Source organism: Anas platyrhynchos, chromosome 4, assembly GCF_047663525.1.
Source record: "Anas platyrhynchos isolate ZD024472 breed Pekin duck chromosome 4, IASCAAS_PekinDuck_T2T, whole genome shotgun sequence".
Classification (NCBI taxonomy): Eukaryota; Metazoa; Chordata; class Aves; order Anseriformes; family Anatidae; genus Anas; species Anas platyrhynchos.
In genome coordinates, this window is record NC_092590.1 from 73,889,957 (window position 1) to 74,022,703 (window position 132,747).

At 47.7% G+C, this 132,747-nt stretch overlaps 7 protein-coding genes and 1 long non-coding RNA gene across 16 annotated transcripts; 4 read left to right on the plus strand and 4 right to left on the minus strand.

Annotated features, from left to right (window-relative positions):
• Positions 1–465: 465 nt before the first annotated feature.
• On the minus strand, positions 466–27,416 carry LOC101797326 (charged multivesicular body protein 3). Of its 7 annotated transcripts, XM_027455754.3 has the most exons (7): positions 26,968–27,360; positions 24,433–24,572; positions 7,638–7,698; positions 4,703–4,882; positions 3,286–3,407; positions 1,987–2,101; positions 466–1,022 (listed from the first exon to the last, which is right to left on the minus strand). In XM_027455754.3, the coding sequence occupies exons 1-7, from the start codon at positions 27,191–27,193 to the stop codon at positions 889–891; spliced, it is 978 nt and encodes a 325-aa protein (XP_027311555.1). In that variant the 5' UTR covers positions 27,194–27,360; the 3' UTR covers positions 466–888. The 7 variants fall into 7 exon arrangements, with proteins under 7 accessions (XP_027311555.1, XP_027311553.1, XP_005029939.4 ...); XM_027455752.3 differs by lacking the exons at positions 24,433–24,572; positions 26,968–27,360 and adding an exon at positions 7,967–8,124; XM_005029882.6 differs by lacking the exons at positions 466–1,022; positions 1,987–2,101; positions 3,286–3,407; positions 4,703–4,882; positions 7,638–7,698 and adding exons at positions 10,054–12,212; positions 14,011–14,126; positions 26,052–26,224 and having other exon boundaries at positions 26,968–27,106.
• A 5,217-nt stretch (positions 27,417–32,633) lies between these two features.
• Positions 32,634–56,717, plus strand: RMND5A (required for meiotic nuclear division 5 homolog A). The gene is made up of 9 exons (XM_027455755.3): positions 32,634–32,918; positions 36,263–36,405; positions 43,240–43,374; positions 43,536–43,636; positions 47,971–48,137; positions 49,015–49,180; positions 51,529–51,631; positions 53,454–53,608; positions 54,994–56,717. Exons 1-9 carry the CDS (start codon positions 32,777–32,779, stop codon positions 55,055–55,057), a joined length of 1,176 nt encoding a protein of 391 aa, XP_027311556.1. The 5' UTR covers positions 32,634–32,776; the 3' UTR covers positions 55,058–56,717.
• A 1,161-nt stretch (positions 56,718–57,878) lies between these two features.
• Positions 57,879–71,268, plus strand: LOC119713005 (T-cell surface glycoprotein CD8 alpha chain-like). 2 transcript variants are annotated; one of them, XM_038178765.2, is made up of 8 exons: positions 57,879–58,219; positions 60,753–61,224; positions 63,699–63,870; positions 64,460–64,825; positions 65,503–65,598; positions 66,196–66,312; positions 67,887–67,925; positions 70,376–71,268. In XM_038178765.2, exons 3-7 carry the CDS (start codon positions 63,699–63,701, stop codon positions 67,898–67,900), a joined length of 765 nt encoding a protein of 254 aa, XP_038034693.2. In that variant the 5' UTR covers positions 57,879–58,219; positions 60,753–61,224; the 3' UTR covers positions 67,901–67,925; positions 70,376–71,268. The 2 variants fall into 2 exon arrangements, with proteins under 2 accessions (XP_038034693.2, XP_038034695.2); XM_038178767.2 differs by lacking the exon at positions 70,376–71,268 and adding an exon at positions 69,404–69,555.
• Positions 71,269–77,330: 6,062 nt separating this feature from the next.
• CD8A (CD8a molecule) lies at positions 77,331–83,890 on the minus strand. The gene is given in 6 exon segments (NM_001310817.1): positions 77,331–77,385; positions 79,757–79,787; positions 81,385–81,501; positions 82,097–82,192; positions 82,870–83,235; positions 83,842–83,890. Coding segments are annotated over 6 exon segments (714 nt in total).
• A 234-nt stretch (positions 83,891–84,124) lies between these two features.
• LOC140002516 (uncharacterized) lies at positions 84,125–92,671 on the plus strand. 2 transcript variants are annotated; one of them, XR_011809284.1, is made up of 2 exons: positions 84,125–84,250; positions 90,436–92,671. It is a non-coding gene; the product is annotated as an uncharacterized lncRNA (long non-coding RNA). The 2 variants fall into 2 exon arrangements; XR_011809285.1 differs by lacking the exon at positions 84,125–84,250 and adding an exon at positions 85,282–87,895.
• A 1,044-nt stretch (positions 92,672–93,715) lies between these two features.
• On the minus strand, positions 93,716–100,028 carry CD8B (CD8 subunit beta). Its single transcript, XM_027455757.3, has 5 exons — positions 98,936–100,028; positions 96,726–97,073; positions 95,135–95,230; positions 94,725–94,814; positions 93,716–94,613 (listed from the first exon to the last, which is right to left on the minus strand). Exons 1-5 carry the CDS (start codon positions 98,979–98,981, stop codon positions 94,573–94,575), a joined length of 621 nt encoding a protein of 206 aa, XP_027311558.3. The 5' UTR covers positions 98,982–100,028; the 3' UTR covers positions 93,716–94,572.
• Positions 100,029–102,674: 2,646 nt separating this feature from the next.
• On the plus strand, positions 102,675–112,068 carry LOC113843439 (uncharacterized). Its single transcript, XM_027455756.3, has 2 exons — positions 102,675–102,912; positions 108,584–112,068. Exon 2 carries the CDS (start codon positions 108,594–108,596, stop codon positions 111,216–111,218), a length of 2,625 nt encoding a protein of 874 aa, XP_027311557.1. The 5' UTR covers positions 102,675–102,912; positions 108,584–108,593; the 3' UTR covers positions 111,219–112,068.
• Positions 112,069–118,891: 6,823 nt separating this feature from the next.
• On the minus strand, positions 118,892–132,488 carry LOC101801865 (zinc finger matrin-type protein 1-like). The gene is made up of 7 exons (XM_072037881.1): positions 132,205–132,488; positions 125,194–125,300; positions 123,527–123,634; positions 123,271–123,439; positions 122,319–122,564; positions 121,039–121,153; positions 118,892–120,230 (listed from the first exon to the last, which is right to left on the minus strand). The coding sequence occupies exons 1-7, from the start codon at positions 132,269–132,271 to the stop codon at positions 119,480–119,482; spliced, it is 1,563 nt and encodes a 520-aa protein (XP_071893982.1). The 5' UTR covers positions 132,272–132,488; the 3' UTR covers positions 118,892–119,479.
• Between the last annotated feature and the right edge of the window lie 259 nt (positions 132,489–132,747).

A 132,747-nucleotide genomic window follows, 5' to 3' on the forward strand; every position in this document is an offset into this window, starting at 1 on the left:
CACCTTCCTCTTTGACTACCTACCACCAGTTGGAGGCATTAACCCATCCCAATGCCCTCCTCCACCTTCAGAGGGCAGAGGGAGAAGAAAGCCAGGCCTGTGCCAGCGTGGATTCTCTCCTCCTGTTACCAACCTGGTGCCAAGGCTGCCATCTGCCTCTTAGGAGTGCTGCATCTTTACATGTAGCTTAGAGTGAGAAATACACTTCTTTAAGCAGCTACGATCAGCCTGACACGCTGATACTGTTCCATGAAACAGGACTCCCCCTGTGCACATACAATGCCTGACCAGCACTGGAAGAAAACATGTATTTAAGTCTTATTTTTAAAGACTTAGCTTTCCTTTACCTGTGTTGTGACATCCTCAATGCATTGGGTCTTGTAAAACCAAGGGGGAGTTGTTCAAGGTGGACCTGTTTTGTGAAAGCAGCCTGAAGCCATGAAAACTACCAGTTGCTCCTGTGCATCAGTTTAAGAGCAGCTTTAATAAAAGTTGTAGTGAGTCAGAAAAACACGGATCTTACACCACTGAAGGGTTTTTGGTAGCAGACTAAGCCAAAGTGCCTTTCAGGGAAAGATGATACTTGAAGCTAAGAATATCATCCAAGACTTCATAACTAAAAATACATAAAATTTAACACCCTTGCCATTTCACTGTAACCTTTCACAGGTGATAAAAGGCTGAACAGAAAACAATAAAATCATCTCTCCAGCCTGCAGTCCCCAAGAAGTATATTACAGGAGTTTCTTGGAGAATACAGTCCCCAGGACAGAAAAAAAATATATATATTACACAAAGTATCCTCACGTATTAAGTTTTGCATCGGGAAGGCAGGATAGAGCATCCTGCCACAAAACAAAAGGCAAACTGTACATGGCTCTTCCCTCCTTAGCTGCGCAGGGTGGCCAGGCGGGACTGCATGGCCTCGATGTCCTCCTCCTCATCAACAGCAGCCGTCGCTCCCAAGTCCTCGGGCTCCGGCAGAGCGTCTGTGACTTTACTGGGTGCTTTACCCAAGGCCCCTGCAAGCAAACAACATAAAAAGACCCCTTAGCATGCGTTAAGTCTTTGTTTAATAGCCAGCAGCTTGTAATGGAAATTATGTCAGTTATTTGAAATAATTCAGCCAGACAGTTGGAGTTTACAGGCCCTGCTGCTGACGCTGTTGTACTCGTCAGGCTCCTGAGGACAGTGCTCTGCTAAGAAGAGCTCCAGCTCTGTGCTTCTCGTTCTCCTCACCGCCCCACTGCGACAGCCCGCAGCACAGCAGGAAGGGAGCTTCTCCGAGCAAGGAACAGGAGGCAAGAAAGCAAAACAAAGCAGGGCAAGAGAAACGAGAGAGGGCAGCGTGCCAGCGGCAGCTCGCAAGGTGAGGAGCGGGGGCACTTGGCAGGCAAGGTGTCAGAGCTGAGCGCTGCTCTGGCACTGCAAGCACCAGCCCCTTTCACAAGAAACTCAGGTAAAGAGCAGTCTGAGCATCGCCCAAGTCAAACAGCTAAAAGAGCAGCTCAGCACCTCACGAGGTGTAAGGCAGGAGCTTTTGTTTGCCTAGTTATTATTCAGCTGCTCAAGTCGTGAACGGCATTGTACAGCCAGGAATCCCAGGGCAGCCTAGGAACTGAGGCAGTGAAGCAAAGTTGATTCCCTGGCTTCATTAACAGTAGTGTATCTATCTGCCCGGGCACACACATTTTACCTTGTTAAAAGCAGCCAATGCAGACAGGAATCTGGTCAAGCCTAAATGATAAACTGCAGGGACTTCAGCTGCTGCTTTATCGTTCATGCTTCGCTGAACCTCGCTGGCTGCACCACCCGCCTTCCCTGAAACCAGTCTGTCAGGCACTCCTTCGCTTTTAGGGAAGGTAAAGGCACCTCTGGGAGGCCACAGTTGTTAAGCCAGGACAGATGGAAGTTTAAAGCGTAGCACCTTCGTAGTTAACAGAGCAGGAGGAAGGCTCCTCGCTCCGCAAACACACGCAGACTCACCCGCTGTAATTTCGAAAAGGATTTTGTCGATCTCCATCTCTGCTTCCTCCTCCATTTCGTCCTCATCCTCCATGCTTTCAAAGGTGTCCTCTAGCATTTCCTCGATAATGCCAGCCTGCCAGGAAACAAAAGGGCAGCACGTGATGGCCTCGGAAGCAGCAGAGAGGACAGGTCCCCCTGTCAGCATCAGGTTGTGCCTACCCCAGGCATTTAACAACTGCCACAGGCGTGCTGCTCGTCTGCTGCTCGAGCTTTCCTGAACAAGGCTGCTCTGTTGCACGAGGGCTGCCCAACACGCTCACCTACAGTTTAAGCCTGCATCCGTACAGCTGGTGCGTAAGAAAAGCAGTAAGAGAACTGAAAATGAGCTGTGTGTTCCCACATTTAGACCCCACAGCTCTTACTCACTGCTGTTGCATCTCTGCATATCTACAACCCCGGTTACTACACGTCTGCAGTCGCAGATGCAGCTGTATTTCACATGCTTCCATCACAAAGCATACATTTTGCAGCCTGTTTTACAACTTAGGTCTCACATAAACTTTCCTTTTTTCTATCTGCATTTAAAAACACCCCCTGCAGGGCCTGCAGCCCATATATGGCCAGATTGTTCTGGTGCACAGTCATAAAATTGTTAAGAAACAAGCTGGTTTCACCCAACCAATCTTGAGCAGCATGTAAGAGGAGAAAAGAACAAGATTTTGGCAGTTGAAAATAACCACAATAAGAAACGAGTACACTATAAAATCAGAGCACTTCCATCAGATGGAGACACCACACTAGGTGTTCTAAAACCAGCATCAAGATGGCTGTTTTGCCTCAGATGGGATTTTCACTTTCCCACTCTACAACGGGCTGTGGTGGGCGTCCTGTAACGAACGCTGCCCTCTTTGAGAGCAGGAAATTTGCTCTCCCTCCGAACAGCTCAGGGTTCAGGGCAGTCACTGGGGTGTGGGCGTGAATCCTGCTTCAAGCCCTGGTTCCCCAAGCCCTTGGGACCACCAACCACAACTCCTCTGTATGGGAACAACCTTCCTCCTTCCACCTTCTACTTCAGCAGCTTTTTTCTGCTGTAAGCTTTGCACCAAGCACATTGTGGGTATCACTAAGTCACGGTTCTCCCCACAGACAGGAACTTATTGCAAAGTTCCCAGCCAGTAACGTGCTACTTCGTTTCTGCTCCTTAGAGCTACACCAGACACCCTCCCTCAGACTATCTAAGCAGGTGCACCGCGCTCCAGCACGCTGCTCAGCCACCTCTTGCTCACCCAAGTCTCTCATTTACGTTACAGGTCTTACCTTCATCATCTCTTTGGACAATTCTCTCATTGTTGCTTGGATTTCAGGGATTTTTACTAGGTTCTGCATAGCCTTCATGACTTCTGTGCTCTTCTGCAATGAGCCTGCTACTCTGAGGACAGCTGTGAAGGAGAGGCAGAAAAAGCTTGAACAATCCAGGCACCACCAAAAGCAGAGAAACCATATCCTGTTATAGAAACTTGAGTTTAGGCATTTTTAAACGTATATCTTTCTGTTTTATCCTTGTCTACCTTCCTGGAAAAGCTCAACTCCTTACACATCTGAAAAACCAAGCATCTAGCTCCCGTACAATTAGCTGGAGTTGCCAGATTGTCAGCAGAGATTTCCACCCAGGTGGACGCAGCTCATAGAAGAGAGATCCCTGAGGAGCTTCTGCCTGTGCTCCTCAGCAGCCAGAGGTCTTACAGAGGTGCCCACCAGCATTGCTGCAGTCCAGCTCCACATCTAACTGCTGACCAAGCCAGCGACCTTCTGCCCAGGTAGTAGAAACTCTGGCAGAAGTCCTAGTGAAACAGCTTCACAGCAAAGGATAAGCTGGAAAAATAACCCTGAAGTAGATACACTAAAAATGTGTAGTTTAAGCTGGATTTACCAAAAAGTCTTTCCAGAAGCTGTTCTCTTAACGTAGCTTATACGTTAAGCTTATAGGCTCTTCTCACACATGTTGATGTACCATGATCAAAGCATAATAGTTAAGACTTCTCTGAGGTCCTTGAGTTCTCTCATCTGAACTTGCAGCTTCCTAGTCATGGCTAACGTACCTGTTTGTGGTTAACATGGTCACTCCTTAATGAAGCAAATGAAGTTACAGCATGTTACTTCTCACAGTAATACTTCATTTCTCTACCATTAAGAACCTTACACTTACAATGTTACCAAACTGACAGAAATCTTGACTTCTGCAGTCATTGCTTGAGCTGAAGAGCAAGTTAATACAAACTCCAGACTGAATTCTGGATTCCCTCGACGTATATGAGTCCATACATACATATATATGTGTGTATGTGTATTCACTCTACTCATGGATGTCAGTCCTAATCAACTGGAGCAGAATATCAGGACGAGGCTGTCAGTGCTGCTCAGGTTTGTGCAAAACCAGCGTGTGATTACGGGTAAAGTCACTGCTGTGACTGTGTGAGTGCCTCTGCCTGCTGGGGGCAGGTGCCCAGCCTTGCTGGACGCGCAGACACGGACCCGCAGCAGCCGTACGCCTCCAGGCCTGGTACAGGAGGAATTTCCCCAGATCCCAAAGCCCAGCACTCCCAGATGCCTTTAACAAGAGCAGCTCTGCTTCCACATCCAAGCTCACCCAGCTCATCCTGTATTTAACCTCGGTGCTGCAAATAGAAATTGGAGAGCAGGGAAAGTCCCCGTACTCAGGCTGAGCCGTTCTTACCAAGCTGGTTCTTCATCCCCATGAGAACAGAGTTCATGTGAGCTTTGGATGCGTAGAGTTTGCTCACGGCCTTCCGAGAGCGGATCAGTTCCTTTGCCAAGATCACACACGCGTCTTTCTGACCCTTTTTGGCAGCATCCTTTATCGACCGTTTCACCTTTTCCTCCTCTCTCTGAATATCTGGAGCACGGAAACACAGACACAGCAAACATTAACAAGCTGCTGAGGATTTGGAAGAAAAAAGTCATTTGCTGGAGTGGATTTTCAGTGCAAAGAATCGTTTCTACTTAATTCCAGATTCACGTTACTGAAAGGCCTTGCTCTAGGCTGATTTACATATTAGCTGATTAATTCAGCTACATATTAATAGCAAAATTCTCTTTACTCAACATCAACCTCTGTAATTTCCTTTGTAATTAGGGTACTGTGAATGGCTGCCCAGAAATATTGCTGCATGAAACTGAGCTAAGGTGAGCTTAAGGAAAAAAGGTCTAGTAAGAACAAAGCAATGAGAACCTTACCTACAAAGTCAGAATAGCTTCACTATTACACCAGCCTGATACAAATAAATACACATATACACATACACACACTTTAATTACTGTACTGATTTGCTGCTTGCAAGATTACCTCTTCCATGTTCATTCCCAGATGGAACAAAGTTACCACAAGGAGATAAAACCAGTCTCAGCAGAGGGACAGGAATTTTTATCCGTGAAAATACTCACCTGTCAGACGCCACATTCACAGCTTAACCCACATGCCTATCTTTGTGTGAATCCGAGGGATGTTAGAGGAAAAAAAAAACGTTCTCATCATTTCTAGATCCCTGAGATGTATTTATCTGACAAAATATGCTCTCAAAGTTTGTAGAAGGCTGATCACACAGAGGCTAAAAGGTTTATGTTTCCCTCAACAACAACAAAGCACAGCCACTTACACAATGAATTTACAAAGGTGCTGAGAATTACTTAGAACCAATGATTTCTTCATTACCACCAAAAAAATCTTCACACTTGCAGACAAACTTAATTATTCCCTCAGGCACAGCTCGTTAAGCCTGACATGGGTACCCAGCCAAGTCTGTGCTCCTGCTTAAAGAGTTACGGCCTTGAGTTTGCACTGCTCATGCTTTAAACACCTGCATCAGGTGTGAGCTGGCACGTTCACATTATGAGCTGTCTGCCTGCTACCAGAGTCATGGATATTCATCAGGGGAAACATGCAAACAAATCTTTACATATGGCCTCAAAGAGCCTGCTCAAACCCTCCTACCATCCAGCGTCATTCAAACCCTTTCTATAAAAGCAAGCTGGAGCAGGAGTACTGCACTGAGCCTGTTCTCAGCGAGCACAAAGAGCTGGAAGTGAAATTAAATGGGCATCCTTAAATAATGAAGGTTTCTCTAGCAGATCTGTGGTGTCTGCTCACACACCTGCCTCGCAAGATGATGCTGGCTGCGTATAGAAGCAGCCAGGTACCTCAAAAACCTCAACGTAAGAGATGCAGGAACAAGCGTGGGCTACTCAACCCCTCCCTTCTCCAGAGTCAGCAGTGAATTAGCCACTGACAAAACGTGGCTCTGGAAAACCTTGTCTTAAAGGAAAGGAAGAACTTGGATAAGTAAGGGCCAGGCACACCTTTCTGCAAGGGGCTGAAGGAAACGACCACAACAAATACTGCTACAAATAGCTTTGTTTGAGTCTTTTTGATTTACACCAGAAGCTACATGCAGGCAAGAACCAGAAGATGACCTTTTGTAAAAGCCAAAGCACCCAGACACACTTTTTGGGATAGGCTTTGCCATGGGAGCTAAGACTCCGGACGAGTCACTCTCCCAAGCTCATTCAATGGCTCTTTATCCTACAGGACTGGCAGAGATCTGTAGGACTGCAATCAGAAAAAATACACTTGTTGCTTCCTCATTACTATCTGCAGAAACTTCACAACCTCACAGACATCTATCTGTATGTCAGGCATGGGAGCGAGCCAAGTCCCAGCTGATCCAAGCAGGTGAGACAAAGATCTGAGGTGCTACAGCTGCAGAATACGAGATTCGTGGCAGGGAGGGGGGACTGAAGGCAGCTGGGTGGCAACATCCCTGAGCAAAACCCAGAGGCACAAAGCGTGGTGCTGCCTCCAGACACGTGCAGCGCAGCCCTCCTGAGGGAAACGAGGGCAGGTCCCAGCTCGGCATCCTTCCTCAGAGCACAGCAACTGCCAGGGTAAAATCCTGAAACGGGCATGAAGTTGAGAGGAAACCCAAGGTCCGCGAAGCCATCGGCAGCGAACATGTGGGTGGTTTGTTCCCATGAAGTGATTGCTAAAACACGCTTTGCTGTAAGATCAGCCACACGCCTCAGCTGGCCTGCGCCTGACACAGCCCCACAAAGTGCCTTGGTGAGCCCCAAACAATTCACAACGAGCATCGCCATGCGTCAGCGCTCCTGGAAGAGGCACAAGCCCTGAACTCATCCCACGGAGGGGAACAAAGCCGGGCTGTGCTGCACCAGCATCCCAGCACCTCCCTCCAACAAGAAGGGACCGGGTGGGGGAAACACGAACCCAACCAGCTAGGGCTGAGGGCGGGGAACAGCCTCCAGGAGTCACCGGGAGCAGGCACCACAGGGCTGCTGCCACAAAGCCTTCACCAGGGCTTCTGGGTGAAATCACGAGTCAAAGATGAGTCAAAATCTTCTCGCCAAGGGCCTCCAGGACGCCCCGCCTCACGGGAAGCAGGTACTGCTTGGGTTCTTTGGAGACTTTTTCTTGGAGAACTTCATGGCGAAGCCGTTTTGGTAAGGTGGATCGTGCTCTTCCTTCCAGACGTGGTGCTGTGCCCTGGGTTATTCGATTTTATGGCCCCCTCCCCGTGCTGTGAGGTTACAAAACACCTGAAGGAGGATGAGGAAGGGAGGAGGAGAGGAGCACACACCTCTGATCTGCCTGTCGATCACCCGCATCTCCTTCCGGATCTTCAGGGACCACTCATTGACCTCAGGAAGGGAAAGAGTGACAGTTACTGGGAATTCAGGTAAAAAACGTTACCCGCTTGTGGGTTTTTGCCACTTCGCCATTTAACAACAACGGAAAGCGCTTAAAAAAGCACAAGCTTTAAGTTATAAGCGACAAATATGTCGTTATTAAACCCGAATGGCAACTAAATATGTGGTTATTTAACCAAAATCGCGGTTAAACACGCCGCTTTTAAGCCCGGCTGTGGCCGTGAGGCAGCGCCTGCCCCTCCCCCCCCCCGCCCCTCACCATCTCCTTGGGCGGCTTCTCCGGGGTCTTCCCGAACAGCCCCATGGCAGCGCCCGCCGCTTCCGCCCTCACCTCCCGGGGCACGGGCGGGAGCGCTGCGCATGCGCCAAAGCCCCGCCCTGCCCGGCTGCGCCTGCGCTGAAGGCGCCGCCCTGGCGCGGCTGCGGTGGGTGGGGGCGGAGGGTGAGGCGCGTGTGGCCACGCCCCCTTTCGGTTGGCCACGCCCCCCTTTGGGTTGGCCACGCCCCCTGTGCGTTCAGGCCACGCCCCCCGCGGTGCTCGGGCCGGGAGGCGGTGCCGGTTGGGAAAGGGTTAAAATAATAATGATAAGGAAATTAAAGGGATTAACGGTGGAATAAAGAAAGGGAAGGGGGAAAAAAGGGAAGGGGAAAAAAGGAGAAAATAAAGGAAAATGGAGAAAAAAGGAGAAAAAAAAGAAAATGGAGAAAAAAGAGAAATAGAGAAAAAAGGAAATGGAGAAAAAAAGGAGAAAAAAGGAGAGAAAAGGAAATGGAGAGAAAGGAGAAAAAAATGGAGAAAAAAAGAAAATGGAGAAAAAAAGGAGAAAAAAGGAGAGAAAATGAAATGTAGAAAAAAGGAGAAAACAAGAAAATGGAGAAAAAAAGGATGAAAAAAAGAAATGGAGAAAAAAGAAAATGCAGAAAAAAGGAGAAACAAAGAAATGGTGACAAAAAGGAGAAAAAAGGAGAGAAAAGGAAAATGAGAAAAAAGAAAATGGAGAAAAAAAGGAGAAAAAAGAAATGGAGAAAAAAAAATGAGAGAAAAGAAAATGGAGGAAAAAAAGTAGGAAATAGGGAGAAAATGGAGAAAAAAGAAAATGGAGAAAAAAAGGGGTAAAAAGAAAATATAGATAAAAAGGATTAAGAAAAAGAACCTGTAAATAAACGCTTGGAGGCAGGCACATTCAGCAGGCGCTGCCCAGCTGACACCATGGGATGGGGCCTGGCGGCACGGCCAGCCGCTGGGCGTTATCCACACCTCCAGCTGTGCCCGCCGTGGCTCTTCTGCTTAATTAGCAGAAAAGCTCATTAACAGCAGCTTGTGCCATTTATCAGAAGCACTGGGTCGGCGGAGCAACGGAGGGCGTGCAAACAGCCTGCAGCCCAACGAGTTTGCCGATAAGCCGGAGCCGTGGCCTAAAACAGAGCCAAAATTTCGCTGCGGTGCCCCTTCCCCTTCCCTGCCTCAGTGCTGCGATAGGAAATGAGGAAAGAAGAAGTACTCACGGCTAAAAACTGCTCCTGTGGGTATAAGGAGAGCGTCCTCCTGCCATGACACCCGGCGACTGCCTGGAGGGGGAAACATTGCTTGGTTAGGAAGAAAAGATTAGTGTCTGGGTCTCCTGCACGGAGGAAACGATGGCACAAAGCTCCCAAATGGCTGCAGGGAGAGAGCAAAGAGAGATCCGAGCTGCAGGAGGGACCTGCGGGCAGGTTTCCCCTTTATTTATCTTTTTATATCATATGGGCAAGAATCAGAAAGGAAATAAAAGTGACACTCTTGCTTCTACCACGTTACATTAAACAAATCAACCCCCCTTTCTCGTTTATTTACCTTTTCTTCTGCTTCATTGTAAATTATCACTCCTCCCCCTCAAAAAAAAATAATCCTTCAGGTTTTAGATGATTTCTGAAAGCTACAACCAAAACTAGAGTTTCTTACTGAAACACAAAGAAACAGACTTTTTTTTTTGTTTGTTTGTTTGTTTTTTTCCTCCTGGCATCAAACATCTCGCTCTTCTCCAAGAAATCTGAAGTCACTTCCAAAAAGCCCCTTGGGACCTGGCACGTTTGACCTTTTCGAGCTGCTTCAGGCCCCGCACCCCGTTCTGCTGCTTCGTGACGGTTCCGTAGAGGGACGCTCTGAAGTCTTCTTGATGTCTGCGGATAGGGGTACCGGAGAGGATCTCTGCCTGATAAAGCCATTAATTAAAACGGTTAATTAGAAACGCCCCGCTCAAGCTGAGAAGACTTAGGAATGAAGAAGCTGCAGTGTGACACCACTGCCTTCAGCCTGGTTGGTGACAAACACTGGAGAAATGAATCCCGGCATCACCAGGAGACGAGTTATTAGTCACAAAAGTTGTGTTATATTTTTATTGTCTTCACAGATAAATCAGACCAGCAAGACATCTGTAACCATACACACAAAATATTTATCAAAACAATTAACGTTACAAATCTCCTTTTAAAATAATTTATTTCACGGATTTTTTTTTTTTTTCTCAATGGTACTGGCTTACAACATACATTATTCAACAAAGATGTGCTGAACAGACCCTAAAAGAAGAAACACTTAAATTAAGCAATTGTCTCTGATTCGGTGGCACCCACATCCTGACGTGTAAACGTTTGCTGGAACGCGCTCCTCTTGTAGGCTTGATTTTTGTGCTTCCAAAAAACAGCATCGAGTTTTGGGGTGTTGAAAAGAAAAGCGAGTTACCGCACGGTTACGTCTGCATTCAGTTCGACACACAAGGCAACCAAATGATTCTGTCGTTAACGTTAGCTTCATGTAGATCTGAGCTCACGGCACTAACATTGAAACTAAAAACTCCAAACCACATAATCTGGGAAGTGACTAACATTTAAAAGGCAAGCAGGAATACCCCGGGAGCTTACAAAGGACGGCGGCGGCGCAGGGCTAAGAGGGGGAATCGTGTGCCAAAGGCTGCGGGGGCGTGTAGGGCTGCTTCTTTTTGTACGAAGCCCACCTGCAGACGGGGCAGCAGTGCCGCCCCCCGGCCAGCCACATGACGATGCAATTCTGGTGGAAGACGTGGCCGCACGGCAAGCCCATCAGCAGGCAGCCGTGCTGGAAATTCTCTAGACACACAACGCATTCCGTACAGTGCAACATCTCGGGGGGCCAGGCCGCCCAGTCTGGCTCGGCGTCGCCCGTGGTGCTGTAGGAGCCGTACGACCTCGCTGCTTTCCCTTCGTACGGCTCGCTCGGGCAATATTGGCTGGCACACGAGCAGGGCTGGGCACGGCACCGCCGCTCTCCGGCGCTGGGCCCGTGAAATGTGTTTGGTTCATCGTCCTCCGAGCCTTCCCTTTCGCTGCTGGAGACCTCTCTGGTTTCGCTCTCAGAGTCACTTTCGCTGTCTTGGCTGGCTTCCAGCAGCTCCTCGTCGGGATGGCCGCCGAGGCATTTAAACCTCCAGATGGGTAAGTTTTTGATGTAATCGGTCGGTATCAGAGGGTGAAGCCAGAGATCGGGAAAGGCCAGTCGCTCCAGGAACAGGTCTGGGTCTTCGTCCCAGTCCGAGTCAAAAGGGAAGTGCTGGAAGGAAGCAATGGGATGAAACAAGTAGCTGGTGTACCAGTCCCACAGGCTCGACAGCCACTCCAGGTTGTTCGCGTTGACTTCGTCAGCGTTGTTATGGCGCCGCCTTTTTTTCTCAAAGTAGTCGATGAGCAGCCCGTGGCCGAGGTACGTGCTGAGGAAGAGGGCTGGATGCGAGGAGTAGAACATCCAGTCGGCTCTCACCCAAGAAGCCAAAGTGGTTGTGTTAGAGTACCTGAAGAGTTTTAAACTGTACTCGTAAAAGCTGTCTAAATAAGGTAGTTGCAAAAAACCCAACACGGGCAGCCAGGAAATAATTAGTAGTGAGTTATACGTCCCTAAAGTGCTTATAAGAACCACAAAACGCTTTATGGTAGCGCCCTGTGTGATGAACAGGTCCATCCAAGCCATCAGATTGACCAAAACTAGGCTTAAAACAAACAAGTCGTTAACTTCGGGTTGCAGGGAGCGCAAAAAGGAATCCATGGCACGTAGTGATATGAATTCACCAGTGTTATTCCCATACCTGTAGATCCCCTCGGGAGTCCTAAGTATGTAGGAGGGCGTCTTGTAGACACCGATTTCTGCCATGTAACTTTTATTGTCCCAGTTTTCCACGTTCACAAAAATAAACTCTACTCTTCCAGTAAACTTCACACTTAGTGCGGAGAAGAAGGCCGGAGGCTGGTCGAGGTTGGCAAACAGGTAGATTTTCACCCGGTACTGGTCGCTTTTGTTCCATTCTTCTCGTAAATGTTCGGAGTTGTAGATGGTTTTGATGCGAGAAGCAGCGTGGGCTGTGATCCACTTGAAGATGTGCTCCACTTCTATCTTGCGCCCGCTGTATTCTTTGAGCATGACTTTGCCTTTGGAGGTGCTGGTTTGCGGAACTGACATGATGAGGGTGGACTTCAGCCAACCCCTCCTCCTGCAGTATCTACAAAGAAAAGGGTAAGTTAGATTATGGTTTTATACTCCTCAAGCTGCAGTCCTTACATTTCCTTAATGAGCCCCAAAATTAAACACGGTGAGCACCTGGGAGTTTTACAGGTAACAGCAGGAAATACAGGCACCCAAATATTCTCTGAGAAAGAACATGCATTTTATAATATGTTTGCTACCTTACAGGAAGGCTGTAAAGAGACATACTTATAAAACATTGGAGAGGAATGGTGTTAATTTCCAGCAGTTATTAGAATAAACAAGGCCGTACATTAGTCATTCATGCTTGAAGACTTTTTTCTCTTCACTCTAAAGCTTTAGTGTTAGGAGCTATTCTTCCTAGGCATTCTGGCCAAGAAAACAACCATTACAATATAAGTCAGTGTCCCACTCTGCTTTCCCAAACCTGCAGATAACCTTTTCCCAGTGCTTCCTTCCATCCCAGTTTTGCCAAGTGGCAGCCAGGTGAGGTTAAGGAGCCTTTGATGAAGCTGAAACAGGGATGCACTTCCTACTGGGGCTGTTTTGGAAGGATGCCAGCAGGTTGAGAGGTGTGGTGAGAGAGCTCACCACAAAAACCAGCGGAGGAGGAAGCAGGCACGTGCCACCAGATGGTTTGGGCTGAAAGAACACTCTCACTGCCTGGGACAAGCTCATGAGCCATTTGCCTCATTCACCGGCCATCTGACCCACGTCCTTTTTGGGTCTATCAGTGTCTCTTTAGATAAGCACAACTCCTCATTTCAGGAATCTGAATGTAGCATTTTTAGAAGGAGCCCCAAGATATTGCCCCACTAGTATCCTGTCTACTGCTGCAACTTAATGAAAACTATTCATGAGGACTGACTCGAGAAAACAAGACACTTCTTATATTACAAAAAATACCATTTATGTGTTAATTTAAAATATAGTATTTTATCATAATACTAAGACTAATCAGGAGCTATGCAAAGAGAAACACTGCCAAACATGTAAAATGTTCAAATACCAGTGTTTTGATTATCCAAGATTATTTTGCTAAACTCTGCAAAGTCTAAGAATTTCCCCTCATGATTAACTTTGTGATTTCCGTAAACGTTTAGGGTTAAGGTATGTAACACGTGTGCATATCCATGCATGTGACTGGAATTCTAGACAAGATTTCTTGTCACATGAAGCAAATGCTTCCAGCAAAATGTTGTAGAAACCACTGCTTTTACGGTGGCACAGAATTATTAACAGCTTCTGTGACTCTGCTTCTCTTCCTCATTTGAAATCATACACAAACATCAGTGAGCCTTGCACAGCACGCAGTATGTTGTGAAAGGGCGTGCTCAGGTTTAGATATAAACATTTACGTATTTGTCAGGGAACAGGGCTTGGCAGCAACCCCAAGAAGCAGGCACCGCTTCCAAGGTTCACGCTAACCTGTGTTTCCCCTTTCCAGATGGCAATCGAGCAACTCTACAACTGATACAGCTCTCCCGGACGGGCTGTATGCAGCTTTGTGCTAAGAAAGCACAGCTCTTGTCCCCGAATGCCTTTACGACAAGGCTGAATTCTCCTGTTCACTCCCTTCCAGTGCTGCACTACGCTCTGCAGAGTCTGATCACGCAGCTCCCCGTGATGCTTCAGGAAGCTGCAGATCTGTGCTGATGTTGATAAATAATGCAATATTCAGAACAGCCTTTAGCAGCGAGAAACACCAGAAATAAAGGCACCCTTGATCACAGCTGCTTTTACAAGCCCCGCTGCCACAACACAGCTAAGCCTTACGATGTTCTGGGGATTGAGGTAATCCTTTAAGAATATACCTGGGGTCACTGGAACAGTTAAAAGTGCCCGTACGTATGCCGAATCTTGACACTTTCTTCACCATTTTCTCCCAGTGGACTTTACCCACCAGTGGACTTCTGTCGTTTGCTATGACCTAGTGACAAAAGAGGTAACCGTTTAGTATCACAGTAAGTTTGCTTCCCAAAATAAGGAATAAATATTATAAAAGTAAAGATCTGGTCACCCCTGCTACTGTTTTCCCCTTCCCTTAGGGCTTACAGCAGTAACATACACCAGGTCATCACACAAAGTGCTTTTGGAGAGTGAAGCTCAAAGACAGAAATAGAGTTTCTGCAGAAAGGCAAAAGTGCATCATCATTTTAAGCACCTGCTAAGCTAATAAAATCAGTGACACTTAAAAGCTTTGGGAAAACAACACAGCTATTGTTAACTGGTTCATTGTAGGAGACAAAGGGAAATTGTGTTGCAGGTTCCTCTTCTTCGCAGTAAAGAAGACAATTATTTTATTGCCACGCTCCATTAAAGTTACAGCACACCAAAGACATCTTGTCTCAGAGCAAGTAAAACATGTTATAGTGTCTGCACATGGTACCAGACCAGACTGCCAACAACCACTTCCGAGCAGCAGAAACTAATGATCAAACTGCTAGATAAGGCCTACAAATCTCGTCTCCTTACCCCTCTGCCAGTGACTCACTCTGGGAGTTCATGTGGCTGTTCCACCAACCCCAGACGTCCCATCTGCAATTTCAGGATGATAATTCAATGCGATAGATCCCAAAATCTAATTCCTTATAACCTAATGCATTAAAGAGGTACTCCTGGTCACCTGGATGTAAGCTTCCCCAGATGCAAATGCCAAAAAATATGTGCCATCCTCTGACTTATCACTGCACAGGGAAGGGAGGTAGAAGAAAACAACTGCCTGCCTTTTGCTGGCAGGTAGTTCTGCATGACATGACCGATCATGCATTATTCCATCAGCAGTCACACTTTCTATTTTGGAAATGCCTCACGTGCTTATGCAAACTGACTGGCAGCCACTCGAAAATGCGTTTTTAAATTAAGTTCTGAAATTTTCCGTTTGTTCGGCGTTTGTTTACCCCCCGTTAAACTTCTCCCAATTGTTTTCAGACTCAATAACCCGAAATGGCAGTTTTCCTCAGTACGGCAGGTTGGCAGCAGGACTAACAGCTCTCTGCGTACAGGCTGAGACACAGCTGGAAAGTGTGGCTGGCTGTTGAGGCTCAAAAAAAAAATCATCTGATTTGTGGTAAGCAGCATCCACCCAGAAAGTGAAAACATACGGGGTCACTCAGCACAACCCCCTATAGAGGGGAACAAAGTGAAACTGCAGCTGGAGGTCACGCTCCCATTCCTCTGAGCCCACCGTGTTTAAATACAATCACAGGTGAACATCTAGATAGGAGTCCCTCAAGCTGTTATCAAAACACACATGTCAGTCAGAAAAGGCTTTTTGCTTCCCCAGGAACTAGGTTAATGTAACCTTTACGCACCAAGATAACCAGCTGGGGAAGCCTCCTGCACTACTGAGGCTTCTTTATATCCCCTAAAACTGTAACTGAAGCAATTACCGTGGATATTTTAAATTTCTTCCTTTTGTATGCTTCAACGAAGAGAGCGCATTCCTAAAGACCCCTTAAGACACTTCTATCAATAGATCCTCTGAGCTACTACAGCATGACAAACACACCTGATGTAGAAATGAATCATTAAGCTTTATTAGTAAGCATCCAAGTAAAGTGTTGCTAACTCTTACTCTTTGGAACAAGAACTCAGATCAGTTGCTCCCCAAACCCTGTGTGAGCTCAGTAAAAGCCTAGCCTGGTTATTGGGCTATTTGTATTTTATTTTGTAAAATCAGATTAATTGCCATTCTCCAAAAAAGCCTGTTATCCTGGAGAGAGCTGTTTATGTTGTAAGACAAGGCCAGAACTGGCAGTTTTTATTTACTAACTGGATAGCACGAACCTTACTATGGTTTTGCACGCTTTGCAAAATGTCTTGGTCTCATGCTTTACGTCATTACAGCTAAAAAAAAAAAAAAATAAAAAAAAAAAAGGCATTTATTGCAGCTCCTCCTGCAGCCAACACCCACTTCCAGCACTGGGAGTTCACCACAGAGACAAGGGATTTTGGAAAGAAATCATCTCTGGGGAAGGGGGGGGTCACAGAAAGCAACTGGAGGTTAAGCAATCACAGTGTAATTCGGGTGAAATTAAAGATAACTTGCAAACACTTGTAACAGGCTTTATTTAAGAAGTGTGATTTTTGGTAAGCTAGGAAATGTAACTTAAAAAAAAAATCCCTGTGACTGAGGAAACCAGGAGCTGGAATGCAAAAGAGGCCTGCAAGTTCTTCAAGTTCTTCAAGGATTTTATATTTTAAGCAAGGGGGGGGGGGGGAAGATGTCAAATCCTGCATTTCTTCCTAGCAAAGGCTTCCAAAAATATGTTAGAACCAGTCTGAGAATCTACAAGGAATGCAAAAATACATAAATAAATATATTGAAAAGGAAGAGCTAGCAAAGAAAGAGAAGCAAGAAATAAAAAAACAAGTAAGGAAAAAGGTAGTTTAAGTTTGACTATGCAAAGAAACATTAGAAGCTGCACCAAAAGGTTTTTCAACCAATTGAATAAAACCAGAAGATGGGAAAAAGAAGTAGGCTGGAGATACAGGGAAGGTAGAAGCGTTGGGTAATTTGGGTCTCAGAAATGAAATGAATGCTCTGACTCAATTTTCAGATGACGAGGATGGCTGGCTATGGGCAGGTCAGCAAGAGTAGGGCCAGAGACTGCCACCTGGAGATGGAAACAGAACTTAATGCACTTAAAATCAGTAAGCAGGCTCTCTGGCAGAGAGCTGTCACACAACCAGCACACAAAGCTGCAGAAGCACCTGCAAAGATTTTGTATAAAAACACTGTCAGGGTAATTTACACTCTGACTGGAGAGTGAGTAACTGCATTTATGAGAAAAATATCCCACTACTTTGATCTCAGTAGTATGCAAAACAGTAGGACAAATGGTAAAGGCACAGAGCCGATTACATTTTCCAGCATGGAATTACTGGAGTTGTATCATTCCTGCTTCAGCTGCGAGTTAAAAATCAATCTTCTCCTGGAGAGAAAGAAGCGAGTTTCGAGACAAAGGAAACGTTGTAATCTTGGCAGAGGGTCCAGCATTATGCCGCGTGGAAAGTTTTCTAGAGGGCTGGAGATAAATTTTGTGTTAAAAAAAATCTGAAAGTGAATCAGAAATTGGCTAAGGCAAGAAAATATCAAAATGCCAACGCAGTAGTAACAGGCTCCTTAATGGATTTATCTCGGAGATCAGCTGAGCATGTACTCCTATTAATGCCCCTCCTGCAGAAAGCTGAAGGCTCCCAGAGCCATTTGTAGATGGCATAAAATTGGGAAGCACGTCTAGGTACAAAAGAGGATTATAATGCCATCCAGGAAGAGCCGCACAAATCTCGTAATGCAGGGTGTCAGAAATGAAATTGAATCCCATAATGAACAGGACACTCAGGGAGTTCATCAGTTAGAAACGACGAGGAGAGGAAAAGCTCTCGGGTCTCTCAGTTGATCCACCAGGAGCTGTGAGCCATCAATATTACCTGGCTGTGAAATAAACACATCCTGGGAAATAGCAGGCCTGACAAAAACAAAGCGGATGATTGATCTCAGGTATCAGGAGGAGCGGGGCAGGCATTAGGAGTCGCAGAGACTAAAGGGCAACGCCAAGTTAAGCACAATGAGAACAAATTCGCCATGAAAACTCTCAGACCAAAAGCCGGGGAGATTTCTAAGAGGAGTGGAGCAGTCGATAGGAGTATTACACACGGGGGACTTCTGGTTGGAGAGAGCAAACTGTTTTATAAACACATATTCCATCTGGCAGAGGTGAAGTCAGTGATCAGGACGGCCCCTTTCAGCCACAGGCCCTATTTCATATTGCAGAATTCAAGACAAAGCTCATACAGAAGAAAACAGAACAGAAATCAGGTGTCTTTTAGGAAATCAACTAGCACGGCTGGGAAACAACCATGACATTTACTGGGACACGAGCCCTTCAAGCTTCCCTCGTTACTAGCTGCGCTCACGTTCTGCAAAATATCAGCTGTCAGAGTGACAAATAATACAATGCAGATAATCCAATTAATCCATTAATCATCTTAAGGGGCTAAGAGAATCCAATAGGATCAAAGTAACCCTGCCATTTCACAATCCCGCACCACAGAATAGATCTGCACACCCAACCCAGGTTCTGACTGCTGGCTCGGAGCTGGTTCTTCCTCTACAAATGAATTTTATGTTGTTTTGGTGGAAGAACCAGCATGGAAGAAGGAACTGGAGAGAAGATTAGGCTCTCGGTGGGCATCTAGCCACAAGCTTCCTGTGAAATCTCTAACACAAGTCTCTTTGTAGTGCATCTGTGAACTGGGGAGGACCATAAAATACACCAAAAGGTCAGAAGATGCTCAATAATGTGAAATGCTGCAGGTAAGATGTCCCACCGAGATGTGCAAAGCAAACAGAGAAATAAAGGAGACTTCCAAATCCCCATCTATTTGTGTATTTTAATTTTCTTCTTTATTTTCCACTGCATTTTGAAATAACTGGAAAGGTGACTTTCAGACACAACAGGTAAAAAAAAGAAAAAAATCTGAGGACACATGATGCTGAAAGTACTGAAATCCTGAGGATTTCAACAGGTGTCTGCAGAGGTAGCTTTCGCAGTGAAGAGCTCTCCTGACTTTGAATTAGACAGAACAGTCCCACAAGATGCCAATCAAGAACCTAATTATTCAAATCAATTTGATCCATATGTTAAAATAGCCACAGTTATGACATTAGAGAAGCAAACGGGCTTTAAAAATAAATATCCCAGAAAAAGAAACACATAAATGTTTTGTAAAATAGGGCAACGTGCCTCTCCTGCTTAATCCATAACGAAAGCCTCTCAGGTAGATGCAGAGATAGTGCCCTGACTGCTGGGTAACTGCCACTGAGGCAGCTGCACCGTAATTTCACGGGTACTGTTATGTCTTTTTATGAGTTATTTTATGAAATGTATTCTTAAAATGCCATTAAAAGACGTAGATATCGCAGAGAGTCAAGGACACGCTGCTGCTGTTGAAGAGTTTGCTCTAACAATACGCAAAGACAGATTCCTCTCCTGGTGCCCCAGCAGTATTTGAGCACTTCTCTATTTTTCTGCTCACTTAAATCAGATTTTGCTCAATCTCTGTTAGACGTAGGGATTTCAAAACAGGTCACTGTAACAAGAATTGGACTCTGTAAGTCATGAAGCTTACACCTGGGTCTGTTTGAGCATCACAAGGCACACGAATTCAAGTCAGATTGGCAAAAAGAAGGGCTAACAACACTTTGTGGTATCCCAACTCTCATTTCTTTAATCAATTCTGGTTCCTTCAGCCATTCTCTCTTCCTCCTCTGACAGAGAAGTCATACAGAGGAAACATACGAACCACTTGATGTATAAGAATTACTGCCACATGATGGAAGAAAGAGCTTCTACACATATCAAAGATACTAAACAGGATTAAACAGTGTTTTTTATTTGGGGAATAACCCTTGCCATGTACCGCACACAAGCCTTTGCCCTGGAATGAAAGCACCACTCTTGACAAGTTGCTTCCACCTCAACAACTTGCAGCAACCTGAGTACTTCACAAACACAGCACACGCAAGGATAGTTTCACGTGGAACCTGGATGCTTTGGACAAGCAGCTTTTTCAAGAGGACGCCCCAAAAATCAGTCCTTAGAACTAGCTGTTACCCAGTCTCACGGCCACTGAAACCTGAAGTAACCTCAGTCACAGCAAAAACACCCTGCCGATTTGTTTGCTTTGCACATTCAACAGCCCTCGTGCCTCGCTGGTTCCATTAAGTGCTGGGCTGTTTGTGTTTGGTACACGGCACCAGAGATGGGAATGCAAAAAAAAAGAAATAAGAGCAGCAAGGCAGAGCTGTGAGATCGTCACAGCAGAAGCTCAGAGCTAAGTGATGCCCGTGTGTTTTTTAAAGTTTTTTTTTTTTTTTTTTTCAGTGATGGAAAAATATTCACCTTGGCAGCATCCCTCAGCCATGATGAGCGCGTGCCATTAAAGGAAGAGAAAACTGTATCCAAGTGAAAGCACCAAGGGGAGCTCCGACATTATCCAAGCTGGAAGGCAGCCAGGGTACCAGGTGTCAGGCACACCTGCTCATCCTAAGAGCACACAAAACTCTGAATGCACACAAAAACAGTCAAAACTTGGTTCACACAAATAGCCAGAACTTGGTTTTCCAGCTTGGCCACAAAGACAGCTCCAAGAGCTCATGGAGACCGGGCACTGGGAGCTGTACCAGGGCTGAAATCATCAGGAAAAACAAAACCTGGGAGGGAGGAGACACCACGCAGGGAATCCTCCCAGGAGCAGCCACCCCTCGCCCAGCCTGGGCATGTCGGTCTCTGCACGGAGCACTCCGCACATCCCAGCTGGAAAAAGCTGCGTGATTTCACCAAAAGCCAAGCTCATTTCCAACTTCTCTAACGAACTGGGAGGGTTGTGTGTGTGTGTGAGAGCTGTCAGGCCGGCTCGGCAGTTTCCCGTGTGAGATATCCAGACCCCTGGAGGCCCAGGAACTCTTCCAAGGTGCCTGCAGAGGGCAAATGAGCAAAGGAAGCTTCATATCGCTGCAAAGAGTCCACGCACTCCCTGAAAGGCTTTGGGTCCACAAAGATATTAAAAGAAGCGTTGGTCTGCTAAGCTTCCTCTGTATTTTTCTCAGAACCTTTTGTAATTAACTGTGAGGTTGCTATCCTTCCACAGACAAAACAGAAGCAGGAATATTGGGACAATCCACATTTAGAAATACATCTAATTAAAGCTGAAGGATGTGTTCTTTATTAGAAGCATGGGGAAAGGCCCAAATTCAAGATAACATCAATACCTTCTGCTTGACTCTCTGCACCTTTACTCATCGGGAAACATTTCACACGCCGATTATTGTTCTGCATTGTGCTGATGGAACAATTTCCACAGCCACTCTGCCCCAAGGACTCGCAGCTGGCTCAGAATCCATCCCTGTGGATCAGAGGGGTCTGATTTTTCACTATTATTTTTAACTTTCCTCTTCTGAGAAAGAGACGATGAGGTATTTGATCAAAATGGGCAAAGATGGAAGACTAAAGCCATTGTAGCATGCAAAAATTAACTTCCCCATAATCGCGTGTAGTTTCTCAAGGAAGGTGGGGTGTTCTGAGCAGAGGCTGAAAACGAATGAGCTGCTATAATCAGTGAACAAAGGTATGAAGGCAATCAGAGAACTGTTAAGTTTGAGCTGAGGGTATTCCACACCTTTGGCTGGGTAAGAAGACTCTCAAGAAGGCTACTGAAAGTTAAAAGTGGGTATCCCATGGGTGAATGGTCCTGAAGCTACTGGGAACAGCACAAATACTGAACAACGTGTTAGAAATTAGCTAAGAGCTTCCACTTATGTTCCTCCTAACAAGAACAACCAGTCACCGGGCAAATTTAGGAAGGCAAATATGAAAATTCCTCTACATGCAAGCAAAAGCAAATGAAAACAGAAAGAAGATCACCAAAACCCTGCAGCAACATCCCTCGCTCTGTGATTACACCGCTCGAAGCCGCAGCTCAGGTGCAGCTCAGGCTGGGATTTGGGAGAGGCGTGGATGGGACGTGGCACTAAGGACGTGGTGTGGTGCTGGGACTCTGCAGGTCAGGTCAGTGGCTGGACACGGTGATCTTCACTGTCCTTTCCAACCGAGGTGATTCTGTGATCGTATGATCTGCATCCACAGCAATGCCTCCTGCACCTCTTCCAGGCACGATGGAAGAGGTTTCAAAGCCAGGAATAAAGCTCCCTTTGTTTCTCTCTACTGCCATGTCCCAACACAGACTCTTTTTTAAAGCACCTATCTAAATTTAGATTTTAACTTCGTTCCAAGAAGATTTTTATCTGTAGATCATTTATTCTATGTTCTTAAAAGGGCCACAATGACTACGATGTTGTCAGATGCTGCTTCCAGAGACTGACCAGAGAGCATAAGCCCCAGCAGACTGTAACAAAGCCATTGCTCTGTGTTCCTCCTCTAGCACCAGGCCAAGCAGCACCAGTCCCTGCTCCAGCAGCTACCACTCGTTCTCCTTGCCAGCCAGAGAAGTGCGTAACGGCAGCTGGCAAGCAGGAAGAAAAACATAAAAGTGTTGAGATCATGAGCTAATAGCAGAGAGAACTTGCTGCTGTCTGTGGAAGCTCCACGCAGGAGCACAGGGCACTCATGAGCACTACGTGGGTAAACAAATCACCACTGAACCTGGCTGCTTTGCTTTTGGACCTCCAGAGAAAGAAACGCAGCCACAAAACCCTTCGTTGCCTTGTGTATGGACTTCAACTTTCTTCAAGAAATCCACCTTCCAGGCTCGAAGTGGTAAACTCACTTCTGATTTTGTCAAACATATCAAGAAATATTTGTAGTTTCCTCTTTTTGCTTTGGTTCTCTGCAGACAGCGTTTGCCATCACACCCCCAGCTTGTGCCACCCCAGGAATTTCATTTGCATGCACTGGAAAACAAAAATCATCCTTCCGGTCCCCACGTTCTGATCCATCGTCGTGAAGCTTCTGACACCACCTCAACCAACCAGCACTGCACCAGCCGAGCCAGAACTCGTCCTCTCCCTCCACTGCTTCCATGTGGAACAGATCCACAAGCAAAATCCAAAGCCTTGCAGAGGAGAGGGATGTGAAAAGAGCAGGCAAAGATCCGTGAAATGACAGGAAGAATCTAGTGCAGGAGGGAAGCTAGGGGAAGGAAGGGAGCAAACGAAAACTCAGCGATGAAAACTTGAGTGAAGGCAAGAATGAAAAGCAGAAATTTGATATCTTTAGTGGTTTTTATTGTCGACAAGGAGACAAATAGCGTTCACCAAGTGAATTATTCAGTAAATTCCAGCTTTTTTTTTTTCCGCAGCTATTGTGACCAAGTCAATAGCTGTTCAAATATTGCCAGAACGATGACAACATTTATCACACTTGAGGTATCAAAACGCAGCCTGTTTGATTGGCTGTTATAAAGCTAGCTGGAAATATGTTATGATTAAAATTCTGCAAACAACTGACAACAGAGAAGTGCCTTGTTTTACTCCTGTGACCAGTATGGAGAAGAGAGGAGGTTTTTCATAGTATATTCATAAAACTATTTGTCAGCAAGCTGGAAGACGTTCACTAAATTTCCTTTCATCACTTTCTCTCTGCTTGAAGAATCCCTTCCTGTATGATTTAAGGCTGAAACTCAGTCTCAATGATCTTTTCCAAAATACAAATGCCATTTCGACCATGAAGGTTGTCTGTCCTCCTGTTAGCTATTTTAGGGTGAGCTCTGATGTGGTTAACGATGCAGCTCTAGTACCAGCAAGTCATTAGATCCTGAAAATCTATTTAAATAGAAAACATGAAGAGAGGAGACCAGACAAACCATTTAATCCAGGAAGTAGAGCTCTCAGCTAAACAATGAACTGTCTGGTGGAGAATTCTGGTTGCCTGATGTGGCCGGTAGCAATGAACTTTTCCCTAAACAAAGTCTTATCAATGAAGAAGTTGATGAGGAAAAGTAGTTTTTACATTTTGGCCTGGATTACTCATCTTATGTTCTCACATGATATCTCATATGATGATGAATTGTTTCAGAACCCCATCTGCAAAAGTCTGTGTCTCCTCCCCCCAGTTTTCCTCCCCAAACGTTCTCTCATTCTCACGCAGCCCTGGTGAAGCGTGCCATAAATCAGCAAGTCCACGAGCTTTGGGGAAAGGCAAATTCCAAGCCACCAGAACACGTCGTGCAACCAGCCTGCTAGCCTGGGAAGCAGCACGCTGAGATCTTGCCTTCATGAAGAGGTAAGAGAGGCTGTAAAAGCGCTCCAAGCCCCTGAGATAATCAGACACAAACCAGTTGGGGCTGAGCACAGAGCAACCAAAAGAAGAGCACGACCAGAGGCACCCCTCCCGTGGCAGCTGGGAGCACCCACCCTTACTGCACCTACTTCACACAAACTCACACACTATCAGGGCCAAGCACTCGCATAGTTCATGCAGTTAAGTGTGTGCTGCTTTGAATGTTTTCTACTTGTAAAGCACCTGGCTTTCAGGAAGCAATCCACAGAACAACAGGTTTTCTTCTTCTCTGTGTGGAAACTCAGTCACCTCCATCCCTGCTTGGTTTTTAGAACAGATTTGCCTCTTATGATCTCCCTGATATCATTCATCTTTGCCACCATCCCTCTGTTGCTCATTTCTCCTGCTGGTTAACCACCCCCATAAACTCCTCCTTCGAGACATATATTGGACGTGATAAATACATGAAAACAAACGATCGAATTTCTGTACCTGTACCAGCCAGATCCCATCTTTCGTATCTTCTACGAGCTCGTAGAAGTGCATTTCACCACTGAAGTTTGTACTTGAAACCGACTCAGAGGCCTCTTCCTCCTTGAGAGCAGAATAAAGCTCTCCTTCCATAAGGTCACCTGGAAGAGAGACAGTTGGAGAAATGCAGTTAAAACACCGCTTATGAAAGATGATTTAATAATGACAAATCCTATCACTAATGGCAATTTGATCTCAGAAAGTAGTTTCTCTAGAGATCTTTAAAATAGTTTCTCAAAACCCTTTTCAGTATGAAGGCAACTGAACTTCTACTATGATGTTATTTTAATTCTATCTACAGCAACCTGACTGTGAACAATTTGACTACGCTTATGATTACACAGGCGTCACACACACACAACCACACACACAAAAGAATAAATGAGCATCCTCTAAGCCTCGCTACCTGAAAATAATAGTATTTCAGTGGCAGACAGCAATTTTAATTCACGTATCTTTGCTTTCATTTCACAGGACAATAATTTTGCAGCAAGCAAATTCTTAACGCCTCTAACTCAAGCAGACTTCCAGAATTTCAATCAATAATTTGGCACTGAAAGACACATTGGTTGTCCCACTGTGAGGAAAGATCTAACACAGAACAGTTTAGCTGTTGGACTCTGTTTGCAAAGTTGCAAAAAAAGTTCCCATCAGCTCCGTCCTAGTGACATAAGTAGCTCATGGTAAAATTGTTCTGATATTTCCTCCATAATCTCATTTCCTTCCCATGCTTTGTTTCACAGCCCTCACAAACACCGTTAATGACAATCAGCATTTTGGTAACTAATCTAGTAATCTTGAAGAAACGAAGTCTGGTTCAAAGAGGCTGTTTCCTACAAGATACTCCAAGAAAAAAAAGCATTGTGTTACAGGGGAAACCCTTGAGAGCTTTCAAAAAGTATTCACAGAACTTAAAATTTACATTACATACAACACAAAAATATACAAAAAAAAAAGACCTGCAAAGCCTATCGGTGCTAGAACTGTTTCCATGACATTTTGAGAAGTCAGTTAATACAGTTTGTTTGGAGTTAAACACTTCCCTGCAGCATTTGCAGCCCAAACATAATGACATCATGGAAGTACGTGACAGCCAAGGAGTGAAAGTGATTGGAAACAAAAATGAAACTGCCTAATGCTTCTTGCTGTGGGAGCAGCAAAGTGAATAAACAACATAAATAAACAATGAACAATAAAAGCAAATTAGATTTAAGTGTCCAGCATTAATATCAATTATTAAAACGAGGTAGCATTTTCGGGTCATGGCACTGACTATATTCATCCAAATCCTTCTCTTTTTCTGTCTGGACTTTCGAGCCCCCTCGCTGCCTGCCCAGAGCACCAGCAGGTTTCCCTTTCCTCTATCAGCAGCCCTTTGATCATCGATTTAACAGCAGCTACGCAGGCTTCCCTGCTGGGCTGTCACTAGGGTTATTACATCAGCTCCATCTCCCGAGCCCTTTGGGCCATCTCCCTCTGCCTGCCCCACGCCAGCAGCCGCACTTTCAAGGCATTTTGGCAGCTCTGCCCACCTTCATCCTTCCTCACCCCTCGCTACTCAGCCCCCCCCAGAAGCCCACCTCTTTCGCCTGCTTTCTGCCAACTTCTCAAACGCTCCCCTGCCTTTCCCCAGGCCATCTTTAGCTCGCAGGATCTCCTTCTGCTCCTCTTCTACAACAGCTCTGCCTGCCTCCGTGCCCACCTCTTCTGCTCCTCACCTACGGAAGCACCGCTTCCATCCTGACAGCAAGACCTGCAAGAAAACGAGCCAGCCGGGAGGGAAAGGAGCAGGCAGCAAAAGCCGGCCCCGGCTGGAAATAGCAACCCACGAGCCTGCATATATTTGGCTCCTTCCCTCCTCGCTCCTCACGGCGGATGACATTCGCTTTCAACCCCGACACAAAACCTCGCGGCAAGACCCACACCGCCCACGGCCAGGCCGAGCTGGCTTATCAGAAATAACCCTTTCCCCTCGGGGTTTGGGGAGAAAAAAAAAAAAACATTTCTTGGCAGCCTGGCAGAGGCCTTCTCCTCCCCGCTCGGCGTTCCCAGCGTTTCAAACGCCGCGGAGCTTTTCCACGTCACGAGCCCGGAGCTCCCCCGAGCCTTCCTCCATTTCCCCCGCTGTGACACCTCGAGTTTGGGGGCACGCCGGGCCCCTCCTTGTGTGCATTTATGTGGCGAAAAGCGTTGAAAAGGGATAAATGGAGGTGTTTTTATATGTTTTGAGGCCCCTGGTTGTGGGCACAGCGGTGCCCTGATGCCCTTGGCTGGAGCCCCTGAGGCTGTGGCTGCAGCAGCGGGCGGTGGAGGTTTTGTGGCTGCTTGAGGCCTGGAGGGAAGGAGGAAAGGAGGCAGGAGGGGGAAGGAGAGAGGGAAGGATGAAGGGAAGGAGGGAGAGAAGGAGGCTGGAGGGAAGGAAGGAGGGAACAGGGTGGCAAGAGGGAGGCAGGAGGGAAGCAGGGAGGCCGGGGGGCAGGAGAAGGAGGCCCCTACCTGACTTCTCCACCAGCTCCCGGACATCCTTCTTCTCGGGCAGCCCCGAGTGCCCCAGCCCCCGGCACTCCAGGATGGTTCGCAGCTTCCTGAAGCTCAGCGCCACCGGGTCCACCAGCTGCGTGGCGAAGAAGCCGGTCTCGTACCACACCACGGCCTCGAACACCCTGGCCAGGACGAAGAGCAGCAGGAAATAGAGCAGCAAGAAGCACAGCTTCAGCCACATCTTCCCGCCGGGCTGGGGAATGAGGAGGAAGAGGAGGAAGAAGACGAAGGGGGAACGGGGCGAGGGAAGGGGGCGGCAGGCGGCGGCCGCGGGGCGTTGAGGGCTGCGGGCCCCCGGCCTCCCTCCCGCCGCTGTCCCCGCCCCGGCGGAGCCGCGGCCGCCGGCGGAGACATAACAAGTGACGTGCGGGGAGGGCACGGAGGCGGGCGGGGACGGCCGGGGGCCTCCCCTTCCAGCCCTTTTTCCTTCCCCCTCCAGCCCCTTTCGTTCCCCTGCCCTCCCCTTTCCAGCCCTCGGGGCCGCGGGGAGCCCCCGCCGAGCCCCGCGGGGCGGCCGCGCCCGCCATGAGGCGCCTGAGGCGGCGCGGGGCTGAGCCCGCCGCGGGCGCCGAGTTTGGAGCTGAATAAATAGAGAGGAAGGGCAAAAAGAGGGTGTAAGGGTTTTGGTTTGGCGAGTTCAAGCCCAGGTGGGGTGTTTTTTATTAGCTACAAGTGTTTATTTAGCTGGAAACGAGCGCTTGGGCAGCGTCATGGGAAGGGTTGGCTGAGGCACTGCTGGCCCCTGGGGGGCTTTGGGTTGCCAAATCCACCCGCACCCACGGACCCACACCTGGAGACTGGATCCCGAGGAGGCAACACACCCCACAGAGCCAAGGGCGAGCTTTTTCCCTTCTGGAAAACATATATATTGTCACTGTGCTTCATCCTGTGGTGTTCATAGCTCCGTGTTGAGGTGCTCATAGCCCCATGTTGAGGTGTTCATAGCTCCACATTGAGGTGTTCGTAGCCCCATGTTGAGGTGCTCCATGAATCCTAACCCCAATCCACGCAAGAAGCATGAGGAAGGCTGTACAGAAGCGATTTAGGCAGCTTCACAACACGCCCGGGCTTTTGAGATGAAGGCTCTCCTCTTTTAGCAGCTCACCCTCGCCTCTGTAGGTTCAGTTATTTTAAGGGACCGTAATTTGCATTAAAATTGCCAACTCACACACATAAACGCAGAAATAGCAGGGCTTAATTTTGAAAATACTGACAACCCCCCGGAGTGCATATGCCTAAGTAATTCTGTACCAAGGCATAAAATTGAATTTTACGAAGACGCATTAATATTGACCTGCAGAAAGCATTTCAATGGTCATGCTCCTCAGAACTGTTAAAAAACATTTAGAGGGTTCTCCGCATGCTGATATGAATTACAAAGGGAAAAAAAAATGCCAACCACTCCAGAAAATAAAGAAAAATGCTATTCCTTTTCCTCTATCTTTCCCATCCTTATCCTAACCAGCTTGGGCATCCAGAGGCAGGTTCAGCCCCTGTTTTTGCAGCTGTGCTGGCCACTTTGAGAAGAACATCGAGACCCTTTTCTTCTAAGCACTCGTGGGCTTCTAAACATCCTGCATTTATTCTTTGTATTTTTTATGTGGTGTGGTAACGACTAGAGGGTGGGCTGCACCAGCTCTGCTGCTCAGTTGAATACACAGGGATTTCAGTCATCTGAAGCGAGCTTGGACAGAACGTACCAGAGGAACGCAGGACAGAGCTTGTGGGAGGGCTGCAGCTCTGCCCTCTCCTTCACAGTCCCCGCAGTTCAGTGAACTCCCCCCTCGACAGAGCGAGGGACCATCTCCCTAACGAGAAAGTGGCCGTGGCGCAGCATCAGTAAGATGAATCCCTTCCCCTTGGCAAAAACAGAACGGAGAGCAGCTTTGTTACCGCAGTTGGCAGAGCCCAAGGACTTTCAATAAAAAGCACGCTCCATGCCACCTGCCAGTAGGAGCAGAGGCAAGCTCTCCTGGAGCGCTGAAAACCCACCGCCAGGCCACAGTTCTTTCTCAGAAGCTTCACAAAGACCTTTTTCTTCAGTCACACGCTGCAAGAAGCTGCCTGATTTCTCCACTTTGTGCTTCAAGTCAGCAGCTTAAGCGGACATGGAGTGCGGGATGGGAGGAAGAATTGGGAGCTAGGGGGCTTGAAGAGCAACCTTGGGTATTTTAGTCAGAAAATAGGTTCTTTTTGTTGTTTTGGTTGGTTGGTTTTGGCTGTGAGCCACAGTCCCCTCTCCACCTCGTCCCTGGGATTCTCCCCAGTACCTTCCAGGCCCATGCCGTGCGAGGGATGCTGCCTCCTCCGGCTGGGCAGCACCTAGCACCAATTAAATCTACGCTCACAGCTAAACTATTTGCGACACCAACTGCCGGGGAGGCTGTCACCAATATGTCATTTCCTACTGCTCATGGGCTGAGTTAAATCAATCCCTAACATTCCCCAGTGGTAACCGATGATGAGTCCCCTGCAGACACTGAGCTCATCAGCTGCCAAAGCTCAAAACCCTGGAGTCGTTTCAAGAAAGTAAAAATATTGTCTCAAACCACCATTCAAACCCCTCCAGAACAATCAACGGCGAAGAAACTGTGAACGCAGAAGCGCAGAGGCAACAGGAACGAGAGGGACAGGGCACAGCTGCCCAGGGGAGCAGGGCAGGACCAGGAACCACAGGTGAGGAGTTAACCAAAGGCCTGGAAGAGAAAAACCCGCTGCTAAGGAGCCAAGCAGCAGGCACGAGGCCTCTGTGCTGAATTGCTGGCTCTAAAAAGATTTATTCCCAACAGCTCCGAGGGCTGCGCTCGTACAAAGCTGAGGAGCATTGACATGTTAACAGAGCTTCAGTTTTTCTTCCTCCAGCTCATGTTTCAGGATGTTGAGAAGGGCTTCCTGAACTAGCACTGCTCCTCTGCTAGGTTTTGGGGCTGTCTTTCCTCCCTGCTTTTACATCCTTAGCTCACCGGGCTGGTCCTGCCATGTTTGCTGCTATGTATACAGCAGTTGGTTTCATTTCCTGGTTTCTAGCTCTAACTCAGCCTGTCGTTGACGTGTCACCTGCAAACAACTTTTCAGGGAGTTTTAATTAGCTGGAAAATTTAAATACCTTAGCAGTGAATTAAAAATTCATTTGGGCTGAAGACAAACAAGCCACGTGCTGACATTTTAAAGACCCTGGGGTTAACTCCACCTAATTAACAATATTAAACAGTCAGCAGCCAGCCGGTCCTGCGCTCACTGAGCAAATATTCCAAATGTGAGGAGAATGAAGCACATAAATTCCACCTTTTAACCAAAAAAAAAAACAAACAAAAAAAAAAAAAACAAAGCAGGGATCTGCTTTTACACCAAGCTGGCAGCAGAATTATTTTACTATGATTTATGAGAGAATGAGACCAAATCCTGAGGACTGGAACAGCCGACTTTTCATGTCAGCCAGCCAAACCTGAAGGCTCTGCTACCCGCTGATAAATGGGAAGGGTTCCCCTCCTCTCCTGTGATCAGCTGCTGGCTGCGTGGCCTGGGAGCGCAGACAACAATCTGCTTCCTAAACTCAGCCTCCTGTTGGGAACAGGAAGATGAGCGTTGTCATTTCTGCAGTCAGTGAAACTGAAGATTGAAAATCTGACTTCCATCCCCTCCCCTGTTAAAATATTATTGTGCCCTTTGTATGGGGGGGCTGCGTGCCAAGATAAATTTCAGCAGCCTAACGTTTAAACGGCCAGAAACCCGCTCTTCCTACGAGTCAGCCTGCTCTGCACGTGTAATTGTTAGGAGTTCACCAACACACAGGCTCTGGATGTGTATTTTAAACAACACAGGTGCACCTCAACCATTTGTGTGCAGGATATGAAGTTTTATTTGTCATTAACCCATTAAATAAACCAGCAAACCTCTAGGTGAGTGTCCAAGCAAAATGTCAGCAGCCAGACAATGTGATTATACGCAGAGGAATTTTCCATGAGAAGCTGTTTCCTACAAAAGGAAGGAGATTTAGTGCACAGGTGTCAATCTGCAATACAACAGCCAGTATCCGAGACCTCAGTAAGGCACTGGCTGTGGAGGTGAGGCGATCCTGATGTGACCCAGCAGTGAACCACTGGTAATGCTGGTTGGAGCACAAAGTCCAACCTCATGCTCAGAGCGAGGTCAGCTGGGACACCAGGCAGGGTGCTCTGGGCTTTTTCAGTCTGGAGTTTCACTCTTCGGATCCCACAGTCACTCCTAGGCAGCTGGTGTTTCTTTAACAGCGTGGAATCCTTTATGACCCTTGGAAACATCGGGTTCTGTTTCATGGCAGATGTAGGAACACACACATACATCAGGAAAACCTGCCTGAACGTCCTGAGGTGACCCAAGTGCCCACTGTGGTAAAGAACATAATTAAACCAGCATGTTAATAGCATAACCCCTCCCCCCACGGCATTTGCATGTCTTTATGCATCATACATGAGCACATAAAGAGCATGAATGCAAACAAAGGCAGCTCTTTGGGCCTGAATCCTAAAGAATGACGGTGACCTGTAAAAACCTACACAAGTCACATGTTCTTATGCAAAAATACTGTTTTCTTGCCTTATTACAGCAGTATGGGCACAGAGGAGACGATACAGCTCCAGACTGGGACCACACACTGCTTTTCACAGCATCACAGAATTGTAGGGCTTGGAAGGGACCTCCAGGGATCATCAGGTCCAACCCCCCTGCCAAAGCAGGTTCCCTAGGGCAGGCTGCCCAGGTAGGCGTCCAGACGGGCCTTGAATATCTCCAGAGAAGGAGACCCCACAGCCTCCCTGGGCAGCCTGTCCCAGCGCTCCGTCACCCTCACCATGAAGAAGTTCTTTCGTGTGTTGGTGCGGAACTGCCTGGGCTCCATTTTGTGGCCATTGCCCCTTGTCCTGTCCCCACAAACCACTGAAAAGAAGTTGGCCAAATCCCTTCACACATGACTTTAAGTTTAACAGGGTCTTTGGTTGCATCACGCTGCAGAAAACACAGGAGCACGCCTGGCTTGGTTTGTTACCTCCATATATTTAAACTGGAACGAGAACGTTGGTCAAAGAGCATTAAAGCAAGGCCATTTCTCACAGCTTGGCTTCCACCAGATGCTCCCTAGATAGACAGGCAGCCTTTAGGGCTCAGCACAGCCCTCAGAGCTACTCCCTGGCCCACCTACCTGCGGCCGGGCCCCTACGGCTGCACTACCCACACACAGAGACCACTCGGGGACCACCTCCCCTGACTGGAACGCTGCCCCTCACCCCTCAGCGAGCCCCCAGGCTGCCCAAGGAGCCTCCCCATGGGGTCTCAAGACAACAGGCCCCGACCCCTCAGCGCAGCGCTGCCCCCCGGCCGCCATCTTGCCCCTTCCCCATCCCCATAGCAACAGCGCCTCCTCAGGCCCCCTCCCTTTAGCTGCCCGCCGCGCTGCCTGAGCCACCCCCTCCCTCAAGGCCCCCTCCCTCCTCCCTATACCTATACGGAGCCGGGGCTGCCCGCCGCGCTGCCTGAGCAATAATCGCCGCCCCTCCCCTCCCTCCCTCCATCCACCGGGGGGGGTGGCCGCGGCGCTGCCTGCTCCGCTGCGCTGCTCTGTGAGGCCCCCACGGGGGTGGCCGCGGCGGTGCCTGCGCGGAGCCCGGGCCCGGTGGCGGCGGCAGCGGCGGCGGGGCCGGGACCAGGCCCTGAGGGGACGAAACGGGAGGGGGGGGGGGGGAGGAGGGGAAGATCCTGAGGCGGCGCTGAGGGGAAGGCGGCGGCCGCCATGGAACAGTGCGTGACGGTGGAGCGGGAGCTGGAGAAGGTGCTGCAGAAGTTCTCGGGCTACGGGCAGCTGTGCGAGAGGAGCCTGGAGGAGCTGATCCAGTACGCGGGGGGGCTGCGCAGGGAGATCCTGCAGAGCGAGAGTACGTGGCGGGACCCCCGGGGCCTCCTCAGCCTCCTCATCCTCCTCCCCTCACCGTCAGACCCGGCCCCGGCTCCCTGCCCCCTTCCCTCAGGGTGTGGGGGGTGAAAAAGTGCCCCAAAATGGGTTAAAACTGCCCCCAGACGGGTTAAAACTGCCTCAAAATGGGTTAAAACTGCCCCAAAATGGGTTAAAACTGCCCCCAAACGGCCTTAAAAGCGGCTCGGGGCCAATTTGGGGTATGCCCCCCTCCCCTCAGCGTCCCCTCTGCCTCCCTTCCCCGCTCAGAGCAGCCCCCAGGGTGTGAGGGGATCAAATCCCCAGCCTGGCTGCCCTCTGCCCTCCTTTTTTCCCCTCTTTTCTCTCTTTTCTCTCTGTTTTCCTCGCTAACTCGCTCGCTGGCCGGATTTGGGGGTGTGGAGGGTGAAAGCTGGAGGTAGAGGCAGCCCCCACCGGGCTTTGGGTTTGTTTCGCAGCCGGTATTAAAAAGCAGGGGTAAAAAAAGTCGGGTTAAAAGCAGGAACAGGCAGGCTCTGAGCCCAAATTTGAGGGTGAGCTGTGCTCTGTCACCACTCTCTGGAGCCTGGTGCTGTTTGGTTCAGGGCAGAGCTGTTTGCAGGCTGAGGGTTGTGCAAACACAGGTGCCAGGCTCGCTGCCGAGCCCCGATTTGCATGGAGAGCAAACAGGGAGCTCCAGCTCTGAGGCATCACTTTGGGGTGAAATAATGCCCGGTTCTTTCAGGTTGCATGCTGCAGGGTGGCTCGATGGCCTGGGAAGCTCCGTGGCACGACTGGGATCGATCCCTGTAGGGCTCTGCGGGGCTGGTTTGGCAGAGCCCTGCCTGCAGGATGCCTGCTCTGCATCCCCAGCCCCTACCTGCTCTGTAGGAACACACAAAAAACACTTACAGAGAAGGGTTGGGGTGATCCTGTCCCCACAGAGAGCATCCCAGACCCAGCTCTCTTTTATTTGGGACTCTAGGGTGAAGCTAATGGGTTACTTGTGCTGCTCAGGTATTTGGGAACTCTGAAATTTTGGTTTTTGTGCGTAAATGGCTTTCATGGGGGACAAAAATTCTAATTTATCTTTAATATCTTCTGTATAAACTTCTGATAGGAGCAGGCATTTGCGGCTTGTATGTCCCCTAACCTGAATATTTCTGAAAATTGGTGGGCATGGAAGCAGCCACGCATCTTAATGTGGAGTTCAGGGGTCAGAACTTCAGAAATATCCTCGTGCATCATTTCAGAGGGGAGAGGAAGGAGGAGGAGAACAAATAACAAACCCCAACCAACCACCCCTCGCTGCTGCAGGAGAAATCCCCGCTGTAGGACAAGGAAAGAGAGCAGAGACGTAGGAAAACACCGTAAATAGGCAGTGGATGTGGAGAGGAAGTGGGTGGAGAGAGAGAAATGCTCTGAAGCTGCTTCAGTCTCGAGGCTGCCCTGGGTTGTGGTGCTGCTGGAGGTGGTTTTTCTCCCGGTCACCCAGCCCCGTGAAACTCCTCGAGCTGTTTTCACGTGGCAGCCCGAGTACAAACAGCCCCGTGCGGACAGTGAGGCAAAGTTTGTGTTTGTTTTTCTTCCCCTCGTTCTGAGCTCTGTGCTCGGGCTGGCTCCTTCATTCCTGGCTGCTTCCTCCTTCATTGTTCCGCTCTTGCTGTTTTTTCCCCCAATATGTGGCAGAGGACAGCGATCCACTTGCCTGGGGTAAAAATATCAGCATGTTTGGACCCAAATCTATGTGTTTTTTTCCAGGAAGAAGTGACTGTTAGGAGAATGTGTTTTATTTTCTGCCCATTGGGTGATGCAGATCAGGGGAGCGAGCGTTTCCCTGGCCTTAGTTGTGTCACCTAGCAGCTCGGTTTTGTCTCGGGGGCAAAAGTCATGAGAAAGAAACTTAAAATCCTTGCTGTGATTCGAAATGTACACGAACAGGAACAGAAAGGATGCTTATTCCTGAAGTGGTTGTAGGAGGCCGGCTTCCTTGTAGGAAGCCAAACTGGTGGCTGAAGGGATTTTCTCAGTCTTATTACTCCTTATCCATGTGCTGGGAGAAACGTGGAGCACTGGGAAATGACCCCTAGCTTCATGGGACTGCAGGGGGGAAAAGTCAGGGCTTTTTTATTTCCCCCCCACACTCCTTAAAGGCTGTGTCTGGTGCAAAAACACTTCCAGCTTCTCAGCCAGGGGCTGTGGAGGTGAACCGGAGCCGTTTGCTCTCCCGACATGAACCAGTTCTGGAGGGTGACAACTTCAGCTGGTTTTGCTGCTGTCACCAGCAGCTGAGCTGGAGGTTGGGAAGCAGAAGAGGAGGCTGAGCAGCGGGCGGCTGGTAAATCATTCCCTCCCCCTCCGACTGCAGCCCTTTTTCTTTGTGAGGCTGGGTTTCCTTTGCCCTCTCCAAGGCAGGCTGCGAGGAGCCGTTGCAGTTTTCTTTCTATTGTTCTGGCCTTGCCGGGCCCGCAGCAGCAGCTGGACACGGCGAATTTTGCCTCAACGTGAAATCCCAGCAGTGAACCCGACCCTAAAGCCTGCAAAAACACAGAACGGGAAGGGACCGAGCCCAACCAAAAGGTGGTCGGTTGCTGTTCGAAGCTTTCTTTCAAAGAGATGCTTTGGGTTTTTATTTTTCACGTGAAGGGTTCGGATCTGGAATGTTAGGAAATTATTTCTGGGCTGGGCTCCTTAAATGAGCAGTTAAGTAGCAGTTGTTAGGTGAGGAGAGAGAGCGAGGGGCTTGGGAACACTTCACATCTCTTGCTTTGCCCACAGTGGGGTCCTACAGCCTTGTGCTTGCTGGGTGGTTGGACAATAGCTTAAAAATGTCGTATTTTCTAGAGGATAACCCTTACCTGATCATCCACTCTTCTTGTAACTCTTTGATGTTCGTGGCCAGGGCCTCAACGGGCCACTTCTCATCTGCCAAGGAGAATTAGAGACCGAGTGGCTGAGCTCGTAGGAGCTCTTCTCTCCAGCCAGGAAGCAGAAGTTTCATTCTTATAGACAGCTCCTGTCTCCAGGATGCTGTCTAGAAGAAAACTCACCCTGGAGTAGGTCAGGGGCTGCATCCCATCATATTCCGTGAGATTTTTGCTTTTGTTTGGGTTCTGTTTATTACTTTGCTGAACTCGAGCAGGGTGCCTGAGGTATTTACATTAATTTTTTAAAGCCTTGCATTTGTTCACTGTTCCTAATGGGGTGAGCCGTGTCCTGTACATCTTTCTAGATTGCATTTCTTTCTTCTAATGCCCTTCCTTGTCCCTTTATAGTGCTGCATACTGAGCGATGGAAGTTATCCTTTGTTCACAATGAAGCTGGTGATTTTCCTCTCTTCTTGTTTAGATCAGGATGGAGACTTGTCGGGGACGATCTCACTGGTCATGACGCAGTGCTGCAAACGGATAAAGGACACGGTTCAGAAACTGGCCTCCGACCACAAAGACATCCACAGCAGCGTATCCCGAGTTGGAAAAGCCATTGACAAGGTACGTGTGTTGTGGTTTCAGTGTATGTTGTGGTTTTGGTGTATTATTGCATGTATTCTATGATGGGTGCTCCTCTTCAAAATTTATATTTGTGCTGCAATTAATCTCAATTAAGCCTTCCTGTTAAATGCCAAACTATAGGGCTGGGAGCAGAGGTCAAACCAGGCGAGGTCTTGCTTCAGAACTCGTATACAGAGTCCTCCTTTTTGGAATACAACTCAAATCTGTCATTTCTGAGAGGACACACCATATAGGTGCTACTAGACATAGTAATCACGTGTTGTATTTGTGTAGCAAAATGCTTCAAGAAATCTTATTTATAAATACGCGCTGCGTTTCTAATTAATCGGCAGTAGCAAATGACTCGGCGACGTTCTGTCCTAGAAGGCAGCCTAAAAGCTGGTGGAATTTTTAAAGACAGACATTTTGCACATGATTCAGGCGTGTTGTCGGTTCTTAGGGCTTAATTTCACAAGGTTTAGATTGGTTTTGATGGGAGCAGAGTGCGTTCAACTTCTCATAGTATCCGCAGCTATGCTGTACCAAGCAGTTAATGTTGTGCAGCTGATCTTTGAAGCTTCCTGTATGAGACATTTTTATGTGAATTCCAGGTTCAAGAATAACTGGGATCTGGATTATTTTTGTAGGTGGATATTAATAATTCTTTTAAATAGCTCAAAAAAAGAATTGTAGTACTAATTGGTGCTATGTACGTACTTTCAGGTCATGCTTTTCTCCTGTCTGTTCACTTTTACAGAGTAGTTCTGCAGGCAAAGGTTCTGTTAGTCACTTTTTTGGACTTTCAGTATAATACCTCATATCAGAACATGCTTATATTGAGAGGGTCTTAACATTTGGCGTGGGATCTGGTTTATAATCTTACTGAGGAAGACACTGGGCAGTGGTCTTTTCAGCTGAACAAAGACACTTGTAGCACGGCAGAAAAGAGATTCGTCCTTTGGGTGTCTCATTACTCTCAAAGTTTAAATGGCAATCTCTTACAGCATGATTTAACAGCACAACCAGCTGACAAGGTAGTACATAATGCTGCGTTATGGGGCAGAATGTCTGTGAAACTTTGATTTTGCTTCTCTCTGGGATTGACCATCGTGATGGAGAGCTGAAACTTTGTTCTGATAGCTTTAATCCAAGCATCACGGTTATCCAAAGCTTAAGGACGCATCTGTCTCTAATCCTTGTTGCTGTACCTAAACCAATTAACTAGAGCAAAAGCCCATCCCTATTACTGGCTTGAGGCCTGAGATAAATCTACGTAATCTTGTCCTGAGGTTGAAACTGCCTGATTCTGCCTTAGCAAGTGGACTTGGTGTGAAGGAGCTCTCAGGTTTGGCCGTGCCTTTTGCATTTAAATAATCTGATGGGGTAGAGCATCCCTAGGCCTTATAGAACGAGTTCTTATTCTATGGCAAGTGGTGGCAATGTTTCTTAGATGCCAAAGAAGATAAGCTTATAAAGTTTAAACTTCAGTCTGATCTGCAAATTGCTGTTTCAGTTGTCAGGTGCACAGTTCTTGTGGTGGTGTTGCTCTCCTAGCCTTCTGCGTTGTATCTGCCATTTTTATTTTTAAAAGAATAGCTGTAAATGAAAGCATTTGTTACATTTCACGTACTCAGCTGTGTAAAATAACAGAAAGGGACAGCAGTGGTCGGCTCTGTGCCTGTATAGGGTCACAAGGGCTGCTTCAGTCAGGTGCTCCAACCTGAGCTCAACTCGCTGCATCCAGTGTGCTCGTTCCTCTGGGCTCTCAGTCTGGCCTGGAGTCTGTAATGTTTACAACAAAAGGCTAGAAGCAGGAATTCCGTGAGTCCTGCTGCTAACATAGGACACTTTTATGAAGTTCAGAGCCTCAGTTGGGATTATCTCCTGAAATATGAACTGTTCAACATGCAAGTAATTTGATTTTTGTTACTTTTCACTTTAATATCTTAAATACTTGAAAATGTACCTGGGAATCTCAGTCTGTTTGTCAAATATGTGTAAGGTTTAAATCCAGGTGGCGTTTAACATTTCCCTGTACAGTGATGTTTGAAGGAAATCTTCCACATGCACTTAACGTGTTTTCTACCTGCTGCTTGAAACCTTGCAGCGAGCTCTTTGCCGGCACCTGAGTGCCATAACCTATGGAAATTGTTCTCCCCCCATTGCTTCCCAATAATATACTTAAACCCATAGAACTAATTAAGTGTAATTTATGTAGTGAATTGATTCTTGGCACGTTCTGGACGAAATATGACTGCCCCCTAAATTAAAATGCTTGTTGGAATTTAAAGCAGCAGCCCTGGCTTTGATTCACGAGATGTGAGTTCTGTTTGTGGTGTTTAAATCCTCATCCAGCATTTTTCTGCCCGATTTTATGGCCAGATTACCATCTCTAGAACAATTACGGCCGTTTTAGCTGTGTGTGCTCAGGCACAGGTAAACATAACTCAGGGTTTTATTGCCTGCTTTGAGATTGGGCAACGTGCTAATCCTGGTGCCAATTTTGTGTGACACATCCGCATGACAGCTGGTACACGTAGCATCACCAAGCTTCCTCCTTAACGAGCTTGGATTCTGCAAGAACTCGCTGTATTTCCTGCTTGGGGCGATTTTGGGGTTAAATTCCTTTTTTTTCCCAGTGTTGAGGAAGACATACACCTGTCTGTGAATTTTATTTTGGGCAGTATTTGATCAGTGTAGTTGTTAGGTAGGAACTTGGACCAGACCTAGATCTGCCCTGAGAACAGAAGCTCCGTGGTCATTTAAAAAATGAACTTTGAGGTTGGCATGAAATATTGCTGGCGAAGTTGAAGCCTGAAATGCCAAGGCTTTGTGGATTGCTTTTAAATTAGCGGCTCCTGAAAAGTTTAGCTAATAAGCTGGGCTGTTTTTCATGGCAGTTCTACGTGGATTACGTGTTCCTGATCTTTGAAGGCTCCCTTTTCTTCCAAAGAACGCTTTCCTCTTTGAAAAGCAATGTTTGCATCCCGTTTGCTCTGTGTTGTACCAGCATCTGCCCCACTTCCCGAGTTCCTCATGCCGTTGGTGTTCAGCAGGTTGTTATCAGATAGCTCAGCCATCAGTCTCCCTGTAAATCACATGGCTGGGATGATTTGAGCTCATCCCCAAGCACGTTTGGTGGAGCAAGTAAACATTTTCCCCTCTAGCAGCAATCTGAGCAGTGGTTAAATGCCTTCATTCAGGACGGCAGGTGGGATAACTGGTTAACTCCTTACATTCCCCCCCCTCCCCCCCCCCTGAATTTTAAGCTTGTTTTTAAAAGGTCTACATTTTAATCCAGGTGTTTTGGGAAAGCAAGGTAAAAAAAAAAAAAGTATACAAAGAAAAAAACTTTACTGAATGTAATTCTGTTGTTGTGAGGAATAGGGCTGGATAAATTCAGGGTTTTTGCAAGTTGAGCACTGTCTTGTGAACCAGCAAACTGAACAGGGAACGTAAACAAGTGCGTGGTGTTTGTAACGTGAGTCAGAATTCAGGAGGGAGCAATGCACGAAATGATCTCAGCTGGGAAACTGAGGAATACGACTGTCCTTAACCCTTCGTATCGTGGCATTCATCTGGAGGGTTGTGTGGTGGCTGAAATGATCCATCGTGTGTGTCTCGAGTCCCTGTATTCCAGCAGGTATCAGTAATGTGCTTTACATAATTGCTATATTTAGCACATAATGCCCTCCACTTCGGCACTAGGCTCTTAAAAAAAAAAAAAAAAAAAGAAGCTGTTTCCCTGGAATGAGCACTGGCACACTTCTAAGCTTAAAATCTGAACAGTGTGAAATAAACTTTCTGGAGTTCGTGACTTAAGGAATTCATTTCAACTTTTACAGTCCTGTTAAACTCCCCGTGCTAGCAGCAAGCTTACTGTGAGCCTTTAAAAAAACAAATCTCGGAGACGCGGAGTCACGAGCACGTACTGCTTGTGTGATTATGAAATAAGTAAGCCAGAGGCCGGCAGCTGTTTGTTGTGCCGGGTGACTGTCGCTCACTGTAACACGCGCAGGCACTTCTTGAAACTGCTCGGGACCTACTGGAGGCAGAGCTTAGGGTCTCACATACAACAAAGACCACCGAAACTTTAATTATATATAAATACATATGACTTTAAATATAAATTACTGAAGTGGGGACCTGGCCAAGCGTGAGTTATCAGAGATCGGATGAGGGGGAGGGAAAAAATAATTCATGAGGTCCCCAGGTTGTATGATGTGACCTGATGCCATAGCAGGTAGGTTGGGATGAGTCATTATTAACATCTTTTATGGTATTAAAAAAACAAAACTACACAATTTTCCATGGGGTTTTGAGAAGTTTCTCACAGCTTCTAGGTTTGTTGCTTCAGGACAAAGTGTTGTCTGTAAAATTGTTTTGAAACAGTCGAGAACATGAAAACCTCAGGGATACACAGCTCTGCAGTAGCTTCAGGACTGCAAGCAGAAGTAAGCGCTGTATGGGGTGCCTGCTTGTTTTAGAAACAGCTCGGATGAAGTTAAAAACTTGTGTTTGAGTGATCTGTAGGTGGTTCTGGCACCTCTGTCCCCAGGTAACCAGGAGGATAAGAAGGTATTTAAGGCATTGGTTCAGCTCAAACAGCTGGTAACTGCCCAGAACAGGGCTGCTTATGGGGTTATGTATGTGCTAGGAGTTGAAACTGGATGAAGAATAGCTTAATTGATAATTTTGGATTACTGATGACTTTTTTTTTCCACCCCAGAAACCTAGGTAAGAGAAAGGGGTTATATGTTCTTGACACTGCCTCTGGTGTTTCTGTAATGCCTTCTCTGTGGATTTGTGCTACCTGCTAGAGGTGTTTGGAGAGCGATACCAGAGTCAGCAGTGGTGCTGAACCTCAGGGGCTTCAAAGGATGGGCGCAGAGAAGAACGTGCATTTAATCTTCAAGACACTGATGTTTTCCAGCACGCAGCCTAAAGATGAGCAGCGGGACAGGGAGCTTACAGGTTGAGGCACCCGGTTGGAAACCTCACATCTGAGACTTGGATCAGTGGCAAAGATCTGAAGGCTTTCCTTGCCCCCACCGTCTCCGAAAGATGGAAGAGAATTTGCTAGCCTGGGGTTAGGGTTTTCTTGGAGGTTTGAGAAGGGACTTGAAGGGAGAGGTGGCTTTGAAGCAGTGGGTGTGGGTTTGAGGAGGCTGCCCCTTTCTCTGACGATGCAAAACAGCATCAAAGTGGTTTCAGCCCCTGAGACTGGCTTCTGAAGTGTGCTTAGCTAGGTGCTGCCTGCTAAAGAAAGAGCAGAGAGGCTGGGTTAGGTCGGGGTGAGCTCCAGCACAAACCCTTGAGCCCTTTGGGTGCTGTAATGGGTGCGTTCACCCTAAATGCAGGGATCAGGGTGCTGCTGACCCCTCTGTGCTTCCCTTGACGCATTTCTGTGCACGTACCTTAGAGGAACTCTTCATTGCTTCAGGTGAGGTGAGCCTGGTATTCACGAGAGCTGCAAGGATGCTGCTCCCTACTCTTTTTAATCAAAGACTCCTTCAAACTCGATCAGACTCCTGAAATGGGTTAACAGGAGGCTCCTGAATGCCTCGGGAAGTGTCACCCTGCAAGTGCCTGGTCTGACATCAACCCACATTGCCTGCTCCCATCCTTTCAGGAGCTGCGTGCTGGCAGACCTTACACCCAGTAGGATTTTGGCTAACCAGCGTTACGCTGGCTGAGAGCAAACCCGTGGTATCTGGTTGGCAGGTAGCTTGTGCAACCTCTGTTGATTTGAGGCGAGTGTTGGTGCAGGGTGGATGTCCCCGTGCTGTGCCGAACCCTTCCTATCACAGAGCCACAGCTAAATCACTGTTAATTTCACCAAGTTCAACCATTTTCTGGTTTCTGAAGTCCCTTCCTGGAAGGGAGCTGCAGTTAGCAGACAATGGGATCAACGAGCCGTCTGCTAGACTCCGCTCCTCCTGCAGAAGGTTTGTTTTGGGCCACGGGTGAGGGTTTTTATTCAAATTAACTTCTTTGCCCTGAGCATTAAACACGTTAGTGGTTAAAACCCCGTTTTATATCCTGGGTTAGAGTAAGCACTGCTCCCGTGCTGCCAGGAGGCGCGGTGCCAAGCAGTGCCAAGTGTTGCTAAGGCATCGCTGTGACAATATTTTTTGCTTATTCTTGGAATATGTCCGCAGGCCGCTGGCCTAAAAATACCCAGCAGTGGGATCATCAGGGCTGGACCCGTAAGAGATCTCAGACCTTCAAAGCTCATCCTGTTGCTGGTGTCTCGAGGTCTTCAGAGAATTGGATTTCATTGTCATTCACAGGGTGGGGAGAAGTGGCGTTTTCCTTTTTCAGTGTTGCCTGCCCCCCCCCAGCTATGTCAAAAATCCTTGAGTTAAAGCTTTTACTTCCAATTTGGTGCGCTGTGGTGACAGTGATGCATTGATAATGCTATTTTGATTTTTAGCGTAGGCGATTTTGTTTTCTGTTCCCTGTGCTTTTCAGTTTTCATGTATGGCAGAAGCCTTTTCTGCAGATACTTCCTCCAGAAACGCATCGTGGTCTGGTAGCCCCTTTATTAGTTAACAAGATTTCTAATTTGCTAGCTAACTTGTAGTTTGCCGGTGTAATTCCTTATGCTGGGTAATATTCAGACTCAAAATGAGCGAGGGAAAGGATTTCTGTACACAGGAGATAATGAAGCAGCTGATGAATAGGCTTCAGGTCAACCAGGAGGTAATTAAGGGCAAACTGAGCAACAGGCAGAAAACACCCGAGCAGAGACATAGGTGTCGTGCATAATTAAAGAAAAATTACCTGGGGTTATTTGTTCCAACCTATTCGATGTTAACTTCTGCGTTTCAGAATTTCGACTCCGACATCAGCAGCGTGGGGATAGATGGGTGCTGGCAGGCTGACAGCCAGCGAATCCTCAACGAGGTGATGGTGGAGCACTTCTTCCGACAGGGGATGTTGGATGTAGCCGAGGAGCTTTGTCAGGTAATGACAAGTACGGGTGTTGAATGGTATCAAACGGAAAATGTTACTCTTTATGACGGCATCCTTATCTGGATGGTAGTGTTCCAGGTAAATATTGAAATTGTCAGAAAAACAGCAGTTGAATTGCGTATTTTTTTTTATTCTTTACCTTTGTTTTTCAGGAATCCGGTCTATCAATAGATCAAAGCCAGAAAGAACCATTCGTGGAGTTAAACCGAATATTGGAAGCATTAAAAGTCAGAGTTCTGAGACCTGCGTTAGAGTGAGTCTGCTCGGCTTTTTCTCCATTTTTAAATTCTTTAATAAACTCTTAGTTTTTCACTTTAAATATTATCTTTGTTTTGATGCATCCCCGTTTGGTCTCTGAGAGATCTAATTAGGGAGTGAACGTTTCTTCTGTTGTCCCCTTCGTGCCCCTTCCCATGGGACACAGCGCTTAACTGAGGGTCTCTTCCTTAGGTTAAGGATTAACTTGAATAATTTGTGATGTTAACTTAGGATTTGGAGAAGAAACGTCACTTAAAGAAAACCCTGTCTGTCACGATGGTACTTCGCCTTAGTTACAGTGAAACATGGGTGAATCTTATCTGCAAAAGTCCCCATATGAAGGACACCAGAACTTACTGAAGGTGTTGAGCATCCCCAAGCCTTTTGGCTTCACCAAGCCATGGGGGTGAGCAGGATGTGTGTGACTCAGGATCAGCAAGCTCATTTTTCTTCAAGCTAGTTCCCTTTTTAGAGCAGATAAGGGATCCTGGGACAGAACCAAAGTATGGGGGAGAAGTCTGAGATGCCATTAATCAACCTTAGACTAGGATATTTTCATGACCTTACAACTATTGACTTTCATGACTTTACAACTATTAGACACCTGAGCTGATGCTAAAAACAACAGTGAAGAGGGAAAGGTGATGAAGTATCTCTTGGGCTACTGCTTTATAATTTCCAGTAGTGGATGCATTACTGTGCTGTACCATTTCAGCTTTTAATTTAAGAGCAAGAAAATGCCAAACCAAACCTCGACCTGATTTTATTTTCTGGTTGCAAGACCTTTGGTAAGCCTAGGTTGGTCCCAAAAGTAAGACAAAATAGAAGGTTACTGACAAGGTATTACTCTAAAAATAGAAACTGTGAAATAAAGCAGATTCAGAGTTTGTTTCATTCCAGAACATAATTTGTACACTTCAAATAATGCAAAAAAAGATGTTTTACTCAATACATTTTCACAGTAACAAACCTTTTTTTCTCCTTTTAATGTGAACCAATGCAGGTGTATGCCAGTTCAGAGATCACTGGCATCTCAGCTAAATGCAGGGGCTCTCTGATATTCCAACCTTGGTGTTCCTAAACTAAATTCTGGGTTATGCCTCTGGGTTGTGCAAAGTTTGGCCCAAGTAGCCTTTGAATATAGTTACGCAGATGAAAGCTCGGGTGGTTTGTTGCCGTTGAATGGGTTAACTGAAAGGAAGCAACACCAAAATGCTGCTATAGCCACCAACTGCAAGTCACTGAACTCATTTTATCTCAGGTTAGCTAGGATGGTCTAACTCATGGCACCTTCGTCATATCTTGTAGCTCCTGGCAATGTGTTAAATATTTCTCCAACAAAGGAGAAGGCACGGTCCTTCTTCAAAGGAAGCCTTATTCCTCAGACAGTCGAGTGGACAGAGAATAGGGGGTATTGTTAGCACAGTTTGCATGCGGGTTTCCCTCCCCCACCCAGCCTCATTTCTGTTTAAAATGCCACTTTTCAGAGCAAAATGTCTGCTCCTGGCTTTGCGAGTGCTGGGCATGGATGCTTATGTGAAAAACATGATGGTTAGGGAGGACAACCAAGGTGGGGTGAATGCACAGTGATCAGGTACACAAGGATAATTAATTTACCATATCATGAACAAAGAAGGGGGAGGGTATCAAGATCCCTATGTAAAATTGTGGAAGGCTATGAAAGCAGTAACCAGGCTCTCTGGCTCTGTTGGTGCTCTGCAGTTGGTGCTAGGCTAAACTCAGCGTGGGAAATGGAGCAAAAACTCGTTGTTCCTGGTCACTGCTATATAAAGGGAGCTGGCAGATGAGTAACTCTTTAAAAAGACTTTCAATCTTTGGTGATGGAAAGAAGTTTAAAAAAAAAAAATTTAAAAATTTTAAACAAACAACCTCCCCTATTTGTAGTTTTCTTTCAGATTTTCTTACTAGCAGAAATTCCAACACTTACTCATACTGTACCTTTGGAATTAAATGTAGTACAGCTGGCCAGAACGTTTGTCTTTTTCTTGTGGTTTTCAACTTAATTTTGTAGATGCTCAGTCTGGGCCTGCACACACAGCTGTGTAATTTCTGTGCCTCCGTAGGATCCCATTTATTTCCAGTGCCCTTTCTCACTGGAGTTTGGTGATGGGGGAGGGAAATCCGTAGGTTCTTTGCGGATGGATTCAGGTTTTTCTGAGCCCAGGTGGGTCTCTGTGTGAAGTTGTGGTGGGACTGGCTTGCAGGTTCAGAGCATTTGACTGTGATCTCCCAGGGAAGAGGCATCATCTTCTCATATATCTGTAAAGCAGTAAGGTCCTGCTATTTGTTGGGACCTTTGGGACTTGGTTTAAACTTGATTTAATCTTTATTAGGCTTTGTGGAACTTGTTTTAATTAAATCCCATATGGGAGCTTGAGGAGAGCTCTGTGTATCCATGGTTTGTGTACTGTACCATGTGTATACTTTAAAAAATTCAGATGGATTTGAGTCACAGAGGTGAAGGCACTGTGAAAGCATCATTCTGAGAGGAGTTAGGAAGGCAGATGTTGTGATTACTGCTGATTTGGGGCTGCTGTAGAGAATACGTGCATTGAATGTTTTAAATAGTGCTTATTGCTTCTTGTTTGTTACAAAGACTTTGAATAGGAACAGAACATCCTAGCCCAAACACCTCAGGCCTTGCTTCTGTGGTTGCTCTCCTCTGATAAAAATCTGTGCTACCACTCAGAACAACAACAACAAAGAAGGGAAGCCTGCCTAAAAGCTAATTTGGAAAGACAGACTCTATCTCTGCAAGATGAAGCACCGTGCCACGTGGGCACGTGGTTGTGAATGTTGGCAGGGAGAGGATGGAGGCTCTTTGCCTCCCTTTTGATGCAATACAGATTAATATCTCATTCATGGGACTGTGGAACTTCAACCTCATATCGATATATTAGTTCTATTGTTTACTGATAATATCTTCTTATCTTTCAGCTGCTTATTGGCCTACGGTTGTCAACTTCAGGCTCTAGTTTTCTTAGTTGGGGGTGAGCTTTATTGCCAGTAAATCAAGTTCAAACCACGGATGCTGACCATTTAAAACAAATAAGCAAAAAGCAAAACCAAAAAGAAAAACCAAAACAAAAACCTACCCCAACAAGCAACAATAATAACAAAACCAGACAAAACCCCCGTGGTTAGTGAGTATATTCAAACTGAAGGTAGACTTGGCTTCTCAATGGTACATCTGCAGACTAGCTTTCCTTAAAAGCTTTACCAGTACTGTAAGAATGCTTAATTTTCTTATTTTAGCAATGATTAAAAAGAACAGGAGCCTCATATACTCCTCCTGCTTAAGGGACAGACCTATTGCGCTCCTCGCTAAAAAGTGAAAAGCTCCTCTTTGCTTGATGGGGCCCCCACAGTGCAAATAGTATAACTAATTAGCACTAATGAGAAACAGATGTGACTGAAGAACACAAACTTGAAGTTCTTCAGAGGAAAAGATTAGGTTGATTTAGGCCTGACTAAATTGAATTAAAAAAAAAGGATAAAACCTAAATAATACCACTTTTTAAAAATGCATTAAAAAATCCAGTTTGTTTTACATGGTGCCTGTTTAAAAATGTATCCATGCTATTAAGGAGCCAAACATTGGAGCTGTCGTGGTGAAGGAGACCCAGAAAGTGAGAAGTATTTTTATTGTCCAAGTTGAAAATAACACAGAAAACAAAGTTTAGCAGAGCAACGTATGGTATTTAAATGAATTTCACTTCCCCCTGCCCCCTCAGTGTAAGGTCTTCATAATTTTTTTTCTTTGATGCTTCCTTCCATGGACGTACTTCCCCTCTCCAGGGCAACATACGCATGCACGTAAACACAGTGGCCGAGTAGAAAATGTTTGGGGAATGAGGAAGTTGGAAAATACATTGTTGAAAGGCTTGGTCAAACCTGTTTAACGTGCAGCAGCAGCAGGCTGTGTGTAATTGTTAAGATTTGGTGACGGAGTGGTATCCATCCAAATACAGGAATTAATTTCAAATGTTTCCCCCTTATGTTGTGACCACATAAGCATTGCCTTCCAGCCACCGAGTGCTGAATTCTGCTGCTGTGTTTGTAGACAGAGGCGAGCTATACAGCAGTCCAAAAGTACTGCCACCCTCCACGTGCTGTGCATGCTGCAGAGCTCCTCACTTGTAAAGGGTCTGGCTGTTTTCTGGGCTCCACGTAGGCTAACAGAAGCTCAGGGAACAGTCATATTCTTCTTGAAATAGATGTTTGACAATTGTAATAATTTCATATCATGTAGGCTGACATTTAATTACTCCCATGTCATGTCCCTTTGTACCTCCTCGTTTCTTCCAGGTGGGCGGTATCCAACAGAGAAATGCTCATGGCACAGAATAGTTCGCTGGAGTTTAAGCTACACAGGTTATATTTCATTAGTTTATTGATGGGTGGAACAGCAAATCAAAGAGAAGCACTTCAGTATGCAAAAAACTTCCAGCCGTTTGCCCTAAATCATCAGAAAGGTGAGTAGGGGTTTGATCATACTGAGGGGAATAAAGCCCTTGGATGTGGCATGTGGTAGGAAAATACAAGTCATTTTCCGAATGTGTTTTACTCTATTGTTTTCCTTTTATTTGAGGCTCCTTATTTATGTATTTAATATGCATTACTCAAATCCTTATGACCTGATTTAAATCTAATTTTTTTAAAGAGGGTGCAAAGTTGTATGTAAATGCCTGCAAACTTTCTTGAATTCAAGAAGTAGCTACGTGGATGAGTTTGTAGTATAGTTATAGTAGCTGCTTACATTAGAGATCTGGAATAGTCCTGGTGTCAGGGCAAAGTGTAAAACACGCACAGCAACATTCTTGGAGCAGTCATCTGCTATTTTCTGCTGCGTGGGGTAATATAAAGAGATACCAAACTTTTGAAACAGAACGGTGCAAATTGAATCCAGCATAAATCCTTATTTTTAGCATGCTGTATGTGTCAGAAAACTTCAAAATGCTAGTTTGGAATTAGTCAATAATACCCACTTCAGCCTCTTCCTGGATGCAGAGTTCATTCTTTTGTGATGAGCATTGTTCATTTTAAAAGGCTGTATCTAAAAGCTGCTAAAAGCGTGCAGAGCATTAAAGTAAACCCTTTTTGAAACAAATTAGTAGGCAGAATGCAGGTGCTTGTAGAGGAGAAGAGCCCCCCCATCTTTTTATAGTAGACTGGAGTTCTTGTAGACATCTGTTCTGTGATGGCTGTAATTGTATTTTGTAGAGGTGAGGATATGTGTTACTGATTTGATGTATGTGCCAATTCTGCCTGTTTTCCTTGTAAAAGCTAAAACTGTAGACACTAGCTTTTATTTATAGCATGAAATAACTAACTATTCCTGGTCCCTTGCAGATATTCAGGTTTTGATGGGCAGCCTGGTGTATCTGAGGCAAGGTATAGAGAACTCTCCGTACGTTCATCTATTAGATGCAAATCAGTGGGCGGACATCTGTGACATCTTCACAAGAGATGCCTGTGCTCTTCTGGGTCTCTCAGTTGAATCACCTCTCAGTGTTAGGTATGCTGCTTTTCGCTTGCTTTTAAGACCAGGTTTTGCCTTCTGTTCCTTGCTGAGGACAGAATGAACAGCTTTTTGACAAGTAGCCTGATCTAGCTTGTGTTAAGTAAAAAGTATGTTTTCTATTATCTCTGAAAAGATTTGTGAAGATTAAAATTCAGATATTTCAGCTTGCTGTGCTTTCCCAGCTCGTGAGGAAGCACCTTTTCAGCTCAAGAGGAAACATTCATAGGTGGAATTTGGCTTCTGTAGTTTAGACATCAGTGTGAAGGATGAGGATGGCAATCAGCCATTTATTTCCACAAGCGTGTGATAATTGTTCCTGCTGTGTAACTGCAAAGCACTAAAATTGCAGCCATGATTCTGTCAGCACTTGATCATCTCTCTTTTTAATCCACACATTACTATACCTGTCTTCTCCCTACAATTGTGTTCAAGTGTTGTGATACTAGCTGCTAAAATTTCCAAATTATTTACTGGACCTTATTTGCAAAGAAGGAAGAAGCACTATGAAGCCCAGTAGCTAATCTGACAAAATGCAAATCTGCTGGAGGCTGTTAGAAATGTTAAGAAAAAACACAATCCAATCTCCTAGCTTTTCTGAAGATAAAGCAGATTAGCTGCTATTTTTCTATTGGATGCCAATTGCCTGATGTCTTAATTTCTATTTCAAACATAAAATGCAAAATAAATTATATGTATCTTTTGGGGATAGATTTAGTACTTATCAGAAGCTTTGTTACAACTTCTTTATGTAAATTTACTGTTCGCATGCTAATATTAGACTTCTGTGCTTAGTTTAGTGCTCTCTTAAAATTGTCAAACCTTCTGCTTCTCCTGTTCTGCACCACTGTCATAAAATACAACCAAACCAACAGAGGACTTCAGATAAAATTGTCTTTCTTGAATAAATTATGCCTATTTCAGGGTTTTATAGATACAAATATTATTAGATATCTAAAACTTTTTTTTTTCATCTTTTTTCTGTTCCAGTGAAATGAATAGCCACCTTTTCATTTTCATTGTGTATGCATTGACGCTAATGCCACTACTTCCAGTGCAAATGTCCAAGAGATTTTCAGTGGAGTGGAAAAATCCCTCTTATTGATGTTTGGATTTATTGGATGCTTGCTTTGGGCCTAGCATGAAATCGATTGTGCTGAAACTTATTTACTGTATAGGTGGTATCGATACTCTTGTCATAAACAAGACCCTTCTGAGCTGTGGTGACCTTTGTGTGCTGCAAATCCTCTAAAAATTAAACTAGCTTAAAGTGAGATCCCTGTTATAAAATGCACTGCTTTCTAGAGAAACAGTAGTGGTCACTTTTTATTTTTAAATAATATTTTTTTTTAAAAAAAAGCTGATAGGTTTCTTCAGTAGGCCTTTTTCTAAAGGCCTCATGGTCTGAATTCAGGCACGTCCCTCACAAGCAAACTAGCCATAGTGGTGCTGGAGAAACATAAAAACAAGTATCTGGAGGGGCAGAGTTGAGAGGAAGGTCATGACTTCTGTAGACAATAAAACTTGCACAAATAGTGAAATAATTTGCCAAAAACAGAGCAGGCTGATACCGAGGTCAAATCCTGTTTCTGTTGCTGCTGCTTTCCAGGCCTGTAGGCCCGTCACTGCACTTAAATTATTGTCCGTCAAAATGTCGTCTGAGATGTGGAAAATCATGGTCATGCTTTGTGTTGTCACAGAGGGAAATACTTCAAAATCATGTGGTAATTTCTGGAAACGGGTAGCTCTCAGGGCAGGCAGAAGTGTCTTCAGGGCACTGCCTTGCTTCAGTTGTTTACTGCCCTTCTTGTTAGTCATGGCAGGTTGTGCTTGCCTTCCTTCACTCACCTTCCTATGATTTTCTACATTTGTTTTCTTGATTCAAGATACAGGTGGAAACATACATTTCTTTACATGGTAATTACACATTATTAAAGGATTATCAGTGGTGTGTGCACCTGTGGGTTACATAGAACCTCTCAGACTTCATGCAGTCTTCCATAGCTGTAATAGAGAGCAACTACCTATACAAGTTAGTATGTTTTCCTCCTGTATACCTCAAATCAAAATAGGTAGCTTGGAAAATCACTTAAATTACAAGATTCAGAGCAGGTATTAACTGTTGTTTTCAGTACAAAGTGTAGTGCCTTTGGGGTCCTTTGAGGCAGGTTAACTGATAGTCTGCCCCAAAGCTCTTGCTCTTGAAGGGTACTTGTAAGTATGGACATGAACTGAAAGACACATACAACACTCTTCTATCTTAAAGCTCTTTAATATAGAAATACAAAAATGCTTTTTTTTTTTTCCTAAAAGGTACGTTATCTTAATATTTCCTTTTTCTGCAGTTTTTCAGCAGGGTGTGTAGCATTACCAGCTCTAATTAATATCAAAGCAGTTATCGAGCAAAGGCAGTGCACAGGGGTTTGGAATCAGAAGGACGAACTACCGGTGAGTTAACACTGAGCTATTCCAGGACGCATTTCTGATGGGGAAAATGCTGTGTTTTGTGCTGAATGTTACAGGATGTTACATTTGACTGCCACCTCCAGCAGCTCCAGGGCCTGAGGTTTCCTCCTGTACAGAGACCTGGGGATCTCTCTCCTAGGCTGGTGGACGTGGCTGTTTCCTGTTTGTAGGTTCAACCCATGGCAAAGCTGAGCATGAATCACACACCCACGCGCACACACAAAGGCCACTGGTATGACCAGCTACGCAGGCTGCCACAGACAAGGCACTGTCTTCAACACCCACGTACAGGACTTGCATAAAACATAAGCACACAGCTGAGTCCCCTTCCTCCTCTGCGTCTGGTAAAGATTGAAATTCACTGGTGAAAATGCATACGTGCACACACACCACACTCTGGTTTCACAAGCACATTTGTGGACCCTTGAGTTTTATACCTGACTACCCACTCTGGGAAGGAAATTCATCTCACAAAAAAACATTAATTTCCTCTGGCTAGGCTTGAGCTCTCCACGGGCTGCTTCACATTGACACTTTATTGTGCAGATATGAGGTGAAAAATGTAAGGCTACGTCTAGGGATGTGGGAATTGAATTAGGATCCAAAACATTATGCTTCCAACACAGCTCTTTTGTATGAGTTAAAATTAAGTTTGGTTGTTAAGAAACCCTGTTTTGTAGCTGTTACAAGGTGTGTGCAGCTCTCCAGTGACCTAGTCCTGTTTTGGAAAGAAAACCTATTTAGTGCAAATTGGGCATGAACTGAATTAGCCTCATGGATTGTAGATAGAAGAGATTCATATATATATATAAACATATAAAAACTTCAGTTCATGTGTTATTTTTTTATTTTTCTTCCCAGCTGTTTTTCTGAAACACTGAGAGTGGAACCTCCAAGTCAGTTCCATGCCATGCTGCCCAGACAGGAATGTTTAACTAGGAAATATTTGGGAAAAGACTGCTATCAGATGCAGATCAGTTAACAGGTTTTAATATGCCTCCCTGCATATTCTAAACTTAGAGGTGTCCACTGTGTACTGCTAAGGTAGCATGGGGATGGGAAAACTTATTTTCATCATGCAAAGATAGAGATTAAGTAAAATGAAGAGGTTATATAATCAGATTTAATCAGAGACTGTCTTGTCAGAGCCTGGAGCTTTAGCTATAGAAGCTGAGATTTTGGCACTTTTCAATCCTTTCCTGAAATCATGCACACATTCTTTTCTATTTGAGATGGCCTTTTCCAAAATCATTTGGTTCTGATGGCAAGAGTTTTTCTGTACAAGTGTTTTCTGTGTTGGTACTGAAAATAAATGATTCTGGTATGCTTTAGTATTGATGGGACTTGTAGGTGCTGTAGGAGTCTTTCAGGAAGCTGCAGAATATTGCCATCATCAATCTAAGGATGTGTTGTGGTGTTTTTGTTTTGTTTGTTTGTTTTCCCTTCCCCCTTAAATGAGATCTGTCATCTGAACCACTTTGGAAATCACTGGCTAGAAAGTACAGAATGTCTTGGGTCATCAGCCCAATTTTCCTGCCAGAGTGCAGATCTGCACTAAAAAATGCATTTGTCTCTTGGCAGAGTACTCTGCTTTCTTGGGGGTGGGGAGAAGCAACATAAATTACCATTTTAAGATCACAGTTAAGTATTTTTGGCTGGGAAATTGTCAGGCATCAACACAATGGATTTTGCTGCCTTCACAGCTCAATTATGAAATCTGTTAAGGAAGGGCCATGACCTAAAGGGATAATTGCCTGGAGATGTAGTTTCCCAAGATAAATTGTTGTCTTTATTTCTTTCACAGATTGAAGTGGACCTCGGTAAAAAGTGCTGGTATCATTCAATATTTGCCTGTCCCATTCTCCGTCAGCAAACAACAGATAACAACCCACCTATGAAATTAGTCTGTGGTCATATTATATCAAGAGATGCTTTGAATAAAATGTTTAATGGCAGCAAGTAAGTACCATTTTTATATTCCAAGTACAGACAAGGACAAATCTTAAGACTAGAGTATGGCATTTGGGGAAAGCTGAGTCCACAATTACATAATTGGAAGCTTGTAAATCTTGGACTATGACTTTGAAGCCAGATAGCTGGGTTAATGTGCTGGAGAACAGCATAATCAACCCTCTGATGTTGTAGAAAGTGAGATGACATGAAGAAAAGTAGCAAACAGTAATTTTCCAAGCTGCAAATACCACTGTGTTGTCCCACATTCAAACAGAGACTTTTGGACACCCAGTTTTTCACTGGGAGCAGGGTTGGTAATGGTTGGAACATCTCTTTAAAAAATAAAGGGAGTGGGGAAAGTAAACCTCTGGGGGGAAATACAGCTTAGTAATTGAGTGGATAATTAACTATCACTCCTTCAGGGGGATGCCTATGGGCTTTTGGAAGGGAGGAAATGTGAGAGGGAGAACTGTATGGGTTTCCTTCAGGAAGAACCAGTAGTAATTTGGATTGAACGTATGCAGCTCCTGTGAGGGCTGACGGCTTAATTTAGAGTTGTAAGTTGTTTTGTGAAATCCATTGTGAAAATAAGTGACACTACGACTAAAAACGTTGAGTGGAAAAAAAAATAGAAGCATAAAGGTATGCTTTCATAGGTGACTTCAGTCATTTCAAGCCAGTAAATTCATTGCAATGTTATTCTGGTCCCCGATCATTTATTCCTGATGCTCTCATTCATCAGCTTCAGTGACAGAACAGCTCTGATAAAATTAACTCTTGGGGATGAAAAGCCCAAACTTAGAGATGGAGAAAAAGACATCAATCCTAGAAAAAATGTAGTGAGCAGATGGAATTGTATCAGTGGAGACCTCAGCAGGAAGGCCAGGCTGACCTATTTAGCCATAGCCTGCAGGAGTGGATCTAAGCAGGTTGTAAAATCACAGCATTTTGGGAACTAGGAAGTCAGACTGGATGTTAATCAAGTCAAACCGAAAGCTACCGGCCTGTTTAAAATGACTAAAATACAACAGACTAACCTCAAAGTTTAGATAAAAGATTAACCACAGAGTGTAATTTCTTGGTATTTAATGATTCAGAGGTGGGTGGGTAAAAGGTGAGGAAAGCCCATAATTAGAAGAAAAAGAGTGATAAGGTAACTTCTAGCAGAGCCTTGGAGTACATTCACTTTGTGCTGTGGGGAGAAAAGAGGAAGGACTGTCACCGCAAACTCGATACCATTGTGATGGAGGGAAAAGTTTAGTTCTTAGTTGTTTCAGCAGTGCAAAGTCACTTGTTTCAGTGCGAAATCAGTTGTTTCAGCAGTGAAAGTACATGGCTATGGGGCTGCTTTCTGCATTACCATGATTCTAACACATTCTCTTTGTCCCCAGATTAAAATGCCCCTATTGTCCGATGGAACAGAGTCCTGGAGACGCCAAACAGATATTTTTCTGAAGAAAAGTTTCCTTATGCAGTTTGTAAGTGACACTCTGAATTTCAGGTGCATTTCAGGAGAATTAAAACACACCTGTTCCATTTTATGCAGCAGACTGAGGACTCCTATGTTTGTATAAGCTAATGCTACAGAAACTTTGCCAACATTTAGTATATACATACCAAGTGGAAATGCTACAGAAATATTATTACCATAGGGCTTTACCTATACTCTTGGTCTCCATACCTGATCAAGTTACTACACCAGCAGTTGTCATTCGATGCAGGTTTTTGTACTTAATTATATGGTGACTTTTTACTTTTTAAAGGCAGAAATTGATCACCTCCCCCATTTCTTTAATATTCTTCCTGCTATCATTCTATCGGTAACTGTCACCTTAGAGAACGTTTGTGGAAAAAAGTTTTATTTCCTGTAATGTGTATATAATTAAAGGTAAATACTTCAGAAAAAAAAAAGTTTGATAAACTGAATAGTGGTTATAAAAACTAATTTGTATTTTTTTCGCTGAAAAAGCTGTGATATATTCTGAGTTTTTTCTTTCGAGCATTTTTTCAACTTTTACATAGAATTCAAAGTAAATGTGCATATATATAAAATATATTAAATATATAGCCCCGAGGGGCTACCCGTTAAAATCCATCACTAATTTATAAGGGTGGTGTGTGGATAAATTGCTACTGGAACAGAGAGGGAATAGGATATCCTGTTCCTTTGGTTTCATGATCAAGAAATGTTTGTGTAAGAGAATATTCAATAAAACGAAATTCTGAAGTGGAAATGCTTTTAGTTGATGACATTTGCTCTCTGGCCTTTGTAGTCATGTTCTTTGAACTTTGTATTCAGGATTAGGCTATAAATGTCATGTTGCTGTATAGTTTTAATAGTCATTATAGTGTGCTATTTATAAACAGTTATCAAAACCAAATAAATTGTACAAGTATTCATTGTTAAATGGGGGAAAAGCATGTTCCGATGCAATCTACTGATCACGACTCTGCACTCAGCAGAATTGGGCCCTACATCATATATTAGGAGATAGCAATTTTTCTGTAGCTTAAACACTTTGCTTCTAGCCTTGTTTTTGTAGTAGATTATTACTGCCATTGCTACTTTTTCTGCTAAATTTGTCATATTGGTGACTAGGTAAATTTGTACTCATAAACCAGATGTAGATCATGGCAGTTAAATCTTTTTCTAGTGTGCATATATTTGTATTTATTGCACTGTCCTATAGTAGGGCAAGCAGCCATAAGGCATGCGAAGCTACATGTAAAATTATATTTCTGTATGTGTAGTAAAAACAAACAAAAACCAACCCAAGCTTATCTGGTTGAATACTGACACACTGGTTGAATGCACTAGCACAATGCACTACAGAGAAGACCGTCTTTGGGAAACCTCCACCTTTTGAATTTGTTTGTCGCCTGGCTTGAGAGACTTGAGTTGGACTCGATCGGATCGGTGACAATGGACCGCCCTAAAGAGACATTAAGAGGAGCAAGTCGAGGCACACACATTTTAAACTTTTTAAATGTGCTTGATACGTGTGGAAAATGCAGGCGTGTGACTTTCTGCAAAACTTAAACTGTGTATTCACACTGAGTTCAAAACAACTGGGTTACCAAATGGTAAATCAACAATAAAAGGGTGAGGATGTTATTTTCCATGTAGGTTTCCTAGTCTTGCTGAATGTGCTTCTAGTCTTTTCTTTGGAGTGGAATTGCCTAATGCTTTGAATTTAAATGAAATGACACCTGGACTACTTAAACGAAAGAAAAACAAGCGTAAGTGCTTCATCTCCCTTTCTCTTCTGTCACACTGGTAGTTTTTTGGCATTGGTGTGAGCTGAAGTTCGTGTTGATAATGCCTCTAGTGCAATTCTTAGTGTACAAAAACAGCAGACTCATAACAGGGCAGGTTGGTAAAAATTCAACTTACATATTAGAACATTTTTAATGCAGTGATTGTGTTTTCCCTTTAAAAAAACACCAATTAGAGATAGGTAGCTAATTCACCAGCTTGGCTGTTATCACCAGATTGTTGCAATTCTTCTCGCCGTCTCCATGCTTACTTAATAATTGCCTGCAGTTCTGAAACTCCACCAACAGATGATGCTAGCAGCTTAATACAGAATGCTCGTGTGCGTACAGGAATGGGATGCTGGGCGTTTGTGAAACTCTGCCTGCATGTTGGCTATTACAGTTACCCAGTATTTGCTTCTGTTAACCAGAGAAAGTGCTTGCACAGGGAGAAGGGAGTAATAACAGGAGGTTTTCATACTTAAAATACGGTTAGCTGATGTGTGTACACTTTCTTTGCTGCAGCTTGGAAACATCCATAGCAGAGTGTTTGATTTTAAAAACCTTTAAAGTTTGAAGTGCTGCGGTGGTATCTGGGCTCTGTCCCTATTACACTCTCATACCATATTCTCAAGCTGTTAACTTAATCCTTAACTTAATTGCAGCAGTCTCATGAAAAGCACACAGCCAGAGGGACAATATTCATCTGTCACTGCGAGGTCTGTGTCCAGGTCACCGTGCAGCTGCTGCAGTGCTGCTTTCCACCCTCCTTTGCAGATTGTTGGAGCACAGCTCTGCGGTACCAAGCTCACCAGCAATGCAGATGGGCTTTAAGTCAAGATTTTTCTGACCACAATTCTCTAAAAGGCTTAGCTTCTAGGTGCTCTGTCGTGGGCGTTCATAAACAACTTCCATAGTGGTGGGTTGGTCGTAGTGTTAGTTTTATGTCTTTTAATAGACTCTTCCAACTTTGGTACCTGTCTTGACGTATCACTGCAGCTTTCCCATTTCTTGGCGGGTTTGAAGTCTGATTTGTGTCAGCACACACGATCAAACCTTAAAAACAGATACTGGGGAGTGAAAGTAGTATGGAGCCTGTTTGACCTTAAATGGTTCTTAAAACCTATTGAACACTTTCAGGGTAACGTGACCGTGTCGCTGTGACAAAGCTCGTGTCTTTACCTCCCGTTCAGCGCTGTCGATGATCTGCTCTGTGAAGTATTTTTCAATAAGGAAAGTCTTTTCCTGCGGGGACTTTGGCGCTATAAATTGCAAGTGGACATGGCTGAACAACCGGCCATGCCTGCCAAGAATCAGCGTGTTTTGCTTCTGCAATACGGCATTGATCTCAGCCTTCTGTCTGTAAGTCAGATTGATTAACCGGTCTAGAAGCTGCAGCAAAAGCCGTGCATTAAAACTAATGATTGAGAGCTTCTGATCCCTGTTTGCTTAGATCTGTCTCCTTCCTGGAGCTTTCATCCTTTCCTTCTAGCATTTCACAGGGTGCTGCTAACGTTTAAGGCTGAAGTTAGTTATGACTACTCGGAGCCAACGCACCAGATTTAACAGAGTACGTTTGGGTTAGATTTTGCTTGCAAGGATTGTTTGCCTGCTGCAAAAATACTGTTTGCTTTTGCACGCTTGCCACTGCAGAGGTTGATTTGTCTCTCTGAAAATGTTATGTCCTATAACCCATCGCCACTCTTGTGATCTTCCTTCTGTAATAGCAGAATGCAGTGTAGGGAAAAATGCTTTGAGGATAGAAGAAAAGAGGAGAGATGGGCAGAGATGATCTATAATAAGGAGAACTGTACCATAGTGTTGGATTACTACTCTAAATTTAATTCAAGCCTTAATATATATGTGCAAGAGAAAAGCTTAAAATGTGTGAGGTGACACTCGGTATGACTTCATGTTTGCATTAAATTAGCAGTCCTATAGAGAAATATGGAAACTGGACTCTTAGCCTGCTGTAAACTAACAAATCTTGCTGGGCTCCTATGCAGGAACTGATGTTTACGTGTCAAATTTAATTGCAGTGGTTTTTAACACAAGAACTAGCAGAATCCTCATTCAGCAGGGAAATCCTCAGAAGCAGGGAAATGGCAGGAAACTAAAATCAACTCAGAGCCTGAAATCTGTGTGGTGGGTGCACCTTCAAGGACAGGTGCACAATCAGTGAAGGAAGAAGGGAAGTCACAAAGGCTAAAATACCTACAGTAAAAGTAACGGGGTAGGGAAAGGAGGAATTCAGATCCCTTTCTTAACCTATCGCAGCCTGTCATTCCTTGCCAGCAGCCTTTCAAAGCTAAACTTTTCCTCTCTCCACAATTTTCAGCTTGTAGGTTAAGTTACAGGGTGACACCCTGCTTCATCCATACCTTTGTACGTTTTCTTTCTTCATTGCATGCTGTTGGGATAGCAGAATATCGATGCAGGCTGTGGGGAAGGACAGCTCTGTCTGTATCCTCCAAATACAGAAGCCCTGCTAGGCTGGCCCAGTGCATGTTCTACTTTACAAATAAGAATTTTTTACAATTTGAGGGTTATTCTGAATGTAGCTAAACAGCACGGTTTCATGGAAAACTGGAACGAAGACCCGGCCCTGAAGCTGCAGGGTGCTGTGACCGGGACTGGGGTGAGCACAGCTTAGGTGAACTCAGGCTGGGAAACAGCCACTTTTCTCCTCCCTTTTCTCTCCCTCATGTTTGTTTTCACACTTGGTGCTGCTGCTGTTGGTTTCTTCTTCATAGGGTCAAGTGAGCAGGTTTTCTTTGATCAAAGTATCGAGGAGGTGGGCGAAGCTGCAAATAGCTTCTCAGATTTTCTTCAGCATCATCCACGAGATGTTTGCTGCAGAGGGGGGAAAAACTAAACACATACAGTTATTCATGTTTTTTCCCTAAATTCCAGTGTTTTCCAGGGTTTCTGAATTATTTAAAGAGGTTTCCAAGAACGTGGAGCACAAGCAAAAATGTGAATGATTTCCTAGAACAAAAATAACATTGCATTTATTTAACAGAGCCCAAGATGTCCATCCAGTGGTGCATAGGTCATGCTGACCCTGCGCATCAAATGGGTTTTATTTCAAATTAATTAGAAGGAAGACACCCGGTTACAGGAGGCTCGTATTTCACTGTCTCTTTACATTTCTCCCTGGAGCTATCGGTCACTGTTTCTTTTACCTTATCGTGCTTTTCTGTTCTGAATGCTGAAGGGGTTTGGTTCCCACGGGGCAGCTGCCAGGCACTTGCACACCACAGTTTTAGTGCAGGGAGTCTGGGCTGGGCTGAGCTGCCTTCGCTGTAGCAGTGAATAAGGCTTGGATGGGTGAAGGGCCTGGAACTGGCTCAGAAAAATCACTCAAAAATATTTTGGAGTAAGTGAAGCACTGGCTGAGGAAGCAGCAGGTGTCTAACAACAGCAATAAATTCAGGAGGCTTTGTGTTGTGGGGGTGTGTGGTGCATCCCTCAGCTGCTTAGGGTTTTCAGTGACCACCTTGTATCATTTTTCCTTCGTTAGCTGAGGTTTTGTTTAAATCATAAATCAGCTCTTAGTCTTTTGACTGCTAACCTGTGTTTGCCATTAGCCCATCAGCTTCTGATGAAGCTTTGAGCTATTCCCTGCCAGGTAACCCTCAAGAGCTGAACATATTTACTGCTTCTACTTGTCTTTAAAAAGGTACTGCTCTCAGCCCCAAATCCAGCCAGGTTGCTCCTAACCAGCTTTGCTGGAGGCACCTACGTGCCTCCTAACATGATGCTGCACTGGGGCTGGGCTGGCTCTTGGCTCTTCCGTCTCTCACCCCTGCAGTGGCGTTTTGTGTCTGGTTATTATGGCTTTAGTGCAAAAACTGTGGTTTGTTTTTTTTTTTTTTTTTTGCCTTCCAAATAGATTTGATCAGAGACCTGAACTGCAAAGTGACCTGGTCGTGGGACTGCACAGGAGGGGCTGGCTCAGGGGGCTCAGCCCTGCCTCGGAGAGCTCGTTATCTGCTGGAGGGCTCCTCGGTGATGGAAGATCACCCAGCTTCTCGTGGATGTCTGCTGGGGAAGTGCTTCTCGTTTCTAGGGTGTCCATCCATAGCTGCTGGCCTGTGTCCTTTGCTTTACTCCGGGCTGCCTCTGACTTGGGAAGTGATCGTCCCCCTGTACTCGGCTCTGGTGAGGCCGCACCTCGAGTACTGTGTTCAATTTTGGGCCCCTCACTACAAGAAGGACATGGAGGTGCTTGAGCAGGTCCAGAGAAGGCCGACGAAGCTGGTGAGGGGCCTGGAGAACAAGTCCTACGAGGAGCGGCTGAGGGAGCTGGGCTTGTTCAGCCTGGAGAAGAGGAGGCTCAGGGGCGACCTTATCGCTCTCTACAGGTACCTCAAAGGAGGCTGTAGCGAGGTGGGGGTTGGCCTGTTCTCCTACGTGCCTGGTGACAGGACGAGGGGGAATGGGCTTAAGTTGCACCAGGGGAGTTTTAGGTTAGATGTTAGGAAGAGCTTCTTTACCGAAAGGGTTGTTAGGCACTGGAACAGGCTGCCCAGGGAAGTGGTGGAGTCACCATCCCTGGAGGTCTTCAAAAGACGTTTAGATGTAGAGCTTAGGGATATGGTTTAGTGGAGGACTGTTAGTGTTAGGTCAGAGAGCGGACTAGGTGATCTTGGAGGTCTCTTCCAGCCTAGATGGTTCTGTGATTCTCTTATTTCCTGTTACTCAGCACTGTGGCCTTCATCCCGTGCTGCACAATGGGCAACATCAGAAGAGGCAGGGCTGGTGGTACCTTTTGTGTAGAGGTGAGTCACAAAGAGCCTCAGCAAATAAAAATATGAGGAGGAAAAGGAGTCCTCTGGGTGGTGATGCAGGGCCCAGGGCCTGAACACGATGCAGGAAGAGGTGGCCTCGTGCGGAAACCACCTCAGTCTGTCAGCCATGAGGACCAAGCTGAAGGTCCTAAGCTGTCCTTATGAGGGGAAACTGGGCTCCTGTTCAGTGTCTGGGACTGACCCATAATAAAATAACACTTTTAAGTGGAGAAGTGGAGTTCCTGGCCCCTGAAGTGGAGAAGTGGAGTTCCTGGCCTACGCTCCTCCATTAGGCGGTGAAGCCAGGCACCTCCCAAGAGCAGCTTATCCCATTATAAAGGCAGCACAGATTCCCCTTAGGTTAAGGAGAATAACTTTAAGGAGAAAGGAGAATAACTTAATGAGGTTAAGGAGAAAAATGCCCCCCAAAACAGAAGGGGCCTACACAAACAGCATAACTTAGAAGTCACATCCAGAGATGGCCAGAGTCGTAAGAGATTTCTTTACCTCAGGCCTGAAGTTCATGTTTGCTTGATGGGATTTCGAGATTCAGACCCTTGTAATGTTATTTAATTGACAAAACCTTTGTTCTTTTGAAAAAAGAATCTATCTCATGTTGACATCACAAGTCATACAAAGCACATTTTACATACAAAGCTCATATACATGTATACAAAGCTCATCAAAGCACGTTTCATGGATCTTAGTGGGCCTAATACATGCTGTCCTCACTCATGAAAAAGCTTTGAGGCCCGGTGAAATGAGCCCAGTTCCTAGCCCATTTAGCTCACTTTCTCATAACCATCACGTCTAAGTAGCAGCCAGAACAACAATTTTATCAGTCAACAGCACCTGATTCCTGGCATGCCCAGGAACAGGGGGCTTTCTTTGCAAAGGAGTAGTAGAAATACACCTCCCACATAAAGGAAAATCATCACCATCATCATAGAATCATTAAGGTTGGAAAAGACCTTCAAGATATCTGGTCCAACCACCCCCCGACCACCACTGTCACCACCAAACCAGGCCCAACATTTCCTTGAACACCCCCAGGGACGGTGACGCCACCACCTCCCTGGGCAACCCGTCCCAACGCCTGACTGCTCTTTCTGACAGAAATGTCTCCTCATTTCCAACCTGAACCTCCCCTGACACAACTTCAGGCCATTCCCTCTGGTCCTATCACTGGTTACCTGTGAGATATAATAATTAAAAAAAAAATAAGTACGAAGACCAGGAAATACCAGCAAATAACACCAGCAGCCTGGTGAAACCGTTGCTACTCTATGTGCAAATACCAGGAAGCCCAACCCTCCCAATGTACAAGTGGTCACCTGGAGGCAAAAACAAGGGCCCTGAATGCTGAAACGTGTAAAGTTTTTTTTTGGCAGTACGGAAGTCCCTGCGGTTGGAGTTGAAAACCACGAGATGCTCAAAAAAAAAAAAAAAAAAAAAAAAAAGAATGCCTGCCACTGGGCACAGGGCTTTCTTGATGGGTTTTGCATCCGCGACCACCTGCCTTGCACAAAGCAGCTTTTTCAGAGCAAAGAACAGTTGCAGAGAACAATGGGGCTGAAAGACTCAGCTCCATGTCAGCAGTGCATGGGCTTGGACATAGATATAGATATAGATATATATATGCACAGACCTATAAATGAATATATGATGAAAAACATTCCAGCATCTTGTTCGCTCTGTAATAAAAAAGCTCTTCCACCTACACCAGGCTGCTTGAGCACACACAAGTGAAGGCAGCAGAACCTCTGCCAAGAAATGCAGCGTGGGGCCTGTGTCCATGGCATGGCACTCACCCACGTTTTCTGCAGAGCTGGACCTGATGTGAGTGACCCAAATGGCTGGGAGACAGCAGTCTGCGGTGGCTGATCCTATTTCAAGCCCACAAGTTGTGAGTCTGAATCTCTGGTGAAGTTGCCACAGCGAAATCCTCAAGGCACCATTGAAATAAATGTCATAAAGACAAATGAGCCCAAGTTCTGGAACAGAAATGAACTTCTTCAGAAATCATTGCTTGTTTCATTTCACCTCAGATGCTGAACAGCGGCTCTTTGCTTAAGAGGGTCCTGGTGACATCACATCCTCTCCAAAAAGCTGCACAGCCTCCGAAGGCAAGCGAGAAAGATCATCTGTGCTCCGCTGCCTCGTCCCCGAGGATGACGGACGCATCTCCTGCGCTGCTCCTCCTGCTCAGCCTGGGGCTCTGTGAGTATGGGATTGGGATTCTTGGCCACCTTTTCCATGGGGAGCGAGTAAAAGGGGTTAAGGTGTTCCCCTTTCACCAAATCCAAGGAATTGGGGAAAATGAAGAGCAAGCCCACAAGACAAACGATCAGGGCTGCTCAGTGAACGAGGAGGGAAGGAAAGCAGGAGCGGCGTGACTGCAGCGTGATGCAGTGGGAACACAGCCCGCTCGGACAGGCATTGCTGGAGGGGACAGGGAATGGCAAAAAAAAAGGGGGAAGGGGAAAAAAAAATAGCAGTTGTTATTAGGGAATCCCTTCAGATTAGCAAGGAAATGTTACCACCCCCGAGAATGCAGCTGAAAGCTATTCTGAAGGGCAGCATCTGTCTTAAAGCCTGGGTGGCTGAATGCTGAGTCCCCCAGGGACTCAACCAAGCCACCCAAGCGTGCCAGACGGTGCGCTCCTCCCTTTGTGTCCTCCTTCGGGACAGGGGTACCAGCCCTGGGGTTGCCCAAAGACCCCCAGGAGCAGCCCCCGAGCTTGCCCGGAGCGAAGCCGCTCTTCCCGAGCAGGCTGTGAAGGGCGATGATGGACTTGTCCCCCCACAGGCTGCCCAGGAGCCCAGGGCCAGAGGATGACGGTGACAGCCAAGTTCTACAACAGCAAGAGCACGCACCCCCAGAGCGGAAAGCCCCTGGAGCTGGAGTGCACAAATTCCCAAGACAGCGGCGTCACCTGGATCCGCCAGGACAAGGCTGGGACCCTTCACTTCATCGTCTATATTTCTGCCTTGTCCAAGCCAACCTTTAAGGGGAGCCAGGCAACGTCTTTACGTTTTGAGGCGTCAAAGAGTGGCAAATCCTATTGGCTGACAGTGAAGTCCTTCGAGACACAGGATGAGGGGACCTATTTCTGCACCATCAACTACAACCACACGCTGTACTTCAGCTCTGGCCTACCCGCCTTCTTCCCAGGTCAGCAACATCCTCACCTACCTCACTTACACCCAGCACCCCTGCCCATGCCTCTTTTCTTGTTGTATTGCCCCCAGTCCCCATCTCCCTCCTGGTTTGCCCAAGGCATCTTGTGCCCAAAGCCTTGGTCCTCCTGCTGGAGGCTCCCTGCTCACCATCTCTGCTTGCTCGTCCCTGCCCAAAACCAAAGGTGGTCGCGCAGACCCAGCAGCACCTCCCCATCCCACTGGTGGCTGAGGGGATAAGAGTAAAAAAAGTCCACAACCGCCCCCTCCTTCCTCACTTTGCCTCGGCCCTAAAAGTCCTTCCAACCTCTGAGCGCTTACAGCACCTCAAACGGAAACTCACGGGTGAGGCTGGAGGTTGGACTGAGGAAAGAAAAAAACAACAGGTCAGTCAGGACATGTGTCCTAAGAGCTACAGATGAGGTAAGATAAGAGCTCAGAAATTGAGAAGTGGTGGCAGAAAGCAAGAAATGAGGAGCCCACAGCTATCAGCCTGCAGCTCGGCAACACAAGCTCACCCCAGGGGGACACGTCGGGGCATCGCAGTCCCAAAATGGGCCCTACAAAGACCTCCCAAGCTGGCAACAGGAGCAGCCGTTCCCCAGCAGGGCTGGGGGTGAGCTATTTCGTTCTGTCTCGCTGTGTGCTACATTCATCCCCTGTCACTTACAGTCACGACGACAGTGGCACCCGTCAAAACCGTGCCCCCCACCACCCCGGGCAGCCAGGTCACCAAGAGGGACGTCTGCCTGCAGAGCCACGAGGCAGGTAACCCAGGGGAGGCAGAGGGAAGGAGGGGGGCTCTGCCACAGGGGTTGCTGTGGGTCCGAAGAGCTCAGCTCAATGCCTGTAGTGACTGCTGGCGTTTTGGGATAGTCGGGGATCCTTTGAGCTCTGTAAGAATTGGGGAGCTGCATCCCTGGGTGGGGTGAAAGAGATTTGTGGATGTGGTACCAAGGGACATGGTTTGGTGCTGGGACTTGGTGTGTCAGGCTGATGGTTGGACTTGGTGATCCTGAGGGTCTTTTCCAACTAGATGACTGCATGGTTCAGGGACTCCAAGCTCTGATTCCACCCCACCTGGGATGACTTACAAAGCATGAGCCTGCCTGATGGCTGGGCACCCCAAACAGAGGGCAAGTCCTATGGGCTAGCACTGGTTTTAACCTCAGCTGGAGACATGAGAAGACTTTTGGCTCCCTCAGCTGCCTCTCCTCACCTACAGCTCCTGCCAGCCTTGCTCAGAGCCAGACGGGTCCCTTTGCTTGCTGGGCCCCCAGGCAGCTCTGCCAGTGCCGGCAGTAACCCCAGCTGTGAGTGCCTGCAGGACCTTTCCTCTCTCTTGTCTCTCTTTTATTCCTGCAGAGACAAGCAAGGAGAAAGAGCTGAATTTCTTCTGTGAGATTTTCATCTGGGTTCCTTTGACTGGCGCCTGCTTACTAGTTCTCCTTATCCTGGTGATCACCGTCGTGCTGTGCCAAAGTAAGTCGCACCCTGAACCCCTGCAGATGTTCCTGCAGCCTCAGGCCAAGGAGCAGAGCCCGGTCCTCCAGCAGAATGGGCTTTCTGGCTCTTCCCCTCACATAGCTATTGAGTAACCAGGACACAGCGAGTGCAAAAGGGCCACTCTTAAAATTCATTTCCGCATTTTCCTCACCTGTTTGTTTAGCTTGAGAAACAAGCATCAAATCCTACACTATAGGATGACAGAATACAAAGAGGAAACTTACCCTACCAAACTGTATCGGTCCTACCACCCTTAAATCAGGGTATGAGGGGCAAAAGTACCAGGACACTTTGACAAAACAGGATAAAGGTGCTTCAGCATGGACCTTGCAAATCCAAATGACTCTGATCGGCAGCTGGAGCTACAGCCAGCTGAGCTACTGAATGCCCAGCCCCAGAGGCTGGTGCAGGTCAAGCAGTAATGCAAGGGCTCTGGGAAGGAAGAAGTCCTGTAGCTGAATTTCATGTCTGAAATGTTTTAAACTTACCCTCAGCAAGCAGTGGGAGCAAAAGGATTGAAATCAGTTTAATGCCAGCTGAAATCAATTTAGGTTTACTGTGGGGAAGGGCCCAGACACCCCCAGCACCTGCACCCCTTTCATTACATGGCTCAGCTCGTTAGTGTGGGTCACTGCCAGGCTCTGCTGCTGAATTAACCTCACCACATCCTCACTGACCCTACAGCCCAGAGCTGATGTGAGATTGATTTACCAGTTTAACAAATACAAATTTTCAGCATCTGTTAGCCCCAAAAAACACTACTAAAAACACTAATCTCCACTACCCACAGCAAGAGGAAGGAATACACAAAGAAACACTGATAAACCCCAGCCAATTAGCTGCATTAATTTCTGCAGCAGGCAGCACAATCCCCTCAAGCTGGGATTTTTACATCCAGACACCTCCCTTTTGTGCTAAAATGAATGGTTCACCATTGTATTTTCCTGAAATACTGACATAGATGCTAAAACGGGGAAGAGCATCGTTCAGGGGGATGGATCCTGAGCTGATCTAAGTCAGGTTAGAGCCACAAAGCAGCAGTGTATTTAACAAACGCTGGCTGAAGGCAGAGCCCCGTGTCTCTGCATCCCTCTGCACATTTGTAAGAGCAGTGAAGAAGCCCAGAGGGTGAAACCAAGCCCAACAAAACCCTCCTGGTGTGTGCAGGCAAATCGCAGCCACCTGCAGAGAAGCTTGGGATCTGTGCCACTCGCCTGCTGCTGAAATAACTGCTGCCAACGGAGTTTCATCAGCGTGCCAGAAAGTCACTGCAGAGAGCAAGAACTTATTCCCCGGCAGCACTGGCAGGATGACCCTGCTGCTGCTGCTGCTGTTCCCAGGAAAACACCCTTTAGTTTGGGATGATCCTGGAGCTGAGAGTCGGGGGGATGTGCAGCACTGCTTTATCTGCTGACGGCCTTCAAGGCAACAGAAGGGTGGCAGGGTGCTAGGGAATGCCAGCTCGATGCCACTGCTGCATTTCTTCATGAAGCTGTGTCTTGCTGTCTCTGAACTAAAACATTTCATTTTTTTTTTTTTTTTCATTTTAGAAACCAGGCGATGAAGAGAGGAAGGTAATGGTGTAAGAGGTTAGTACTTGACAGCTGGTGACACTTTGCAACTTGTTGGCACCTCAGCCTGAAGTGACACAGCAAGCAGGTGTCAAAAAGCACCTAAAAAGCCTTCATTCAGGGCAGGGTGGTTGGGAGGGGGCTGTGTAACTGGGGGGGAAGGGTGGAGATAAAAACAGGGAAGATTCCCTTCTGCTTCTTGCTTTGTAAGGAATTCAAACCCCTGAGATCTGATGCTGCAGTAGATATTAAACAGAGAGACAGGAGGCATTTGCAGCAGTCTAAAACCCTTGCACATCTCCCAGAAATTAGCATTACCTTTATGCATTTCTAACATGCTGATCCAAAAAAGCTGCATCTATGTACCATGAACAGGTTATGCTGGTGCTAGCAGAACGCCCTCTGCACCGTTTTGGAGCAGCGGCACCACAGCCGTACGCTTCTATGTCCCCAACAGGCACCAGGTAACAGCAAGGAAAAGGCTCATGCAGCCTGAGATGATTTGCCTAAGAAACAGCAAGTTAGATGCGTGTAGATTGAGACTTGTTTTCTAGGGCAGACAGGAATCTTTTTTTCTGCCTTCACCTACCTCTACCCATTCCACTCATCACCCTGAGCCCCCAGGGCCAGACTGTAACAATACTGCAGTGAGCAATTTCCCAGGTAGAAGCAAGAAATCCTCCTGCCCGCACGGACCGCACGGTTTGCTTCTGCAAACTGCCCTCCCTGCAGCTGGTTTCTTCACCTAGCCCACGCTGCAGAAAACCACCCGTGTGCTTCTGCAAGCCCCGTGCTGAGGCTGCGCCCTAGGGCTCGCACAAAGAGCAGAGCTCGAGCACGGGATCCCTGCTGCTGCCCCAGCACCGGGCTAGCGGTAGAAAAACTGGGTTGCAAGAAAGGCTGGGGCAGTAATTTCACACTACCACAGCCTCGTTCTTTGCAAATCAAGCATCTTGCAACCAAGGTAAATGCAAGTTCCTTATTACACAGCCGTAGGTTTCACAATAGGAGAAGAACTACATTTTGCTTATACAAATAAATTAGTACAATCACTCAAAAAGCTACTGCTAAGAGGGAAAAATAAAACTCCCTCCCCTTGCATTTACAAAAAATGGATCCCTACAGATTTATTTAATTTTTAACTGCATGCACCTCAGAGAAAGCATCAGAAATCAGTGCCTGAATAACAACAACATGTTGTAACAATAACATAACAAGAACATGTTATAACAATAAAATAACAAGAACATGTTATGGAGCTGGCACGGAGTGGCAGTGCCTCCTGATCTCTGGGTGCAATTTTCTGCACGTACCCTGTGACCACACAGGACATCACACCTCCAGAGCTGCTTTCTCTCTGGCCAGGCTGAAACACCAAGGGAAGGGCCCCTGGCTTTTACAAAGCCTATTTTCCTCACCCAGCCTGGCACAGTTCTGATCTTTGCCTGGCTTTCCAAGGGCTAAATCGTAACGAAGACTCTTCTCCTAACGTTTAGGCCAGTGCCTGCATTCCTCGCTTATCTCTATTCCTGCTGCCAGCCCTGTGCAGAGAGGTTTTCTCCCTCAGGAAAATCATCCTGCACGACTGTAGAGCTCTTCAGGTTCCCACTGCTGGAGTGCTTGGGTTCCAAGAGCCTGAGGAAATCATCTCACCGAGGACAGCTTTCCTTTGGCACTGCTAACATGACAGGGTTATGTTTTAAGCAACTGCAGCATATTCCAGCTTTTATTTAGAGAGGAAATCCCTGCTGCTGTTAGCAGTCGCCACTTATTGAAATGAAGCTCCCTGGAAGTTCGCAGCACAATTCATTCAATTAAAGAGCACCTCAGGAGCTGGCCTGGGATTCCTTCTGGCACCTGAAGCATTTGTTTTCCAGCACAAATCAGTCTTCAGTGAAAACAGATGCCAGATCTTCACCTCATTAAATCATAAAGCTATCAGTTGCTGGAGACCAGTAACATCTGTCACGTTGGGAGCACGCGTGGAGCCTGTAAAGCCTCCTAACAAGCAACCAGAGCAGTCCTCATGAACTGGCAACAGCTCCCCTGCCTCCCCAAAGCCCTCAGCCTTGCTTTCAGGGCAGCATTGTGTTAGCAGAGGGAGGGGGACGAGGCTCCTCGCATTTCTGACAGTGCAAAGGCTTGGTGACAGCATGGAAATGTGCAAAGGTTAAAGGTAAATTTTAAAACGACCCCCCATTTTTTTTTTTAATAATAATTAAAAAAAAAGAAAGAAAAGAAACAACAACAACAACAACAAAAAAAAAAACGAAAAAAAAAAAAAAACACACAATTGCTTAGCAGTTTATCTCAAGCCCTGCTGTTGAAGGGGCTGTTGGAACACTTCCCAGCCTGCTCTTTGAGATCCCAGCTGCAGACCAAGGCCAAGAGAGCTGATCAGCAGTGTTACAGCAATTGCCTTCTTGTTTGTTTCATGTCAAATAAATCACAAACGTTTCTCTCTCTAGACCTGCAAACGGGAAGCCCAAAATGAATCCCAAGGTGCCAAGCCAACAGATATGAGCACCTGCACCTCTTGGCTTCTGGATCCCCTTCTGGGAGCAAATGCCCATCACCTACACGATCTGTATGGCTGCAACTTCTCATGCACTCTTATCCTGAGAAATTTGAAGAGACAAGCGTCCAGATGGAGCAGGGACATGCAGAAGGCAAGCAGGCACTTCCTCTGTGAACTGCGTGCCAAAGCACAGCTCCTTCCACAACCTGAGGTTTGCAAAGTGATTCCCAAGGCCAAATGTCGCCTTTAATCCCAGTGACAGAGCTCGGGTTCAGGCAGAAGAAACAGCTCAGTCCTGATGCCAACATACAGGATTGTTGGCAGTCCTGATGCCAGCAACAGCCAAAACGCAGCAAAATTTGAATTTGCTTTCTTTGGAAATCACTCTGGAGCCATCTCAGTTCCTATACCCTCTTTTTGGGGTGCCATGCATCTCCTAGAGTCTCTGTCTAATACAACACAAGGTCACACTGAGAAAGTAAATACAAATTAATGGGCCTTGCTCTTCATGGTTTTACAGTCCCGTAAGCTGAAGCTTACTGTTTCCCTCTTGCTGTCCTTGTTCTGCTGCTAGCCCCACTTCCATGGATTTCAGCAGTTTTGCCTGAGCACGGAATGGGAGCTTTTCTTTCTTTCTGGAATAAATGGTTGAGTAGATAAAAAGTAAAAGTCTTTGTTACGGATTTGGTTAAGCAGGGTATTTAGCGTAACAACCTGGGACATATCAACCGATCTAAATGAGAGTTCTGGGTTTTTCTAGCTATATACTTGGTGTAAATATTTCCTTATGACACTGGCAAATCAACAACTGGGGTAAAAAATAAAACAGTATTTCTAGTCGGACTTACTAATGCTTCTTTCTTTCTTCACTTCCTAGCTTCAGAAAAGCTAAAAATCAATGTGAAAATATAAACGAGAGTTTGAGGCAAGGGGTAAGGGAAAAGGCAGTGACTTACACACCAGCCTGGGCTTTAGGATGCCAGAGTTTAGCTTGCAGTTTGCCACAGCCTTGAAACAAGCTCTCTACAATTATTTTCCCTGGGACTCGCAGGATGGGCCCAGTAACACTCCCCTGTGCTAGGAAGGGGGATGAGATAAAGGCTGGGAAGGTGCTCTGGTATCCTTGCCAAGTGACTGATAAAAGCCTGGAGAGGAAAAAAAAAAATGGAGAATGAAAAACTCTTTGCTAATCTGCAAACAAGCTGGGAACGAGAGAATTGAGAGAGAAACTGCTCTTAGTTCCTTGTAATAATTAATGGGGGAAAAAAGAGTGACAGAACTACACGAACACACACTGTAAAGAAAAAAAAGGAGTCTCAAGGTGAGCTGCTGCTTCCAGGCACATCGAGTCCAGCCGTTACCCCCACTTCACCAGGCTGTGCTTAGCCAAAGCAGTCTGAGCTCGCCCGACGGTCAGCTCTAACCACGCAGATGAAAGGCTCAGGCCTCTCGTCTCCCCTGCGAGCACCCCTTGCATTATCGGCTTGGAGTTGCTGCCTTCATTTGAGATGGATGCTTGCTCTTATAGAGCCTTAACTCCATTCCTGCAAAGCTGTTTTACAAAACCCACAAAACTGCTGCCTCCCCAGGAGCATCCCTCACTGTGTCCTCACTGCTCTGACATTTTATCCTCGCACACAAGCGCTTTGCACAGCTTTGGCCAACGTGATGTGCCCCGTGCTGCCACAATACTGTAGCCCGGGCTGTCAGGCAGTGCTCCACCTGTCTGGGGCTAGCCCCAAAACCTAAAGCCTCTCCCACAGAGCCTCCTTGGCACAGCTGCAGTCCCACGAGGATTGAGATCTGAGGGTTTGAGCACTGCTGGTGCTGAGACAAAGTTGGCACGGGGGTGGGAGGCTGCTGGAGATCCCCGTTTGAACGCAGAGAGCTCACTGGGGCTGCAGGAGAACCGATCAGGAAAGCAACGCAACAACTGCAGTTCATTAACCAGGGACAGGAATTGGGGCTTAAAGATGTCAGTGCCACGTCTGGCTGCTCTAGGAACCAAGAGATCCAAGGGTTACACGGTACAAAATGTGCTCAGGACAAACCGAGAGGGGAACCCAAAGAAGGGAAAGAGAGGCTGGGATGCCCAGTAGGGACACTGTGAATGGTTTAAAGAAGTTTCTGATTCCCTGCTTCTGAGCTAAGTGAGCTGTCCTCTCCTTGAAACATCTGCAGATTTGAAGGACCCTGAGCTGAGCTTGTAGGACAAGCTGCTAACTAAAGACGCTCAAAAAGCTCTTCCTCCCCTGCGCCTCCTCAAACAAAGGAGCAGGTGTTATTTGAGTGAGCTGTAAAGCCTTCAGAAAAGAAAGTGCAAGCAGCTCACGCAGCCACTGAAGAAAAGATTAAGCTCTACAGCTGACACATCTCCTGAGCCAGCCCCTACCACGGGATTTGTACGATGCCACGATCTGCAGCTCTGCATCCACCTGCACCCCCTGTTCCTTCCCTAGGGCTCTCGTCACGGGCTCTGATGTTACAGAGTCACTGCTGCTGAACTCAGCAATCCAGAGAGGCTCCTCTTAGGGAGAGGTCATGACTGGAGACATCCCTCCCTCACCAAAAACAACTGAAGGAGCCCAAAGGTGCCTCTTTCGCACTGGCGATGGCGACAAAAGCCCACCCCTGCTGCCTGCAGGAGGGTCTTGCACATGGCCACTTCAAGGACTCATCGTTTTTTCCCCTCAGCCTTCATCATTGCTCGTTCTTCCCCGTGACCTCCCCCTGCTGCTCAGGCTTTCCGATGGATTTGGAGAAAGGAGGTGCAGGAGGTTTAGTGGAGGACTGTTAGTGTTAGGAAATTCTGTGATTCTGTGACTCTCCTGACCTTCTGCAGGAGGGATTTTGCTGTATGAGCAACAAAATCCTCAATCACAGCACTTCAATTTTTTTTTTTATTTTTTTTTCCCTAAAACATCCTTAAATTGCAGGCTCACAAGGGGCTCAGAGGGATAATATTCCTACAGACACCTTACAGGCAGTTTGCAGCCGGCTTAGGACGTAGTTTGAGTGATAACATCCCTTCTGTCATCTTTACAGGTGTAAGAACCAAGCTCAGAGAACACCAAGATCTGTGTTTAAGGAGATGCCAAGATGTGATCAAAGATGAAGACATGAAGGTGATGCCCAGCTGACAGCAAGAAGCTGAAAGCAGTCATTTATTTGTAATACCTTGCTGCTACCCAGTAAAATGCGGTGCTCCCGTAGCTGACAGCTGCGGTGTCCAGAAACTGGCAGGTGGGGGAATTTGTGATGCCCCCATTGATGGGGTTTGCTTTATAGGTGAAACAGGGAGAGCTTTACAGAAGGAACGTAGCACACAGGCAGGAGCAGCACAATGAGAGCCCTCTCGTTGCAGTGCTGACATTGCTAGGAATTTTCCAGGTGCATGAATTTAGGAAGGAAGGCCTCAGTTATCTCCCAAGATTTCCTCTCTGCTCTCTTTGAAGGTATCTGGCTGTGAAACCGGAGCTCAGACCTGAGGTAGGGGTTGCTGCAGGCAGCTGGGTGATGGTCGGTGAGCATCGTGCCCTGCAGTGCCTGGATGCAGGCTGGCTGCTGAGCCCTGTGCCCTGCAGCACGGTGCCAGCTGAGGCTGGCAGACTGCGGACTGGAAACATGGCACAAGGGGTGTGTAGGGACAGGCAGGAGCCACCCCAACCCCTCCTGATGTTGGCATCGGGGCTAACGAATCAATTATAGCTCAAAAGCCTGTAGACCTCCCTGTGCAGTGGGTTTTATGCTGGTTAATTGCACCTGGGATGTCAGGCTGCATCTGAAAGCAGCAGAGCACGCGGGGAAGGACGCAGAGTGATGCTGCCAGGCTCTCTGCTCACCCTTTCACACCACACCTCTCATCCCTGCACGTCCCAGGCCACGTTCACGCAGCGCTGTGCTGGGCAGGATGCATTGCCAAGGAGGGGCTCCCCGTGAACGGGGGGCTGGCTGTGGGCAGCAGCAGGTGCCTGCAGCCCCATCCCTGCACCTCCTTTGTCCAAATCCATCGGAAAGCCCGAGCAGCAGGGGAAGAACGAGCAACGATGAAGGCTGAGGGGAAAAAACGATGAGTCCTTGAAGTGGCCATGTGCAAGACCCTCCTGCAGGCAGCGAGGGTGGGCTTTTGTCGCCATCACCAGTGTGAAAGAGGCACGTTTGGGCTCCTTTAGTTGTTTTTGGTGAGGGAGGGGTGTCTCCAGTCATGTCCCCTCCCTAAGAGGAGCCTCTCTGGATTGACAGAGTGAGTGTGAGCAGCCAGGTATCAGCAATCGAGGAGGAATCGAGGCAGATGGATCACATCCCTTCTTGTTTTAAGCCTTGTGCTTCAGGACGGAGCCGAGTTCAGCAGCAGTGACTCTGTAACATCAGAGCCCGTGACGAGAGCCCTGGGGAAGGCACAGGGGGTGCAGGTGGATGCAGAGCTGCAGATCGTGGCATCGTACGAATCCCGTGGTAGAGGCTGGCTCAGGAGATGTGTCAGCTGTAGAGCTCAATCTTTTCCTCAGTGACTGCGTGAGCTGCTTGCACTTTCTTTTCTGAAGGCTTTACAGCTCACTCAAATAACACCTGCTCCTTTGTTTGAGGAGGCGCAGGGGAGGAAGAGCTTTTTGAGCGTCTTTAGTTAGCAGCTTGTCCTACAAGCTCTGCTCAGGGTCCTTCAAATCTGCAGATGTTTCAAGGAGAGGACAGCTCACTTAGCTCAGAAGCAGGGACTCAGAAACTTCTTTAAACCGTTCACAGTGTCCCTGCTGGGCATCCCAGCCTCTCTTTCCCTTCTTTGGGTTGCCCTCTCGGTTTGTCCTGAGCACATTTTGTACCGTGTAACCCTTGGATCTCTTGGTTCCTAGAGCAGCCAGACGTGGCACTGACATCTTTAAGCCCCAATTCCTGTCCCTGGTTAATTAACTGCAGTTGTTGCGTTGCTTTCCTGCTCCGTTCTCCTGCAGCCCCAGTGAGCTCTCTGCGTTCAAACGGGGATCTCCAGCAGCCTCCCACCCCCGTGCCAACTTTGTCTCAGCACCAGCAGTGCTCAAACCCTCAGATCTCAATCCTCGTGGGACTGCAGCTGTGCCAAGGAGGCTCTGTGGGAGAGGCTTTAGGTTTTGGGGCTAGCCCCAGACAGGCGGAGCACTGCCTGACAGCCCGGGCTACAGGATTGTGGCAGCACGGGGCACATCACGTTGGCCAAAGCTGTGCAAAGCACTTGTGTGCGAGGATAAAATGTCAGAGCAGTGAGGACACAGCGAGGGATGCTCCTGGGGAGGCAGCAGTTTTGTGGGTTTTGTAAAACAGCTTTGCAGGAATGGAGTTAAGGCTCTATAGAGCAAACATCCATCTCAAATGAAGGCAGCAACTCCAAGCCGATAATGCAAGGGGTGCTCGCAGGGGAGACGAGAGGCCTGAGCCTTTCATCTGCGTGGTTAGAGCTGACCGTCGGGCGAGCTCAGACTGCTTTGGCTAAGCACAGCCTGGTGAAGTGGGGGTAACGGCTGGACTCGATGTGCCTGGAAGCAGCAGCTCACCTTGAGACTCCTTTTTTTTCTTTATAGTGTGTGTTCGTGTAGTTCTGTCACTCCGTATTTCTCTTCTGTTGTTTAAATGCACTTACTCAGTCTCTCTTTATTTGCCCGTTAATTATTACAAGGAACTAAGAGCAGTTTTTCTCTCAATTCTCTCCTTCCCAGCTTGTTTGTAGATTAGCAAAGAGTTTTTCATTCTCCTATTTTTATTTTATTTTATTATTATTTTTTTTTTCTCTCCAGGCTTTTATCAGTCACTTGGCAAGGATACCAGAGCACCTTCCCAGCCTTTATCTCATCCACCTTCCTAGCACGGGGGAGTGTTACTGGGCCCATCCTGCGAGTCCCAGGGAAAATAATTGTAGAGAGCTTGTTTCAAGGCTGTGGCAAACTGCAAGCTAAACTCTGGCATCCTAAAGCCCAGGCTGGTGTGTAAGTCACTGCCTTTTCCCTTACCCCTTGCCTCAAACTCTCGTTTATATTTTCACATTGATTTTTAGCTTTTCTGAAGCTAGGAAGTGAAGAAAGAAAGAAGCACTAATAAGTCTGACTAGAAATACTGTTTTATTTTTATCCCAGTTGTTGATTTGCCAGTGTCATAAGGAAATATTTACACCAAGTACACAGCTAGAAAAACCCAGAACTCTCATTTAGATCGGTTGATATGTCCCAGGTTGTTATGCTAAAAACCCTGCTTAACCAAAACAAGTAGCAAAGACGTTTATTTTTTACCTACTCAACCATTTATTCCAGAAAGAAAGAAAAGCTCCCATTCCGTGCTCAGGCAAAACTGCTGAAATCCATGGAAGTGGGGCTAGCAGCAGAACAAGGACAGCAAGAGGGAAACAGTAAGCTTCAGCTTACGGGACTGTAAAACCATGAAGAGCAAGGCCCATTAATTTGTATTTACTTTCTCAGTGTGACCTTGTGTTGTATTAGACAGAGACTCTAGGAGATGCATGGCACCCCAAAAAGAGGGTATAGGAACTGAGATGGCTCCAGAGTGATTTCCAAAGAAAGCAAATTCAAATTTTGCTGCGTTTTGGCTGTTGCTGGCATCAGGACTGCCAACAATCCTGTATGTTGGCATCAGGACTGACCTGTTTCTTCTGCCTGAACCCCAGCTCTGTCATTGGGATTAAAGGCAACATTTGGCCTTGGGAATCACTTTGCGAACCTCAGGTTGTGGAAGGAGCTGTGCTTTGGCACGCAGTTCACAGAGGAAGTGCCTGCTTGCCTTCCGCGTGTCCCTGCTCCATCTGGACGCTTGTCTCTTCAAATTTCTCAGGATAAGAGTGCATGAGAAGTTGCAGCCATACAGATCGTGTAGGTGATGGGCAATTGCTCCCAGAAGGGGATCCAGAAGCCAAGAGGTGCAGGTGCTCATATCTGCTGGCTTGGCACCTTGGGATTCATTTTGGGCTTCCCGTTTGCAGGTCTAGAGAGAGAAACGTTTGTGATTTATTTGACATGAAACAAACAAGAAGGCAATTGCTGTAACACTGCTGATCAGCTCCCTTGGCCTTGGTCTGCAGCTGGGATCTCAAAGAGCAGGCTGGGAAGTGTTCCAACAGCCCCTTCAGTAGCACGGTTTAAGATAAGCTGCTAACCATTTTTTTTTAAATTATTAATTTTTAAACAAGATTTATTTTGGTTTGTTTTAAAATTTACCTTTAACCTTTGCGCATTTCCATGCTCTCACCAAGCCTTTGCACTGTCAGAAAGGCGAGGAGCCTTGTCCCCCTTCCTCTGCTAACACAACGCTGCCCTGAAAGCAAGGCTGAGGGCTTTGGGGAGGCAGGGGAGATGCTGCCAGTTCATGAGGACTGCTCTGGTTGCTTGTTAGGAGGCTTTACAGGCTCCATGCGTGCTCCCAACGTGACAGATGTTACTGGTCCCCTGCAACTGATAGCTTTATGATTTAATGAGTTGAAGATTTGGCATCTGTTTTCACTGAAGACTGATTTGTGGTGGAAAACAAATGCTTCAGGTGCCAGAAGGAATCCCAGGCCAGCTCCTGAGGTGCTCTTTAATTGAATGAATTGTGCTGTGACCTTCCAGGGAGCTTCATTTCAATAAGTGGCGACTGCTAACAGCAGCAGGGATTTCCTCTCTAAATAAAAGCTGGAATATGCTGCAGTTGCTTAAAACATAACCCTGTCATGTTAGCAGTGCCAAAGGAAAGCTGTCCTCGGTGAGATGATTTCCTGAGGCTCTTGGAACCCAAGCACTCCATCAGTGGGAACATGAAGAGCTCTACAGTCGTGCAGGATGATTTTCCTGAGGGAGAAAACCTCTCTGCACAGGGCTGGCAGCAGGAATAGAGATAAGCGAGGAATGCAGGCACTGGCCTAAACGTTAGGAGAAGAGTCTTCGTTACGATTTAGCCCTTGGAAAGCCAGGCAAAGATCAGAACTGTGCCAGGCTGGGTGAGGAAAATAGGCTTTGTAAAAGCCAGGGGCCCTTCCCTTGGTGTTTCAGCCTGGCCAGAGAGAAAGCAGCTCTGGAGGTGTGATGTCCTGTGTGGTCACAGGGTACGTGCAGAAAATTGCACCCAGAGATCAGGAGGCACTGCCACTCCGTGCCAGCTCCATAACATGTTCTTGTTATGTTATTGTTACAACATGTTGTTGTTATTCAGGAACTGATTTCTGATGCTTTCTCTGAGGTTCATGCATTGAAAATTTAAATAAATCTGTAGGGATCCATTTTCTGTAAATGCACGGGGAGGGAGTTTTTTTTCCCCTCTTAGTAGTCGCTTTTTGAGTGATTGTACTAATTTATTTGTGTAACTAAAATGTAGTTCTTCTCCTATTGTGAAACCTAAGTCTGTGTAATAAGGAACCTGCATTTACCTTGGTTGCAAGATGCTTGATTTGCAAAGAACGAGGCTGTGGTAGTGTGAAATTACTGCCCCAGCCTTTCTTGCAACCCAGTTTTTCTACCGCTAGCCCGGTGCTGGGGCAGCAGCAGGGATCCCGTGCTCGAGCTCTGCTCTTTGTGCGAGCCCTAGGGCGCAGCCTCAGCACGGGGCTTGCAGAAGCACACGGGTGGTTTTCTGCAGCGTGGGCTAGGTGAAGAAACCAGCTGCAGGGAGGGCAGTTTGCAGAAGCAAACCGTGCGGTCCGTGCGGGCAGGAGGATTTCTTGCTTCTACCTGGGAAATTGCTCACTGCAGTATTGTTACAGTCTGGCCCTGGGGGCTCAGGGTGATGAGTGGAATGCATAGAGGTAGGTGAAGGCAGAAAAAAAGATTCCTGTCTGCCTTAGAAAAAAAACTAAGTCTCAATGTACACGCATCTAACTTGCTGTTTCTTAGGCAAATCATCTCAGGCTGCATGAGCCTTCTCCTTGCTGTTACCTGGTGCCAGTTGGGGACACAGAAGCGTACGGCTGTGGTGCCGCTGCTCCAAAACGGTGCAGAGGGCGTTCTGCTAGCACCAGCATAACCTGTTCATGGTCCATAGATGCAGCTTTTTTTTTGGAGCAGCATGATAGAAATACTCGAGGGTAATGCTAATTTCTGGGAGATGTGCAAAGGTTTTAGACTGCTGCAAATGCCTCCTGTCTCTCTGTTTAATATCTACTGCAGCATCAGCTCTCAGGGGTTTGAATCACTTACAAAGCAAGCAGCAGAAGGGAATCTTCCCTGTTTTTATCTCCACCCTTCCCCCCCAGTTACACAGCCCCCTCCCAACCACCCTGCCCTGAATGAAGGCTTTTTAGGTGCTTTTTGACACCTGCTTGCTGTGTCACTACAGGCTGAGGTGCCAACAAGTTGCAAAGTGTCACCAGCTGTCAAGTACTAACCTCTTACACCTGCATCTGCGTCGCCTGGTTTCTAAAATGAAAAAATAAATAAAAAATGTTTTAGTTCAGATACAGCAAGGCACAGCTTCATGAAGAAATGCAGCAGTGGCATCGAGCTGGCGTTCCCTAGCACCCTGCCACCCTTCTGTTGCCTTGAAGGCCGTCAGCAGATAAAGCTTGTTTGGGGGGAAAGCCACACAAGTGAGCAGTGCTGCACGTCCCCCCGACTCTCAGCTCCAGGATCATCCCAAACTAAAGGGTGTTTTCCTGGGAGCAGCAGCAAGAGCAGGGTCATCTTGCCAGTGCTGCCGGGGAATTAGTTCTTGGTCTCTGCAGTGACTTTTTGGCACGCTGCTGAGACTCCGCTGGCAGCAGTTATTTCTACAGCAGGCGAGTGGTGCGGATCCCAAGCTTCTCTCCAGGTGGCTGCAGTCTGCCTCTACACACCACGAGAGTTTCACTGGGCTTGGTTTCACCCTCTGGGCTTCTTCACTGCTCTTACAAATGTGCAGAGGGATGCAGAGACACGGGGCTCTGCCTTCAGCCAGCGTTTGTTAAATACACTGCTGCTTTGTGGCTCTAACCTGACTTAGATCAGCTCAGGATCCATCCCCCTGAACGATGCTCTTCCCCGTGTTAGCATCTGTGTCATTATTTCAGGAAAATACAATGGTGAACCATTCATTTTAGCCCAAAAGGGAGGTGTCTGGATGTAAAAATCCCTCCTGGAGGGGTTTGTGCTGCCTGCTGCAGAAATTAATGCAGCTAATTGGCTGGGGTTCATCAGGGTTTCTTCATGTATTCCTTCCTCTTGCTGTGGGTAGTGGAGATTAGTGTTTTTAGTAGTGTTTTTTGGGGCTAACAGATGCTGAAAAACTGTACTTGTTAAACTGGTAAATCAATCTCACATCAGCGCTGGGCTGTAGGGTCAGTGAGGATGTGGTGAGGTTAATTCAGCAGCAGAGCCTGGCAGTGACCCACACTAACGAGCTGAGCCATGTAATGAAAGGGGTGCAGGTGCTGGGGGTGTCTGGGCCCTTCCCCAAAGGAAAGCTAAACTGATTTCAGCTGGCATTAAACTGATTTCAATCCTTTTGCTCCCACTGCTTGCTGAGGGTAAGTTAAAGACATTTCAGACATGAAATTCAGCTACAGGACTCCTGCCTTCCCAGAGACCTTGCATTACTGCCTGACCTGCACCAGCCTCTGGGGCTGGGCATTCAGTAGCTCAGCTGGCTGTAGCTCCAGCTGCCGATCAGAGTCATTTGGATTTGCAAGGTCCATGCTCAAGCACCTTTATCCTGTTTTGTCAAAGTGTCCTGGTAGTTTTGCCCCTCATACCCTGATTTAAGGGTGGTAGGACCGATACAGTTTGGTAGGGTAAGTTTCCTCTTTGTATTCTGTCATCTTATAGTGTAGGATTTGATGCTTGTTTCTCAAGCTAAACAAATGGGTGAGGAAAATACATAAAAGAAATGTAAGAGTGGCCCTTTTGCACTCATTGTGTTCTGGTTACTCAATAGCTACGTGAGGGGAAGAGCCAGAAAGCCCATTCTGCTGGAGGACCGGGCTCTGCTCCTTGGCCTGCGGCTGCAGGAACATCTGCAGGGGCTTGGGGTGTGACTTACTTTGGCACAGCACGATGGTGATGACCAGGGCAATGAGAAGCAGCAAGCAGGCAGCAGCCAAAGGAACCCAGATGAAAATCTCACAGAAGAAATTCAGCTCTTTCTCCTTGCTTGTCTCTGCAGGAATAAAAGAGATAAAAGAGAGAAAGGTCCTGCAGGCACTCACGGCTGGGGTTACTGCTGGCCCTGGCGGAGCCACCTGGGGGCCCAGCAAACAAAGGGACCCGTCTGGCTCTGAGGGAGGCTGGCAGGAGCTGTAGGTGATGAGAGGCAGCTGAGGGAGCCAAAAGTCATCTTGTGTCTCCAGCTGAGGTTAAAACCAGTGCTAGCCCAGAGGGCTTGCTTTCTATTTGGAGTGCCCAGCCATCAGGCAGGCTCATGCTTTGTAAGTCATCCCAGGTGGGGTGAAATCAGAGCTTGGAGTCCCTGAACCATGCAGTCATCTAGGTTGGAAAAGACCCTCAGGATCACCAAGTCCAACCATCAGCCTGACACACCAAGTCCCAGCACCAAACCATGTCCCTTGGTGCCACATCCATGCACCCCCTTTATCCCCCCCCAGGGATGCAGCTCCCCAATTCTGGCAGAACTCAAAGGATCCCCGCCCATCCCAAAACGCCAGCAGTCACTAAAGGCATTGAGCTGAGTTTTCGGACCCACAGCAACCCCTGTGGCAGAGCCCCCCTCCCTCCCTCTGCCTCCCCTGGGTTACCTGCCTCGTGGCTCTGCAGGCAGACGTCCCTCTTGGTGACCTGGCTGCCCTGGGTGGTGGGGGGCACGGTTTTGATGGGCGCCGCTGTCGTCGTGACTGTAAGTGACAGGGGATGAATGTAGCACACAGCGAGACAGAACGAAATAGCTCACCCCCAGCCCTGCTGGGGAACGGCTGCTCCTGTTGCCAGCTTGGGAGGTCTTTGTAGGGCCCGTTTTGGGACTGCGATGCCCCGACGTGTCCCCCTGGGGTGAGCTTGTGTTGCCGAGCTGCAGGCTGATAGCTGTGGGCTCCTCATTTCTTGCTTTCTGCCACCACTTCTCAATTTCTGAGCTCTTATCTTACCTCATCTGTAGCTCTTAGGACACATGTCCTGACTGACCTGTTGTTTTTTTCTTTCCTCAGTCCAACCTCCAGCCTCACCCGTGAGTTTCCGTTTGAGGTGCTGTAAGCGCTCAGAGGTTGGAAGGACTTTTAGGGCCGAGGCAAAGTGAGGAAGGAGGGGGTGGTTGTGGACTTTTTTTACTCTTATCCCCTCAGCCACCAGTGGCATGGGGAGGTGCTGCTGGGTCTGCTCAACCACCTTCATCTTTGGGCAGGGATGAGCAAGCAGAGATGGTGAGCAGGGAGCCTCCAGCAGGAGGACCAGGGCTTTGGGCACAAGATGCCTTGGGCAAACCAGGAGGGAGATGGGGACTGGGGGCAATACAACAAGAAAAGAGGCATGGGCAGGGGTGCTGGGTGTAAGTGAGGTAGGTGAGGATGTTGCTGACCTGGGAAGAAGGCGGGTAGGCCAGAGCTGAAGTACAGCTGTTGGTTGTAGTTGACGGTGCAGAAATAGGTCCCCTCATCCTCTGCCTTGAAGGACTTCACTGTCAGCCGATAGGATTTGCCACTCTTGAACGTCCCAAAATGTGAAGGCATCATCTGGTTCTCCTTAAAGGTTGGCTTGGACAAGGTGGAAATATAGACGATGAAGTGAAGGGTCCCAGACTTTTCCTGGCGGATCCAGGAGACGCCACTGTCTACAGAACTCTCACATTCCAGCTCCAGGGGCTTTCCACTCTGGGGGTGCGTGGTCTTGCTGTTGTAGAACTTGGCCGTCACCATGCTCTTCTGGCCCTGGGCTCCAGGGCAGCCTGCGGGGGGACAAGTCCACCATCACCCTTCACAGCCTGCTCAGGAAGGGCAGCTTCGCTCCAGGCAAGCTCAGGGGCTGCTCCTGGGGGTCTTTGGGCAACCCCAGGGCTGGTACCCGGGTCCTGAAGGAGGACACGAAGGGTGGAGTGCACCGTCTGGCACGCTTGGGTGGCTTGGTTGAGTCCCTGTGGGACTCAGTATTCTGCCACCAGGGCTTTAAGACAGATGCTGCCCTTCAGAATACTTTTCAGCTGCATTCTCGGGGGTGGTAACATTTCCTTGCTAATCTGAAGGGATTCCCTAATAACAACTGCTATTTTTTTTTACCCTTTCCCCCTTTTTTTTTGCCATTCCCTGTCCCCTCCAGCAACACCTGTCCGAGCGGGCTGTGTTCCCGCTGCATCACGCTGCAGTCACATCACTCCTGCTTTCCTTCCCTCCTCGTTCACTGAGCAGCCCTGATCGTTTGTCTTGTGGGCTTGCTCTTCATTTTCCCCATTGGTCATTTTCCCCAATTCCTTGGATTCCGTGACAGGGGAACGCCTTAACCCCTTTTACTCGCTCCCCATGGAAAAGGTGGCCAAGAATCCCAATCCCATACTCACAGAGCCCCAGGCTGAGCAGGAGGAGCAGCGCAGGAGATGCGTCCGTCATCCTCGGGGACGAGGCAGCGGAGCACAGATGATCTTTCTCGCTTGCCTTCGGAGGCTGTGCAGCTTTTTGGAGAGGATGTGATGTCACCAGGACCCTCTTAAGCGAAGAGCCGGTGTTCAGCATCTGAGGTGAAATGAAACAAGCAATGATTTCTGAAGAAATTCATTTCTGTTCCAGAAGTTGGGCTCATTTGTCTTTATGGCATTTATTTCAATGGTGCCTTGAGGATTTCACTGTGGCAACTTCACTAGAGATTCAGAGTCACAACTTGTGGGCTTGAAATAGGATCAGCCACCACAGACTGCTGTCTCCCAGCCATTTGGGTCACTCACATCAGGTCCAGCTCTGCAGAAAACGTGGGTGAGTGCCATGCCATGGACACAGGCCTTCACTTGTGTGTGCTCAAGCAGCCTGGTGTAGGTGGAAGAGCTTTTTTATGACAGAGCAAACAAGATGCTGGAATGTTTTTCATCATATATTCATTTATAGGTCTGTGTATATATATCTATATCTATATCTATGTCCAAGCCCATGCATTGCTGACATGTAGCTGAGTCTTTCAGCCCCATTGTTCTCTGCAACTGTTCTTTGCTCTGAAAAAGCTGCTTTGTGCAAGGCAGGTGGTCGCAGATGCAAAACCCATCAAGAAAGCCCTGTGCCCCAGTGGCATGCATTCTTTTTTTTTTTTTTTTTTTTTTTTTTGAGCATCTTGTGGTTTTCAACTCCAACCGCAGGGACTTCCGTACTGCCAAAAAAAACTTTACACGTTTCAGCGTTCAGGGCCCTTGTTTTTGCTCCAGGTGACCACTTGCACATTGGGAGGGTTGGGCTTCCTGGTATTTGCACATAGAGTAGCAACAGCTTCACCAGGCTGCTGGTGTTTTTTACGGGTATTTCCTGGCCTTCCTACGTTTTTTTTTGTTAAAGTTATTATATCTCACAGGTAACCAGTGATAGGACTGGAGGGAACGGCCTGAAGTTGTGCCAGGGGAGGTTCAGGTTGGAAATGAGACATTTCTGCTCAGAAAGTGCAGTCAGGTTCTTTGGTTCTTTTTTCAAAACAGAAAGAAAGCAGGTTTCGTCAATTAAATAACATTACAAGGGTCTGAATCTCAAAATCCCATCAAGCAAACATGAATTTCAGGCCTGAGGTAAAGAAATCTCTTAGGACTCTGGCCATCTCTGGATGTGACTTCTAAGTTATGCTGTTTGTGTAGGCCCCTTCTGTTTTGGGGGGCATTTTTCTCCTTAACCTCATTAAGTTATTCTCCTTTCTCCTTAAAGTTATTCTCCTTAACCTGAGTGGAATCCATGCTGCCTTTATAATGGGATAAGCTGCTCTTGGGAGGTGCCTGGCTTCACTGCCTAATGGAGGAGCGTAGGCCAAGAACTCCACTTCTCCACTTCAGGGGCCAGGAACTCCACTTCTCCACTTAAAAGTGTTATTTTATTACGGGTCAGTCCCAGATACCGAATAGGAGCCCGGTTTCCTCTCATAAAGACAGCTTAGGACCTTCAGCTTGGTCCTCGTGGCTGACAGACTGAGGTGGTTTCCACACGAGGCCACCTCTTCCTGCATCGTGTTCAGGCCCTGGGCCCCGTGTCACCACCCAGAGGACTCCTTTTTCTCCTCGTATTTTTATTTGCTGAGGCTCTTTGTGACTCACCCCTACACAAAAGGTACCAGCAGCCCTGCCTCTTCTGATGCTGCCCATTGTGCAGCACGGGATGAAGGCCGCAGGGCTGAGTAACAGGAGATGGTTTCAGGGGAGCTAGTCCTTTCTGCTGCCTTCATTAAGCTGCTAGCGAGTATATTCCTTTAATGCAAGACAAAAGCTTATTGTCAGTGGGGAGAGAGATGTCAGCAGGCTGTCACAAGTCCTTTCCCAGCTGGGACACCCTTCATCAGCCACAGGGGTACACACAGGGAGGTGTAGCTCTGAAGAAGACGCCTGTGTGTGATCAGATGAAGCCACCCCTCTTTTGTGCCTCCATCTCATGTCTCCTCAATAACAAATTACCCGGGGGCAGAGATCATCTTTTTCTGGGTCCTGTGTTTACATATACCCTGGCACAAAGCAATTTCTCCTTTCTACAATAACGAATAAGAACAACCAGAACAGTTGCAGTGGCAATTACTTCAGTATGAAACACTCCAGGCACACAAACAGGACCTCCAGGAAAAGCTGTTATTTAAAAACAAGCACGTGTATAAAGAATTTAGATCCGCAGCGTGGTGGCATGCTCAGATCTCAGCCGTGTTGAAGTGTCTGCTGGGATGCTGAGGCTTGCAGACCTCCTGAGATCAGCACTGAACGCCCGTGGGTGCAGTCGGGCAAAAAGGCAGCAAATTTAATCAAGCAGCTTGAACTAAGCAGAAAGTATACCTGTGTTGTACACTCTGACCTACTCTGAAAGTGGGGGTGAGGTGGTTAATGACATTAATTAAGGAATCCCTGGGGCGTTCGCATGCTCAGGTTTGACAGGTTGTCCTCTGGAGGATATTTTGCAATGGACTTGTTGGATTGAGGACAGCAGTCCAATCAGTGAAGTACCAGCATTACTAATTTGCTTTATTAATAATTTCTGTTGTACTGCCACACTTATGATATGCCTGAGGAAGAAGAAATATCAGACAGCCAGTTACTTCTGCAAAATGTTGTGTAAGAGATGTGAGGAGACCAGACCAGGTTGGTTAGACAGTAGAAAGCAGATTTTTTTTTTTTTCTCCCATACCTCCCAGTAAGTTTCAGTTTACTTATAGCTAAAGTTGCAGGGCTCTGATTGCTGGTGAGCTCCAGCCTAAGCTGCTTATCTTTAAATACTAAGATCAGCCTAGATTAAATTTTGATGTTTCAGATCCACTAAGCCCTGCTGGGTCCTCACCTGCCAAACCAGGTGCGAGGGGTCTGGCACCCCATGGCATAACACAGCCTGAATCCAGACACAGACACCTCCATGCAGAGAAAGCATGGGGATAGTGGAAGAGGAAACCAGCTTTATCAGTGTAGGGGATCTTCATATCTGATAGGGTTGTTCCCTCAGGATTCAGTTTGTGAAGCAGAAGCTGTTTGCCTTGCCCTTGTTTTCAGTGACAGACTGGATTCACGGGAAGAGGTGCAATTTTGGTTAGTGCAACTAGTAGAGCTGGAAAACAGAGATGAATTTCCAGGTATGCAGGTCCTTCTTCCCTTCAGAAATGGCAAGACTAAATGTATGTAGGGACTGGGAAGAAAATTGGTCTGTATTTTATTTATGTCAAACAATTAAATAGAAGACGTGAAAAAAGAGAGAGGAGACAGTCATGCAGGGAAGAGACAGACTGATGAGGACCTGCATTTTTGGAATGGGGTTCAGCAGGAGGCTAGTTTAGGATTAATTTTCTCTGTGCTTGCTGAGGAGATTTCAGCTGGAAAAGCTAGGAGAGATTTCCTACCACAGCCTCTGGTCAGACACAAATTTATCTCAGTGGATTTTGGAAGGGGCTTTTAAATGGGGAACTTTTTGTGCTTTTTGAAAATATTAGTGGGGTAGGTTGTCGCATGTTAAGTCTCCCTGTCCTTATGGAATTTGTAGATTAAATGAAATGTTAGTCTGAAACAGTTTAAAATTACAGAGAAGGGATTGTGAGTGAGAGGGAGCTCAGGGCATCAGAGCTGGAGCAGGTGCCGAGTTTTGGATATGACTGATTTCTTAGTCATCTCGTGGAAGGATCAGTTCTCCAGCACATCAGTGACTTTTTCATAGTGATAAGAAACTCTTCAGCTGCTTTGGATCAGTAATATTCCACATGGTACTTAGCTCTGACAGCACTGTGTAGCTGGAGCACATTTCGGGACGTGGGAGCTGTGCTGTGAGGAAGGTAGGCACACAAGGAGCATCAGAATGACCGTGCTCCACCAGGTCTGCTGTTTCTGCTGCTCATGATATCTCACCACAGTGCTTCAGGAGGACACCTCTGTGCAGCCTGCAAAGCAAGGATGCAACGTGGCTGGCTTATTACAAGTAGGTGCTGCTTGGTCCCTGCAAGTGATCAGCTTGTGGTAACTCAGAGTGTGATGGCTGGTCGTGTTTAGCCATTGCTGATTCTTCCTGTTGTTAAAATTAGAACTCTTGAGCTCTTCGGTAAGGAGGAATGGAAAGTTTTAATTAAGATTTCAGAATTTAGTCTCAAATCACAAACTTTTGTTTCAGATGCAGGGAAAAAAAAAAAAAAAAGTTGAGACCTAAACATACAACTTTTCCGGTGAGAAATGAAGCTGTGGTTTACGAGCAGCTTGCTGCACCCTTTTCTTTGCAAAGCTGCAGCACTGAAGAGCTCTGGAGAATGTCAAGTGCAGTGCTCACACACCATCTTTCCACTGTAGCTGCATGTTTCCAGTGCAGTGGCCAATACTGCACTCTATTCTGGATACTCCTCATGTAAACATCACATGCCGTAAAATAGATTTTCCTCAAAATACAGTTTGCAAACCATAGCTGCTCCTGCACGCTCATCTCTCCAGGTGCAGCCCTTTAACCTGATCACTAAGTCAGAAATCTCCATAACCCCAGTGCTCGTTGGTACCTGAGCTGAGAGCTGAATGTGTTCAGGCTTTGCTCTGGGCACCTGCCTTGCTTTGCACAGGCATCCTGCACCTGTGCAGAGCTGGGGCGTGCAGACACTTGGTAAATCAGCAACCAACGACGCCATCTTTTGGGGACCGGTGACAATTCACTGCTACAGAAAGCAGGGTGATTTTGCTGCAGCTGGATTTTGGGGAGAAAGGTTGGTTTTCTGCAGCTCCGATTCCTTGCATAGCACAGCAACCTGAGGTTCAGTCCAGAACTGCAGAAAGGCTTCACATCTCCTAGCACCTCTCCTTGGAAGAAAAGCGGATGATCAATATTGCTCCAGTACACCAGATTTTGTCTGAAGAGCAGTCCCAGTCTTTAACTGGTGAACTGGGCTCATGATCCCACTTCTAATTCTCATTTTCTGTTGCAGTTCCCATCCCCACAACCACATTTCTGTTGTTTTTGAGGCACCGTGTAGCTTCAGGCTTCTAGTTCAGCCCCCTCTTACCCCCCCAGCTCTCATAGCCTTGGTGTTATCCCCACAGCCTGCCTTCTCCCGTCTCCATCAGTTCAGAGTCTTGTCTGCTTCCTTGGTGCTTGCTGATTATTTTTCCTGAAGACCTTGGGCAGGAATGCCTCGTGGAGATACCCCAAGGAGCTTCTGGGGCTGTTTGTGCAGTGTGGGAGGACTTTCACAGACTGCTCTGGGAAAATACTGCTGGTACACGTATCTGGTATTGCTGTGCATCTTCCCTGTCAACATCTCAGAGAGGGAACTTTAATTTCGGGGGCTGGTTACAGCTAGGGGAATGGAGTTGGTCCCATTTCTGATTTTCCACCCCTCCTGATGGCAGTGCTGGCTGTATGGAAACCCATGGCTGGGTCGACTTTCTTCATCTATTCTGTGGTCCTATTACTAGTGTTGGCTGGCTTGTACCTCTTGGTATTTCTTCTAGATTTTTGCATTTACTTGGAAAAAAAAAAACAGCAGCACACACACTAACACACACACAAAACCCCTCACTGTAGAATTAAAGCTGTGAAGACACAACCCTCAGACAGGATATCTTACCCAAAAGAAACAGGGGGGTGCGAAGAGGTCGGTGTATCAAGAAGCAGCAGCTGGGTTAATGTGCCCCTTGCCATCATCAAAACAAGCTGAATTCGGTGCTAAGTTTCACTTTCGACGGCCTGAAGCCCACCACAGCTGTGAAGAGAAGCGTTTTATTGCTGGTTTTGCATGCCTGCTCTCCTAAAAGTGCTGCTCTCGGTGTGTTTGTGATGTAGGGCTATGATAGCCCTGTAACAATTCACATTTAAGACACAAACTGCAAATATTACCTCTCTGCATGTTAATTTACTCGTATTTATGCCTTGTAAATGCAGAACCATTTCCATTCAGGAGTGGAAATTTGGGTTAAGACTGATAAACATCAATTCAATGCTCGGCACCAAAACCAAATCATATGGTAGCAGGTAGGAAAGGAATTGGGTGTAAAATAACAAAGCTGTGTCCTTGTGTGGTCCAATCCGGGGCCCAATGCACCAAATAAATCCTCGAATGCTGTGGGCTGGCCTCAGTCTGTCTCGAAGAGGGGACTCGAAGTGGTAATAGGGCCAGAATAGGGCAAAAAGGAGGGTCAGGCACCTGCGGGGGATGTTGTGTGGGCAGGCTGGGCCTCCTTGGCCCCAAAATAGCTGATTTTAATGAACAGGTCTCCAGAATCGTGACCGGCAGGAGGGAGCAGGGAGGAGTTGATTGCTCCCTGCCTCTTTATTAGCTGTCTGTGTGGAGGCACAGTAGTCTTTGCTACCTTTGTACCTTTGCTCTACCCCAAACCCGTCATTTTTACGCTCTGAAACACGAGACCTCATGTAAGTGTGTAATTTTAGGGAAGCCATTTGCTACCAAGCTCCACTTTTTTTTTTTTTTTTTTTTTTTCCTCTGAACCACTGTTATTTCTCCAGTTAATTATCTCATCCTTCAGGGCAGCACAGTTAAACCTTCCTGAGCTGCTGGCCTGGCACGAGGACGTGTATCCCCGGGGAGGAACCAGTGCTGCATCCCTCTCCCAGCATCTCTGAACCCCTGGCAGTGAAGGAGCAGGGCAGGGTCCAACTCCTTCATGTGGTTATGGTTGCACAGAGGAAGAAATCATCTGGGTGTGTACGTGTTTGGTGTATAGGGCATGAACATGCACTGCCTGTGCCTTCCCAACCCATGTCTCCAGCAGGGTAAGGTGGCAGAGAACGGGTTGGGGATAGCTAAAGCTTCACGTGGCCCATGGCTCCTGCCCTGCAGGGCATCAGCCTTCAGCCCTGCAGGCTGGGGAAATGGAGTGAGTGCGTTCCCAAAGAGAGGCACGTCTAAATTACACCCGAGCTGCCCTGGGCATGGCAGCGATGGGTGAGTCAGACGCCAGCAGACCGACCTGAGGGAGGGGGTGTGTTGCAGAAATGGCTTTTCCACTGCTGCTCAGACTCATTTCCTCTTGCACCAAGATGACTCGAGACATATTTTAATAACAGCACGGTCATCTGCTCGCTGCTTATTGCTCAGGGCAGGAATATGCAATCCCAGACCCCAGGAATATGTTGCCTTTTTTTTTTTTTCTTTTTTCTTTTTTTTGGAGAGACCACTAGGAAATATCCCAGCTTGAATTCTGCATTCGGTGCTGGTGTTGTTAAGGCACGATATTTTAAAGCCCTCTAGCTGGGTGTAAGCCCAGCCCAGCATCTTTCCCCGAGACCTCAGCCAGCGAGGTCACCTCGTGCTTGCAGCAGACAGAGATTGCACCTTGAGCTCTGCTGAGGATGGGTGCTGGTTCCCCCTGGGACCTGCAGGGCTGAGCGAGGGGACAGGACCCCCCCACCCTGGCATCTGCTCCAGCAGTGGTACCTGGAGAGACATCAATACGGTGAGACCTGCCTTGGGCAGCAAGATGAGGATGCAGAAGATGGTGCAGAAGAGCCCCCGGCTTCTCTGAGGATGCTCCAAGGGTCCCCAGCACTTCGTGTTGGACATATCGTGGAGGTGAGCACCAGCCCTTGGCTGGAGGGTGGTTTTCCTGTCCTGTTGCAAATATTTACAGCATGGGGAGAGTTTTGTTGCATGTGGAAGAACCCCTGGGACGGATGTGTGTCACGCAGAGGTAAGAAATCTCTCCCGTTGGCAGGGTATATGCAAAATGTAAAATATGTAAATAAGCAAAATATGCAAAATGCAGATTTTATACACTCATTTTTAACTAAATCTGATATGTACTCCACTTAAATGACTGCTGAGATACCAAGTCTGCATGTATCAATGTACTCAGTAATATCTGCAGCTTCTGTGCGACCTCAGCATTCTGGTGTACTGAAGGAAGCGTTGTAAGGTCCAGGTAAATACAGGCCACGAGTACTCAGGCTGCTTGGAGCAGGTTTTTATGTTCCTGCAGCTATAACATTTGTGTCTGCAGCAACAGCACTTGGGATTTGCTCGTTTTGGGAGTGCTGGAGTGCCGACAGTGCAGACCAGCTGCAGAAGAACGGGAAAGAGAATGGCAGAGGAGGAGGGAACGTGACCCAGCACCCCCATCTCTGCTCCTGAGATCAGCTCTCCCCTGGGCTCCGTGTTTGCATTAAGGAGGCAGCTGAGATATGGAGGCAGAGAGCTGCAGCCTTGGCAGCCTCGCCAGACACCAGCGTTTTCCCCAAAAAGCATTTCTCAGGTGTCCTGCGCCATTCTGCAGCGCTGCTCCTGGTCCCTCTCATTCCTGAGTTCACTGTCACAGCCAAATTTTTCTCCTGTTTTTTTCTAGAGGTCTGTCAAAACATATTTAACTATCAACGTATATAAAACCATACATGTAGCACTACACGTACAGTGGACACCGAATGGATCTGGATGCTCAGAAGTCCTGCTGTGAACCTGTTGTCCCTGTGGTGAGGAGATGTGCAATCACCAGTGATCCCCACACCTTAAAATCATAACGACAAACCCAGTGCTGCCAATATTCGATGAGCAGCTGAGATATTCTGTAAAGATTGACAATATATTTTTAATTAATCGACAAAAGCTTTACAGAAGCAGTAACAATATTCCCTGCAATGCCTAGCCTGTGTTTCTGCTCTATTTAATGGCTGCAAGATTAAATGGCTGAATGGCTGCATATTTAGTGAAATAATAACTCTATTTTTTTTTTCTAGTATAAGAAGGAATAAAACATATTCAGTCTGTGACGGATCCTTGCAGTGTGTCATTTCTGACCTCTTTTACAATTCCTTGCCCACTGATTGATGGGTGTGGGCTCAAGGTAGGGAACTCTGTATGAAAACCCACAGATCTACCAGTCTCCTTGTCCTGTCCGAAGGCACTTTGTCCTTGTAAGACCTCGTGCTGTGTCTCCTGATATCGTTTGTGTGACATTGTTTAGCTGCTGATTGAGAGCTTGGGGCTCTCTGTATAAAATCCCATTATTTTTCCCTTCTCCTGGCAGGAGGAGGGGGCAGAAGGCTGGCAGCTCCTTGGGAGGAAATACAGAAGGAGGAAGAAATGAGGGAGAACATCACCCTGGGGTACCATACACACTCTGATACCATTTCTGTGTCTCTTCCTCCTCCCCACGGACCTGGCTTTGCGGCTGGCTCGGGCTCGCTGCCATCAGCAGTGGCCCCGTGGTGTTATTCCGTGGGGTTTCACCACCAAAATGCCCCCCTCCCTGCTGGCCTCGCAGCACCCTGAGCTTTGGCTGCTCTTGTCGTTGTGCTTTCCACAGCGAGGAGGGTAGGAAAAAAAAAAAAAAAGCTGCAAACATCAGGGCTCGTTTTCTCAGATGTGAAAGCCTCTTCTCATTAGTGTTTCCATTTCTTTCGTGTGTGTGCTCTGGAAAAAAAAAATCTGTGAAAGGGGGGCGATCTTTCCACCGGCTCTCGCGTTTGTGAAACCTGCTGCTCAGATCTCTGAGCGCGACAGAGGTTTGCTGCCTGGAAATACTCTATTGGTGATCAGAGGCATCACCAGATTACTTTTTATTCAGAGTTTCCATTGATGAAGTGCATGAAGCTGCCTTTCGAAAGGAGGTGCAACCTCAGCTGCTGCTGTCCTCTCTGTCCTCATTGCACGCAGCTGGGGTGCAGGTTAGGGTGTTTTGTTTTTTTTTTGTTTTGTTTTTTTTTACCAGCTGTAATGGAGCAGCAAAACCAAACTGGGGAACTCAGAAATTAAGCAAATTCCTCACTGCCTGTTCCCATTATTCACCCGTGGGCAGGGAGCCGAGAGAGAAACACCGATGCAAAACATTTATTTTTGCCAGAATCAACCTTTGCACAGGGACAGCTTCAAAGGGGTTTCCTTTTAGCTACTGCATAAGAATGAGATGTAAAAATCACCTGCTCAGCACACCCAGCACACAGCCAGGGCCATGTATGTGCCTGGCTCATCGGCAGCAGGGATGCTGCTGTGCCCCAGCCACTGTGCCCCACGGACGTGGCACTGCCACAGCAGGCTGATTTTCCTCCTGGAAATCAAGCAAAAAGGGCTTTTCCTCAGCAGTGAGCATGGTAGAGCCATGTGCTCGGCACCCCCGGGTGCCCCAGGGGCTCAGCATCCCCGCAGCCAGGGCAGGATCATCTCTGGCCGTGCCGTTGGGCTCCTCCGCCTGTTATCAGCGTCTGTTTTGCCAGGTGCTCGGCCTTGGGACGTGGCTGTGTCTGCCTTCCTCTCCCACTCCTGCCTGTTTGCAGGCTCCCGTGGGAGCTGAGCCTCCCTGGCCCTGCTCCCTGCTCCAAAGTCATCAACCAGCGCTAGCAGGAGGAAGCCCAAAGCCCCGAGGTGCTGAGCACAGGGAGCCCAGGCGCTCTCAAAACATCTTTCCAACCCGGCTGCGTCCTTTTGGTGCCCCAGCCCTGGTGCAGGGGCTCGCCCTGCTCCTGTAAAGCTCCTTGAGGCAGGCTCAGCGCCTTGCAGGATCCGGCCCAGCCTAATTATCAGCTGCTGTGTCAAGGAAAAAAGCTGAAAATCGTCATCCATCGCAGGATGGAAGCGTACAAGTCCCCAAGTCCTCTCTCTCGAACATCCGTGCCTGGTCACATCCAGGCAGGGCTCAGCACCGGGCGGGGGCTGCTCCTTTTCCCAGCAGGATTTACTGCCGGTGGATGCGACGCCACAGCCTCCTCCGCAGCCCTGAGGAGAGAAGGGGCCGGTCAGGGTCAGCGTGGGGTGCCCCCAACCCCGAAATTGGTTTTTCTCCCCATTTCCCTCTCCCAGGATGACCCCGGGGTGCGCGGTGCTTACGGTAGAAGCGGAGGGCGGTGGGCACCACGCTCAGCAGCAGGATCAGGGTGCCGGCGGCCAGCGGGACCCAGACCAGGGGGCTGCAGGCACCTGGAAATAGGGAGGGGGACACGGTGTGGAGCTGGGCACCGTCTGCCCAGGTGATGGAGTATGGGGTGGGCAGGGAGCAAAGCAGCTCAGGACCTCGGGAGGGGATGCGTTAAGCCAAAGGTATCAGGGGGAACTGAGCCATGGAAACCTTTTTTGTGGCATCCTCGCTGGTGCAGGAATCCACTTGGGGGAGGCTGCACACCCAGAGGGCACCAGAGCTAACTGGGAATCCGTCCTGGCCCCAAACCCCCCTCTAACTCAGGGGACAACTCAGCTCACAACCCTCCCCGAGGCGGCCGGAGCTGAAGTGTTTCTGTTACCTTTGCTGCCCGCGGCTTTGCTTTTGGGTTTGCACCGTGAGGGTCTCCTGGTGAGCGGGGCCGGCCTGGACGTGGAAGGCAGGGGCAAAACATCAACTGGGAAAGAGGGAGAAAGTCGTGAGCATCACACCGAGCACAGCAGCAGCTGGGGCTGGAAACTGGGGCTTTTAACCCTAAATCCTTTGTGCAGTCACAGAAGGGTTCGGGTTGGAAGGGACCCTAAAACCCATCCGGCTCCAGCCCCCTGCCATGGGCAGGACCCCTCCCAGCAGCCCAGGCTGCCCAAAGCCCCATCCAGCCTGGCTCTGGGCACCTCCAAGAGGGAAATTTCCCCAAGCTTCACTTGCTGCCAGGCACAGCCCAACCAGCACGGCCCCAAAGCCAGAAATAAGCACCCGTTATTTATTTTCAGGTTCTGTGTTGCTGCCCGTCGGGCGCTAACCCCGTGCTCTTTACCCGCGAGCGCAGGGAATGGGATCTCAGCAGCATGGGAGGTTTTAAGGGCTCCCCGAATCCTTCCCGTATTCACATCGTTGTTGCTCAAAACTGTGTATTTCTCCTCATAAAATTTAGACCCAAAGGGGTTTCAGGGGTGTTTATTTTATTGTGGGTACCAAAGGGAAAAAAGAACAAGTCCCGGGGGGTCGGAGCGCTCCCCAGCCACCTGCTGGGGTTTAGTTTTACGTTGGAGCGGCTCTGAGCGTGCCAAATTTCAGTCATATTTTTCATGCCTTGCTTTTGGGACATAGATAAGCGCATAGCTAGTTAAAAAACAGCTCTCTGTTATCTTAAAGCAGCTTTCCTCCTAGCCAGCAAGGGTCCAAAAGGGATTTCTGAGGCAGCTCAGTGAATGAGAGGTGCAGGGCGTATGTGTAAAAAGAAGGAAAGGGAAGTTTTAGAGCCAGCAACCACAGCTGCAGCTTGGTGAAATAAGGTATTTGTGTCCCTAAAAGCCCCCAGGGAAAGGGTTGGAGCCTGCTTCGAACACACAAATGTTCCTGTGCCACCCCTGCTCCGTGCTGGGGGAGAACTGGGCAGAGGGGAGCTGCTGTGGGACCGGGGCTCTGCCCAGCAGTGCTCCCCAAGCGACATGCAGGGTGGAATAAATCTCAAATAAATCCCCTGTGTGAAGGGCAGGCTCAAAACCTGCCACCGGACCCAACCCCAGGGGTGACGTCCCCTGGCTTTGAGCTGTCCTTGTCACCTGGAGAAGGGTGCGGAGAGCCAGAGCGTGGACGGACCCGGGAGATGAGCAGGGCACAAACCCAAACTCTCAACTAAAGTACTGCGGGAGGTAGCAAGATGCAGAGCATGCCAATACCAGGGCTGAATGGCTCCCCAGGGAAATCCTAAAACCAAGGCAGAGCTCACAGCACGACCACAGCAGTGATGGCAGAAGGCCTGCCCGTGCTGCTGCCCTGCAGTGCAGCTATCTGCTGCATTTTCTGCTTATCCCCTTCACAGATCAAGTTGTGAACCCCCTCAGAGCCTGAACCTTGTATCCCAAACCTGGACAAACCATCTACCACCACACATCCCCTCATCACAGCCCACCGCCGGCATTTTTGGGCACCCCGGGGGCGATGCTCACCCACGCCGAGCCTGGTGCCGCTGCCCAGGACGAGCTCGGAGGACTGGGAGACGGAGCAGTAATACATGCCAGTGTCTGAGGCGTGCAGCTGGCCGATGTGCAGGCTGTAGGACTGGGAGCTCGACCCACGGACGGTGAACTTCTTCGAGCTGATGTTGCTGCCGTAGGTGCTTTTGCCCAGCGAGTTGGAGAAGAGCAGGAACTCGAACTGCTGCCGCTCCGGGCTCCAGCGGTACCAGTACACCCCGGTGTGCTCCCTCCTCGTCTGGCAGAGGATGTCTGTGCTGCTGTTAGTTTGGGCTAAAATATGGTCTGGAGTCTGGGTCAAACGTAGATTGGCACAGAAACCTACAGAAAGAGCGAGGAATACATAGCTGTGTATTTTAGTTTCGTTAGAACTGTAGAATCACCTCAGTTGGAAAAGACCTCCAGGATCACCGAGTCCCAGCACCAAACCACGTCCCTCGGTGCCAAATCCACACTTAAATATCTCATAAATACCTCCCTCACTTCCCTTCCATGCTAAGAACTCCTTCGGGGGCTCAGTAACACCAAACCAGAGCACCTCTGGCAGAAACACCAGCCCATGCTCCTTCAGAGGCCTGTGTGGGTCCCCAGTTATTTTTTAGCAAAACCAAGATATTTTGGCAAAACCATATATGACTGCATTTTGCCCTATAACTGCTCCTCTAGAGACGGAGCTCAGTGGCAAAGGGAGGGATGGAGGGATGCTTTTAAGGGTGTGCTAGGGCCTGCATTGGTTGGCATTCCCTCATTTTTTGGAATCTACAGATCCTTTTGAACTCCTTAACGCACGTCAAGAAGGTGGTGGAGGTGTGGGATATGTGTCAGCCTCCTCCTAAAAAAATGCATCTCCAGGAGTGGCAGCAAAAACTCTGGAAGGAACGGGAAAAATAATGTAAAAGGATCAGAAAATTAATGAAAAGGTAACGGCATTTCAAAGTGAGCCCATTTCATTTTCTATTTATTCCTCTTGTTCACAGGGGTTTTGTGATCTGGGGAAGGAGAATGGCTCAAGGGTAGCGGAGGGGTTCAAAAGCTTCCATCTGGCACCGCAGCGCCTTGTTTGGGCTGAGCAAGTTTTGGGGAACAATTATCTCGGCCGGGCTTCGCCCGGGCAGACATGAGCGGTGTTTGTGTGCGAGCGAGGAGCGAGGCGGTGCGGCCTTGGGGAGCGAAAAAGGAGCTTTGTGCAGTCCTTCGTGTTCAGCAAACAGCCCACACAGCTGCAGAGACCGAGCGAAAAACACCCTCAGGAGATAAGGCTGCGCTCTTTTTCCCCGCTACTTTCCCAGGCGTGCTTTAAAGCCATGCAGAATGAGCCCCCTTTTTCCCATTTTTTTGCCTTAAAATGTCCCCCTTCCTTCAAAATCCCATGGGGACAGCTGCACAGAAATCACTTTGCACTTACAGCCCCATCCCGGTGCCGGTTCTGGCTGGGAGCAGGGGCTGGGGCTGGGTTTGTTCCCCATGCGGGCACAGCTCAGGAACAGCCCCGTTTCCCTTGCAGGTTGCCCGTACGGGGCACATTCTGCTTTATTGGGGTTTTCTCTGGAGAGGAGACAGCCAATTTGGTCTGTAATGTGATGCTTTTCTCCCCCAAGGCACTATTTCATTTTTTTGGAAGTTATTTAATCATCACAACCCAGCTCCTTGCTGTGACCAGCAGGCTCATAGTGTCACAGGGGGACCCCACAGCCGTATGGGGTCAACTCTATATTTACTGTTTGTACAGGACATGTATATATGCTATACATACACACCAACTACAGCACTTATACCTCACCTATAGCACAGATACATCACCTACAGCCCATATACAGCAGCTACATTTTCACTCCAGCCCCCTGCGATCCAGCGGCAAGCAGGTTTTTATGCCACACGACTTCTCGCAGAGGCCCTTTGGAAACACTCGGGAGGAAATCTGCCTGGATGGTCGTCCTCCTGACACTACTCTGGGGGCTGCTTTGCCCAATTACTGAATATCCATCAGCAAAACGAGGCACCCGGGGGTCAGCAGCTTCCCACTGAACGCCTGCACTGAGGGGGTGCAGTCAAACCAAGCCCTGCGGTGTCTACACCATTAAATATTACATTCTAAATTATCGATTGGGGAGGTAATAATGTCCCGTAGCTCCATCCTGAGCCTGGATATTTCAGTTCCCCTCACCCAGAGGCCTCTCTCTTACCTGGGAGCTGCAGGCAGAGCCAGAGGCAGAGCCACAGCCGTGCCATGGTGGCGATGCCCAACGTCCCCAGAGGCTGGGGGACCCTGGGGGACCCTGGGGGACCCCACGCTCCGGGGGTGGCCCTCGGGATCCCGTTCTCCTGGTGGGATGGATGTGATGGTGGCGGTGTGTCTGGCTGTCCCCCGGCTGCGTGCAGATGCCACCGGTGACGTCTGGTGAGAAGCGGAGGCTTCTTCCGTGCCCAGCCCCAAAATCAGGTGTGCGTCAGGCCCCCTGCACCGCACGGGGCTGCCTCGCAGCGCCCTCAGGAAGAGAAGACCCCAAAGTCATTCAGGGCTGGCTTTTTCCTTATTTCTCCATATTTCCCCACGTGGCTTTTCCTTCTCTTTCCAAACCTAGCCCCTAGCAATTAAAGCGCAGCCGGCTAATTCGGAGGGCTTGGCATTAAAAGACAAGAAGGAAGCGATGAACTCGGGCTGGTTTCTCCTCTCTTAAAACCAAATCACTTTCAAAAGGAGCCGAGGCAATCAGAGGCGTGCGGCCCTTTTCTTCAGCAGAAGGCAGCAAAATTGGCAGCAGCCGCTGGTGCTGGCAAGCAGCAGGTGAGGAGCCATCCTTCTGCAGGAGGCGTTTTGTCCTGGCCCTGGAAAACGCCGAGAGCACCCCTGGCTCTCCATGAAGCACACGTGAGAGGCATCGCAGAAAGCTTTGAAGCCGACAGCACGAAACCTCAAACAAAGGCTGTTTGTTAGCGGCTGACAAACCACAAAAGTAAGGAAATTCTGCTCGGGCTCCCCACCTGGCCCTGAGCTTCGACACCAAGTGTCTCATACGCAGAAATATTTAAGTCATAAGTGAAATATCAGAGCTGCTTCGAAAGGCCCTGGGTGCTGCGAGGTTTGAAGCATGCAGGGTTTGGGATCTGGACGGTGAAACACATGGTGTGAAATTGCAGGGGAGAAGGGGCGGGTGGGTGGCAAAACCCTTCGATATTTCCATGTTTGGGAAAAAAACAACACGTGGCATTTGGCGTAATTTTCTTCACTCTCTTTGCCGGGGTTCCCTTTCAGTTTCTGCCCCCTCGCACCCCGAATCGAGGTGCTTGCAGAGCCCCCGCGGTGGCTCCGGGGGTTCCCCTGCTCCTGGGGGTCTCCCATAGGGGCACGGGGACCCCCCCAGTGCTTCGAGCTGGCTGACAAACAGGAAAAAATGATTCGTAGTGCAGTTTGCCTTTCAATTTTTCACCAGATTATTCTTGGTGGCTCTGACACGCTGCCCCCACCCCCTCCACCCTGTTCGATACGATTTCCTGCTCGGAGCGGGCTGCTCTAACCACCCCAGGGCTTGTGGCGAAGGGCTCAGCTGGTAACATTTAGGGTTGGCTGAATCATCCCCTAACTCCTTCCCGGCAGGAGCAATCCGGAGGTCATTTTGGTGCTTTCGGGCTCGCTTCTGTGCTTTCAAGCCGTCGTTTTTGGTGCTGAGCCCTGGGCACAGGGTGCTGCCAGCAGGGCAGAGCTGTGCTTGCTGCAGTCCCTGCTCCGGCCACGGTTTCTGACCAGTGCCTTCACCTGGGTGACATTTTCCCTTTAACCCCATGCTAAAGCTGGTGAGCTGATGTTTGGGGCTGCTGCAATAGCTACGTCCCCCCCATCCCACCAATCTCACTGCTGAAACCCGGACCGAAGTGCTCTCAGAGGTGGCTTTTGTCACCTGTACAGCCTTGGGCATGTGGCACGTCTCCCCGAGCAGCCACGAGGCTGGTGACCCTGGCTTCCCCAAGCAGCTACTCGATTTGGGAGGGTTCCCCAGGACGTTATAGCACCTTTACAGACCCTTCCCTGCAGAAATTCAACCTAGATGTCCCCAATGGAACGAAAAAGGAATGCTTGCAATGCAAAAGCTTAACAAATGTGTTGGAATAATATTTTTTTTTCCCCAAAAAAATGCTGTTTAGCTATTTACCAAGCAGTTCTCAGGCCTGGGTGCTGCTCCTACACGCAGGTGCTGGCGGGGAGATGCCCGTGTCTCGCAGCCCATGGCTAACAACATCACGAACACTGTGGGAGCGTGCCGGTGGCCAGCTGCTGTTTATTCCAGCCCTACATTGTTTGGGGCTGCCGTCCTGGGAAGAAAATAGAGGAGGGAGAGAGTTGGTGATCTGAACTGGTCTGGTAACACAACAAGATGTGTGGGTGACCTTGCCAGGGCGCAGCGGCTCCCGTGGGACCCTAGTCACGAGCGGTTGGCTCATGGCTGGGGCAAGATGGGGGGGATTTTTGTATTTTTGTGCATTTGTGCAATTTGTCTGCACAGTTCCTAGCAGGATTTAATTCTTAAGTCTCTGAAATGAAATACATTTATCCCAGTCCCCTGCCCAGCTGTCTCCCTGCCCTGTCTCAGTGCTCTCCCTTCAGATCTGCTCCTTGTCCATCCCCTCTGCTTCTTCTCAGAGTGCAGCCTGTGTGCCTCACCCTGCCAGCACCAATTCCCTGCTCCTTTGCCAGCTTTGTTACAATTTTTAATCTCCATTTCCCCCTATGATTTATTTATTTATTTTTTTCCCAGCAAAGCGTTTGCTTCTGAGGGGTAGGAGCAAACCATTGGGAAAGAAGAAAGGGGTCTGCAGACGAGAAGCAGGACCCCATGGGATTTCCAGCTCTGTTAAAATCCCATTTAGCAGCAGAGGCATGGGCCAGGCTGGGCTGTAAGGGATGAGAGGATCCAGCACACGCTGCCTGCTGGGCTCAGTCTGTGCGGAAGGTCGGAGCTCTTCAGTAGCCACAAATGCAAACATTTGCCATAAAATAAAGAAAAAGACATACTCTCCCTTCATTCCAGGCTACAAAGGGTGGCTTTTGGGATTGGGGAGGGTTTCTCAGTCTTGGGCCTGGTCAAACACGGCTCCGAAAGTGAGAATGGAGTTACTGGAAATCCAGGATAGCAGGCTGGTGGGGCCCCGTGGAAACTCCCCAGGGCTCAAGTAGCAGCAGCTGAGCATTTTTTTCTTTAATTAGCTCATTCTAGTGAAAAGTTTGGCTCCTGGAGTATGTCAGGAGGGGATAAGCAGCGGCGAGAACGACGGCACCTTCGCTTCGGGGGGGTGAGCAATGCCCTTTTCTGTGCAATGGCAGGAAAAAAAACAAAAAAACAAAAACACACACAACGAAGCGGGTCGGGTTTGCTACACGGCTCCGAGCTGCGGTGTGGTTTGTGAGGCCGGGGTTGGAGGTTTGCTCGCCTCTGCAGGTGCAGCCCTGCAGCTGCCATGCAGCTGAGGCAGGGGCAGGGTTTGCTCCCCCGTCACAGTTTTGGGGCACAGGTTTGCACCCCCCCAGGTGCGTGCCGGTGTGCAGCAGGCCGGGTGGTGGTGTGGCAATGCTGCTTTTCGAGTCCAGAAGCCCAAATGGACGTCTTGCCTCCCTCTGCAAGCAGATTTGGGCTTGAGGAGGGATGTGGGGTCCCTCGTTTTACAGGTTCAGGTGTGATCCCCCAGCAGGTGCTGGCAGAAACGTGCAGAAAGCAAGCAGGCCGCGAGGGGAATTTGGGGGTGCTGGTGCTTAGGGGACAGGCAGCAGTGAGTGCCTCCAGATCTCCCTCTTGAGGACACTCGGTGCGAGCAGAAATTACCATAAAAATGTGGTGACTACTCCTGCTCCCCCCTCAGAAAAACAACCAGCACCTGCTGCCGCGTGATTTCAGCCACCCTTATCAGTGCTGGGGAGGATAGGGGAAGGCAAGGAAAGCGTCCTTGGGAAGATAGCGCAGAGATGTGGCACCTGAAGGGAGGGAAAGCCACCGAGGAAGTAAACAGAGGCGTTTTCAGCCCCAAACAACGACCTGACATCCCTATAAAAAGCCACCGGGTCCGGGACCCCGCAAACACCTTGACCTTAAAGGTGCTGAATTCAACGGAGCTCTGCGGCAGCCGTCGTCTCCGGATCGCCGGGACTCGCAGCGCGTCCAGCCGAGGATTGGTGAGATCTTATTATCGGGGTCCCCCGCCTCTGCGCCGCTTCTCCCGTCCCCCGGGAGCGGGTGGGTTGCGGCGGCCGCCCGCTAGGGCCGCGGCTACCTGTCCCCGCTGTCCCCTTCCCTCGACGTCCCTGGGTGAGTGCGGCCGGCCGAGCAGCGAGGGGTTTTTGGGAGGTGTGGCTGGCGGGGCCGGGTGAGACGGGGGTGCTGGTGTTATGGTAGCTTGGCTGTGAGACGGAGCTGTCTCTCAGGTCGCCCCCCTTTTCTCCTCTCACTATGATGACCGATATCGTTAGCAACTGGAAGCTGGAGCAGTTTGTGCTCCAGAAGTGTCTCCCTCCGGTGTGGTCTCCGGGGGCCTTCCAGGGCCCGGAGGCGTACCAGCAGTTGTGTCAGCAGTGGGAGAGCTGGTCCGAGGAGACCAAAAAACCCAAACCCACCAACAAGTGCAAGAAAAGAGCGGCCTTGCAGGGTTTGCTGATGGTGGGCAGGGAGCTGTCGAAGCTGCTGAAGGAGGCTCTTGAGAGCGTGCAGACGCTGGAGCAGGCCAAGGGCGAGCTCAAGATGCAGGTGGACAACCTGCGGGCGGAGGTGCAGGGCTTGTGCGGGGACTCGCTGAGGAGCGCGGTGGAGATAACCCGGCTGGAGAACAAGCTGGGCTACGAGAAGCTGAAGACGGAGGAGCTGGAGAAGGAGGTGGGCAAGTGGATTGGGGAGACCCATGACGCCCAAAGCGCGGTGCGGGCCGTCCTGCAGGACGTCCAGCGGGACCGGGGCACCGGCCCCGATCACAAGGTGTGCCATGCCAAAATCCAGGAGCTGCAGGCTGAGCTGGGGGTGTCTCGGGGCATCGTGGCTGCCATCCAGGGCAAGAGGAGCCGGTTCGGGAACGGGGAGGGGGACGACTGCCTGGACCCGCACCCGCCCCACTACGACTATGAGGATGACGTGTGGGGGGCTAACGGCCCCACCAGGCCATCCCCATATGCTCCCCTGCGGGAGGAGATGTGCCAGATGCAGGGCTCTGAGGCTGAGGCTGCTAAAATTAAAAAGAGCCCCCCCGAGGAGCCAGCCAGCCACGGCCCGCTGCAGGCCATCGACACCAACAGGGCCATGCTCTGGTTCACCCCCGAGCAGCTCAAGACGGTGGGGAAGATGCTGGGGCCGCTGACCAAGGAGACGGCCGTCAACTGGCTGTCACGGGCCCAGAGGCTGCCCAGGTGCCAGAGCGGCAGTGCTGTCAGCGACCTGATAGACGTGGTGAGAAAATGCATGAAACCCGACGATTTCGCGGCCCTGCCAGGGGACGTGCAGATGGGCAACGTCCAGGACATCGGGGATGTCCAGTCAGCTGTGCTGAAGGTGTTTTTCCCTGAGGTCAACCCCTTGGTGCTGTTCCACCAGGAGAAGCAGAACCCCGAGGAGCGGCCCGATGCCTACGTCAACCGTAAGAAGATGCTCTACCAGATGGCCGGGCTGCCCGGCTCCAAGGAGACCCCCCTCGATTTTGACAGGCCTGAATTCAAGGAGCCGCTGGTGGTGGGGCTGACCCCCCCTCTGCGGGTGATTGCGGGTGGGGACGCGGCGAGGAAGCCGCTGTCGGAGCTAGAGCAGATCCTGACCCAGAATTTCGAGCTGCAGAAGCAGGCCTTCCCCGGGTACATGCTGGGGGGGAAGAAGGGAAAAACCTCAGCCATGTCCTTCCAAAACGCGGGGGTGAGGAAAATGCAAGGAGACAACCGGAAAGATCCCGATGGCAAGAATGGCCTGGGGAAGGAAAACCAGCAAGGGCCGAGGTTTCAGAAGTCCAACCCTTGGCGGGCTGAGCTGAGGAAGCGCTTGATCAAATACGAGAAGCAGGAGGACATCGACGGCTTGCCAGACGCCGAGCTCTTCCGAAAGCTGGCGCTGCACGAGGCCAAGAAGCACAGCAGCTCCAACCCCATCGACCCAGGGTCTAAGGCTCAGCAATAGGGCTGCCAGGCACCTGCATCGCCCCTTTTTGTGGCACCGATTAAGACCGATTTGTGGGGGCGCCTGATAGTTGATATAACTATTGGAGGAGGGGTGCTTGGACAAGTGATGTTAATTGATACTGGTGCCTCTTATTCAATTCTGAATATGACCCCTGGTGAAAGCGGGCTCTTTCAAACATGTGAAATTATTGAAATAAGCGGGCCAAATGGCCAAAAATCCTCAGTGCCCTTCACAGGGCCTGTACCCTTTGAAATTGGAACTGCCAAGGGGTCTGAAAAATTTGGGAAAATGGAAATGAATGGAAAGCCAGGAATTTTGGCCATCTCTACACTTACAAAGATGGGGGTGGTGGTGGACCTGGCAAACCAAAAACTATTACACTGCCCCCAAAGCGATGCACCGGTCATCCCGGCGAGCCACAGGGTCATGTCGGTCAAAGCTCCCGAGCTCCTGATCCACCCCGAATGGGAGCCCCGAGTGAAACGGGTGACGGAGCAGTTCCCACAGGTCTGGGCAAAGAACAAGCTGGACTGTGGGCAGATCGACACTGTAGTGGTGGTCAAAGGGCCAGACCCCCCTCCTCAGCAGCAGCCCCAGTACCCGGCTGAGGCTGAGGAGGGCCTGTGGGACACGGTCAAAACCCTGCTAGAGCAGGGGGTGCTGGTGGAGCAGCAGAGCACCAGCAACGCCCCGGTGTGGCCCCTGAGGAAAGCTGATGGGAAAACCTGGAGGCTGACAGTCAACTACAGTGCCCTCAACCAGGTTACCCCGCTGAGGACGGCCGTGGTGGCCAAATACCCCGATGTCATGGCAGCCATCTCGCGGGGATCTAAGTGGTTCTCGGTGCTCAGCCTGACCAGCGCGTCCTTCGCTATTCCCTTGCACCCCGAATCCTGGCACAAGTTTGCCTTCACCCTCCGGGGCCGGCAGTTCACCTTTGCCAGGGTCCCCCCAGGGTTTCACAACACTCCCGCCATCTGCCACACGCACGTGATGAGGATGTGGGAGAAGATCAGCCACAAGGAGAGCGTGCTGTCCTGTGCCGGCGACATCCTCATCCACACCCGGACCAAGGAGGAGAACCTGGAGGTCCTGGCAGAGGTGCTGGAGGCCATCCAGAAGACGGGGTTCAGGGTCAGCCCAACAAAGGCCCAGCTGTGCTGGAAGGAGGTGTCGTACTTAGGGGTGACTCTGGGAGAGGAAGGGCGCTCGCTGGAGAAGCAGCGGGTTGAGTTGATACAGAAAGTGTCGGCACCAGCCGACGTCACCACCCTGCGGTCCTTCTTGGCTCTTGTGAGGTTCTCCCGGGAGTTTGTTGAGGGCTATGCAGAGAAAGCTGCTCCGCTCTGCAAACTCCTCAAGAAGGACACCCCGTGGGAGTGGGGTCCAGAGCAGGATGAGGCAGTTAAAACCTTAAAGGAGAGCGTGGCGAGAGCCCCCGTGCTGGCAAGGCCCCGTGGGGACAGACCCTACGTGCTGCAGCTGGCCAGCATGGGGATGGGGCTGCGGGCCACCCTTGCACAACAACACGGTGCCCACCTCCAGCCCATCGCCCATGCCTCGCGGCTCTTGACACCAGCTGAGCAGCAATTCACCGCGTACGAGAGGGAGGTTTTGGCTTTAACCTGGGCCCTGCAGCACTGGGAGTATCTGGTGGGGTCGGCCCCGGTGCTGCTGAGGACCTCCCGTGCCCCCGTGAGGTACCTCTTGTCAGCAAAGGAGGGGAACAGTCCCACACGCTGCCCCAGGATGGCCAACTGGGTGCTGGCGCTGCCCCACAAAGACACCCCCGGGGATGCCCCCGAGCCCTCAGCTGGCTCCTACGGGGTGGTGATCAGTGGGGACAGGGACGGGGAGGAGGTGCAGGAGATGAAGCCGCGGAGGGTGCCCCTATTTGAGAGCAGCATCAGCCTGGCGGAGGCCAAGGACAGAGGCTACGTGGTGTGGTTCGTAGACGGGTCCAACTACCACGAGGATGGGGTGTCCTACACTGGCTACGCCGCCGTCAACCGCAGCACCGGGGAGGTGGTCAAGGGGAGGTGCCTGCCCCACTCCATCCAGGCTGCCGAGCTGGTGGCCGTGACGGTCGCCCTCGAAAACACGCCGGCAGACCAGCCGCTGGCCATATTTTCTGACTCGGGCTGGGTGGTGAGGGCGGCCCTGGAGTGGCTGCCGCTCTGGAGGGAGAGGGGCATGCAGTCTGCCGACGGCAAGCCCGTCACCTACGCCAAAAAGCTGCTGTACCTCGCCAAGCTGGCGGAGCAGAGGGCACAGCCGGCCCAGATAATTAAGGTCAAGGCCCACAAGAAGGGGACGGAGGAGGCCAAGTGGAACAAGGAGGCGGATGCCAAAGCCAAACAAGGGGCTAAGGAAGGGCAGATGTGGAAGGCCAGCAAGATCTCGGAGAACGGCCCCTTGTTGGTGGCTGCAGGCAGGAACAGGGAGAGCGTGGACCTGCAGGGCTTGCAGGCACAAGACCCAAGCGTCCGGGAACTAGCACAGGGCAGGGAGTACAAAGGCTGCAAGGTCTGGAAGGATGTGTCAGGGCTGGTCCTGGCGCGGAGAGATGGGGCAGACTTCCCTGTATGGGTGGTGCCTGAGCTTGTCCGGACAGAGCTGGTGGCTCTGGCTCATGAGCAGGGGCATTTGGGGACAGACAAGACCTTGGCAAGGCTGCAGGGTGCAGGGTGGTGGCCTGAGATGAGAGAGGATGTGGAGAGGTACGTCAGCAACTGCCTCACCTGCGCGGCCAACAATCCCGATGCAAAAACAACAAAAGCCCTGCTGGGCCACCAGAGGATTTCCGGGCCCTGGAGCAAGCTGCAGATGGAGTTTATCGGCCCTTTGCCCCAAACAGCCCAAGGGAACAAGTATTGCCTGGTGATCAGCGACACCTTCACCAAGTGGGTGGAAGCATTTCCAGCTCGAAACAACACAGCCAGCGCGGCTGCCAAGATCCTGGTAGAGCACGTCTTCTCACGATGGGGCGTCCCAAAGGAGATCAACTCGGACCACGGCCAACGCTTCGTTGGGGAAGTCTCCAAAGGGGTGTGCCAGGCCTTGGGCATTAAGCAAAAGCTTCACATCACGGGGCATTTCCAGAAGCCCGACTCGATGGAGGGGCCCAACCAAACACTGAAGACTGCACTGCGGAAGCTCGTAAACCATCAAAGGAAGGACTGGGATCAGAAACTCCCCTTGGTCCTGATGGCGTTGCGGGGAGCAATGGCATCACACGTGCCTTCTCCCCAAAAGCTGCCTCCTGCAAGAGACCCGAAGCTGCTGGACCACTGGTGGCAAAGAGGGGAGCCTCCAGACGAGCTGCAGCCCCGCGTGCTGACAGACAGGTGGGTTCAGGACACGCTGAGGACGGTGTCAGCTATGTACCACCAGCTTGCTTCAGTGCAGGAGGCCAACATCCACAAGATTGATAAGCAGCTGGGAGCGCTGCTGCGCCCCGTGGAGTGGAACATGGGGGACCTGGTAACGTATCGGGGGGTTAGAGAGAAGAACCAGGTGCTGGGACCCCAGTGGATGGGGCCGGTTAGGGTTGTGAACAAGGCCAGCCCCTCCATGTACCAGGTAGAAATCAGAAAGGGGGCGAAAAGGCAGGAAAAGTGGTTCCACTCTTCACAATTAAAAGCATGGAAGGGAAATTAACGGGGCTGGAGAGCCCGCTTTGCTTATGTTTTGCAGATGAAGGAAAATGGAAGGCGATTGTGACCAGCGGGAAGGGCGAGCTTCGCGGCATCACCAGCCCTGTTTGTGCTGCGGGGAAAATGCTTTCAAATTTGTGGTTGCAGGATTTGCTTTGATTTCTGGTATGTGTATAGCGCTGAGCGTGCATCACGCCCAACCAACCCACCAGCACCTCCAAGAACAAGTCAGTCTTTCCCACTTAGCCAGACACCCCGACAAATGGGCCGCAGTCCAGCACAGGGTTAGACGATACGCAAAAATTGGCATGGATTGGCCCTGGTCTCAAGCTCACGTAAAATATACGGGAAGCATGGGATTAAGTTCTAACAAAGGCTTAAATTTGTCAACAGTAGTTATGCACGGGGCTGAGGTGTATCTGGAAAACGAATGGAGCTGGGACAGCACAAGCAGACTTCCACAGCTGCTGGGGAAGGTGGGCCAAGAAATAAAAGTAGGGTGCAGGGTAGTTAATGGTTCCACTCATCAGCGGGTAACTCAAATCTCCATAACTGAAATAAAAACCAAGAAGAGTCAGAAAAAAAACTGTGCCATGGAAAAATTGGATTGTTGGTGCAACTTTACTCTAGTCCAGCCTGTATTTGTGGTCTGTCTCTGGGCCCAAAACAGCGTGGGACTGTCATTTAAATTTAAGATTAGCACTACGATGCATTCGTTTTCTGCCCTTAAGGTCCCAAGGTGCCATTTTTTGGCCTGGCGTGCAGCCCGATATGCTGAAGTGGGGAACCAAGTAAAATTGGAAATTAGATACTCTCAAGGAAGTATAACTGACCTGAGGAAAATTAACGGCACCACTGTGACTATCACTGCCCCTAATGGCCGTAAGTGGGTCGTGTTATTAAATTGCCCCCAGGACAACAAAATTCTCAATAGATCTGAATTAAAGCCGGAGGCCTCATGGTACAGCCAGGATTATGGATACTGCCCACACCCGCTCGTAAACCTCCAGGTGTGGTGTCAAGGAAACCTGAACGTAGAAATGTCCCCCGAGCTTGGAGGAAAGTGGTTGATAGGAGGCCCTGAAGGATTTCAGAAAGAGTTCCCCATCTTTGCTGTCCAGCGTCCCTTTGTTTCAAAAATAGGCCCGTACGTGGTCAAGCAAAACCACATCCAAGAGCTATTGACCAGCCCTGTCCGGTCATTGAAGAAGGTGGTGCTGTCCCTGTCTACGGTTAATATTTCCTCCGTCAGACCGCACTGCACCCCCTTCCTGTCCACCCTCTACACCGGCTGGCTCGCGTGGCTTCACAGCCGCTCCATCCAGGGGGCCCGGGCCAGGAGAGACCTTCTGGCCACGGCGCTGGGAGGAGGAGGCGCTGGGCTGGGAGTTCTCAACAGCATGAACGTTGAGGTCCTGGCCAACAAGCTGGAGGCCGTCACATCGGGCGTTCAGGGCATCCTCAGCCCCCTGAACTCATCCCTGGCCAGCCTGGGGATGGGGCAGTGGCTTGTGTCGGAGGTGTTGCCCACTTGGGAAAAAATAAGTGAGAAAGACCACCAGGTGCTGTTGCAGGCGCTGGGAATCGAGCAAAATAACGTCTCCCTTGCTCTCAGCTGCATCCAGGCCCAGATGTGGGTGCAGAGTGTCGTTGCAGGTATCCTGAGGGACGGTGACAACGGCGTCCTCCCCACCGAGATCCGCAAGATCGTGTGGGACGCGGCCACGGACAAGGAGCGGCAGCTCCAAGCCTGGTGGAGGCTGGTGAACTTCACCCACGACCAGGTCCTCGATGCAGTCATCGCCTACGTCCTGACCGTGGCGGAGGCCCGCATCGAAAAGGTTTACCCCATCGTGGCCCTGGGGGTTAACACTAACGGGTCCGTGGTCTACCCGCTGGACCACCGCATGTGGGCACGGGTGTCAGACAAAAAGTGGCAGTCGGTCGATCTGGAAGCCTGCATTTTGGAGCGGGGGCTGGGTTTTATTTGCGAAGATGACGCCCTTAAGGCAAGCGATGTTTGCTTTGATACCAGCGAGGGGGTGTGCCATTTCGAGATCAACCCGCAGAGCAATAACAAAACCGTGTTAGTTTATGTAGGGAAAGGGTGCGTGTGTTTCAGAACGATGTGTAAATACGTGCAAATCAATGACATTTACAATCAGACCGTGTTCAATGATTCAAATATGTGTGCTTGCAATGTAGCTATCATTAGGGGCTGTGATTTTGTCTATAAGCCGCCTGTGTTCACTAGTCAATTGCTAATCAGAAACTATACCCTGTATCGTAGTATAACCCCGACCCCGATCGGCATGGATTTGTCGCTAGTCAAAGAAATGTTAGAGCATGCAAATTTACAGCAGCTTTTAGAAAACGCTAAGGCAGAAGCTAAAAAAATCCTAATAACTGTACACCACGATGGCAATGTTATAAAGCAGGTAATAGAGCGGATTAAGAGGGTGGGAGAGCACCACTGGTGGGAAATGTTCTTTGGCTGGTCCCCCACCGCCACTGGCATCTTTAACGCCCTCCTGCATCCCGTTGTGATCATCCTGCTCATGCAAGCCTGCGTGTGCTTTGCCATGGTGGCCACTTGTTACTGGATAAGGCAGGTGAGGCTCTGCATCGACAGCCAGCTGAACCAACTGGGGCTGGCCAAGCGCCTCCTACCATAGTCAAGGGCAAGACTGGGTTGGCCTCTGTGTTTGCCACCAAGAAGAACCCTTCGCTCCGCTGTTGGCTGCAACCCAGCAGGCGTTGAGCGGTGGGGACACACGCCATACCAGACCTTGACGTGAGGGGTGGCCTCCTCTGTTATAAGAGGGCCTCCCAGGAGCGGCGAGTGGGCCAAGCAGCCTGAGGTTGGCTTGGATCACAGAATGGTAGAGGTTGGAAGGGACCTCTTGAGATGATCTGGTCCAACCCCCCTGCTCAAGCGGGGCCACCCAGAGCAGATTGCCTAGGACTGTGTCCAGTTGGGTTTTGACTATTTCTGCCGATGGAGCCTCCACAACCTCTCTGGGCAACCTGTTCCAGTGCTTGATTACCCTCCCAGTAAAAAAGTAAGAGTTAGCTTAAGAAATTTTCCTTTGAATGTCCCAGCTCCAAATGCTAATGAGAAGAAGCTGCTCTTGTGTGTGATTTAAGACTCCTTAAGCTGAGAAGAAGGGGTTAGGGAAAGCCAAGGACAGTGTCTTTGGAAGGAAACCGAAGGGAATGTAATGCCTGAGTGCAGAAAAGCAGACACTGAAGATGGCAGAAGTGTTACCAGCCTCAGAGACTTGGAAAGATGACGATAAGAACTGAGCAGAACAAACAACCCTGTAATCACTTTGGACTCAAAGGAGCAGAATCCACACGGACCTTTGCAGCAACCGTCTCTGGGCTCCCAAGACTCCCAGGACGTCTGGCCAACGGATTGGTGAGATTTTGGGTTTGGAGCCTGGACTTCACCGCTTTGCTTTGCTTAGTTTTGCTTTGCTTAGTAGTGCATGTACCCAATAAAATTGTCTGGTAGAGGACCAACTGTTCAGTCTCTGCGTGTTCACTTCCCAGGTTTGTAACTTTAGCTACACCGGTAAAGAGAAATTCCGGTTAAAAACAAAGGATGTGCTTTATTTTTCCCCGTTACCCCGCCAAAATGACTCCTTTGCTTTTTGCCTGCAGCATAGTCACTGAAACACAAGGATTTCTGCCTCAAAGGGCCCTGAGCTGGCTTACAGCTCACATCCACACAAACACAGTGACCCCTTCATTCTGCCTCTCCTGTCCTGCAACCCCTGCCTCTGAATTAGAAAAAGCCTTCAAATATACAGGGGGGAGGGGGCTCAGGTTACTTTAAAACACTGGCAATTCAAAAAATAAAAATAAAATAAAAAAAAATAAAAAATAAAATCATCCGGAGGTGCTGCTGCAGTGCATCGAGCAGACAAAAAGCCCTTTGCAATGCAGATGGAAAGCACAAGATTAAAGCACTGCCTGTAAGCCGACAGGCAACTACTGGGCTAGACACGGTCATGTACATCCCCTGCTGGTTTTGCCCCCGTCCTCTGGAGCAGAGGGGGATCCATGCAGATCACACAGCTTCTGAAGATCATCGGAGACTTTCCAGCCCCTGTGCCTGCCCCGTGAAAACCAACCGAACAAAACCAACCCACCAAACAAAACCATTCGATAGACCTTGGAATTATTATTATTAATTTTATTCTCCCTTCTGAAGCCCCAAGGACTGTCAGGGCTGCTGAAGCTCATTTTATACCTCCTCGGGCAGGGCCAGGCAGAAGCTGGCCGATTTCTGTCCGTCTGCCAGAGCTGCTCTGCCAAGCCCACCAGCAGCATTTGGACCAGCGTCGCCCTCCTGCACCAACTTTGCCTCTCGGACCCATGGCTTAGCCATGGCTCTCCTTCTCCCACCCTGTCCCTTTCTCTCACCCACCTTTTCCACCTGTAAATTTCACCCTTTTCCTTCACTGTGTGCTTTCCACCTTCCCTAATGCCAGCCAGAGACTGGCTCCTCGTATTTCCAACCTGTAAATTTACTGCAGAGGTGACCCAGCGTAACGGAGCAGTAAGAAGGGAGGAGAAAGCCCCAGGGACAGACACAACCAGGCAGTGATGTACTGCAGCGTGCTGCAATGAATGGCTGGTCACCATTTATTAGGTACTGGCCGTATTGGTCTTTTTGGGGGGGCTTGATGGAATAAACTAATTTTAGGAAGTGGAATAAAGGACATCAGGATTCAGAGACCCGGTGAGGAGAGCTGTTGGAGAGCCAAAACGCTGGAATGTGGGGGAGGTTCTGGGTCGTGTTGATTTTTTTTTTTTTGCTTTGCAGAGTCCCAGAGAAATGCTGTGATGTGCTGGCACTCAGCGTGAAGGAAGATGCTCGATTTATCTCCCACAGCAGCCTCGGGAAGTGATGGGCTATACATCAGCCTGCCCGAGAAGGGACCATAAATAACCCCGTGGGGAGTTCGTTTACTCGTAGGAGCGGTGCAAGGACTGAGGTTATACCCTGCGGAGGGGAATGCAGGCAACTCATGGGGGTTTGCACTTGAAAAATAAAACACGATGGAAACGATTTCCAGTTTTGAGAGAGAGCTGTCATGGGCACAGCTTGAGTATGGCAAAATTAACACAGGGCTGTGTAATTAAGGTGTAGGCCTTCTACAGCGTGGGGCAATCAAAACGTCCTTGTCCCACAGCCACTCTCAGCAGCTCAACCTTTGCAGATTTCCCGAGGACATAAACAACCAGAACACCCCATCAGGTCGTTTAATGACTGCCGTGTTTCCACAGCCACCCTTACATCAATTAAAGGCCAGGAGTTTCAAACCTGGCTGCCTAACACAAGGCACCCAAACCTCCTTTCAGACAACTCATTCGCCTGCCTGTGATTTTTAGTGCCTGTAGTCAGAGGTGCCTAATGGGGATGCAGGGGCTTATTTATTAGCAAATTCAAGGCTGTTTGGATGGCGCTGGCCTAGGCTTATATTTGCTGATCCCCTCTGAAGGCTCTTGTCTTATCCACGTTATTTCTGAAGCATAAACGCAACAAATCCATCACGCTGGGGGGCTCCCAGTGCTTTAGCCTCACCCTGCTAGCAAATGTTGTGGTAATGCTACTCCTGATTGCTTGTGTTTGCCTATCCAAACAGCACCAGAGCACCCTACAGACATTAGTAAAGCAGAAAAATAAATGGAAAAAAAAAAATAAACAAACAAGGTGAGCCTGGAGGTGGGTGAGCCTGCACCGTGGAGGCTGGGGTGGCCACCAGCTCTTGGGTATGGTCTCACACCCTTCTTTTCTCTGCTAACTGGTGCTTCTTGTTGTGTCGAGCACAGAGGGAAGATGAAAGGCTGTGCCCGGCGAGCCCCCTGCTCTCAGATGTGCTGCAGGCAGGCAGCGATGCTCAGCTCCGCTACAGGCATCGTGCACGGGTGGCACTCTCTTAGATGAGTGTGGTCTGAGGTCTTCTTTTGCCAAGCTAGAAAAAAGAAGAAGAAAAAGCTGTAAACAAAGCAGGAGGCAGGCAGCCAAGCATCTGGCATGACCTCCTGTGGCAGGTGTGAGAGGTGTTTTTCTCAGAGCAAAGCCCTCTCCGCACAATCCTGGCATTGCTTATCCAAAGCCAACTTTATGAGCATGTGCCAAATATAATTTAGTTTGCACCTGAAGCCGAACGAATATAAGGATACAGACTTCACAGAATCGATTAGCACTGAGGAAAGTGTGTATATATGCCGTGGTCCTTCGGTGTGTTATTTCCTGCTGACGTTACCAACACAAGGGAGTGAACACAAACAGAAATCGTGATTTCTGCCAACTTGTACACAAAGGGAAGGCTTTGCCACTGCAGCTCAGCAAGAGCATCAAGAGGCCGGTGTAATGCAACTAGAGAAGAAATATTTCAAGGGAAAAAGCTTAGTTCTGATCAAGTATCCTATTTAAGATGCTATTTCTCATATAGCACCCTACTAACAGTAAAGGTGCTTCACCCTGTGGAGCTAGAGTTTATAGTGCGGGTGGTTTGGAGGTGCCTAGCACTAAGCTTTGGGGAGAACAACTTTATTTAAACTGTTTGCTAAGTGCCAGAAGTGCAGCAGCACCAGCAGTGCCCAGAACACACCTTTAACCAGCATCAATCTGAATTCTAAGAAATCCTATTTCCTTTTAAAGCTCTCCTTTGAATCCCCCCTCCTGCCCACGCCCGGACTTTCCGTCTTCCCCACAGATCTTGGAGGAAAAAAAAAAACACAATGCGCCACTTCTTCCCCCTTTCTGCCCTTGATATTTTAATTTTATTTCAAGCTTTCATGTCCTAAGTAGAGCAAAGTAGGCTCCTGCAGGTGTTTAGGGCTTAGAACCCAAAACGTCATTCACTTGTGGAAATTGAGACTTACACCCAACAGCAGGGATTTCAACACACACACAGCAGCAATCCTGCAGGCATTTTGCTGTAGCTCCAAGAAAACTGTTCAATAGGAGTTAATGCCTAAATCTTCATGAGAAATAACTGCTGGAATAGCACTTCATTGCTTTCAGCTGGAAATTGATCTCTCTGAAATAAAATACAGAATAGTGTTGCTTTTTTTTTTTGTTTGTTTTCTTTTATAGCTTTCCTGCTGAAAGATTTATGGCACTGTACTTATTTTGTTTTCTTATATATTTATATATTTTTTTCTTTTGTGACTCATTTTTGTGCTACCAGCATTCTGCACCAGTTCAGCTGTGTAGTCGTCAGACCTGCTACAGCAGGTCTGGGTTAAAAAGGACCCTGATCCTAGCTGCTCCTCACCTCAAAACACCAGCGGGATAGGGAATGGGTACAGCTGGAAGGACACGAGCACAGCTGGCAGGGCTGAACCCTCCTCCCTCGGGCTGTTCCCGCTGGTGGATGAGAAGATTTAAGATGCTAAGGCTAAAAACGCTGCAGCTGGACGAGCTCATCTGGCACCAAGCGCTCAGCGAGTCATTAGTCCCACCAGAAGCTTGTGGAAGAGAAAACCCAAATCCCTCAGTCCCCAGCCCGGTGCTTTAATCTCTGTGCTCTGGCTGGTGAGCAGAGCTGGTTTTCAGCTGAAATGCTCTCTGGCTTTAGAAAAATGCCCTTGGACCAGCTCGCAGCTGGGGGATGCTGAGGGGATGCCCCAGGGGTAGGGTTAGTTCGGGAGGTGGCAGCGCTCTCAGCGTGCCTGGCTGAAACCACAGCCAGAATTCAGGGCATGCAGGGTGACTGCGGTGGTTCTCCCTTTTATCTCAAGACCTGAAACAAGATCCTTCCACTGTGAAACCGACTTCTTGCTTGCTTTACGGGACGCCGAAGGAGATGTCCTGTTTCAGTTGTGGTCTTTCTCAAACGTATCTAGCACCAGGATCTCACTATGAATGTTTTCACGTGCTGCTGCCGGTCATAAAGAGGAAAAAAACTGTAAAAAAAAAAAAAGTCATAAAAGGGAAACCAAACAATTAAAAAGTGACAGCATCTTGCAGAAGAGCACGTTCATACTGCTCTGCACAGGACACTGAAGCTGACAGCTGCTTTCAGAGGTGAGCACTGAGGCTCCACACATTTCACTGAACAAGACTCCAACGGTTTCAGGCATTTCTTGTTACCCCTGCTCACACAGAAGGCTGCCTGGCCTCCCCCTGATGCTCGCTGCCTTTATTGGGGTTTAAGCTGAAGTTTGCTTGTTTGAAGTAGTTGTCGGAGGGGACCCACAAAGATCATTGAACTGAAATGCTTTGACAGCTTTAATGAGAACAGATGAACAGAATTAGCTTTCACTATACAGAATTGTATTCATTTGCTACCAAGAAGTAAAAAAAAGACATATTTACAATAAAGGGTAAATAAAGCCATCAGTCTTTGCCTAGTATTTTAAAATGCCTAGCATGTAGACAGATAATGGCACAAGTGTGATAGGCTAGGAACAAGGCAATCAAGAAACACATGAACAATAATTATTTATGACTTTAGAAGATTGGACATAAGTTATCTAACATAGAGCTGTATGTCACTGTGCTAGCTGAGACAATCTGCTATGTCTCATTTGCAGCATTTACATCATAGATAAATCTTGGTTTCATTAAAATATGGCAAGAGCACTTCTTTCGGGATCTTATCATCTCATGTTTGATGCTAAGAAGCTTTGTTTAGAGCTATTCTACCTCGCTTGTGGAACTCCTTTCCAGTGGGTGGGGCAGGAAGGTACAGAGCCCAAATACAGATTGGGAACAATCCCTGAAAGAACAGAAGAAATTCCCAAATCACGCTTTCCTGTATTTTCAGAGCTGTTGATCTCTAGCTCTCTGGCGCTTACGTCCCTTCAACAAATCTGCTCCTTGTGCACATGCAGAGTACCCCATCACGGCCTTACCACCTGCTGGAGGTCCAACTGTTTCCTTAGACTGACTTCCTAAGGAAAGGAAGAGTGCATGACCATACAGAAAAAGCGTTTCCTACTAAGACACAGGCCATATTTGTACAGTCCCATCTGTCAGAGTAGCAGAAATATCAAAGATCTTGCAGTGCCCCAAAGCTGAAATGGGTGTCCTGGGAGAACAAATCATTATTTGTCTTACACGGCAAGCAAGCTGCAGCACTGCTCAGGTTACTCCCAGAGCCATGTTATTCTCAGCCTATCCTCAGAGCCTATAAAGACAGAGTGCTTAAAAATGTCCTCAGTTGCACTGCAGGCCGCTGCGAGCAGCCTGCAGTTTGCAGTTTTCAACAGCTCACAGCTATTGCCAACAGTTAACATAACTTATGATTGACCCTGCTCTCTTCCCAAATAAATAATGAGGAAAGCAGTTATTACTGTGTGACCTGAGGCTCCCTCATCAGAAGAGCAGGGGTTAAGGAAAGCCAAGAAGGAATCCTTTGAAAGACACAGAAAGGCACACAATTACCGAGTGAGGAAAAATAGCTACCGGGGAAAGAAAAGGCATTATCAGCCTCAAAGAAGGTTAGAGTCCTTGCTCTCGTCCCCATTTCTAAATACACCTTAAAGCTGAAACCTCATGGACCTCTGTCACCAGGTTCCTGAGACTGCTAGGACAAACTTCTGAGCAGTGAATTGTTACTGGCACGTTCGTGTTCCTGCTCAACTTTGTATGGCTGTGCATGACTCTAGTTAAGCTTGACTGCTAGAGGATGGACCACGTTACCTGACAGCTCAGATGCCAGCTGCTCAGATTTATTACATTAGCAAACAGCAACCCTAAACCCTAGACTGCAACCTACAACTACACAGATACTTAAGAAAAACACAGTACTTTATTCACAAGGCTTTTCAACCTACTTCTTCCTGCAAAACCAAAACAAACCAGCCAGAATTCAAGGCTTGAGGGCTCTGGTCTCTATGCCACCCCACCCCACAACCACCCACAACAAGAAGATTCAGTTGGGCAGATACACCGAAAGCAGCAGCTCAGCACAGGTGCCCCTATAAACAGACTACCCAGTGGTGCAACTTGACAATGTGGGGCTTTCAGATCCCACATCAAGGCTAAGAAAAAGCTTTCTTGCAGTCTGAAGGCACTGAGAGAAATGAAATGGTGTCACAACGTTGCTTTTAAATACATAAGACAAACGCAGGACATCACTTTATGTGCCACAGTAAGGCAAGTCCGTATTATGAATGAAGGTCTGATGACACTATTTAAAACAAATAAAAGGTGTTACTGATTCTTCAGAGTATTATTTGGGTCACCGATCTAGCTTCATTCTAACGTCCCTCCTGTAAATTACTTTGAGTGAGTGAAGCAGAAAAAAGCCTCACGTTAGCTATTACTTTTGCATATTGCACCTTTTCTGGGTTTTCAAAATTAAACTAAGAATCAGGATTACAATGAGAAAAATTAATTTATTAGACATAAATCTGACAACCAGTTGCATATTTAATAAACCTTTTTAACTCTCAGAAACATGTGGAATAAAATAACAGCAGCAAGTAAGGTCTGGGATCAAAAGCCTTTCACATTCTTCTTTAAGAGTTGTCAGAGAAATGTTACAGATGTAGCTGGGAACACTGTGATGCCCTTACTTATCGTGCCATGTACTTTCATGTAACCTCATGTACTTTCCTGCAAAACTAAAAGAAATCTCTATTAGTATTAGGACAAAAAAGCTATACATTTGAGTGAATTTCCAAGAATATTCTGTAAGCTATAGTCCCTTATATGAGGAATATTCCAGAAGAGATTACAGACTTTCAAGGTCACATCACTGCAATGGCTGGTGTACATATAACAATGAACAATTGATTCATAAGACTGACTTTTCCTTGCTTCCAGATTGGAACAAAACCTTTGTTTTTAAGCAGACAACAACAGCAAAACAGCCACTGCACTTTACAAAGTGCTTTAGAGAAACTACAACCAGAATCAGCTTCTTAAAGCTAAACAAAACCTGTATCAGTATCCAAAGATGGATTAATCCCAAAGTAGCTCTTCTGTTTTGCCATCTGTCTGTGGCTTCTCTTCATCCTTTCTGTGCTTAGTGCTCTCTTTCTCAGCAGGGTTTTGTTCAAGTCTTTCGCCTTTATAAGGCTTCGATTTCTTCTCATTTACCAAGTCTATGTCAAATTTAATTTGCTTTTGCCTCTCGTTTTCTTTTCCAAAATCTGCATATTCACTACTTTCCTTCCTTTTTGGTGTTGTGGCTTCTTTCTTACACTTCAGCTCTTCACTAATGTATTTTTCCTCCTCGCTATGTTTTATCTGAAGTTTCTGTTCACTGTAGCAGCTGGTAAAAGTTTCATCAACCTCAAGTTTGCAGTAGTCTTTAGATTCTGCAACTGACTGTCTAAAGCCTTTCTCTCTGATGGTGGCCACCTCAGATGCTTGCTCTCCTGCACAGTGTCCCACGTTACAATTAGGTGTCTTTTCCAGTGCATGCTCACAAGCTGATGGCCAACTGGGCCATCTCTTTTCCCCGATATTTGGAGATGACTGGGTTTCTGAGAAAACGTTGGAGTGCCAGCCTTGTTCACGCTTAAAGGTTGAAGACACAACCCCACCGAGGTCACTTCCTCCTTTGGCATCTTTATCTCGAAACTCTTCCTCTTCTGCTGTTCTCAAATATGTTCTCTGCTCTAGACCTGTAGCTTTCGGAACTTGAATGCAATCTGTTAATTCATAAGTTTTCTTTGAATTCTCCGTGAGATTGACAACTGTTGTTGCTCTGCATACATTGGATAGAAAAATCACAGTTATTAATATTGATCAATTTGCTTAGGATTTGTTGAGGTTAAAAAAAAAGTCAGGAGGGCAGAGAGACATACATGATAAAACTATTTATACTTCCAGAGTTACAAAAAGAACATATCCCAAGTGTGTTGCTCTCTGTACCTACATGAAACCTCTTGTACATGATCATATTTCCAAATCAGCTGAAATGACAGGGAACAGATTCAGTCCCACTACTGTGGTTATATTCTTATTGCACCTTCACTTAAAATGTCTTATCAGTATGTCTAACATGAAAGCAATTTTGATATTTGGCCTACTTGCATAGCAATCTCAAAAAAGATACATCTTAAATCACCACAATATCCATTCTGCAATTACCACAGGCTACGGTACCTGTTCCGGGTTAAAGGGAAAGTAAGAACTAGTTGAAGGTGCTGCTGTCCCCAGAAAAGCAAATATTTGGGGATAGTAAAGTAAGTGGGAAAACCACTAGGTTCAGGACCTTTTTTGTGGGCTGCCATCAAAGCTGCAGCTGTAGGAACTCCAAGAGTGAACATCAGTCATAAGTACGATGTTTAAAACAGACAGTGACCCTTAAAGGCAATAAACCAAACCAAAACCAAATTAAAACAAAAACAGTAAAAAAAAATCCCACAAGAACAACAAAACCAAAAAACCACAATAACTGGTCAAAGTCCCTTAACAGCAGACAGCTGGGCTACTGAAGAAGGCAAAGTCTTTAGTAGAAACTTGAAAGTAGAAGCTACAGAGGAAGAGTAACAAAAGACTTAGTGACTTACCTAATCTGGTGTTTTCTCCCTTGCACGTGGGACCGGTACATTTCTATAGATGAAAACATGACATCACAAACACGGCACATGTAAGGACCACGCCAAGCCACAGAGAATAAGGAATCTGTAGGTTAGAAAGACTGCAAATGAAATGCAAAACTCATCACAATCCTCCCCCTCCATGCAAGAGTCCTAACATGATGTTCCCATAATCAGCTCCTACAGACATATACAACATCTCTGCTGCAACATCTCCATTTTACACTAGAACAGTATTTAGGAAGAGAGCTGTACAGCTGCAGTTTAACCATTTTCAAGTATTAACAAAGCGTACTTCTGATGACTGCAATGATTCAAAGTAATTCTAGCTAACTGTTAGCATATGCTGATAAGAATGAACTGTACTGAAAAATTAAATAGCGTTGTAAGCACCTGACACAAAGCAGGCACCAACAGACACCAGTCAGCTCAGATTCACACTGATCTTGTCTGAATTTAAATGTTAAGTGTTCAAACATTCACAAAACATTGGCTCAACTCTGGCAAGAAGATGCTGAGAGAACTGTCAAACAGTACATTACAAATACAGTACGCAGAGACAGCCAAATACAACTTAAGGTCCTTGTGTTTTCGAGGTTGTCACGCTCTCTTCTCTTACAAGCTGTGTTACTCATAGACATAAGTATATAAAATAATTAAAAAAGCACCAAGTAATTGTTTTCCCCATGCAAACCCAAGAGCAAAATGCAGTGTTAATTTCAATGGGCTGCTGCTTTGCATCAAAATGCACCATTTTCTTTAAATTATAGCATAACTTATTGAATGACAATGACTTGAAACAACAACTTCTGAGTATCAAGTGGGATTTTGAATTCTTTACTAAAGGAAGGATCAACTCTTCTGTTGCACAAGCCCAGATGATCAACAGTTCTGTTACAGAAGACCCACTAAAACAAATGCAAGTTGCACTGGTACGACACCAGGGCCTTGGACACAGTGCTAGAGTTGGAGACTGTCCTGATGGGAGGCTGGAGAATAATGACCATTTAGGAAACAAATTTCCTAGTGGGAAGACTGAAGGAATTACAGCAATCAGTGTGGTGAACAAAAGATTAATGGAAGACATTACAAGAATTAAACTAGTCAGAAAAATAGAACTCCAGCATTTCACTGACTGAACAGAAAGGAAGAAATGAACTTGTTCTGCAGCAAAGGAGAAGTCTCTCATTTCCTTGCCCAAATCAGAGCTAACTACTCAAGCTGTCCCCACTTGCTCACATTCTGCTTACCATTTATTCTGACTTCTGCAAGCAGAGCTTCGTCTCCCAGCTCCTCCATTATTTTTTTCCGTGCTATGTTTCTTCTGTGTTTCTTCCCAACATAATGCTGCTGGGCTGAGAACAGATTATCGAGGGGAACACAGCAGAGCCGGCAGTACTTCGTATCGTTTAACTCCAAACTCGTGCTGGAGGCTGATGCAAACTCCTCAGCTTTTGAAGGCAGCAAGGGCTTCTCAGCTGCTGGCTTCTGTAAAGCTGGAGAGATGGAAGCAGAGGATAAACCTGCTGATGGCACAGCAAAGGAAGGGCTAAACCAATTCCATGGAGCAAAATAGGTAATTGCAGAACGATGGAGCTGGAAGGGAGAATAGCCTGCTGGGGGCTGAACTGCTTGCCAGAGCCCATAAAGTCCCTTAGTCCTTACAAAGATACAAGAGCACGATGTGATAAGGAACACATGGAATATTCAGAAACCCCACCATTAGATACCAGTATTAATCAACTCTGTTTGATGGCTGTGCACTCTAAGGGCTTTAAACAGTCCAAGAAGAGACTTACCCTGCAGAGGGAGAGTTCAGCAACTTGTACAGAACTAACACCAGTTCAGTGTTGCTTGAGGACTTCTTTTTTTAAATTAAACATATTAATTTATCAGAGTAACATCTTGTTGGACTGCAGTGATTATTTTGAGCAACTGTAAGCATCTTTCATCAATACAAAAAATCATAGATATTTGCCTTTAGCTAGAAAGATAGAGAGTTTGAAAGAAAGGCTCCCCAGCTTCAGAGTTTCACTGGGTATTTTGTATCTTTGTTTATCCACCCAAGGAGTTACCACGCCACAGCTCCATGACTTTGGCAGAACAGAAGGCCAAGAGACATGCAGGTGTAGGAAGACACCTCTGTATTTGTTTCAGAGAATAAAAGGAAAGCACACGCAATGCAGATTATTTAGTTCTTACCAGGAACAGGCTGTGTGCTCTGTACTGCCATCAGGACTTCGTCTCTTGATGCTTGCTTCAGGTTTTTAGCGTGGATCTTTCCCAAGTAGTGAGACAATGCAGTAATTGGGCAGGAAAAGAACATGTTGCAGAGACAGCAGTATTTATCTTCTTCACCACTCCTATGCACCTGAAAACAGGCAAGATCAAGCTCAGTCTTAAGCACTTACTGAAGGACAAGAAAACAGTTTAGTTAGCGACACAGACGAATAGTCACCTGAAAATTAATATAGTTTGCTTTCTTCTTTTTGCCATGCTTCTGCCTCTCATCCTTCTCAGCGTGCATTTGGGTGTAAAGACAAACTTTCCGAGCATGCTTTTTGCTCTGAGAAGAGATTGGAATTATTCCTGTTTCATTAACAAGAGGTCAAGCAGTGGTATAACCAGCGACTGGGATTTCACTCATCCACAATTGCCTTCAACACTTGCCAAACTGCATTTGTATAAGGCAGAGCCACAACCAGACAAAGGCCAGCTCATGTAACAACACCGTTCTTTAATCAGTAATACACTATTTAGCGCTATATTTTGCCTCAGGCAGCCCTCAGAGTCACCTACTCTCAACACCCTGGGGAACCAAAAATCCTTACACATCCTCCTACAAACACAGACACTAAAGCAAGTATGGAAGGGAACGTGTCCATGCCACAGAGCAGATTCGCTGAGCTCCTTTAACGCTAAACCTGGTGGGTTTGACATCAAGGCCACCCTGAGTGGCGGCACAGAGGACTGACAGGCAGCACGATCTGATTTACCTTCTTAAAGAAGCCTGGTCTCCCTGGAGAAGGTGACAATCTCCAGCTTTGAGGAAGTCTGTGGAGAATTCTACTGCGCATTCATTAGTCCAGTAACCTCAAATCCCATCTTATGTATACTTCCCTCATCTGTGATTATTTATTAATTCTTAGATGCTTTCTCAGTGCATCACTCCTGCACTTATACTTACCCACGTGCCACGCTACACACTGGTAACACGCAAAGTCAAACAAGTGGCTTGTCTTTTTCTAATCCGATGCTTTCCAAGCGGCTGTTAAGGATTCTGAGGAGCTACAGAGGATATCACATCGCTATTACCAAAGACAAAAAGGTCCTATCACACCTGGCTAGACAACACAAAGAGAACTGAGGAGAAAGAGTCAGTTACTTCCATCTCGATTCATTTTGCAATGGTGAAGTCAGGTAACTTTGCAATTGCATCTTTTATCCTCAGCTGGATTTGGATCCAAGAAAGAGAAACTCAAATTGAGAGTCTGGACTCTCAGTTTGACAGGACAAGTGCTGCTGAACATAAATCAAAGTAAGGAAATAGGACAGCTTGCAAGACCTGAATCTTAATTAATAATGTGAATAACAAGAAAGACACCAGAGAGCAACTGGCATTGTGAAGTAACTCTGGCAAGAAGATAGAAATGTCTGTGCAGGCAAACCATCAATATCAAGTTTCAAAACAAAGCTCAGTTTCCTCTGTTGACAGCAATATCCCAAGGCACACACTTGTTCCAGGAAACTCCTTCAGCACAATTCATACAACCTGCCTCACGCAGACACCTGCAGACAGAGCAGTACGTGTGTGTCTCTGGGTGAAGAGAAATGAACTCCTCTGTAGTTAGCATTGCTCCATGCTGTCCGTATGTTCTGGGCTCACGCGGGGTAGATCTGCTTCAATCCCATACACAGCGTTGCCTAAACCTGCTCAATTCCTTCTATAATTGCCCTGCAATACGCAGGTGATTGTCCTTCAACGTCACATTTAGACCTGGTTAATGGCTAAGCTTTAAGAAAGACTATGAAAAGCCTTGAGTAGCTTTATATAACACCATACAGAAACCCCAAAGAAACCCAAACCCCAGTGCATGCTAGGAGAAGTCCTCCCTTCCAGCCTACCTCATAGTGGGACATCCTTTGGGACTCAGACTGCAGCACTGCACTGCAAACCTTACAGAAAGCATCGGTGAACAGGTCCTTCCTCGTTGCCTCATCTAAAATGTCTGCTAAACACAGCAAAAAACAAAAAACATCAGTCAGTAGACAGGACAAAGTATATTTGTATGTCTTTGCTTACTCAAAATATGAATATTCACTTGCAGCAGAAGACACTTGAATATTCATGTGCAGCAGAAGACGAGGGAACCAATTTTCATCCCCTCAATCACACCATGCCCTGTTGTGGCTTCAAGGCAATGCTGCAGAGCCACCCAAACCTTCCTCCTTGCAGAGGTATTGCTCTCACGGCCTTAAGTATTACTGTAAGTGTACCTGGACTTGAAAAAGAAGGAAGACAGAGCCTCTTCATAGGGTTTTCAGCTCACTTCAAATAGGGCATTCTGTTGGAAATACTAGATTAATGGCTTAAGAAAAGGTTTTTAGCTGGACTGGGTCACACAGTTAGTTAAATACAGGGATACCCTTTAAAAAAAAAGATATAAAGAAAGTCTGGGAGTAGCTCAGTACATGAGAAAGGCTAGGAGGTATCAGAAGCTTCCAAAGGTTGTCAGAGAAACCACTTTATTTTATTTTTTAAAGTTATATGGAGAAAAATCGCTCCAATGGTTTGTTTCTATTTTCTTGCCCTGTTCCCCCTTAACTCATGGCATGGACACACTTCAATTCTTACTGAGATTGGCCCAGACTTCGAGGTAATCCTGAATAAATTTATGTGAAGGCACATTTGATCTGGGGGGACACCCTCATCAGCACTTAAAAGCAGGGATCACGTCAATCAAGAGCATTAAAACACTTTTGGAGCAGCTGGAGCTGGCCCTGCTCTGACACAGGGGCAGCTGCTCACAGAGGCCACCCCTAACCCCCAAACCCATGCCAATACAAAGGGGAAATATTGTGGTAAGTACCACCACGTCCTGACTGTCTTGTAACGAACGGCACGGAGGCAAATTAATTCAGGAATAAATCAGCATCGCTCCCACTGAAACCCCAACCAGGCTGGGAGATGAAAACGGTCTTCGGTCTGACCTGGGCAGCTGCAGTCCCCTTCCCAGCAGGGATCTCACACATCAGCAGCCCTCTCGGCTAAACGAGGCTCCTCTGCTCATTTCCAGGGAAGGCTCAGGAAAAACCCTGCCCTTGCTGCTTTTCACGGTGCTTCAAGACCACTTGTGACACTCAGAAGTGAGCATGGGGTGGATTTACACTAACACTGCCTGCAAGCAGCTGGTTCTGTGAATGGTAAGTTGGACTCATGAGAAACTAAGTTGTGTTTTTGCAAGAGAACTAATTTTCTGTATTCCAAGGTAGCTGTGCAGTTGTAACAAGGAGAAATGCTCAAGTAGATAAGGGGACAGTCGGAGGCCTCACTGTTCCAAAAATAAGGTAGGAGCTTGAGAAAAACAAGATGGGCAGTGTGAGAACACTAAAACACAGATCACAGGTTCTCAAAACATAAGAAAGAGGAAAAAAAAAAGGGAAAAGGGAAAAATTAAAGGGTTGCAAAAAAGAAATATTGCACATATATGGTATAGAGGAGCAACGAGTAGCTTGTGAACCTGTAGTACTCAGCCGTAGGAAACAGGGGAGGTGATCAGGTGTCGGGAAATAAGGAATAAAAGGTTATGATTTGTTTAATACAATGCACTCCTAATTGGCTGGACGCCTGCTGTTGCAATCACAAATAAAACAGCTTCAACAGAAGATCCTGTCTGAAGAAAACTGAGATCTTTCTCACAAACTTGAGGTCTTCAGTCTTCGGATTCGGAAGACGTCTTTCCTGGCAATGAAGAGAAACTTAAAAACAAAACCAACATAGCTTAATTTACAGCTTGCAACCACACTATCAGAAAGTTTTCAGAGATTTAATCAAAAGCAGCAGCCTTACAGGGCTGCTGTTTGACCTCCTCATTTTGGTGCCCCCAAAACATTTACTGGTATCCTGAATTCAGAGTAATTCTTTGAACAAGCTCCTGGCTATTAAAAAAAGACGGCTCTGCTGCCAAGCAGACCAACTGCTGTTTGTCACAAAGGGACTGCTCCTTAATAAAGGGATATGGAAAAAGGTTTTAGAAATAGATGACGTTTTTAAAAATGCAAGCTATAGACTGTCATGCCACATGATAGAGACAACCAGCAGTAATAATGTAACTACTAGGGTATTTTTTCCCCTCTTATTTTCGTTTTAATGGCATTATTGGTTCATGTCGTTCTCTGTGGGTCTCACGGCCTCTCTTTGCCCCAGATTTCTCAGCTCTGTGATGAGACCTGTGGCACACACTCCTGCCACAGACTTCATGTTTTGTGAAGTTCACTGGCATCTCAGAGAAGACATGCTACACCATAGCAAGAAAACATTCAGATGGGGATTTCTCCTACCTAATTGCAGGGACCTGACTTATACCCTGTTTCAGAGCAAAGAAAAGTGAGAAAAAAAAAATCATTCTAATGTTAACAAAATCAGGTATCCATCTCTGGGGATGGGCTCCTTCAGCAGCTTGTTAGCTGCCACAGCTGAGGACACGGAGAGCTTGCTCCTGGTGGAGCCTGGAGGAGTGGTGCTCCCAGCACCAGAAGTGTGGGAGCTGGAAGAAATCACAGCCTGCCAGCTTTAAATCGGAAGCAATGTTCTTCTACTTAGCATAACCTTCTTAGCCAGACCTCTCAAATCATAAACGTTAATAATTTTACCACCACAGCAGGAATCCCAGCCTGTTTCAGGTCTGGACTCTTCCAGGCACCCTCAGGTAGGTGGAAACTCCACAAAATATCCAAACCATTCCCTTCCTGGGCTCCCAAATGCCTGCAGCTCTGACCTAAACATCACCACGCACCAAATGAATACTAAGGCTGCTTCTTATCCCACTGCTATTTCCCCATCCACCCAAATCGCTCTGTTAATAGCATGGATTTAAAAATGCTTACAGGTATTGATACTTCTGGATGGCTGCAGCACAAACAGCTCATTTGAAACCTGAAGATGAGATCAAGAAAGTAAATATCAAATCTGGCTATTTACAGAAGGGAGGACTCAGTTGTTAATTGGCATCCAGAAACCTCCAGAGATCTATTTCACGCTGTTTTTTAAATGTAGAGAATAAACCCAGCCTAAATCAGTAGGCAATGAGGAACATGTTCCTAAAACACGTTCAACAAGACTGTCTCAGTATTCAAAATACTGAAATATCAGTACTGAGAAGGCAACGGGAGGGCAGGTACTCAGTGTCAATTCAGATAAATAAATAGAGGTGGGTAATAATAAGAAATCAGACTGAGCCACTGTCTGAACTGAAAGCCCAATATTTGCTTACTGCTTCTCAATTCCCATTTACCAGCTTAGAAGCACATTCAGCATTTTTTTTTTAGTTTTTATTTTTATTGAATTGCTGTGCTATTGAAAAAATGTATTAAAATACTGATATGAGAAGGCTTGGGAACAGTTTTAACACGATTGTACTTGTCCATTTGTACTACTTGGAAGAAGTTCCAGGATATTTGTCTTTTTCCAACTTTAAACCTTTGCTGTTTTCTTGCTCTTGCTAGGTAAATTTTAGAGTTTTTGTGGTATGCCATGTAGGAAAGGCAGGGGAAATAATGCCATCCCTCTGGGCAACATGAAGTTGGTAATACTAAAACTAATTAAAATATCAGAAGCCAGGTAATTTAAAAGATAGACTGTTCAACCTAAGATTTTCTACCACTTGATTAAAAAGGAAACACAACTCAGCCTCAGTCTAACATTAATTTTTCTTCCTCAGTTCTTGAGGGTAGAGAAGACAGCAGGAAGAATAATGTAGTAAGGAAAAAGCACAAGCTAGACAAATCCCTAAAGGCAAAGGCACCAAGTTTCAATTTCAAGGTATTCAGCCTGGAAAATGACGCAGCCGAGTTCTGCCCTCAAATGCCAGCAGCAAACATAACATCTTTATGAGAAATAAACAGATATACACGAATCAAGTCCAACAGCAGCATGCCCTCAAGAGAGGAAATATTGACGGGCGTTGTTCTCTTGTTTTACAAGCTCTTTCACAGGGCTGGATCCAGGGTATGCTCCGTGCTGGCAGCATCTTCATGCGATGTGCAAACTCTGCTGCTTGTTTTTAGGTGATCGTATTCCTCCTAAATAACAGGATGAAAGGTGAACAAAAAGCTTGACTACTGGGAGCAGCAGCTGTCCAAACGTGCACGCAGACAGCATCACTGACATCCAGCCGCTTTTGGTCACGGTACAGCAGGCAGACGTGGCCACTGTACAGTGGGGATCAGAAAGCAATCTTACAAATTACCCGGAACACACATCCACAGACACCCAACTCAGAAAGGGCAGGCAAAGATAACAGACTTTAAAACCCTTATCAAATACATTCAGGTGTGGTATTACAGAACTGGGTTCCTGGATGAGAAGGGGAGGCTGAACCAAACTGATTTCTATTTCCGCAGCTAGGTAAAGGCATTTCTCCAAGGAAGCAATACTGTAGGACTAAATGGTATTTTTCTCAAGTGAGTTTAGTCCCTTAATATTGTTTTTTATGACTTTTGTCCCCTTTCAAAGCTCAGGTGATTGTAAAACTAACAAATAGCAGACTGGATTCTGCTGTTTGAAAACGAGCTGTAAAACTGAACTTCCAGCACATTTCATAAACTGCATTTCTCACCCAAACTGCAAGACTGACTTTTTATTTCCACAGAATACCATAACATGACAACCTCCAAACATTTACACACATCTTCAAATGTGTTATTGCAGATTTCTATATTTCATATCTACATGCTATCACAGATTTGCTTGACACATGCCAAAGCCTGTACGCAAGCACAGGCCTCTGGAGCATACACCACCACCACCAAACCAGGGGTTAAAGTTAGCATTGCCCAAACTTTCTGAAACTAAATCAAGACAGTGCTAAAAGCCTTTTACAGCCAGATGGATCCATGATCTGCCCTGACACACAACAGAAGGAGCTTACAATTGATGGGAAACACAACTCTAACTCTTTTGCCCAGGGTAAATGGTAACAAGACACTTTGTCAGCTCTCTTCGACAGCTTTCTGAAGGAAACAGAAAATGTTTTAAAGCATTAAGATGGAAATACAATATATCAATCACTACTAATAAAGTGGAGGTGTCCACTTCTGGCAACACAGCTCCTTGCTTCTCTTCATTTTTCTCCCTCTTGTCCCACTTCATCCACCACCTTGTCTGTGACCTCTGCTCCCCACCTCCTATCACACCCAGGGGAGGAAGATCAGCATCTCACAGTCTCTATGGACATATTTAAATCCAGCTGCACTTTTTGAGAGACAGTCAAAACATTAATAGGGTGCAACAGAAAGCTTATTAAAGTCTATAGTGGGAGGCTGGTTCCTTTTAAAAACAGACCTAAGGCATTAGATTTGTTAAATACTGCAGGATAAGTTGCTAGTTCCCTTGCCAGTCATAAACTTACTTCCTTAGGATAACAGAACTGTTTCCCTATCCACTCTTTGGGTCTTAAGAACACATAAGAAACACAGCCCTGATTCCCCACCTCGTAAATGCTCTGAGGCGGGTTAAGACAAGTTACCTACCCTTCAGCCAGGTTCTCTCCTGACAGATAAGTGCTCCCATAAGACTGCACAACAGGTAGTAGTTCGTGCAGCGCTATTTCTCAGCCTAGTTTCAGTGTTTTTAAAGAGGAATTGTGGAATGCTGGGTGAGAAACACGAGCTGTGAATCAGTACCCAATTTGTTTTATTTCTTCTCCGGTAGGTAGAGGATGAAGACGTGCAAAATAAAAAAGGATGGAGATGGGAAAATTAGTAATGTAGAACGCAAGCACGTGCTACATACTGAGTCTTGGAAAAGGAAATGTGTTTGTAAACTACAGATTAACTACACTCTTGCAGGTACCAAGTGTTATTATCTGGTTGCTACTGAACCCAAAGAAACCCCTGAAGATAAACAAAACACCAAACCAAAACTACATATTTAAAAATGTGTAAATTTGTGAAGAAATCAGCAAGAACTGTTGCCACAGAAAGTTTCCAAGGCCAAAACTTATTGCTAAGCTTGTACGTAAGACAAGGATACCTGCCCTCCGTCCCTTACCAAGCTTTAAAAACAGAAATTGTCAGTGATGCCCACTTATATAGCTCTGCTTAGCCCAGACATGAACCAACTGTGTGTCCAGCAATCCTTGCAGTGTGGCTAACCACCAGCCTCGTGCCTTTTGAGCACTAAAAGTCAGGGAGCGAGCTGCCCCTACCCAGCGAGGAGCTCAGAAACACTACCCTCAGGACCCTTAAAATCCCTTGAAATTCCTCGAAAATTGAATTCAAGCCTAAACAAAACACGGGTGTATTCATAACTTGCCCCAGGTGTATTCTTTTGAGGAGTGTACCTCATTCTGTTGCTTTTTTCTCCTCCAGCAAGGTGCCTGCTTGCAATAGCTGCCAGTTTCTCTCAACAGAGAAACAGCCAAGGGTGATTAATTCCTCTGGAGTTATTTAACAGAGCACTACTAAATTTAACCGACAATGGGGAAATCCGCTCTTAGTAGATGTTTTACATATTTAACAAAAGACCATGTTTATGCATTGCTAAGTTTGTGGCTAGCTTAAAAAAAATATAATACATAAACAAAACCAACCAAAAAATACCAACCGAACAAAAATCCATAAACCAGCCCAGTCAATGACTATAAAAACATGAACCAAAGCCTTCCAACGTGTGAATATTGTACACCCATTACGCATGGTTTGGCATTCCTGGAAGTTCACCGCTGTTTTTAGCCACTCGCTGGCTTTTTAGCAGGATGTTATTCCACAGGATGGCTTATATCTGGGAAGGAGAGGACAGCACAACCGTGTTCCAGCCACCTCCACCATAATAACAGTGTAAATGTACTAAAACTATCCAATTGTTTAAATTCAAACGTATTATAAACCCTCCTCCCTCTCCCCAGGGCCACTCACCTCCGCGGCCGAGCTGGGGCTGCGGGGCCGCCTCCTGCTGCCGCTCTCGGCCCCCCTCAGCCGCCATCTCCCCTCAGAGCCCCTTTCACGGCCACGGCTCCACCGCCAGGGCCGCCTTGACCGAGCCCCGAGGGCCGGGACACCTCAGCGGGCTCCTCCTTTGACCCAGCCCGGCTTCATCCTCATCCCCCGCGGGGCCCGGCCCAGCCTGCCCCGGCCTCCGCCTCCCCTCAGGGCCCGCAGCCTGAACGGCGACTGCAGGCTTCGTCCCGGGGTCTCCTCCCCACACCTGTACCCAAAACACCTCCCCCCAAAACATCCCCCTAAAAACATCCCCAAACGCAGCCCGCCCTCTCTTTGTCTTCAATCACCCCCCAAAGCACCGATCCTTCCTCTTCAGGGCTTAAATCCCCTATGCTTAGCCGGCCTGCCATGCTGGTGTGTGTTCCCAGAGGAAATGACAATCACATTTCCCCCCAAATATTCCCTGCTTTTGCCCCAAAAAGGGGGTTGTTTCATGGGGACAGCAGTGTGGCTACTGCG

Bases quoted from the DNA above. Each gene is read 5' to 3' on its own strand.
- CD8B (XM_027455757.3), bottom strand. From the start codon at position 98,981: ATGGCACGGCTGTGGCTCTGCCTCTGGCTCTGCCTGCAGCTCCCAG. The intron at 97,074-98,935 runs GTAAGAGAGAGG...CTCTTTCTGTAG, and splicing joins GCTCTGCCTGCAGCTCCCAG to GTTTCTGTGCCAATCTACGT. The intron at 95,231-96,725 runs GTGAGCATCGCC...CCTCTTTCCCAG, and splicing joins CGGCACCAGGCTCGGCGTGG to TTGATGTTTTGCCCCTGCCT.
- LOC101801865 (XM_072037881.1), bottom strand. From the start codon at position 132,271: ATGGCGGCTGAGGGGGGCCGAGAGCGGCAGCAGGAGGCGGCCCCGCAG. The intron at 125,301-132,204 runs GTGAGTGGCCCT...TGCTGTGTTTAG, and splicing joins GCCCCAGCTCGGCCGCGGAG to CAGACATTTTAGATGAGGCA. The intron at 120,231-121,038 runs GTAAGTCACTAA...CAATGTATGCAG, and splicing joins GGGAGAAAACACCAGATTAG to AGCAACAACAGTTGTCAATC.
- RMND5A (XM_027455755.3), top strand. From the start codon at position 32,777: ATGGAACAGTGCGTGACGGTGGAGCGGGAGCTGGAGAAGGTGCTGCAG. The intron at 32,919-36,262 runs GTACGTGGCGGG...CTTCTTGTTTAG, and splicing joins GGAGATCCTGCAGAGCGAGA to ATCAGGATGGAGACTTGTCG. The intron at 53,609-54,993 runs GTAAGTACCATT...CTTTGTCCCCAG, and splicing joins AAAATGTTTAATGGCAGCAA to ATTAAAATGCCCCTATTGTC.
- LOC113843439 (XM_027455756.3), top strand. From the start codon at position 108,594: ATGGAAGGCGATTGTGACCAGCGGGAAGGGCGAGCTTCGCGGCATCAC.
- LOC119713005 (XM_038178765.2), top strand. From the start codon at position 63,699: ATGCTGAACAGCGGCTCTTTGCTTAAGAGGGTCCTGGTGACATCACAT. The intron at 63,871-64,459 runs GTGAGTATGGGA...GTCCCCCCACAG, and splicing joins CCTGCTCAGCCTGGGGCTCT to GCTGCCCAGGAGCCCAGGGC. The intron at 65,599-66,195 runs GTAACCCAGGGG...TTATTCCTGCAG, and splicing joins CCTGCAGAGCCACGAGGCAG to AGACAAGCAAGGAGAAAGAG.
- LOC101797326 (XM_072037879.1), bottom strand. From the start codon at position 27,193: ATGTGGCTGAAGCTGTGCTTCTTGCTGCTCTATTTCCTGCTGCTCTTC. The intron at 24,573-26,967 runs GTAGGGGCCTCC...TCTCTCTTCCAG, and splicing joins GGAGCTGGTGGAGAAGTCAG to GTGACCTTATGGAAGGAGAG. The intron at 14,127-24,432 runs GTACAGAAATTC...TTTTGTCACTAG, and splicing joins ATGGGATCTGGCTGGTACAG to GTCATAGCAAACGACAGAAG.